The 122,900-nt window shown below is 38.3% G+C and overlaps 1 protein-coding gene across 1 annotated transcript; it reads right to left on the bottom strand.

The window, feature by feature from the left end:
• Positions 1–9,230: 9,230 nt before the first annotated feature.
• JAK2 (Janus kinase 2) lies at positions 9,231–106,595 on the bottom strand. The gene is made up of 26 exons (XM_082498119.1): positions 106,534–106,595; positions 105,692–105,759; positions 62,384–62,528; positions 57,739–57,989; positions 48,369–48,492; positions 47,459–47,576; positions 46,785–46,930; positions 45,106–45,427; positions 42,649–42,768; positions 38,222–38,379; positions 36,711–36,822; positions 34,794–34,980; positions 33,191–33,318; positions 32,547–32,681; positions 30,867–30,954; positions 28,632–28,759; positions 27,691–27,829; positions 26,205–26,356; positions 24,987–25,137; positions 24,132–24,268; positions 22,732–22,921; positions 21,680–21,804; positions 17,177–17,349; positions 15,812–15,929; positions 13,906–14,019; positions 9,231–11,684 (listed from the first exon to the last, which is right to left on the bottom strand). Exons 4-26 carry the CDS (start codon positions 57,956–57,958, stop codon positions 11,577–11,579), a joined length of 3,393 nt encoding a protein of 1,130 aa, XP_082354245.1. The 5' UTR covers positions 57,959–57,989; positions 62,384–62,528; positions 105,692–105,759; positions 106,534–106,595; the 3' UTR covers positions 9,231–11,576.
• Positions 106,596–122,900: the final 16,305 nt, after the last annotated feature.

Consider the following 122,900-nt stretch of genomic DNA (forward strand, 5'->3'; position numbering starts at 1 on the left):
ACAGTAATATTTATAGGGTGAACTAGCTGGCTGCTAGTCAATAATATAGGTGAGATAGACGTCTGCATTTTAGCTCTGGTATCTTGTTCTGTACATTGGTTATCTTGCACTTTCAGGTTTCAAAAACCACCTTTCAAAACATTTTGCTGAGGCAGGCATCTTCACTCCCTTGTATGTGAGCCAGGAGCTTTCCAGTTCATAGGTTCACCACAGGGCATGAGGCTGGTTGCTCCTGAACCAAAGTACAGCTGGGGGTCGAGTGTGTCTGTCATAGCTAAACAAGGGATGACTCAGAGCAGGCTTGCTAAGCTGGGTGTTTGCACCCCCCAGGCTGAGACTGCAGAATCATTGATAGTTACCTGTGGGAATTCAAAGAGGACATGAGAATTTTCACATGGTAGGAAAAAAATATAGAAACCCTTTAAAAAAGTGGATGGAGAACTACAGATCAGCCAGTCTGACTGTAATTCAGGGGGCAGTCAAAACAACAACACGAAGGTACTCAGAAGTTGATGAAGAATAACCCTCACGGATTTAAAAATAAAAAATAAAAATAAAATCTTGTAGTTAGGTAAGGTGTTATATATCTCGTCAGCAAAACTGACAATCCTTGCAAATAACCCAGAGTAACACAAACTGAACTAAACTATTAATAAGAGGAGTACTGTCAGGCCCTCTTAGTATGATGTTCCAGCCATTTATCAAAGGTGTGCTGTCAAGGAGGAGAGACAGACCAAACTGAGTTCAGAGCATCCTCTCCTTGGTCTAGTACTGTTTGACATTTTCATTAATTGCTTGCAGGAAGGAAGAGAGACAAGGAAGATGCAGAAAGAACTAGAGAAAAAATGCAGAGGAATTCACAGATGGCATTAAGGAGGAAGGGACTGGAATTATGTTGGAAGAGTTCAGGCTGATCTTAAAATTTAGGGAAATTATTTCCCAAGTTAAGGAATAATTAAAAGCATAAATACAGGCAATGTCTGGCTATACAGAAGAATTTGGGTTTGTAGATGATCACAGAATGAGATAACAATATCATATTGTGAAAATAGGCAAACATCATACAGGGGTATATAAATGAATATTTAACTGAACATGAAATATTTCTTCTGCTGGGAATAAATAAAGCCCACAGTACCATGCCCAATTTTGGACACCACAATTCAGGAAGGAGGAAGTCTGTGAAACAGTAACAAGAATTATCAAAGATATAGAAGAAAGGGCTTATAAAGAAAGAATGTAGAAATTGTGGTTCTTTTATACAGAGCAAAGGCTGAGGCAAGAACTTGCAAAAGCCTTCAGCTATGTGAAGGTAGCAGTAAAGATGAAAAAAAGAAATTTTACACAACCAGTGTAGGACAAAGACTGATGTGTTTAGACTATACAAACATAGTTTAGAATCTGAAAAGACTTCTTAAGAGCAAGGAAAAGTAATCACTGCAACAGACTTCCTGTAGAGGTTGTGGGATCCTCACTGCATATTAGATAAATATTTATCAAGAATAACTTCAAAATGGCAGGAGAGGTACATCTGCAAAGATTTTAAAAAACCCTAGTCCGTTTTACAGGATCTCATAATTATGACTTCTTTATAAATAACAGAAAACTATCATGTCGGGGCACTTCGTAAGTGGTATGTGGTATGATAAAAGGACCTGATTGTGATCACCTGTTTCAATCTCCCTCTCCATTAGTCTAAACTATGCATTTATACTGAAAAGGTACTTGTGTCAGTTCCTTTAAAAGCCACTTGACAGCCCTCACATCTAAAGAATATGATATTCTCTCTTCTCTCACTTTGGGAACTGTCCTCTGATTTCTGGAAGATTTGAGAAAATTTTCGCTCCTATCCCCCATTTAGGAATTCATTTTCCAGTGGGGTTGCAACCTGTTTGATCCTTAATGGAGAGGTTCTTTTAACCTTTGGAAACCATTTTTTTTTCCCCATTTGCTATCAAAACATCCTTTTAAATAGAAGTATCTTTGACTAAGTGAATAGAGGGATTCATGTCCTTACATCAGATGCTATTCTGTTGAAGGCTGAAGCCAAGCTTATGTTTAACCTTAAATTTTATTCAAGGCCTTTTCAGAGGTTCATTAAGAGGTAAGAGCCTGCATGTACTTATTTGTAAGCTCCACACTTCCCATACAGAAGCTGCTGTACATGGACTAGTTTTTAAGTTTGATTTACCTTTTTAATTGATAGATCAGTATTTCTGAGGTCACTTCTAAAAGTGACCTGACTCAGAGTTTTTAATGACATAGTTAGGAAAGCCCATTGATCTGATTAGAGCTCAATCGGCTGTAGCTCAAGCAACGCATCTAGCATCCAGATTTAATAGCTGTTATTTTCAACTCCTCTTGATGTAATTGTTTGGCTTTTGTTGTTTCATCTTTCAAGTTAGATGTACTCAATAATACACTAGATGATTGCTAACTGGAGTTCTTGTTGGGGGGAAATTACCACAATTTTAAATGAATTGCAATACACTTGAACTATATACTCAGTTATACTTAACTAATTTAAATATCTGATGTATTAATATTTAATTTCTTAATAAAGTTTTACAAAAGTTCTGTAAAAATTGTCATATATATGAGTATAAAGACTAAAGTTAAAATGAGTTGTCTAGGTTCAGTAAAACAGTAGACAAGATTATACTGGCAAAGCAAAATCACTAATAGCTATTACATTTGTAGGATTTTTTTTCTTTTTAAGAAATCTGTAATATGATGGCAGCTGTATTACAGAGCAAATGAAATACGATGTTAATTCTCTCCCACTGTGCAGCATTCAATCACATACTACCCAGCTAAAATTGACTGTACGTACCTAAAATACATACTGATCACACACTTTGAACTTGAACTGAATTTTTTTGCTACCCTTGTTTAGGTAGTCTGACTTGAAGCAATTCTGATACAACTCTGCAATAATATCCTTTTTTTTTTTTTTTTTCTGACATACTTAATCCAGCTTTTGTTTCTCTTTTTGGGGGGTTGGACTAGATGATCTCCAGAGGTACCTTCCAATCCTGATCATTCTGTGATTCTCCTCACATTTCCAGTTCTTCTGAGAGTCTTCTACAAGGTGGCAGGTGTATTTATTAAAGTCATCTGACATCATTACATTCTTATTATTACTTATTATTACAAAGAAATAAATTATTTGAGAGATCTTGTCTATATAATCAGATTTACTCCACAGATGCACTAGTTCAAGACCCAACTTTGACTGAAAATTACGTTTTCCATTCAATCATCTGTGATGCAAGCAAAGTATGTTTGATATTTTCCTCTCTGTTCAACCATGCAATTTGAAGATCTGAAAATACAGACAAAAGAAAGCAAGGTAAAGATGGTAATTTGAGTAAAAAGGTGTTTTGGAGAGATCAAAAAGTTTTGCCTAGGTGCTTAAGGGAAAGGTAGTTATAAAAGATTGTTAAGAGTTTTCATTCTAAACTTAAAATCCTTAAAACTGGTCCTTAGTTGGCTCTTAATTTTAAAGCCGTCTCAGTTTCATAGACGTTCCTATTTCTCAAGTGCCTATGCACTCCTGTGGCTTTTGTTGGTGCCCCAAAGCCTTTTATTAGTGAGAGGCCTGGTGGCTAGTTCAGGTGGCAAAGCCCGAGTCAATGCCAGGAAAGTGTTTGTTTTCCTACGCGACACCCGATGGCTCTGCCCTCAGTCTGGTGGAAAGCATGCACGCATATAACAGTATACTTCTGTTTGGGTGGGGGTAGGTAACATCAGACCATTTGATGTTGCGAAGCTTAATGTATTGAGGAAACCGAGCACGGGACAGGATTTTCACTCACTCATCTCGCACACCCATATGCAATCACCTGGGACCAGACCCAGGTATCACCCCCATGCGCCAGCAGAGTTAAGCCCAGGGAACCACCTCGCTCCTTCCCACCTGTAGGGCTCCTAAATGGCAGCTGAGGTCCAACCTGGAGCAGCTCCACCTCAGCCACATCCTGCCTCCGCACGGTGCTGGGCTTCCATGTTCCCTTCTGCATGCCTGGGTGCTGGATGGCAGCACAGCGTGCTCGTGCCCTGCTCCCCTCCCACCCTAAAGCAAGGCTTCGCCTTTGCCAGCACAGTCACAATCCTGGTTGGCCTGCTCCAAATCTTTGTGTGCTTACCAACTGAGCACACTAGTGGAAGATGCTGATTGACCAGCTCTGGAGCCACAGGTCCCCAAGGGCCCAACAGTCTGAATATGGGAGGCTAAAGTTCCTCTAGGGCAGCCTCTTTCTTCCATATCATGTTGTTCTTGTAATAGCATGGTTGCCCAGACACTTGCAACATGGGATGGCTTTTGTAAGGAGGCTGTAATACCCCCACATCAACTTCCTTGTAGCCTTATACACCTTACAGCAAAGTAATAAAATCTTGCTTAGTCCTGAGAAATGAAGAGTATAACCAGTACCTTGCTGACGCGCAAGTATTCTTTATTCAGAGCTTCTAACGGATTTGAAATTTAAGTTGCATCTCATAAAGACCTTTTGATATTGGATACCATTCTGCTTTCCATTTGTCATTCATTTCCTCTGCTAAGAATATTTGTCAAGAGTATGGCTGCAAAAAGTAGGGAAGCTCGATTCCAGCCATCCATTTATCAAACTATATGCTTTTGTTCTAAATACAGTCTCACACTCCTGAACTCTAGCTCATGCTCCTGTAATTTGCTGTTTGGGGTTTGAAGCTCAGATATGCTCTCTATAGCTTCTGCTGATGTTTCCTAGCAATTGCAATTTAGCTCAATTAGTTCATCTTTTTTAAAGATAGCATTACAAAAAAAACGAACTATCTATGCCACCTGCCACAACCTTCACCACAGCCACAGTGCAGAAGGATGCACTCCACAAGGCTGAGCGCGGGGCTCACAAAGGCCTCACAGAAACATCCCTTACTCGATGCCCCTGCAAATGCCCGGTTGTCACGCAGCTGCTCAGAGACTCAGGGACCCTCTTCCCCTTACACTTCCAGTCGTGCCCAACAGAGCCAGCCATCCTTGCTCCCAGAGCTCCGGATTGTAGGTGCCTTGGGATCTGCACGTGCATTGACCCGACAGCAACAGCCAGAATTACTGGGTGTGCAAACTCCCTCTGAAACCCCCTTGCAGCACGCAGCTTTGTTTTCGCCTGCTGTGACAGCCAGCGCTTCTGCCATCGCGGGGACTCCCCACCCAGAGCATCCTGCCCGCTCTCGGGCGAACGCTGGGCAGAGGCAGACCCCTGCCGCCCTGGGCACCGGCCTCCCACTGGCACCAGCAACTCCGGCATGACAAGGCAGCGCCGGCAAGTACCGAACTGCACAGACATCCTTTGTTCAACTTCATGTTTCTTCTGTTATGTGCTGCAAAGCTTCTGAATTAGCATTACCCCAAATGTAGCTCAAACACTTTTTTGAAGACATTTAAGCAGCACTACAGGTCAACAGATACTCCAGGATGGAGGAGTTTAAAAACATGACCTGGTTTATGACTGCGTCTTGTCTTTCACATCTTACTGCTTATTGCAACATATTCCAGATTTAATTCTTCCAGTTCTAAAATAACAGCTCCATTAGAACCCTGACTTTCAGTAGCAATCTTACTTTATTGCAGAGATCACTATTTGACTTTTTTTTAGTAAGCTTACATGGATGTGAGCTTCTTTTTTTGTAAGTTCACTAAAAGCTTCACATCTTTGTAACACAAAAGGGAAAAATACTCAGAGGAAACGTTAAGTGATGCAGAGTTGCTTCTATACATGAGTTGCTTTGTTTTTTTGACCGATATTCTTCAATGAGCTGAAGTCTTATGGCACAGCTCCATATGGAAAATGCAACTGAATACACAGAAAAACAGATACACAGCAAATTAGCTACTGCAGTCTTGCAGAAGTTTAAGGTAATAACTCAGTTTAGTTTGTTATTCAGTTTTTCTCGTTCCCTGAAAAACCCCCAATCAACAAACCCAACCCAACACAGTTCATCAGAATTCAATACCTGCTGTGCTGCAGTATTAATTTAGCTAAAAGTTCTTGAATCCTTTCCACTCCTGGATGTTTCTGCTCTGCTCAAAATAATTAGCATTTTAAGCTCTACCTTGTTCTTCTGCTTTTATTAGTATTACTTAGCTATAACCTTAGTATTTAATGTTTCTGCACTTGCTCATAGTGATTTGCTTTATGAGAATATCTATTCGTTTGTCTGCACTTCTAGGGCAGACTTAACTGTGTCAGTACTCTATAACAGACAAATACCTGAAATAGTATCTGCTGTCTCAGTTGCTTTACATAATTAACATAATTAGTTTCTATGTGTTTTTTCTTCTAAATGCCTCTCTGAATCCTGCCTGAAATTATGACATAACATTTTGGGGTAACCTTTGCAGATAGTGGACATTCTTATTTCTTTCCTTACTACTATCCACAAAGAATGTTTCACTTGGTCTGACTGCAGTTTGATGGGTCTCTAAACCTATTTCAGAATTCATTAAAATCACTATGAATCAGAAAGTACAAGTAGAACATCACACTATCACATAACATGAAAATGAATTGAAGGCTGTTTTGTCCTGTACTTTATGACATAGGGATGACATGATTCCTTTACTACATCTCCTACAGTATTTTCTTCTTCAAAATTTTTCATTTTTCCAGAAATTTTTCTCTAGAATGATTTAAGATCCCCAATTATGTCAGTAGGTGTTGGGAGGAACAGCAGGAACACTACCTATAATAACCTTTAAACTTCATTGGGATGGTATTTTGTCGCAAGTAAGAAAATAAAACCTTCAGGCAATCTTCTCTGAGAATAAGATGCCCTTTACGTGTGAGAAAGGGTAACTGAACTAGCTTTATTTTTACTTCTAGCACAGTAGAGTAGCTTAAGTATATATTTGCATCCTTATATTCATATGCATATTTTCCATTTTGCCATCATCCTTCTCAAAATTTAACAACATTCAACTCTGATCCAAGGTAAGTGGTGGTAATTTTCACGTAAAGTTACAGCAAAGTCATACGAAAAGATGACAAAGTAATGCAAATCAAGAAGTGGCTTCATAAGAGATTGTGTTAGACATTCTAAAGAACTGTAATCAGATAATAGGCAACCTGTCAGTGGTCCATGTCTTACGGACTCACTCTCAGTATTTAGAGAGAAGCAAAGGGAAATTCTTCATCCCAAAATAATTAGCTTAATGATTTTTTTTTTTAAATAATAAGTTTAAAAAAAAACAAACAGCCTTATTGTTAGACAGCACCTAATATACCACCTTTACTTTGGTACATGTAAGTTCCTTCCAAAAGATAAACACTACCTACAGGTACCCTGGGAAGGTCACACAGCTGTATGTGCTGTGTTCTACCCCTTTAAACCGACCAGCTCTCTTCAGCAGTGATTTAAACACCAGTAACTAATTTTAGGTATTATATAAAAGAAAATCTTGGCAGGCACATGCCATTCATTGTATTTAGTTATTTTATTTTCACTATCCAAACTCAAAAGAAATGCACAGTTAAGTTTCAGGTATTGATACACAATTTTCTAAAAAATATCCCTTTCATGTTCTCTTCAGTAAACCATGAGTTCAAACATTTGCAGTCCAACCATAAGTAGCATAATGTATTTCCTACTCTCCCCGCCTCCCCCCCCCCCCCCCCCCGCAAGGGACGACTTCTACTTTATATTAAAGTATTGTAAACTTCTTATTCAAAAAGCAAAATTCAGAAAAAACTTCTTAGCCAAAAACCTTTTCAAAATTGCTGTCTGGCATGGTACAACCTTAAGCAGTTTCTTTTGGTATAGTAATTCTTGTATTTTTCAGTCAGGTTAGGTCTCTGTGAGTATTTTAGATTTAAGGCAGACAATGCACAGCTTAGAAATGGATTAGCACGTTTGTCATGGTATGGCATTTTCAATAGACATCAGTTTTTCATAAATCATTGTGCATTTTGCATTTCAGAAAGCTTCTTCAGTGTTGAACACCAGCCTCTTTCCATCAGTCCGGTTGTTCTTCTACATTTGCTCTCAGAACTCTATCCTCCAGGAGTTTGTGATCACACATTCCTGAAAAGCTTGCTTTCTTTACAAGAGATACATTTCTTCATACTTCAAACAGTAATGTCTTTTCCCATAAATGTCAAGGAAGTTAGTTAGTCAACACCTCAACCAAATTCAACAATGAAAAAACTTAAAATCTGGAAAAAATTAAAATATTTTTTATGTATCTTTTTACAGTTGTATTAATCTGTGCATTTAGTAATACTTATCTCAACTTTTAATCAGTAATTTTAAGCTTTTAAGCTTTTAATCAGTACTAGGAGTTGACAAGAATATGGGTTTCTTTTCCTGAAAATTCATTCCTCCTCTGGCTTATTACATGACTGTTGCAAGGTTGTGGAATATATTTAAAAACTTTTGAAACTTAACATATTTATACTGATAAACAACAAGCCAATATCATACTACACAATACTTGTTTGCAGAAATAAGATATATTGTGCACTTACAGAAAAATTCTTTCACTTCAAAATAAGTGCAAAGTAGTTAATATTTTAATTCTACATCATAGCAGCAGTCAGGTATGCATAAACCATCACTTTTTCTACAAAAAAAAAAAAATCACAGCATTTTGGGTAGCATAATGATTACACTAAAGTATGATAAATGCAATGCCAGCTGAAGAAAGATTCTAAAACAAAGAACTGAGTCTGTTAATACAAAGGCTATATAAAAATACAGCATTATACAATGCTACTGTAGATCTGAGAGCTTTCAAAATGCAGTGTTTTTTTTTTTGTTTGTTTGGTTGGTTGGTTGGTTGGTTTTGTTTTTTTTTTGAAACGGCTACTACAGTAGCTAATTCAGCAAAATCACTGCATTTGCATCCTTAACAGCTTTTTGAGAAAACCATCTGCTCTGCTCAAGGACCTAAACATCAATGCTGTAGACGATGACACATATCCCCTGAGAGTCCTAAGCACTACTTGGTCCTATTCACCCAGCTAAGAACACTCATCCCCAATGATCAAGCCCTTTGCACGGACAGACTTGTTACAAAAGACTGTATGTTCCTGACCAACAGCACAAAATTATACTGCAGTGTAAAGATATGGCTTTCTCTAAAAATTATAAAGTATTAAAGTAAAAAAAAAAAATCCACAAGACACTTAAAAATTATCCTTGAGTTCAACACTATATTTATGCAATCAAATAGACTAGGTAATCAGTCATACTGTAGTAGAACAAGAAAAAGACTTTTTATTCACTTGAAAAAATAGCAGACTGGAAGATCTCTTCATTGCATTACACAAACTTCCCTGAGATTTTTACATAAATTATGTTTAGTCTACTATATATTGGAAACCAGTTAGCTACTGAGTGTCATACACTGCAAATTTTACATAATTCCTGCATGTTATCCCAGCTAAAATGCTGCTTCAATGCTTTAAAGCTTTATCGTCTTTAGTTACAAAAAATACACACACACAACTGAGACTACAAATGCAAAGACATCTTTTGCACAAAATTTTAAATCTTCAAAGCAATATATAGAAACAGAGAAAAATAGATGTTAAATTGAACAAAGCACTTCAAAGTCCTTTGCAGCTTAAAAACTGATTGTGAAATTAGTTTAAAAAATTAACTATGCAAGTGCTTGGTGGCAAGAAATCCAACAGAATTATTATTAAATGCAGTGAGCAGAAAGAGGGCTGATGCTGCCCTCCCTATTTAGCAATCTCCCATATTATAAAAATCATAGTTTTGTATGAGTCATTGTGGGAGAGAAACATCATAGTGGTACAAAACATTGCTATACTGGCACTATGTTACACCAAGTAAAGATTTTTTTTATTTTTTAATTTTTTTTAAGTTGAGGTACTTAAACTTCTGGTAAGATGGATGTAGTTCACCACAAATCTTCAAGGAGGCCCCACAGTGAAAGTAAGTCCTCTGTTTCACTGAGTCACTGCCCCAAATTTTAAAGATGAACACTTCATTTTAAATACAAATCTGGATGTCAGGTCAGTTTGCCAAGATGTATATCCCCATGAATGAACTTCTCTCAGCAAAAGTCCCAGAAGAACAAGCATTGTATTTTGCAAACAATAATGCTTAAGTAAAAACACAAAAAAGATTATATGAACTAAAAATAAACAAAACCTGGAACTTTACTGCTTTATGAGATTATCCCCAAGTGTTAACGCCTGAAGGCAAAACCGAAGAGTTGTCTTGTCCATAAATTTTTGTTATGCTTATTTCAAAAGTCGAATTATACAGCATAAGTAATCTATTCAGGTAGCTCAGATCTCCTTCCAGTTCTCAGTAACTGGGACCATGCCCTTGTCCCCTGCTGAGCGTGGAGCAATTGCAATTGTAATTCCTCCTTCCAAATAGTTTTATGTTGGGTATCACCACAGAAGGAAATACGAGGTAACTTGGGCCACTTCATTACAAAATAAACTAGATGTGGTCGTGACTGGCCATATCAGATACTGGGCCATAAGCATTCTTTTTTCTGCCCTGGAAGGAAGGTATAAAGTGATCATCTTAACAGCAAAGCCAGGAACTGTGAAATGGAGGGCATTTTCCAGATTTTTAATTCTGCTTCAAAAAGTTTCCAATTTATAGATACACTTATGACTGCATGAAAATTACAAAGATGGAAAGAATAAAAGAGCAGCATTTAAAAGCAGTATGTTTAGCTTTTTCATGTTCAGAAACAAACTGAAGACACTGCCTTGTATCAGATGGCTTCATTTCTACTTGTTATCACTGTATCTTGAATTATATAAAGGGAATCTAATACTTACTCAACAGAGGAAAAGAAGAGTAAGAAAAACTGGATAACATGTTTGCATTTTCATTTTAAACTAAAATTTTCACATCAGTAAGTAGGTTTTCTGGCTCTCCAAATTAAGAACAATTTGCTCCCTTCCCCTCAAAATACTTACAGTACATCACACAGCCTATTATATCTCTTTGCATATATTGCTGGCTGAGAACTGATTCAGACAGGCACATTAAAAGTTTCTGGGTTACATAACCACTTCTGTTTTGTTATACAGAGAAGCCATTTCTGCATCAACAATGAAAAAAATTATAAAACTGTATTAACAAACACAAGCCCTTGTGCAACACACAAAACAGGGTGCCAAGTTACTATACACTCAGTGTGAAAAGACTAGAAGTCTTTTCTGTGCATCTCCATTTCAACAAGGAAATACACTGTCTTTTCAACTCTTAATCTCAACATATTTTATGTCACCTCTTTTTTGCATTGCCAAGTAAGGCAAGTAATGGTGTTGTAGACTGACCATATATTAGGTTATTTTACTTAGAAAAATAATTTCTCTCCCTATTGAAAATTTCAATATGTTCTCATAGTAACAAATATATCCTGATAAAGAAAACCAGCAGGATTCCTCAGTATGCAGATTGAGATAGGATATTTGCCACACAGGTTTTACTTCCAGCAAAGGTAAGATGCACATGTGTACATATGTCAATTATACACAGCAGACCAAGTACATTTTGTTCTGCAATCCAATACACCCTCTGAAGGAGGGACAGTTTTCTCATCCACCCATGTTGTCCCTTATATGATCCACTCGCTGAGCAAGATCCCTAAAAGTGGGGCGCTGGGTAACATTATTGTTCCAGCATTCTTTCATGATAGCATAAATCTGGAAAAGAAACAAAGAAAATCAGTATTAGGTAAACAGATGCTACAAACAGTTAATAGTTACTTTGAACTGGTCCAAAGAACACCCGACTTAACTTCAGGCTTCCAAACAACAGTAGCTATAAGACCTTGCCTAAAGTGTTGCTAAACCAATCAGTTTATCTGCTTGATCCCAATGACAGCAAGAAGTGAGCAGAGCTAGCTCTGCAAAAGCCCTTATTATAAAAGGAGATATATATTTTTAAAGCTAGTATGGAAATTCACTCAGCTAGTTTTTGAAACTTTTAAGAGTCTTGCGTTATTTTGTGAAGTTTTTATCTTACTGCTTGCTCTTATTTTTTGGAAAGCTCAAAAATGTTTAAAATAACATTTAAAATAACAATTATGCTTTACAAGTCTGATCAAAATTTAGATTTACAGACGGTAATTCTAAATTAAGCTTTCCTTGCAACGTTAACATACACTTCTCCACATTTGTATACTACATTCTGAATTATTCTTGATACATAATCGGAAATAAGCCAGAAAAGTTACTGCACAAACTGACCCCACTTCTAGAAGTAGATTTAAGTGATTTTTGGAAGAGATTTCCATGACAATAGGCATTTGACAAAAGTTCACTCTTTTTCCAAACATGTACCTGATATCTGGTCACAAAACAACTTGCCAAGCTCTTCACCCATACTCTTCTCCCTAATTTAACCCAGACCATTACTACCAACTTCCCATACTTCCAACATTTTTTTACATGTTGCTTAAGAACAATCTGCACAGGTCTGAGGAAAAAAAAAGTATCATCAGTTACTTACTTATCAGCAAATCTCAAATTCCTGCATTGAGTAAGCTGCTATAGACCCAAGTCTCAAGCAGCTTGTAAGCTACAGACATCTAGAAGATTTAGTGTCTGTGATAACTGGCCTTTTAGGATCAAAATGGGAAGAGCACAGTTTCTGACAAGAGAGAGACATTTCCATCTTGATTTGATATCTCAAGAAATGTCAGACGTTAAAAGCTTTGCATAAGTTCGGATACAGTTACAGTAAAAGACATTATGTGTTATCTTATACATTTGACATTCAGGTTATCTACAAAAAGCCAAACCTTTGCAATTCAACAATTGTTGTACTCACACATATAATGCAATAAAGGTTACTTCAGAGACTTTTCTTCTGATTCTCTATAGACTGTTTCTTCCCCCACAGCTTCCCTGCCTCATCTGTACTTTTCTTTCTCTTCTCTGCTAGACCTCTTGGCCCTGATCTCTACTCTGTCTCCAGTTTTGAATTAATTACTTCTCGAATTGTTGCCAAGGGTGCTTGATTTTAAAGGGATGCAGCAATTGATCTCGGCTACAAGTTATACACGTTAAAAAGCAAACCTATTTTATTTACATTCTTTCCCTACTGATTCACCTACGAAGCCCTGCCAGTCTGACTCAAGATGAAGTGCACCCTACTCTGAAGAATATAGAACTACAAGACCTAGAAGTAGTATGAAAGTATTTTTTAAAACATCTGGAGGATTAGTAAAAACAAAAGAACACTGAACTACTTTGTGTGCTCTGAGGATGGCTTTACATACATACACACTTCAGTATCTATGAAGAACATGCATACAAATCTGAAGGCGCTGAACATACAAAGTCTGATTCATATACTAAAGTGTGCTTACAGTCTGCAGGTTGCTATTGGCTAAGAATGCTTGACAGTGAATAACATACATGATAAATATTGGAAAGCCTATGTTTGAGAAGGGAAGAGCAAGAGAAGGAAAATAATCAAGATAAGGAGTTCTTTAAATCTTGGAGTTAAATGTGAAAAACCTTACATAGATATTAAGATACTTCTGTTAAATGTTACAGACTTCAAAAGAATCTCTACATGGTACTTCCATGGAACAAGTCCTATATACTAATCTCATTGCCTTAATAAATTTGTATTTTTCAAATAGAAGCCTGAGTGTCCCAGTATAGCAGTCAGTCAGAATAGCTCTACTTCATATATTTAGAAAAACTACATTCTAGGCTCCTGAGGGAACGCAATCTAAAGAATCAGAAAAGAAATATGATTATACTCATCATGCAACTGATAAAATAACAGCATGGCCATTTCACTTGTATAAACACTTCAGTAATCCAAGGAGAATGAAACAAAAATTTACCAGGTACTCACCCTGACTGAGCACCTTCCAGACTACAGTAACATATTAATACAATACCTCACCTCATCGGGGCATCCATCCGGCCTCGGTAGTCGTCCATTATTCTTTAAAAGCTCTATCAAATGAAATACAATCATCTGCCCCTGTTTATCATTGCCAATCATGCGCATGAATTCCTGAAAAAGAAGGCCAACTGGCATAAATAAATTTTAGAGGAAAAGAAAAGATGCTGCAATATTCTTACCAAGGGAAAATTCTTATGAGAAGAATAAACAATAATAAGAATAAATACAATAGTATATAACAATGATAAAATTATAAATTGCAAGTCCAGAGAATATATCAATAATCACAGATTTTTTTGTGTGTGGATACATACACAACTTTAAAACAATAAGTGAAAAATCTTCTTAAAAAATTGTTGACCATCATCTGATGATTAACTAGTTTTAAAAGGATAAACCAGGCAGCTAATTCTAAAGAGCTCTCTGAAACGTTAAAACAAGATCCCGATGCTTTGAAAAGTCCCAGTCAAACAGAAAACAGACAATACCATACTTTTGTATAAAAAAAGGTTAACAGGATTAATCAGTAAATACAGGCCAGAAACAGTAGCATAATTAAAGCCAACAAAAATGCCTTTGAAAAATCTTGCTATCCAAAAATCAACACAACCCAAAAGGTAGATTAAAATCTCACTCAGATTACCAGAGATCAAAAGTAAACGAGGAAGTACTCTTAACAGAAAATAATTTCTAAGCACAACATAAAGGAATTATTTTCCTCCAATGTTACAGAAATTTCTTTAATGATCCTTGACATGAAAATATGCAACAACTGTTGGTAGAATGTGAAAATGGCCAAAGTCGGGGAAACGACGTATAATTAAAAACACTATGACAGTAAACAGACTGTTTTAGCTAATTTGTAAAATTAATTTTTCTTGATGCGTACCGATAGGATAACCAACCTGATGAAGTAGTGAGTGCACATGTAGAGTTGATTTATTCAAAGTATATTGCACCTGAGCCCATGACTTAACTCTACCACTTTCCATTTCATAATCATTCTGGAGAAGAACTCCAGGTGTCTGCAATGTTTATGTTATTACACAGGAGGAGAGTTGCCCCTGCCTTGAGAGTTCTTCCTTGATAGCTTAGTCACTGTATCAAAGTACTAAGAGGTCCACCGAGGTCAATGCAGAGATCTTCCAAGTGCATTTTTGCCTGTCATTGTTCTCAAAACCACATTTGCCAGGACTGAGATACCAGCCAAGGATGAGGACAGCTCCAGTAAATATATAAGGCTCAACTCTCCTCTGTTATGCCTGCAGAGAACTGCTAGGTATAAATAAGATCATGAATCTCATTTCCAACTGCAGAACTGTTATTCAGCAGACAAGTAGTATTTTCCTCCATCCACTGTAAATTTGTCTTCAAAGGTGCCTGTCAACAGTCTGCAAAAAGCCATTCCCTTTCTTTCTTGAACTTCAATAACTTACTAACATGGGTTTTGGTAACATAACAAAATAACTTTAAGTTACATTATTTAAATCAACTTAATGTTAATGTATTTGTTTGGCTCAGCCTTGCTTCGGAATGGCATTAAAAATACATATCATGTTGCAATGAAACAGTTGCATCTGGGATTACTCTCCACAAATGATGAGAAAGAAAATCTATAATGAGAGATTCTAAAATCTTTTTCAAACAGTAAGGAGTTACAGGATGGATAAGATCTGTACAGACTATAAGGTAATTTTCAGATCTCCTTTCCTTCTTATAGCTTGATACTCATAGTTTTTAGCATGTTGCTTTTTCTGATTGGATGCCGCCTCATAAACACTAAGGCATCTCTAGAAAACATCAGTTAATATCAACCTATTTAGGTATGGGAACAATCTATATCTTTTCAAAAATTTAAATACACAAATAAAAAAGCTCTGAGAACCATTCACTATGTACTTACAGCTGGTGGGCTTTTGCTCTTGTCAATGTATGTGAAGAGTTCATACAAGACCACACCAAAACTCCACACATCTGAAGCCACAGAAAATTTGCTTTCTGTCAGAGACTCTGGAGCATACCTGCAACAGACGGTAAAAGCAATATTGTTCTGTGTAACATGTGTCTTTTTGGTTGTGAAGATATTTCTTTTAATAAGACTGGGTTGGTTTTTTTTTTTCAGGAATAAGTGTTCTTTGTTCGGAAGCATTAGCACATTCTCATTTCCTTCCACTACCTTCACTAGTAACTATTCTTTTAATTATAGTTAAATGGCATCGAAAACACAAACCACTTTAAACAAACACAGTTAGTGACAACTATATCCAAGTGTGTTTTTTATCCAACGAAGCTGTAGATATTTTTCTTATCTGTAATTCAAGTAAAGATGATTTTGATGCGATAAAGCCTGGAAAGAAAGCTGATTATAGCTAGTATGCATCTTTCCATCACTTTCAGTAAGCCTTGAATGGTGTACCAGGTACTTCTGGACTTAAATTTTACAGCTCCCAATAACATCTATTAAGACATCATTTTATATTATTTATTCTTTAAAGATGACATTTCTACAGTGCCTAAGGCAGACTAAAATAGACACTCAAATCACATGTATGGAATGGTATTTTCTTTTGCTATCAAGACATAAAATGTTTTTTATCACAGTTATCTGCCAGCATATTTTCTAAGGTATTTCTACGTTTTTACAGTACAGAACTGAAGTACATATTTTGTATTCTGAATACAGTCTACGAATTTCCATTTCATAATCCTTCAGTCTCTCACAGGGTACACAAAGTATTCTTTTCCTTTCTGAGCTAAGTGCATCTCGTTGGGAGCATCACTGTTGCCCTGGAGTAACTTAGACCTTCACTGGAAGCTCAATGCCTGAATACAGACATCTATCCAAATATTCATTGCTAATTACAGTCTGTGGGATTTAACTCCACTTGGTCAACAGAGGGTCTATCCAACAGATCTCAGCTAGAAAATATGAACGACTAATGTTTAGGGAACTGAAAGGTCCAAAATTTTGAAAGCATCCTGGGTAATGGTCCCTTTCAGATTTCTTTTATCTTCGAATATCTTTACTGTTGCATTCTATTTCTTTTAAATATTTTGGTAATATTTAGGGGGGGTGTTGGAAAATATGTGTAGTAGTCCAATAGTTACACACTGTTCTGTAAAGTCAAACATCACACATGTGACTTTGACAATGCAGGGCCACTGACTTGGAGTTTTTACTTAAAAATTCCACAATATGCTAAACAATTGGCTGAAACTGCAAAAACTGAAAACATGTCATGATTTCATATACCAAAGGAAGACTTACCAAAATATAGGGCTTTCACCAGGTTCTTTTACTTTGTAGTATTCCTTGTCTTGTGGCAAGACTTTTGTCAATCCAAAATCTCCAATTTTAACTCTGTTCTCATTCTCCACTAAGATATTTCTGGTTGCTAAATCCCGGTGAACATACCTTTTTGTACCCAGATACTCCATGCCCTAGGTGAAAAGTTCACAAACACAATAGGAAAATGCCATTAAGTATCTGCACTTTTCCTAAAGAGATGAATTAATCTCAAAGTTAAAACCAAACACAGACTGTTACCAAAAACTGGTGTGCTTGAACATTTGTAATTCTCTGAGCAGTTAACTTTTTCCAAGCGCAGGGACTTCCCTTAACTGAAGGGAGACAGACTGAGCACCTCTCAGAGTTAGGTGTTTTTGGATAACATAGCTGGATAGCTGTTACAGCTCGTTTCTGTGGCTAAATGCAGTTTGATGGTGGCAGACAGAAGGAAAACAAAATATGGGCTAAACCACACAACACAGATGAGAAGACTCCCGTATCTACCAATTTAATTTTTTTTTTCACTTTGTACATCTGCTTTTCTGACTGCTTTATGAAACTTTATGTCATGATTCCTTGAATTTGACAACTATTCTCTGACTGTATTCCCACCTGTCTTATTTGTCTTATTTCTCTTCTGTATGGACCACTATTCACCAACACAGTTCTACTTAACATTGTATTTCCATCAGTTGCTGTAACAAAACATTGGTTGAAAGCCATGTCCTCTTTTGCTACTGCTGATCCCTTCTTACCAATGCAAGTAATTTTTTTTTTTTGCTAACAATGAAATGTAGAAGAAGCCAGTGCATGTAGTGGCATTACTAAAAAAAGATGGTCTTGCTTACACAGCAATAAATCGTGGACAAAAGTTGACACTGCACAATGTCAAGAGATACCCAACTCATACATGAAAGGAAAAACAAAGCAAGCTGTCAGTTTCAGAGTTTCATAAGAAAGTATCTCACTTCAACACAAGTTAAAACAATAAATTATGTTAAGAGCACTGTTGAACTCAAAAGTGTTGAACATCGACGTTATACTATTACTGCCAAAAGGATCTCCCTCTCCCTTTAAGTGAGAAATCTCAGAAATAGTTTGACTCCAAAGCCTAACCTTCCTCTTAGACTCTTGTTACCTCCTAGCACCGCGAGGTGGCATTGCTGTTTACTTGCATCCTGTTCCAAAACCGTTCAAAAATTCCCAGTTCGTCATTTCCCGCTTATCCACTGCTATACCGAAAAATACCAAACCTAGCTTTTTCAGTGAGACTCCTGGGTTTCTGATAGAACCAGTTGATGTAACACTGTAACTTTTTATTACTACTATATACTGTATTGAAAACAGTCTTAAAAGTTTCTCTGATGATAGTAATTTTTCTGTTAAACAGGTATTTTCCAGGCTAAGAGAGATACTTAATTGGAATCATGCAAATTCTTAGTGGAAATCATAATCTGGTGGCACTGCTCTAACAATGGAGTTGAGTTTAATTATGTGATTCAAAATGTTTCTATCATTAAGGTTGGGCTCTCCAGCAAGGACACCTGAAGCAATTTAAGCATTAAGAGGTGGAAAAATAAATTTATTCTTAGCCTCTTCTCCTATCAGCCAGCATTAATAAAATGCAGGGACAAAAAAGCTAAAAAGAACATCCCAAAAATCAGATGCTCGGAGAAGTTAAGTGCCTTATTTTCCATTCTATTGTCAGGATTCTTTAAAGTTGAATGTAGAGTCCTATTGCTTCTCATCATACAAGCTATACCAGTGGCACAAACTGCACCAGACAACAGCTGCACTGATTTGCATCTACAGAAACACCACTACTAGCAAATGCCATCTCAAAAATGCTGCTTTTTCACAGTATGAGATATACACACAAAACCCCCCATCCTTCAAGTCAGGAACCCTTTCCCAGTATAGTAGCAAGGAACCAAAACACAGCAAGCAAGCAAACACAATCTTAACCCTCAGTTGCAGGCACGCCTTCATTTACACTCTCATAAATTTGAGAGAAGAGCAGCAAGGCAGAGGGAGAAAGATTTTATATGAAAAACCCCAAAATAACAGAGTGATAGAAATGCACAGCAGAGAGATGTGACCTGCTGAAAGAGCAAACATTGCAAGATGCGCAAAAACAGCTAAAAGAAAGAAGGAAAGAAGGAGGAAAAGCATTCAGATTTTAGTGTTGTAATATTAAGTACTCACTATGTTTTTAACTAAGTTGTTTTAAAGAATGCTGCAGATTGTAGCGAAATCTTAAAAGTGATCAATATAACCTCTACTGTGCAGGCTGCAAAGCAAGACACATACACTATAATTCTTAGACTTTGCTTCCCTTTGAAGTGATACTATGTTTACCCATGCTTTGTCACATGAAAGCAGGACGTTTTCCCACTCAAGCATCTGCAGAAGATACATTCTAAGCTCCCTTCCTCTTGGTTGGTGCTAGGTAGTTAGGAAGCGGTCAGTCATTTCATCTGCTACTTTGATTTTTCATCACCATCCTGAAGACCTGTAATACCTCAATGCTTCTTTTATATATGTATATGTACACACACACATTAAGAACCTTTTCTTTGTACCTTCTGAATACAATTACTTTCCCAAAGTTTCCTGCTATACTTGCACTGCCTGCAAAGGCGCAAATCCACCTTCCAGTCCTCCTGTATCAGATCCCTCTGTCTCAGAGACCAGGGTCCTGAGATACTGTTATTTTTCCTGCAGGCTTTGGATAAGACCTGAAGACTTAACATATGCAGGCTGCACAGCTTCTTATGAAAGTGAACAGGGCAGGCACATTACAACCCTTCAGGTAGGAGGCTGAGATGGCCACAGAATAAAACAGGTAAGTGGCTGCAGCCTTTGCATGTTCAAAAATCCCTATTGCTTCTTTACTCTATGAAAGATTCACTGTCACCATCCTCCTAGGTGGCACTGAGTGTTGGATGCTTCCAGCTCTTTCTTTGAAGAATGATTGAGTTCAGTGACTTACCAGCACTGGTAACTGTTACTTTGCTGCAGAAATAATACTGAGAGAACTTCTTATGCCTTTTACCAGAGAATGACTTCTTCTTTTGGCAACACAGATCAGAGAGCTTTTTAACCCCCTTTGACTGGGTGGTCACATGTTCAATCCTTCCTCTCTGTGAAAAGACTAACACTTGCCACAGACTTGAGAACATTTTCTGTTTTCCAACCTCATTGCACATTGTTTGCCCATCACAGAGCTTTTGCTGGAGACCACCCACATAGCCTTGTCCCGGTGAAGCACACGAACAGGTGAGATCAGCTGCTAAGATGCATGCAGCATCCTTCTGTACATGACCCAGGTTCAACAGCTGAAAGGTTTACTCAGTCAGTCCAGTTTCAAGCAGGGGACTACCAAGCTCTGTTTACCACGTGAAAGTCTGAATGCCTGGAGAAGACCTCGATTCTTGCAGAGACTCTCCTGACTGATTCTTGCGAGGCCTTTTCTGCAGATATTGCAGAAGGAAAGTCTTCTGCTCTGAATGTGGCAGGGCACAATTACCAAACATAGTATGTCTGGGTTACAGACCCTGAAGAATCCTCATTAATCTGAAGTAACCTGCTGTTTCCACACCTTTGATGAGGGTATTCGGGAAATGAATTTAAAAATATTTCTGGTTATGTGCCTTGAGGGTGTAAGGGGTGCATGTCTCGCCCCCTCTCCTTTTCTCTCCTCCCCTCGACCCCCCCCCCTTTTTTTTCTTTCTCCAGACTACCAAACATGCAATGAAATCCAAAGCACCCATAGTTTCTTGTATGTAAAGTATACTAACAGAATTAAACTAGGGTAGGCATAAGCTCTCTTTCTGAGGAAATGACATATCATAATAAATGTTACGTGTTTGCTCCCCTTTTCAGAATTTTATGAAAGATGTTCAGTATAAACCATTGAGACTAGCAAATAATTTATTACAGCTTTCGGCATTTCTATGGCCTCTAGCTCTTCATACAGAAATTGGGTATCTTTGCTCTTTCAGCTAAATAAGCCAATATTATTTACATTTTAAAGTAAATTTCGTAAACATATACATGCTGTTACAGTACTTTTAGAGTTGAATGTCCAAGTTCTGAAAAGTCAGTTACAGTATGTCAAGAACAGTTTGCTTGGGTGACTGTATTTTACTTCAGCCTTCATTAGGGAGAAAAGAGGTTTTGATTCTTCTGAAAGAAATATAAAGCTAAGCAAACTATAAAATAAACAAAAATAAATGCAGTATATTCTGCCTCAGTCAGTAGATCAGCCAGTCTCAGCATCCTGTATGAAGATACTCAGAAGTTTGTCCGGTTCTTGAGTACATGAAAATGTATTGCTAGTTTTTTAGAGTTATGTGGTGCTAGCAACCCAACAGTATTATAAAAGATACACCAAAATAACCAGTGATGGTTGTTTTGAGACAAATGAGACCAAAGAGACAAAATTTTGTTGAAAAATATTCATCATCTGAAATTTCCTACCTTGCATATCTGAGACGCATACAGCAAAAGCTTCTTGTGGTCCAGCCTCTCCTTATGTTTCTGCAGATAATCTCGTAAACTTCCATATGGTAAATATTCCATAATTAATCTCAGATTCCTACGACCTTTTACAACAGCAACAAAAAATACACTTAATATTACTATCACCTTCCAATGACAAGTTTTGAAATACAAGTACTTACAAATGTCTATGAATAAAAGTAATAAAAAATAGTCTTAACAGCAAAAACCTTATTTATTATATGTACATCACTGTGCAATTTTTCACATATTAGTTAACTGCATTTGTTCAGGAAATGCCATTTATTTAAACAAAACAATAATGTGGATATGCTTGATGTATGGAGCATCACTAATCAGGATCATCAATACTTTAGATACTATTGCTAAAGCGAAGCAAAAGTGCTACATGTGTATATCTGTGTTTCTGTAATTCCCCCTCATTGCTGAAATGAAACTCAGAATGGCAACTGACATCAACTGGTCAGCAATTTTACCATCTTTAAAAACTTAGGCTGATTTTGAACCCAATAGTCTTCTTTTTACAACAAGATCCTGGGCCAAACCCGTGCTTTCATTCATGAACTTAACAGCATCAACAATTCACTAAAATCCGTTTCTGGAACTTTCTTCTGTCCAGTCTTTTACTGTATAGGCTGTACAAGAATTGGTAATATCCACTCTGGGACATTACATTGAGCAAAAAACAACAGTTACAAAATGGTTGCATTTTACTACTTAACCCTAAATGCTTTCCTAGGAAGACTTTTATTCTTTAAGTTAAAGAAACTGGGTAACTAGTCGAAATGGTACTTTCTCTAAATCAATCAAATTATGCAATGAGCTAACTGAATAAAATGTCCACCTTGTAGTGAGTTGTATACAACAGACACTACCTTCCTTTCGTTGGTACTCTCTAAGTTCTGGTAAAGTCAGGACAAATCAGTGACTTTTGTGAACACTTACCTCTGAATTTCTCAGTATGCACTACTTCAATGTATACCTGAAGGTGTATTCAATATAGCACATACCTGCGCTGTAGCATACTCCTTTGTATTTAACAATGTTATCATGTTGCAGAGATTTAAGTATTTCAATTTCTCTTTCAAAGTCCCTAAGGTGCTCTTCAGTGCTATGTTGCAGCTTTTTCACAGCCACCACCTCCCCAGTATTATCCTGCAGGGGGTCATACCGGCACATCTCAACACTCCCAAAATTTCCCTAGATCAGAAATGGAAATACTTGAATTAAAAACAAGTCCACATCATTGTCTCTTTCTTAGTACTTGTTGATACTGCTTCAGTGTTCACTGCATCAGCATTAAGGTGACCACAATTAATTATTTTAGTGAAAAGCCATAAAATGTCCTTGAAGAGAAAAAGTGCAAGATCACAGGTAACAGTTCTATAAGGAAGTAAACAGCATGGGAGTAAATGAGGACAAGGAGAGAGGGTGATGTCTATTCATTTTCTCCCCCTTCTTCACAAATTTCCTCTTGTAATTCTAAGCTGTCAGTTGGGCAATACTTTACCTGCACTTACAAAACCCCCTACATTTAGGTTCCTCTTGGTTCTTAATTCTCCTCTGTTTCTTGGTGGGTTTTCTTCCATTTGTTTCGATGTTCTACCTTATTCCCTTTCTCTGCTTATATTTTCTTTATCTTCCTTTATGCAGCTGTCACCTACCACTCTGTTCCTCTCCCTATGCTATGCTTCCATTTATAGTCAACAACCAACCATCTGCAAAGAGAAGTAGTTTTGCTACTTCACTTTCAGGCTTGCTTTCACTAGTACTTGGACTCCAAGGAATATATAGCTAACATGTCAATAAAAACCATAAACCAGCAAGGAACCATTCTGGAAAAGTGGTACTTGGGTGAAGATCTGCTAGCTGCAGTTGGTCATCTGTCTATGCATGCTTTCACATAGCCAGGCTGCAATGACTTGCAAAATGAGTAACCAAATGCTGATTTCTAAAGCCTAAACAGTTTAAGGCCTACATATATCTCAAAGACATTACTGAATTTAGGGACTACATATTCCGACTTCTCAGAAAATGCATGCATAAAAAAAGCCAATCACACTAGTTCTACGCAACACTGCTCTGGAGCATTTTTAAATGTTGGTTTAATACATGGTATTCAAACAAACAAAAAAGATTATGTCAGATGCAGCTCTGCATTACTGAAAAAGATTTTAGCTTTTTGTTGTGACTGGATTCATTGTAGAGGTCAGCTACCTTTGTTCTATCTAACGATATTGTGAAACTGAAAAAAGATCCCAAAGGAACTGCATGTTGTGGTCAGATATGACAGAAATTGAAACTTCTGTTACAGAAATTAATAATGTAAACAATGCGCATGGGGTCATCAGAAGACAACTGAAAAAGATAGTTCTTTCCGACACAATTAAAGAATTTCAAAACATCTTACTTTGCCAAGCTGTTGTAAAAACTTAAGATGTCTTTCTTCAAATTGTGTTGGATCCCGATCTTCAAAAGCACCAGAAAACCCAAGTGCTCCAATTCTCATATTTGGCAACATATCGCTTTCCGTCAATAGCTCGTAATCTGAGAGGCAGGAGAAAGAAAGAAGAGAGAAAGGTAACAGGAGGCACAGAGAAGCAGAGAGGAGAATGAAGACACTTATTACAATCACAGCATGTTCTACCTTTGCTTGGCATATCCCAAGCTCAGTAGCATATTAACCACCTCAATTTCTATATAGGAATTTGCAGTCAAAACCAAAGATGTATTACAAAAAAGCCAAATGACTTGTCTTCACTTAAAGCCAGCCTTGCTTGAAGTTCCCCATTTTCTTTTTTGCAGGCCTATTGCGCTTCAAATTTAGGAACTATTGTGCAATAACTCCACTAATGCAGTCGGAAGAAATGTAAAATTCACAAGGGCTTGTGTTAACACGCATCTTCCACTTGGAAAAAAGAAAGATACTTATTTATTTTATTGAGAGAAAAAAGAAAGACAGTCACAACAGTCTGACTGCACAGACAGAAACATAACATACTTAGTTAAATGACTAAAATGTTTGGGATAGACATTAATAAAAATAGAAAACGGCTTTGAACAATCATGCTAATTTTTAATGTGTTCTCTTTTAGAACAAACTGAAAAAGCAGTAACATAGTGTTCTTACAAACTTAGATTTCTGGGGCTGCTTTGCAGGGTGGTTGTGGGTCAAACATCAAAAAGGAAAGCACCATGTGAAAATGAACCAAGAGAAATCAGGGTTCTTTTTGTCTAGTGTGTTCTTGTCATATCACAGACTCACCTGGAGTGAACAAACTATTCAAGTCACGTATAATTGCTCTAAATGAAGGCCTGAAATCTGGCTCATAATCCATACAGTTGTTTATAAGGTTTGCTAGTTCTGTCCAGTTTGGGGCAGGAAGCTGGTGCCTATCTTCATAAAACTGTAGTTTCTGGAATTAAATAGATAAAAAACATTTTAACATACAAGCACAAAGAGGTGCAGAAGCATTAACATTCTCACCAGAGCAACCAAGAAATACAGCTCTCAACATAGACTTGTTATCTCACCGAACGTACATCTGACCAATTTATAACAAAAGCCAAGGCTGGCAATGTAGCAAGACTAGAAATATTTACAGTAATCAGTTCAGAAATTCCCAGTCAGTTACTGGTGGAAGATAAGAAAATAGAAAAAGATAATGGGAAATATGGTGTGTCCTTTGTTGGTAATTTCATAAAACCTCAGCTGGATTGGTCCAGCAGAAAATTCTATCCACCTGTGAGCTGGCTGAGCAACTCCAGCTGTAAAAAGCTTCATGAGTATTACGAAAGAATGTGGATCAGTACTGGAGAGGAGGCCAACTTCTGAAATACCTAGGCATCTATAAGCTAGGTCTAGGTAGACCTTGGGGCTTATTGTAAGAGATGATCACAATACCTGAGAAATCAGATCAGGCTTTGTGAGAAGGTAACAGTCCCTTTATAAAAATACTACTACAAATCTTTTTGCAGCATAGTAAAGGAAATAATCTTTATTCTTCCATCTAAGGAAGCAAATACATAAGAAAATATTTTTACAGAATGTGTTTCCCTTCCAACCCCTGCCCCTAGTTGAGACAAAGTTAACATTTCTGGTTTAGCTAAAATAGTAGAATGGTCTGCAACACAAACCTTACTGTATTTAACATGTTTAATTACTAGAATAATGCCAATTAGAATCCAAGTACATTTTTAGGAATACTTTTTGTTTAAATTGATAAACTTGCAACAACGCAACAGAAACATGAACAAGATAATAGTGGCAATGCTGTACTTTGTCCCTATAAAAATCAAAACAAACAACATAAAATCAAAGCTCAAATCATCACTTCTGATCATTATCTACCAGTAAAAGTGTCCTTTTCCTACAGTGGTCATAGGCCACACCACTTTGCATGCTTATATATTTACAACAATAGATGTTTTAAATTAGAAGCGTCCAAAGAACTGTTATGACTGCAGACCCAGTAATGCTTACTCTTGAAGAATCCAGTGCACTCAGAGGTTTGTCTCCTCCACTGCAGATTTCCCACAAAGTAGTACCAAAACTCCATTTGTCTGTGGCCAGGCTTAATTGTTTGGGATTCTCAATACATTCAGGTGGAACCCATGGTATTCTCTCAAGAAGAACTGTACAATCACACAAAGGAAACATCATGTTAAGATGAATAATAAAACCAGAAAATTCCGTAACATATTTGATTTAGCCAAAATTACTTTCGTTCACATAGGTATTTCACTCTGTAATGTGCTTTTAATACCTTTCCAAGTTTTTGTTCCTGTCTAAAAAAAAAACCCAAACTGACAGAATACGTACAGAAATATTTCTGAATCAGAGTAGAGGACCATTAGTTTTATTGTAAAATGAGTGTAATGTTATAAACTTCCTTAACATCATTTCCACATTATATTTTTGCTCCAACTTCTGTATTTTCCCCAATGTTACCAAGATTTAGTTGCTACTACAAAGGAACTAGATGGCAAAGAGTAAAAAGTACTTTGCTCATGGTTGGCACATTACGGCACAGCAAAAGGTGCCATAACAAGGAATTTCATAATATTTGATTTTTAAACTTTTGATACTAATAGTAATAACAAGTTAAAAGATGGTATTGTACTGATGTAGATTTAGAGCTCCTTAAAATGAGAACTCTTAAGATTAATGTAGGCTTCTCATTTATAAAGGGAAAGTTTAAACAGTTTATTGGAAAATAATGACACTGCATTGCTTATAGTCTCTTTGACACATTATTTCTTTGTCATGTATAAAATTACCAAGTATAAAGTGTGTTCATTTTTCCAAAATGATTAAAAAGATTGTATAAAGAATAGTAAGGTTAGTTCAGTTTCATTAGCACAACAATCTTGCACATACTTTTCATTTCTTTTCATTTAATTAACCTTGCTGTTTATAAAGCATTAGAACAGCCTCGATGGCAGATGATAGTCCAGTATTTTTAGCAACATCAAGTGGCAATGCTTCAAGTATTCACCAAGAAATGCATTGAAGATGATTTTCAACTGCTAGGCAGCATTTTCAAAAGTGCATTTACTTTCAACTCTGAAAGCTTCTTCAAGCTATAAAATACAACAATTTAATCTCGATCAATAATAGGATACAAAGTCCAGTAGCTAGCTGCAGATGCAACACTTACTCATGGTACATTATAGCATCCTAATAGTCCTACCAGTGGAAAAAAAAGAGTTGAAAATGAGAACAGCAGGAAAAAACCCAACTCACACAATGGAGAACTGTGGCTTTATTTGCTGTAGCTATTTGCTGATAAAGAAGACACATTCAAAACTGCTGACTAGGACTGCAGAGATTATTTTAAAGTGACAGATGGATGCAGGAACTTACTATAACAGAAGTACCTTAGATGGTGGTCAGAAAAAAAAAAAACAACCCAAATTTATTTTTCAAGTCAGAAGCATTAAACAAGAAAGCTGACACAAAGACTTACTGTCTCTTGGCAAAACTGTAATACTGATGCCAGGATCACTTAGTTTTATAAATGGAAGGTTTCCAGACTTCCTGTCTTCCTCTCTGATAAGCAAGATATTTTTCGCACAGACATTCCCGTGAACAAGGCCTTTATCCTCCTATGAACAGTAATGCATCTTTTACATACTGACATTATGGTTGAAGAGGTATTTAAAAAGTATTAAAAACCCAGTACTTTACAACAGAGGGAAACATCAAAGAAAATAACGATCATAGGTTAAGTTGATCAAATCTCAGACATTTTATCAGTTCCTCTCAGAGTTACGGTTTCTAGCCAATTTTCATTCATTTTAATTATCTACCTACAATTTCAAGTTTAAAACTATTTGATGTACATTAACAGAATAATATTGATCCATCGGTATGATCTATTTAAAATGAATACAAGAACATTTAAACTCTGCTAAAGAGAAGATTCATCTCATCACATATCCCGTCTTGAACAATGGCCTTTAAGTTGAATTGAACCAACTTTAATGTTGGGATATAATGCACAAAAAGAATGTACTAGCAGTTTTAACAGTACAATGTTTTCCCTTTCCAGTGGTTAACTGCTGACACTACTAGGAAATAGTTTATGTTCAGCATCATGACCTGAAGTGGGAAAACCAGGAAGGATTGATTCCTGGGGTGGGTAGGGGAAGAATTTTTCCTGGAAATGTGTTTTTATTTCACACAAAACCATAAAGCATTAAAAAAGAATGGGAAATTAAATTACACTTTGTGCAAGATACAAAGGTCTGTCCTTGGCTATCCACTAATTATCTGATACATGCCCAGCCTATTTTCAAATACCCTCCAGTGTTTCAAGTAGTAGGGTAACAGCTCAGCCATTCTACATGTATTAGCCTGAAACACTTGAATTCAGCCATTAACAAAACTGATGAATAAACTACTTACCAGAAAATGCATGGCTAATGCCAACTGTTTGGCTACTTCGAGCTTCCACAAGATATTGATAACATTTTTGTTCTTTTTCAAATATGTGTCCAGGGATCCAAATTTTACGTATTCTTGTACAAGGATGTCTGATTGAAAATGGTAAACAGAGTAACAATTAAACCCAACAACAAATAATGGAATTTCAGGACAGATTCACTACTCTAGTACTACTCATCTCTTTCTTTGATAACTTGTTGGTAAGCTAACTATAAATTTGAAGCTATATGACATGAGTACTGCCACAAATATTCTATGTTCTTTATACTTCTTCAGGGTGTGGAAGTTCACCTAATTTCTTCTCAAATGCAAAATTACTAGATTTAATAGCTTTTTAGCAAACAGGTTTCCACCTTAAATCCAGTGAGCATCCTTCCACGCTCACTTGAAAGGCACAATAAATAATGTAAGTTCTAATAAAGTATAGCAGTGTGCAGCAATATCAATGTAGTGAGGCAAATAACATTCCAGTCATTCACTTCACAGTTGTTTAAAATCTATATTCTTAGTGAAAAAAGATGATGCTTTGTTGACAAAAGATGCTATTCTCGAAAACAGACTAATATTTGCTCTAAAAAAAATGGTGTATATATACAACATATGCCTCCATGCAGTCATCCAGTGAATAACCCAAGAAACACGATCCATTTCATAGTACTGCACAGCCTTCATCAGTTTCAATAAAACAATTTCAAATTGCACAACTGAATGCTTGCCTTCAGCTGCAAGGTGCTCACACTGCAGTGTTTCTCATTTAGACTCTAAAGACACTGGAAACTACTGGTATTATATTTGGTTGTAACAAACCCCCATATTTTTATAGCAATTTCATTTTATAGACAGCAAGCTTCTTTTTTTTCTTACAATTATGTGAAGCAATTTTCATCAAATCTGTACATCAAGTGTGTAACTCAGGAAAAAAAACAGCCTCTCTTCCTTTTTCATAGTAACTGCCTCTTACTAAACTGTAGTAAGTCTCTTGCCTTCAGAAACAGAACTGTCTACAGCAGGCAACTGTGACCTAAAGGAGAAATAAGTAACCATATATATATTTGGATAATTATTTCTTTAATTATACACATGATCTACCTGAAATTTTCTATATAGTCCCTGTGCATGGCACAACAAATAAACTAGAAAAAACACTGGTGGGCTTTTTTGCGAAGAAACTGGTGTAACAAGTTCTTGGCCAAACATGGTGCTGTGCCTTTTCCAGCCTCCTAAGAGAAGCAACTCCTGATACAGACAGAACCCACCCTCCCTTTTGCAAATTCCTTCTCTCTTAATGCAGGCAACTGTTTATACAATATGCTTATATAATTATTATAAAATGCTTCCTTTTGTTACAAATTTCTAATCACAAGAAAATAAATGGTTTTAGGGCATTCTGACATTTCTGTCCAAAGACTGAATGAAAAGGAAAAACTGCCACAGTAAGACCCAGCAGTGCATCTTTGAAGATAGCACACATAAGCATATGACAACCATCCAAAATTAAGATTTCATTACAAGATGTTATAAATCTATTTCAGGTGTTCTTAAAAAAAAACCTTATTGATACATAGTCACAATGCAGTAAGCTAAACTGAAAACCATTCTACTTCTGTAGACAATGCAAAGATTTTACCTCTGTTAACATTTTGTAGCTTTTCTGTTGAAATAATGGAACCTTATGGTTTCAGAATGGGATCCCTAAGCCAAACTTCCCAAAGGTATATTTGTGCTCACAAACTCAGTACATAGGTGGGAAAAGGTGGCGGTTTCTGTGCTCCTGATCACAGTAAATGAAAATTTTCTTGGGTAGCCAAGCACTTCCCTTTCTAGCTAACCACACTTGATACAGTGTAGGGGTGCAATTCTTCTGCCATTTCAAAAGCTCATTTCAGAAGTTCTGCAAAACTTCTCAGAAGTGAGATTTTCAGACAGAACAGACATGACTGCAAGTCATTTACAGAGGTTACTATTCACACTTACTGTATTTACATAATTTTTACCATTTTCTTTGTTATCACCATGCTAACTAGTTCTCAGACACCAAGACTAATATTACTGCAATGTGAATATGTATTGGTTGACCAGATGGTGCAAATGGTTGTTTTGTTTTGGGTTTTTCCCCTGCTTTTACCCAGAACCAATGGCAAACTCTAATGACAGCTGTCTGAAATTAGTACAAAAGGATAATTAATTTCTACTTACTCTCCTCTCCACATACGCAGACTCCGTAATTTAACACCAAATGTTTGTAAGAAAGCTGGCTCATCATACTTGCTGCCTCAAAGAAAGACTTTGAGGAAGGGCAGAGAGAGAGATTGAGAGAGAATAAATACCAGTGAAAACAAAACCCCAAAACATTACATGATTTCTAATAAATTTATTAAAATACACATGCATTTTTGAAAACATTTCAACTTCCTTCTCACTGCAAATACTCTGTGTAACATATTTTATATTGTTTGTGGTTGGTTTAGGTTTGGGGTTTTTTTAAAAATAACTGATAATCCACATTCCAGAGAGGTCAGCAATCTCTTGTTCTGCAGGCAGGTGTATCTCCACATTTTAAAAAGAATCTTTTCTTCCATGTGAGTTAACTAAGTGAAGTAAACCGCAGATAAACTGATGACGCACTATTCAGTTTCCAATTTATTCTTTCATAATGCACTATTCAGTTTCCAATTTAGTTCTTCATAGCACATTATTAAGTTGAAAGACAAGAAGTATTATATCACTCATCCACTACTGCGAGACCTTACCTAACCTTGACAGGGAGGTTTCAGATGCTTTTATTTCTTTAGACTTTTTTTATTCCCTTCAGTGTCATCTCCAACTACACTTGCTTATGTACTGATTATTCACCCAACAAAACAAGGTCAAAATTAGCACATTTGCCTTCAGGTATTTATATTTCTGTACTCTTAGTCCTTTTAACAACTGATTTTCACTTAAGTATATTACCCAACTTACTAAAATTAAAATATGTGTTATAGTTTCTTTACTGTTTTCAGTTGTCCAAAGTGTATGCCTACATTGCTTATGAATATTAGCTGTCTGAAATATCTTTTTCTTTTTTGCTTACATTTTCATATATATTTAAGTAATTGAAAAGTTCAGTAAACAATGAACTGATTCTCTTGGCTTGCTGTAAATACAGCTAGATTAATTAGGAATTTGATACAATTATATCAAAATGAAAATTTGATATAATCAAAATGAAAAATCAATAGCTATATAAAGTTATATTAAACACTACCATATCTTGTTAAAGTCTTCAAAATTAAATTCTCACATTCACAATCTTGGGCTCAATTACATTACCAGTGTATTAGTTTTTGCACAAAGGCATCTCAGGTTTGCTCACAGCTTCAAACAGTGAAAAGTAAGTGAACATGGATGATTCTACACATGGCAAGTGTTTCTCATACATAAATACTTCTCATTTTTAATGACTTGATGTGAAATGTTGATTTTACTGGAGAATCACTATAACTCCAAAACATTGAAGACAGTCTACCAAAAGAAAGTAATTTTCTGTAAATGTTGGTGCCTCATCTTTACATAATGAATTTACAGGTAAAGGCAATCTTGTGGCCATACCACCTCTCCTGTTGTACTTGTATCGTACAAAGAAACTATTCTCTGGCTTTCAGTGGGTAGCTCTGAATTCTCTGACGGGTGATGGGGAGAGGGGAAATAAAGTACATAAGCATTTACTTCCCAAAGCCAGTCTCAAATCCATCCTCCCAGTGTCACAAGGCCAAAAATGAGCTTGGTTCAACAGAGAGCTCTCTACCATATTGATAAATACTTGGTTACTGTAAGAAAAGTAATGCTCAACATAGCACGGACAAACATTATATAGCAGTCAACAACTACACCTACCTCAGAATAGTTTCTATGCACTTTATCCAGCACCTTTAAAAGAACTTCAGTTTGATGGAGCTGGCCATAGTCTCCCACTTCTTTCCTTACACCTTTGAAAATCTTAGTAAATGTGCCCTGTCCAAGGCTCTCCTCCTAAAAGACAGGAAGGATACAGATGGGAAAAAATCAGAAATCTCTGCCTGTTTTGCAAAAGATCTCTTAAACAACCACTCTAAACAATGCACATGCAAATATTTACAGCTAGCACACCTCTGGAGTCAGACTGAGGGTACAAGGAAGCAACTAGATCAGAAGCAGCTTAAATCTTTGCTCATTTTTTGACTCCTCGAGGATCTCAGAAAATAACTTAATGCAAGAACGAGCGAGGAAGAAATTGCTGTTACTAAGATGTATTTAGACTTCCCTAGAAGTAAAGAAAACAACTGCTATTGCAGTCAAAAGGACACGTCTTATTTAAAAAGCCCAAACTAATTATTTGTATTTAATTTTTTAAAAATTCTTTTCTCTCACAACTCTGAGTAAATATTACAGCAAAACCACCTAGCTCAGATACAGATCTTTTAAACACATACTGAGGTTTTTAAAACTTAGTGTGTATGAAACTAACCATCTGCAGTGGAAGAAGCAACTAATGGACTTACGAATATCAAGTCCTCATTCCGTATTTTGTGAAAGACCATCTGGTTGACATTATTGTGTCTCTGTAGTGTAGGTGATGAAGGTACATCAGAAACACTATTGCTTCTGAAAACTAGGAGATTTGATTTATCTGGGAGAAGAAAGAGCGTAGTCAAAAGGAAAACAATGTAAATTTGTAAAATATAAAACTAAGACAATATTATTGCAGAAGGAATATTAACAAGAAGCTGTTAATCCAATAAAAGAAGAGATCACATCGAGATCAGTTTATTCAAAAAGCCACACAGTATTTCAATGAATAAATTCCAAGTCTGATTTTTTTCTAATCAGCAAAAACTTTCAGGTTCACTCAGCTATTTTAAGTTTCTTAATTACTCTTAGTTTTGACAAACACTGAAAATATTCCCACCTCCTTTCACATTTTAACTTCTACTGTATTTGTAATAACAATCAGGGATGAGAAAAGGGGATGTAAGTCACCTTTTTCTTTTATATTATGAAGTCATTGTGTTAAAGACGTCCATATCTTTCTGATGCCTCTTTAAAACTTGTACATATTTTTGCCCTGGCAGCACTTTAGTGATCCTCATTGCCTTATGTTTACCAGAGTAATTATTCTTCCAGTATTTTGAAAAAAGGCTCTCCACAAAGCAGAGCAGGTCTATTAGTAAAACTAATGCTGATAGGTACATATTTGTCGGTACATGTGTGCATGCATGTGCTATTATATTTATTCAATAATTTATAATTCTGATGCATATACATTTTTGGTTTTGTTGGAAATAAGGTTACAAAATTATTCTCTGTAATGTGCATATGTATTTAATTGTCAAATCGTTTCTAAGCTTTTTAATATGTTGGCTAATTTCAATCAGATTTAAGAGAGTTAAAAGTGATACCAAATAGTATGTTCTCTCAAGTCTTTGTTTAAATAGAGACTTGGATAGAGACAAAGACTAACTAATAGTAACTGTAAGTAGTACTACTTATAATAAGGAAAAAAGGCAGACTTTATCAGAATTCGTAAAGGAGAAAGATAATATGAATATCAAAGCTAGGCAAAAACCTTTAATGTAAATTAAAGAAAAATCCACTCCTCAGGCAGGAGGTCTATTCCATGTGTATTTTTTAGCACTAAAAAGGAGTTGAAATCACACTGCAGCCTTAGCATAATTCAGTTAATATGTCAACAAACAATGAAAGAAATTCACTGGCATTGTTGGTTCCATTGCTTATGGAACTATCTTCAGTGAGAAATGATCCATTTCTCTTCTTCTTTCCTTCTCAAGCCATCAAAACATTTGATTGAAGAAGAAACGCTGTTGCACACAATCCACTGCAATTTAAGAAACCAGTTTTGCTTCTAATCATGAAAGTGGCTACCATGACTCTTTCTGAAAGACCATCTTGTAACAAAGTAAAATTTGGCAGACACTAGGACTGAAAACTATGACTAAGAAGATGAACAAATAAGTCAATGAAATTTAAAAACCCCACGCAAACATATATATCTACCTACCTGAGTGTCATTTAATGCTAACTTATCTTCAAATCTTTAATCTAAAAGTTGGAAACCCTTCTGCTTATAAGTAATCTTCCTCTTACCTTTCGGTTTTGGAGGACAGCATTTGATGAACTGGAAAATTATGCTGTCTGAACGGACAGTTTCTGTCTGGTAACAGGTCAACAGATCCTTAAGATTACCAAAACTTCTCTTGGTTCCACTAAGATTATATTCTCCATTTTCATTCTTTGTAATTAAGCAGTGCTTATAATCAGTGGTATTCTCACGCTGCAGAGATTTTTTCCAGTAAAAATAAAATTGATCAATATATAGTATTTGAAAGCTTATTTAAATGTATATAGCACTCTACTAATTAAAGAAAGAACGCTTCAGCAAAGTATTACCATAATTTGTTATTCTGTTCTCACTATGTAATATTGATTCTGAGAAACATGATTCTACTCCTATCACTGGAATTAACATGTTGATGCTAAGAAAAACAAATGTCACAAAATCTGAAAAGATGGAGCTGAGAAAACAGATAGTGGATCCTACGGAAGAAAAAAAAAAAAAAAAAATAATCCTTTGGAGCTAGTAATGAAAGCTTCTTCACCCTTAAATGGGGTAATATCAAAACAAAATTTTGTTGGAAGCGATAGCCCAAGTTCTCATGCTCTGTGTTGTTTTGGCAAGCATTTGACGATCTCAGCTGTATTTCTATTTTTGTGTTGTCTACAGTACAGTTCTAAGCAATTAGTTCCTAGCACAGATTTTCAATATGCACCGAATTATTTTTACAATGAGTCTTGAAAAGATCCCATTAAACATTTTTAAACAAGAGGCACTCTTAATAGTGTTTTCATGGTCCTTCACGTCAACACTGTGGAAAACATTCCAACAAATTCTGAATCTCAAAAGCCTTCTAACGGCTTGCCCAGAAAGAACAAGAAAAAAAAATAATAATTGGCTAGGTCATTTAGTGGCAGGCTTAACTCACAAGCTTGACTCTCAGACTTTGACTCTCTATGCTTGCTTGGGGACTGATCTCTTAATCTGAAAAATTCCATGTCAAACACACTTCACTGAGTGGACATAAAATTTTTGTGAAACTGATCTTAAAATGGCTGTTTACTTCTCCATCAACATTATTTTGTCATTTTCAGAGATGTACTCATACCTGTGACAATATTTGGCAAAACTGCTAGCTTGCTGCAAACCAGCAGGAAAACCCATGTATCACCTTCCCTAGTTAAAATGCCAAAGGTAGCTCTGTTAATTTAATTAAAGAGAAGCCCATCCTTGGAACAAAATCATGCAATTATGTAACAGCAATATTAAAGTACCATACTACCACTAACTGCAATCTCACAGAGGAGAGGTATGTATGGTTCTTTAGCTACATGAGAACTGCAGGCATTTTAAGGGTGGTTCCCATTCTAGCTAACACCAGACACCCAGGAGGAGATCTGCATTGACGTTACAGCTGCCAAATAATCTGGCTGGCCCAGCACTGGGGATGGGGACAGGACCCAAACCCAGAAGAAGGGAGAAACACTCTCAGATCACCGAGGGCTGTATACTCAGTCTAAGGCCTATTCAGGAGGGGGGAGGACAGGAGTGGACAGAAATCCCAGGAAAAAAATCCATCTAAAAACCCCCAAGCCTTAAAAAAAGAAAAAAAAACAACCGAACAAACCAAACCGCTCCACCACCCCAACATTTACTACAGTCCCAAAAGCCATGTCACCACCCCCAGAACTCTCAAGCTCTCTTCCCTCCACGTGTCTTGTTGTCCGAGGAATGTGGTATGTGTCATTTGTGATTCTTTACTGTACAAGTGTTATGAGGTTTCTCACAAGACCCTGAAAGTTGGCCAATATGACAGAAGTAGCTATAGAATATACACAGCAAACAAACATTCTGAAGAGAAAATTCAGAATCATTTACTGAACATCCCAGGATCATTATTATAATGCAATAAAGATTATACAGGTACTATCTTAAGGCAGAATACAAACCTCTATAGCAAAGGTGAGGAAGTATTTTTTAAAATCTTTAGGACTGCAACGAAGAACGTAGAAACCAGTCTGATTACCCGCTTTCTTCAGTTTACTGATAGCAAAGTCCATGCTATAGTAAAAAGAAAATGTTTAATATTGCATAATTTCAAAATCTGGGAACATGAGCACTATTATCAGATATCTAATACAACAACAATTCAAACTCTCTATTTTCTACAGCTTCCTTTAAGTTCAAATTTTGTCCCTTTATTTTCCAATATTTAGGATGGCTTCTTATGTAGACAGCAGTATATTAAAAATTCTTAATATTGGAAACACCACAATTATTTATTTGATGAGAAATCTTACAGTCTAAAAAAGTATATGCCCCTAGGCAATAACCATTATGGAAGAGGCTGTAATAAAACTGCCTAATAAATAAGCTAAAATTGACAAAATATTTGTGTGGGTGAAAAAGGTGGGTTTAACTTGGGAAAGGGCTAACAAAAAAGAGGAGCTGAAATAAAACATCATTTGTTACTACAAGATCCAATTTCCCCTTAAACAAGCCTAGCTAACTAACTTATTTCTATTCATCTCAGGGAATGAGGAATAGAATGGCTTGGAAAGGTCTAGACTCATTGCACATTCTTCTAAACAGCCCTAAATAAACGTCAATACACAGCACTAGTCATTAGTGCAAGAAATGTGATTAGAAATGTATAGGTCTCCATCCCTCTCCTCCTTCATCTCTTCTGAAGAGAACCTACCTCTTTCTGTCACAGGGAAATTTACAGAACTAGTCTCTATTAGCTGAGCAGACAGTGCTAGTTTCACACAACATATCTTGCTTTTATCAGCTTTCAAGTTGCCTGTAGCTAAAGTAAATAGCCAAAACAATAAAAACAAACAATAAAAAATATTATATGAACTATTAAAAAAAGTTTAAAAAAAAAAAAAATCAATGGAGGTACTAAATTATTCCTCTAAAAAAAAAAACCAAAACAAAACCAAAAACAACAAAGCAAGCAAACAAGGAGACATTATTCCTTAAAAACAAACTAAACTTTCAATTTATATGGCTAGCAGTTTACTGCAATCTTTGCTCAAATATTAAGGAGAGTGTTATCTGAATTTGTGTTTTTTCCCTTGGCAACTCAGATAATATAACTGCTAGAGGCTGCAATGAAAACATGAGATCCTCTGTGTATGACACTGTATGTTGCTGCTATGGTATTAACTTAATTCTTCAAAATCAGCATCATGACTTTGCTGCCTGTCTTACTTGAAGAGAAAAAATATTATAAGGGAAGAAAATTTAAACCAGAATCTTTCAATTTATTTTTTATAATATGCCAAGGAGGCACTGTATTTTGCAAAGTGAAAAATAAGAGGAAAAATGTAAAGCATTTTACGTAACATAAATGTGGTAAATACACATTTCAAGATGTTCATCATGGTTCACAGTCAAATAAAGTTCATCTTTCAAAAACAGTATCACCTTGTTATATTGCTAAAAAATTGCTTACAAAATTGGTCCATGGCAGTTGCTTTGGATATTTTCAAGGACTGATGGTGGTGCTACTTCTTTACAGAGATAATGGTGGGCATCCGCAGTTAATCTGTAATATCCATCAATTAATGATACAAAGGAGAGGGCTTCTCTTAATGACTGAAATTCAGCCTCCTGTTAAATTGCGAGGGGACAACAAGGGGGAGTGCGGGGAGAGAGAGAGAGAATTTCATTTTTTAATAGGCAACACAAAATTTCTGGATATGGTAATGGCATAAATGATATAAATATACGCATACATTAAAGATATCCTGACTGTTTTCAACTACTGTTTGTATAGTTCAACCTTCCTGGTGCCAATTAATACTCATCAGCAATTTTCAGTGTTCAAAATTAAACAACCAAACCAATCTGCCATAAAAAAAACCCCTCACTCTAAATATATGAAACAGCAGAGGAATGATGACAAAAGGGAACATTTGAAAGGGAAAAACTAAGTAGATACAACTCAGCATGGCAGACACCTACTACAGTGGCTACATAGTGGTTTGTTTTTTTTTTTTCCTTAAGGAAAACCTTTGCTTAAAGATTTATGGAGCTGTCTTCAAGTAGCAAAGAAAGATCTCTAGAAAAGTACCTGCCTGAACATTTCAATAGTAGTCAGCAAAAACAGACATCCTGAGCTGGATCATGGATAGAAGCTGATCTTTAACTACTATAAAAAGAGGTGCAATGGATGGAAGAAGGGAGAAGAATAATGTGGTCAAAGGAAAATGGGGTGTAGAAAAGGTCTATGCAGAATACATTGAACAGGTAAGAGCAGGGCAAAATTAAACCCATCTGTAACTACATATTTATTACTGCCTACAAAGGAAAATAGTCTATTTTTATATAACAATCTGTATTTTTTTAAAATATTTTGACAGTTGTAGGAGAGCATTAAAGGCTGTCTTTACTTCAACAGAGGAGTGTTACTCGAACATCTACAGAGTCACACTAGATTTCATTCAGTTGTATAGCCCAAGGGAACAGGCTTTAGTACATGCTGCACAAGTTTGCCCATGACTCTGGGGACACACTTAGTGGCTGAGCACAATTCCTTGGCAAATTCTTTGCTAGACAGCAATAAAAAAGCTGGTGCTTTTGATTATGTGCCAAGAATTTATTTGGAAGTCTTCAAACTCCTTTTTAAAAGAGGACCTGGAAACAACTATCTTTCCAGTTGTTTCAACGTGATTGGAAAACCCACACAAACAACAGACCTAGATATCCAGGGATTTTTATCAATCCATGTATCCTAAAACTGTGTAAAGTACATTTCTATAATGAATTTTACTAGCTGTGTAACAGGTTAAACTAAATCAGGAATTCTAATTTACACATCAGCTACTTCTAGTGTGTAAAGCGTCCACACAAAAATCATAAGCAAAACAGCAGCTACTGTAGTTTTTCCAACTCTGCCTTACTCTCCAGTAGCTTTTTTAGACAAGCTCTTAGAAAGTCACTTTTACCCTCAGAAACATAGGCAGTCAAGTACCTAACTACTGTTACTGAGAATTTTTAAGCAGAATTTTAATGGCTTGAGATTAAGGAAGTCTCCTCCACCAATTTGAAATACTGTTATGCTCTCAGTATCACAGATACATATCACACATTCCAGCTACTTTTATGTTTCAATAAAAAACCTTGAAAAAATCTCAAATTCTTAACAGGTCATAAATCCTATGCCATTAATGGAGGAAATGAATGTGAATCACAATTCTGCTATAAATGAAAGTAAACCATATGCCTTTTTTGGATTTTTTTTTTATTTATTTTTACAGAAAACAAGTACATAAGCTGTACACACCTTTTTCACACACAGAGAAGGAAGCTCTCTGGTCACACAAATGCCTGAGATGAGGAGCCCCTAAAGGCTCACAGATCAGTCACAGAGAGAAAGAAAGAAACAACTTGTATTGCGTTTGTGTGGTAAGGTTTTAGTAGTGGGGAGAACTACAGGGGTGGCTTCTGTGAGAAGCTGCTACAAGCTTCACCCATGCCTGATAGAGCCAATGCCAGCTGGCTCCAAGACGGACCTGCCACAGGCCAAGGCTGAGTCCATCAGAGACAGTGGTAGCACTTCTGGGATAGCATATACAAGAAGGGGAAGAAGTTGCTGCGTAACAGCAGCTGGAGGAGAGGAGTAAGAATATGTGAGAGAAACAACTCTGCAGACACCAAGGTCAGTGAAGGAGGGGAAGGAGGTGCTGCAGGTGCTGGAGATTCCCCTGCTACCCGTGGTGAAGACCATGGTGAGGCAGGCTGTTCCCCTGCAGCCCATGGAGATCTATGCTGCAGCAGATATCCACCTGCAGCCTGTGGAGGACTCCATGCCAGAACAGGTGTATGCCCAAACGAGGCTGTGACCCCATGGACAGCCCCTGCTGGAGCAAGCTCCTGGCAGGGCCTGTGACCCCTTGTAAACAGAAGCCCACGCTGGGGCAGGGCAAGAGTGTGAGGAAGAACGAGTGGCAGAGGTAACGTGTGATGAACTGACCGCAACCCCCATTCCCTGTCCCCCTGAACCGCTGGCAGGGAAGTGGTAGAGAAAATCAGGCGTGAAGTTGATCCCAGAAAGAAGGGAGGGGTGGGGGGAAGGTGTTTTTAAGATTTGGTTTCATTTCTCATTACCCTACCCTGATTTGACTGGCAATAAATTAAATTAATTTCCCCAACTTGAGTCTGTTCTGCTTGCGATGTTAATTGGCGAGTGATCTCTCCTTGTCCTTATCTCAGCCTACGAGCCTTTTGTCATATACTTCTCCCCCTGTACAGCTGAGAAGGGGAGCGATAGAGTGGCAGGTGGGCGCCAGGTGTCCAGCCAAGGTCAACCCACCACACAACTATGTGACAGTTATGTCTGCTGGAAAGCCTGACTCAAGTGCAATGCTGGAGTTCAAACGGAAACAATTTAAATTTTTACATTCATGTATAAAATACTTTAAGATGTTCTTCAAAGAATTTTGAACAGTAAAAGCAATGACATTAATTTTGTCCCAATACTCATTTTCAGCGTATCATCATTGGAGGTCAGTAACAAGTGGTGTCCCTCAAGGGTCAGTACTGGGTCCAGTCCTGTTCAATATAGTCATCGATGATCTGGATGAAGGGATAGAGTGTACCATCAGCACGTTTGCTGATGACACTAAACTGGGAGGAGTGGATGACACGCCAGAAGGCTGTGCTGCTTTACAGCATGACCTGGACAGGCTGGAGAGTTGGGCAGAGAGGAACCCAATGAAATTCAACAAGGGTAAATGTAGGGTACTGCATCTGGGGAGGAATAACCCCATGCAGCAGTACAGGTTGGGGGCTGACCTCCTGGAGAGCAGCTCTGTGGAAAGGGACCAGGGAGTCCTGGTGAACAACAGGATGACCATGAGCCAGCAATGTGCCCTGGCGGCCAAGAGGGCCAATGGCATCCTGGGGCGCATCAAAAAGAGTGTGGCCAGCAGGTCAAGGGAGGTCATCCTCCCCCTCTACTCTGCCCTGGTGAGGCCGCATCTGGAGTACTGCGTCCAGTTCTGGGCTCCCCAGTTCAAGAAAGACAAGGATATGCTGGAGAGGGTCCAGCAAAGGGCTACGAACATGATTAGGGGATTAGAACATCTTTCATATGAAGAAAGGCTGAGGAACTTGGGCCTCTTTAGTCTAGAGAAAAGAAGAATGAGGGGGGACCTTATTAATGCTTTCAAATACTTAAAGGGAGGATGCCAGAGGGATGGGAGGAGTCTTTTTTCAGTGGTGCCCATTGATAGGACAAGGCTAATGGGCACAAGCTTGAACATAGGAAGTTCCATCTTAACATAAGGAGGAACTTCTTCACTTTGAGGGTAGTGGAGCACTGGAACAGGCTGCCCAGAGAGGTTGTGGAGTCTCCCACTCTGGAGACATTCAAAACCTGCCTGGACGCTGTCCTGTGCAACCTGTTGTAGGTGACCCTGCTCTGGCAGGGGGGTTGGACTAGATGATCTCCAGAGGTCCCTTTCAACCCTGACTATTCTGTGATTCTGTGATCATTCCTTCAGAGCATTTGAAGCCTTTTTCAATGTGTTGGTCACTGGCAGACATCTTACCATGACAGCATGGAAACAGTATGCTTGACAGCTAAAACCACAGACTCAAATTTAAGGCTCCAATAAAGAAAAGAATCAATCTATGTATCAGAAGTTACCCTCAGCTATAAACGCCTATTTCTGTTTCAGTCCATGCACAGAGCTTTGAATGCTAAAGACCTTTGGTGTTCTGACACACTGCTTATACTGCTGGAATGCATTTAGTTTTACGTCATGCTTAATTAACATGGTAATTGGGTATACAATACTATAAATACCACAGCAATCACAGAGTCTGCTCAAAGCAACATCTATTTGAAAAAAACAGCAAGCAAAGTAAACAGACCAGATTCTTGCTGTCTTGTTTGTGAATGGTGACAATTCTTCTCTCACTGGAGCCTTCTTGGCTTGCTTGCTTAATGCTGACATCAATGATATCAGGAAAATCACAGTACGTTTGTAAATCCTGCAATAAATATTGGTCATAAAATAACATAAGTAGCAAGCAGAAAACCCCCACTTATTTGCAGCATTAGAATTCCTACTACTCTGAATGTGTAAGCCAGCAACAAAGACAATCATAAAACCTTAAATATGCCATTACAAATAAAGAAAGGAGTTTTGTGTTTACAGGACTACCACTAAGAGCAAAAATGCATAAAGATCCAGGAACCATGAACAAAAATACCCCTATATGGGTTGGTTTGGTTTTCTTTACTGTAGATATTTCTTTGCTCTCTAGTATTTTGTGAGGATTAACAATGGAACATTTTGATTAATCTTTTGGGGGGGGTTTCTTTTTTGAGAACGTATTATTAGCAACCTGATTAAAGAGCTTTAGAGAGCCTGTTAACAATCCAAAATGTCATGGTTTCAGAGTGATATAAGCTGCAAAATCTGCTACAAGAGATGGATGTAGTATGAATGAAGAAAGGGTCCAAGAGAAGGTTCTCCCCTCAGCCATGGTCATCAATGAATAGGTAAATTGAAGCACCAATCCTAATTATACGGGAAATCCAAGACACATTTTCCTTTGATAGCAAGTTCAGGTAGTTTTTGATACCATGATATTCTGTACCACTTCCTTCAGTCTTTCACAAGTCAAAATACAATGTCATATAAATCATACTTTGTTTTGTTTTCAGTAGAATTTCAGATGCTAAGTAACATCCTTAAATAAAGGTACATTTATCCATCTAAAATTATTCTTCCAAAGCAAATAGATTTTATTCAAGTCAGAATACCCCATTTATATGGCTGCAAGCATATCCCAATACTTAAACAGGTGTAATAATCAAGGCTGTAAGACTCAGTGGATATCAGCTAGAATAAATCAGCTCAAATGCATTGAAGTCCCTAAAGCTGTATTTGTTCATCTGGTTGTTGGAAATGTGAACTGGCAAAACAAATTTCTTGATAATCTAATCCACCTATGTCAATATTCTGGTTTCAAAAACATAAAAAAAATTGTTTCAATTCAGTATCTTAACAAATATTCATCAGTATAGTTTGCTGAAACAAGAGTAATGAACATATTTACAAGCACCCTTATTAATTTACTAAGTTTTCATCACCAATTTTACAAACGGTTTCTGTACCAGTGAAAATATATGCAGCCTACACTGTGTCTCTGTCAGTGAGTGGATAATATTATTAATTATGTAAAAATAATTTGCTGGTCTCTATAGGAAACATGATCAGTTTAAACACTACTCTTACTAAAGGATTGGTTGCCAGGCCCAAACAGCATAGCATGCATAAATTTTGTACACCTAAAACTAGAAATTGCAAAATCTGACATTTATGTTAGCTCCTGCCATAGGGATTGGCACTTAAAGGCAACTTAGGAAAGGCAGAAGGCTGAGACATAACAACTATGAATGAGGTAACTGGACCTAATGTCAACTTACAAATATTGTAAGAAAAGCACACTTGAAAAAATCTGGGTATGTAATTAGATTTTTTTTTCATTAAGTATTAAAAAAAAAAGATAGTGTCTTTACAAATTATTATAGCACACTGAAAAATACACCCTTTTGTAGTTTGGATTTGATTGCTACATAATGTGCATCAAAGCTACCAAACTAACAGATGGAATTATTTTGGAAAACTGACACATGCTCCACTTTGCCTTTGATACTACCTTTGGAAAATTCCCCCACTCTCAACGTATACTACTATGAGTTTGTAACAGATTCTGATAAATCAACAAAATGAATAGTCAGGCTGGGAAATCACACACAAAAGAAATAATACTGATAAATAAAAATGCAACAGCACATGATTACTAGCTCTTACGGGAACCATTTAGCATCTAATTCCTTAACAAAGAGTACGTGGACTCTGCAGTCACAGAAATGTCACTTTAAATTTGCTATCTTACACATTGGTAGGATTTACCTGGTTTCTGGACTCCTTAAAACCCTGCTTTCAAAGAGAATTTGAGGAATTTGTGCATTTTACCTATACCTGAGGGCTGGGTCACCTGAGGGCTGGATCATTATTTTCCACATTCATTTTTTTAGAGTAATGCAAGTACAACACTAAATTTTTCATTTTTCAAGCACAGAAGTATTATATGTTCAAGTATTGACTTTCTTCTAAAACTTCAATAAAAACTTATTTTTAAAATCCTGCACTGTTTAAGTCGATACATTTCTGTGAGCCTCAACCATACAGACATTGTATCATCATGAAGTGAAATTTACCTATGAAATTTACCTGGGGTAAATCAGTATTTATAAGATAATCATTTCATTACATAACAAAACTGCACAACTATTAAAATAATAAAAGAAATTACCTGCTCTGCCAGTGTCTCACAGTCTTTAAGTTTTCCTCTTGAGCACTGAATTCCACCATTTCCAGTTATTACAATGGTTGCAAAACTTTCCTCTCCAGAAGGATCTCCACCAGGTTCTTTTACTTCAAAAACCTCTGAATAGAAGGCAGACTGAAGGGTTTCCAGATTTATAAGATACTTAAGTTTCAAGTTTCTGGCAGTAGCTTTGCATTGGCCAAACTGTTGTATAAATTTGCGGAACCTGTACCTTATTCTTTTTCGTGTCAAAATGTGGTAGTCTTGGATTTTTGCTCGCACACACTTAGGCAAAAACATTTTGTAGCTGTGAAAACATAACCAGCAAAAAAAATATGAATTTTATCCATTAAATCCAGCAAAGATAACTAGTTCTGTGCTAAACAAGTCAACATGAAAATATCTTTTCCTCTAAATGTAACCTCATTCTGTAGAATAACAAAGATACTAAGATCATTTATTCAATCTGTAGTACGTTCTTTCAGAAGAGACAGCCCTGTCTCTTCCATTTTCCATTTTGTCCCCTCACTCTGTTTCAACATATATCACATAATGCATTTTCTATAAATCAAGAAGTTTCTGTTCCAGTCACTACTGAAGTTCTGAGACAAGGCAGCAGAAGTTACACATTTGCTTTGTTTGGTGTAGAAGTTGGAAAGAAGATACTGCACAGATCAAGGCAACTACACGGACAGAAGACAGATTTCCTGGCTGAAAATATAGGTGGTAGAATAAAACACTGGTTGGTTCTTACTGAAGTCCCTATATCACAGTCCATATTCTATATCAAGGGGCAAAAGAGTAGTTTGTCACCTGCAATGGCCTAGACAATTCATTGTCCCATTCTGCTAGATTTTATTAAAAGGCAAACATCAAGCATTAAGTGCTAAGCAGGGACAGAATTAACTCAGCTGGAGTGGAAACAGATTAGATTGATAAACTGGAGTGACAAATTCAAGCAACTTTAGCAGAGAGCTGCCCAAGATGGTAAAGAGCCTGGAGTACGCGACATTACAGAAGAGGCGTAAGGGAGCTTGATTTGTTCGCCATGGAGAAAAGAAGGCTCAAGTATGGTGTTCTACTGTCTTCAACTGACAGATGGTTTTGGAGAAGACCGAATTAGACTCTTCTCAGACATGCACAGTGAAAGGACAAGAAGCAACAAAGGATAACCAGTATCACAGAGGATATTGATTAGAAATGGAGAAAATCGTTCTCAATGAGGGTGGTCATACACAGGACAAAGCTGCCAGAGATATGGTGGAATCTCCACCCCTGGACACTTTCAGAACTTGACTAGACAAGGCCCTGAGTAACTTCACCTAACTTTGAAGTTGGACCTGATCTGAACAAGGGGTAAACTGGAGAGCTTCCAGAGATCTCTCCCAACTCGAGTTATAGCTTACATCTTTTACCACATGGGTAGCTGCTGCCTTATCTCTTATTAAGACAAACAAATCCATGTACCCAAAAACATGAATGGCCATCATGATACAAGCATTCTATTAATTTCTAGTTTACACTGTAAGTAAGTTTATGGAATCATTATGCTAGAATAAATCAATGGCCAACAGCTGAACATCTACTTCCAGATGCTAATGTGCAAAAATACTGGTTATAGATATCAGATAAGTGTGATACAGTTACGGTAAGTATGAATTCACCTGACTGAATTGTAAATAGCCAGTGGGGTTTGGTCCTTTTCTTTGGCCACTCTCATCATATCCAGCACAGCCATTCCAAGGCATTCTTCTTGTGTTTCGTGAGTAACAGGCATCTGTATCCATCCATCCAAAAAATCATCTCGCCACTGAGAAAGAAGAATGTAACAAAGCAAATAAAAACTGTAGCACTGTTGCTCATCAATAAAAGTTTTTTGGGGTGTAGGTTTTTCTGTTTGTTTGTTCGGGTTTGGTTTTTAGGTTTTTGTTTGTTTTTAAAGACCATTCTTCTTCATCCACAAAAAGTTGCACATCTTCATAATAGATACCAGTTACCATCATGCTTAAAAACACTGTTTTCAAAATGTTTTTGTTTCAAATCTCAAAAAGGTCCATATGGGGACACATTGTGTCAGTCCAAAATTAAAGTCACACTGAAAGACTTCCACATGATAGTGGCACAAGAAAGGAGCTACACACTCTCACTGATCTCCCCACATCTGCCATTTGAGCTTCATCTCTCCAAACACTAAACATGACATGGAACTTAATTTTCATCTTGAGTGGGCTTCAAGCTGTTGAAAGAGCCTACACAGTTAACATCAGAAGATGTGAAAGGGAATAAATACTAACAACATTTACTAATATGCATTAAAAAATACACAAGCAAATCATACCTGCGCAAATAGGTAAGACATAACAAGATCATCAAGAACAGGGCTTTCTGCACCTCGAATAATGCCATACCGATATGCTCTGCTGGTGCCATTGCAATACCAGTGGGGAAAATAAAACCTGTTAGGAAATATTTAAACAAATTTCAATAAACAGATACTTTCACTTACCAACACCAGACATTATCACTTTCATAAGCATGTAATTAGTGCTGGCTGGTTTGGAGGACCAATATCAAGCCCCAGTTAGACATTGGAGGACTTTGGATCCAGTTCTTGGTGTCTTAAAGTACTACAAGACCTAAGCAGGGTGATAAGCTGTGCTGGCAGAAACAAGGAGCTCTGCAAAGTTATCCTCACTAATCAGGATATAGAGAATTGTATTACTGTCTTCCAGTTTCCTTTGAGACAGTTCCTAAAAAAACCACTCAGGCCACATCATGCGATGTAAATAAAAATCTTTTACACAAGGAAAACTGTGACTGTAGCTGTAGAGATCCACATTCAAAAATCAGGTTAGAGAAAAGCGGTTCCATTGCAGACATCTGTCTGACTACACAGGAAAATTACTCTGCATTTCAGAACTGCCACTAATTTCAAACAGGCAAGTGCAGAGGAGATGAGATGTATCATTATTAAGAGGAATATTATTTTTACTTCCACTATATTTTTTATTGTTTGTTTCTTCAATCTGACATGGCAAACGTATGGTACATAGACAATCGATAAAATATGTTATTCAAACCTACTCCAATAATTTTGATTCTTTTCTCTATCTCTTACCCAGATATCACCAACAATCTGTCCATAACTTCTTAGAGGAACTATGGTTCAACTAGATATCTTATTGCTTGTGTTTTCTCACCTAGTTTTGTTTTACTATAAAAAGTGCTTAACATTTGCTTTTGATTACCTTATTCGGTAAATTAGGACGAGTCTGGTTGCTTCATCTACATGGAAGATGTGATTTGGGGGATACCACATTCTCTCTGCTTCACTCATGAGTGCAAACATGTTATGATACACTGGCATGATACCTAAACAAAGAACAGAGAATCAAACATTTATACAAAACTGTTTTCACAAAGAATCAATCTTACTAAAAAAAAAAAAAAAAAAAGCATTGTTGGTTAAAAGTTGCAAATTGGCACATATTCTCCCAACTATTCATTGCACTGCTCTATCACTGTCAACAGGATTGCAACCATCAGCCCATAACCTGCAGACTGGTTTCGCTGGTTTATCTTCTCATTTTTCCTTTATGTTCTCTGACTTCAGATTGTGTTCACATGTTATCTGTACTTCACTGTTAGAGTACAAGATTTTCGCTGTATGGCATTTAATACAACGGCTTCTTAGCCTCTCAGTTTAGTAACAGCTAACAACAGTACATTACTTCTTTCTTTACCTTTCCAAACACAGATCTAGGCATTGATTTTAAGATTCTAGATCAATGAAAAATTAGAAATAAAGCAATACTAAGAAAGTCATCATGACTAGGACAAACACCTGACATTTAAATTTCAGTAGCTCAGTTGAGAACAAAACCAAACATATATTGTTAATTAAACAAAACTGGAAAATATCTTTTTCCCCTCAGCAATTCAGGATTATTTTAATAAGAATTGACAAACAATCCTACTTAATCAGAAACAATGGAAATCAGTTGAGCACCAACTCTTCAGCATCAGCAGAACTTTAATTGGGCTTTGGGGCTCCCAACCGAAAGTACAGCCTAACATAAGACAGATGTCACAGCATCGTACTATGCTGCATTGTAATGCATCCATGCAACACCAGTGCTATGATTTTGAAAACAGGTTAAATGCCTGAGAAATGACAGCACACACTGATAAACACATTTTGAAGACAGGAAGAGATACAGGTCTGGAAGTCAGAGAGTAGGATGAAAATTACAGTGTGAAAGTCACAGTAGGTCATAATGAAAGGAAACTATGTTTACATTAAAGCAAGGCACTTTGGGGGAAGAAGGCAAAAAATATTGAAAAAATAACAGATAAAGACAACAAAAGCAACTTAAAATGACATTAAGAGACTAAAAAATTCTGTGAAAAGGCAAAGTACCCACAACTCTGCCCAAAGACTTAGAATGAAATCATTTAAATTCACACAAGAAACCAGGAGGAGAAAAAAGAAATCCCTTATTTATTTTATTATCCCTTGCCTATCACCACACGCCCTTGTAAAAAGTCCCTCCCCATCTTTCCTGTAGGCCCCCGTTAGGTACTGGAAGGCTGCTACAAGGTCTCCCCAGAACCTTCTTTTTTCCAGACTGAACAGCACCAACTCTCTCAGCCTATCTTCATAGGAGAGGTACTCCAGTCCTCTGATCATTTTCATGGCCCTCCTCTGGACCTGCTCCAACAGGTCCATGTCCTTCTTGTGCTGAGGACTCCAGAGCTGGACACAGTACACCAGGTGGGGTCTCACCAGAGTGGAGTAGAGGGGCAGAATCACTTCCCTCAACCATCTGGCCATGCTGCTTCTGCTGCAGTCCATGATGTGGTTGGCCTTCTGGGCTGCGATCATGCATTGCCGGCTCATGCAGAGATTCTCATCAACCAACACCCCCAAGTCCTTCTCCTCAGGGCTGCTCTCAATTCTCTGCCCAGCCTGCGTTTGTGCTTGGGATTGCTGTGACCCAGGTGCAGGACCTTGCACCTTAAATAGATCATATGTGTTTTTCAAGAGAAGGAGTTACACTTCTTTTTCTTTTTTTTCCTCCCCCTTAAGAATTCTGCATTTGTGCCAGAATACTGCTACACTTGAAAAAGTTCAACAACTATATAAATAGAGCAAATCCCTTTAGTAGAGTCTGGAAGATTGTCCACAAAAGTCTGATGAACGCAGAAAAGTCAGAAACATAATTTTTCATGTAATTCATACCAGCACCAGACTGGTGCAGAGACTTTTCAAGGGAATGATAACTGCAGTATTTAAGTGTTTTCTCCAGAAACAATGAAAACCAAAAGACTGGGGTTGAGGGTAGAGGTGTGAGGGGGTGGGGAATCAAAGTCTTCTGATGAAGCCTAGACATGTCAACAATAGTGAAAACTTAGGAGAAATGTATTTTCAATACAAGTAAAATCAGAAAAGCTGTTGACAACAGGCACTAAAAATCCTACCCTGGATTTCTGCACTGCACTAACCATGCTATCAAATCAATCAATGATTAATTAGGAGAGGAGACAGTGACTTAGACATATTAAAACAGAATTGTTCTCCACTTTGCCTCTCCAGCAAGAGCTACTAAATAAACTGTCCGGACTACCGTGAAGTCAAAACCACGACTATCTCTTGGCAAGTATTTATTTAGTATGTAAGGCCAAATAAAGGGCCCTCATCATGCTATACAGACTGTCAAGTAACATCATGAAAGGCTATAACTCAGCAGAAGTTTATTCCTTAAACTTCTATGTCAAGCCTAAAAAAGAATGATTTGCATAGTAGTTTCTTCCTTTCCTCATTATGATTTTAGAGTTCCACATCCAGACAAGTCATACTACTTCATTTACCCTGAAGCAGCCAAGGAAATACAGTTTTTCTATATTTCCTCCTTTGTTGGCATTAGGTACCCTTTCACACATACAGTGTTTTCATTAGGTAATACCCTCTGTAAAGAAAAAATAAACCCCAGAAACTGTGTATCACAAAAAGCTATGACCCCACCATGAAATGTGAAAGCCATGTGTAGTCTATAGTAGAAATAGCATCTTATGAAACTGTCAATTCAAGCATATAGTCAATTCAAGTCACTAGACATATACAGATGAAAGCAATTAGTTGCATGGAGTTAATGTTTATAACAATTTTAAAAAATCTCCAATTTTCCAAGTCCAATATAAACACTAGTCAGTTCTCACACACAACTGTCAACTGAACTATCTAAAACTTACAAAGTCTTGAACAGACCAGATGGAAAACTGCTTGGCTTTTCTTACATAAAAATAGTATCTTACCCTCATCTTTCATACAAACTGGAGGCCTTCCGAACTCTGACACCACAGTCACTGTCACTATACTGTCAACAAAATGTTTTCTGAATAGTTAAATCAAAACACATGTTTCCTTTCCTGGCAAAACAGAATTACCCAGAGTTCTGACTAATTCATTCCTCCCCTTGGGGAGGACAGGGAGGGGCAGGGGATGGGTGGTGTGTTGTGTGCAGATTTTCAGGAAAGGCTATCACTTCACAAAAAAACAAAACGCAACCCCCCAAAAATGGAAAAAACCAGAACCCAAAACGGGCACTTACAATCAATAACTCTGAACAATGTGAATTCTGGAAATACAACTTGTTAAGGATAAACCTGCTTAGAATTCTCTAGCTGCTAACAAGGAATCTCCTCTGAACCATACAAGCAAAGATGTTCTACAGATCATCACAATGTGCAACACAGTTGCTCCCTTGAAAAGGTTTAATGGCTGCAGACACTGTCAGTGATTAGTCACATTAAATGTTTTGAAACAGTGTTTTTATTTGGTATAATTAAGAATTCTCCACTATCTTAATGGCTTTCCAGGAGGCACCAGCAGTTTTCAAGGAAAGTACCAGGGAACTTCCAATCTATACGCAAATCAGATGGGTGAGAATTAAAAGGTTCCTAGGTGGAATTTCAACATTAAAAAAAGAAAACAAACAAACAAACAAACAAACAAAAAAACCACAACCAAAACTAAAACCCCAAACACAGAAGCCAACAAATTCAAGGTCTTTTGTTAACTGCTAGCTGCCTGTAGCTCAGCAACCCCATCAGGATTATCAAACTGTTTCCCTCTTGGGATTCTAGTCCCATTAAGAAGTAAATATTTCAGGGTTTAATGATCCCAACAGAAGAGGAGGGGGAAATCAGAACAAAAGCCTCTCAGAAAGTAGATAAAGTCAGACATGTCCTGCAGAAGTGTAGCGTTCATATATACCAGGGGGACAAGCAATTGCAGAAACACAAGATGCTAAACAAACTATGCTCCTTGGTTGACTTTGCCCAAACACTTTCCAGTGTGCTGTTTAGATGTTATAGTTACATTTAAAGCCACTAGCTCTGCATACTTTGCTACTAATTTATGAATAATTTCAAGAACATGGCACAAATTTATTTGACTAACAACAAAGCAATGCTTTGCTTATAATTGTAACTGTTTTAACTGTGATCTACAAACTCACCCAGTGTAATATAAAAATAACTTCACTTTGTTAACTTCAATTCAGTAACAATTTGGCTTATACATACAAGTGATGCGTGTATTTTTCACTCATATTATTCAGCCAATGGAATAAATCAACAAATTGATAGTTTAAAAATTAAAAGAAAATTATTTTTCCATGTAATACCGGTCCTGTGTATAATGTATTATTCTGGTGAGTTACAGTGTACAGCCCACAGTTGTTTGGGTTTTGTTTGTTTGTTTTTTTTCTAAACTACTTTGTCTCATGATAAAAAACTCTTAAAGCCACTTACAAGAGACTGGGCGGTATCTTATTGCAAAATTATTGGTACAGCATATTTACAGTAATATAGTATAAAAAAAAAATTCTTCTTTCTGTATACAAATAGATACATCCAAGATTCAAATGGAAAGACTTCTGATGTTCCCAGTAGTCTGCATCTGATTTACTACACCACAACAAAATTCAGTTCATGTTATTTTTAATTACACCTGCTAATTTTAAACACAGCTCTCCAGATTTTTTCATAATTTACACTTGGGGTAAAACAAAAATTATTTTTAAAAAGTTTGTAGTTATTCTGTAAATAATCACATTCATTTATTCTGTAAAATATCACATCAAGCTTGCGTTATCACACTCTTGCATCAGCTCTGGTGGCTTTCCTGAACCATTACTGCTACTTGTGTTTGAATGGCCTTGACTGCTGGACAGTTTTATAAATGGTTTGCAAACACATTAAAAACAGCTTAAAAGAGAAATTTCATTTAAGATTATTTGAGAGAGTAGAGAAAATGAAAGTTTAAGATCATGATTTGGGAAAATAAGTCTTTGATACTGAATTTAGAAGACACATCTAACACAACGATTCTGTAACCTGTAGAACAATCTCTCCATCATATTTCACTTCCACCATCAGTTAGTTCCTCTAATACCACTTTCTCTCTTAGGCTGAGAGCAAAGAACTTGTTGGTTTTGTAATTTTTAACTACTATGTTAATTGCCATATAAACATACAGGAACACACAACACTGACGAGTCAATTTAAACCTAATTTCAAGACACTTCACTTATTCTTGCATTTCTGGCTAGAAAATGTGATATTCAGTTTCATGTTCAGATAGTTTTCCATATAAAAATACAGATCTACAAAAAGTTACATTTTTATTATATTTTTTAAAAAATGGAAAATTATTTTTAAATAAAATTAGGAAAAGCTTAGCTTCTGCATGCATGCCTCAAACTGGCATGCAACTACAGAACAATATTTAGACAAAATAATATTTATATAGTCAATACTACAGTCAATACATTGCTTGCCACCAATAACAGCCATACCAGCTCTGCTATCAAGAGATCTAACAATTGCTCAGATCACAGAGAAAGTTCATTAACAATTACCAAGTTTGTTACATTTTGGACATACCTACTACCTGAACCACTCTCTTCTTTATCAAGTATTCTGATTCACAGCTAACTCGCAAAAGATGAGTCTTGCCAACAGAAACATTATTTGACTGTATAGGCTTTGCAGACCTACGTGTTCTGCTGTACAACCACAAAACCTCCTAGAAAAAGCAGGAAATAGTAAGAAGTGGTACCTCATGATTTAAGCACTAATAACTGCTATGAAACAGAACAAAAACCTGCAGCCGTTTCAGCCTTTTCCACCAATTTAGAAAGAAATGCAGTTATAAATTGCTTGAGAAAATGGTTGTATAATACTGTCATAGCAGCTGCCAGGCAGAAGCCACTCTTCAGAGGACTTTGTCTGCCTCAGCTCTACAACCATAAAGGCTCAATACGGTAAAACATTTTATTTATTCATGTAAGTATAAATCACTACTGACATACTTTAGAAACTATGGTGAAGAATGCTGAAACAATAGAAAGATATAAAACCAACTTGATAAGGAGTACTATTCATAAAAAATATTTTTAAAACAGCCAAGTATAAAAGGATACTTCTAGGAGCTATGTACTAGCCATACCAGCAAAACAGAAACTGGTACCCCAAAAAGCTAGAAGCCTTGAGAAAGATTGGTGAGGTCTGACAAAACAGGTAATAGAGTATGAAGTCTTCAGATGATGTCATGGGAAACAAGACTAATTGGATTTGTGGATTAAGAAGAATTGGATTTTTTACATTTGTGATGGGGGCGAGAAGAACATAATACACGGCCTGGGGTGCACAATTTCCTGGGAAACTGGAGACAGTGCAGAAGACAGACAAAAAAATTATAACAGTTATGACACTCAAGCTAAACAAATCAATAAATTTAAGTTTTATCAAAAATGAGACCTAAACATAATTTGATTATTGCAGATAAGTATCTCCCTAGGGCTGGTAAAGGGAAAAGGAGAAGAAAAACATAACTTGAACAAACATCTGAAAACTGAAGCAAGGAAAACTCAAACAAGAGAAAATGGAAGAAAAAAGTGGACAGACCAGCAATAACAGTAGAAATGGCTAATTAAAGTACCAAGGTAGTTAGTACTCCAGTGAATTCAGACTAGGTTGGGAGATTTCCTGCAAGGTGAGCTTTAGCTAATTGATTCATTAGAAAAGTAGCGGAAAAAATTGTGTTCAGATGACTTGTTATTCCTCTATCACAAAAAAACCCGCAATCTAGTCAGACAGGAAACAAAGGAAGCAAGGCACCTCATGTCCGCGTGGATGATACAGTATATTCTTTCAAAGACCATGTTATTTTGAAAATGCTGAATTTGATGGACACAAGCCCTTATCAGTTTAATATTCTGGCAAGTTGGTACGTGAATATCTAAGTTAAACAAAGCAGTATTTTTTCCTACCACTATAGAATGGTTTAGAGTTGGAAAGGACCTTGAAGATCGTCGCGTTCCAAACCTCCTGCTATAGACAGGGACACTTCCCACTAGACCAGGTTGCCCAAGGCCACGTCCAGCCTGGCATCGAACACCTCCAGGGATGGGGCCTCAACAACCTCTCTGGGCAACCTGTTCCAGTGCCTTACCACCCTCACAGTGAAAAACTTCTTCCTAATGTTTAATCTGAACCTGCTCTCTTCCAGTTTAAAGCCATTCCCCCTCGTCCTATCGCTACATGCCCTAGTAAAAAGTCCTTCCCCAGCTCTCCTGTAGGCCCCCTTTAGGTACTGGAAGGCTGCAATAAGATCTCCCCGGAGCTTTCCCTTCTCCAGGCTGAACAGCCCCAACTCTCTCAGCCTCTCCTCATAGGAGAGGTGCTCCAGCCCTTGGATCATCCTCGTGGCTCTCCTCTGGACACTCTCCAGCAGGTAGTCTAGTTTCTAGTAAACTATCTAGTAAAATTGTTTACTATTTCACTCAATCAGCAATACCCTCAGTAACTACAACAGTATTTACTTCCATTAAAAAAAAATTAACTATCACCTACTGTAAAAATTCATTATCACTTTAGCACTCAGAAAGTGAAGAACCTCTCCCTCTCCCCACTAGCCTTGTACACCTTTAGATGCTGCACCTGAGGGTCTGAACTAAGCTGACAAACCTAACAGAGGTAAAACTGAAGTCCAAAAAACATGGGCCTCAGTGCTAAGAAATCTATCCTTATTATAGAAATGAGTATGGGCATATTTTCTAAAGTGGGGAGGCAATACCTTCTCTTTTTCTTCAACTGGAGGAAAGAGACTAGAGAACCTTGGGGACACAGTGGAAGATAATCTGGAAGCTCTTAATTTGAGTCACCATCAAAAAGATACTTTCATTTGTCAACACTCCCAGGTCGATCTGTCAAACTCAGACCTATGTGATCATTAGACCAGCAGAATCTCACACAGCTAAAACTTCATAAGCCTCTGAATACCGTCCTCATGATGTTCCACAATGAATCCTAGGCAGTGCTTCTGCTAAACTCATTATATGTGCTTATCTGCCTAAAGCTCTCATAGTACATGAAGAGCAACTCTACAAACTTGGATCTTTGTCAGACTCTGCCACACCTAAAGAATTCCAAAGAACAATGGGGCTTAAACTCCAAAGAATCTTTGTGAAACTAGCATATACAAGCAAATTACCAACTCACAATATGCAACTCAGTCAGTACAAGACATTCAACAGCACAGAAAACACTGACGTATAAGATGTTTGGAGATAATAAAATGTACAGTCAGAGTCAGCAGTTTCATATTTGTGATCCACTTGAAAAGACAAATTTGGAATTATGAGCCTTTCTTTTAATTCATTTACACCTGAAATACAACACTTGGGAAGCTAAAAGACAAACCCAGCCTTGTACCACTGGACAGCTCAAAAGAACCTATAGAGAGACTCTGTGTACATATGTGTGTGTGTATGTGCGCACATGTGCACAAGGAACAAAAAGACAGTCACTGTAATATATGAAGTTTATTGGAATTAATTTTTTTATTCACAAATTCAGTGTACCTCTGCAATGAAAGAAAGATGCATGCATAAAATGCACACTTGAATTACTTTATTGTGGGTCTCAGCAACTGTCATGTTAAACTCCAGGTAAGCAATTCAAAGGCAATCTTAGATATAAACACAGTTTTTCTATTTATTTATTTCAAATATACTACCCTGTCATTAACTCAATTTATTCCCTAAACGATTATGAAAAATATTAACTACACAGAGAGACAGTCATGTTATATCTAATACAACAGTTTCCATCTGCAAAGTGATTAAGAACATACAATACACAATATATGCATAACTTCCATGACCAATCTGTTTTGCAGGGTTGCATCAGAAAGTAATTCAAGCTTTTTCCAGCTCCTGTTGTGATTTAATTATCCAAACTGTATCTCAGCTCAATGCAAGAAGACTTCCAGGTAAAGCATAGTATACCCACAAATTACTTCTAAAAATGGTGGCAGTCACTGGATTATAATGTCAATTTCACAACCATTCTGACAGGAATGGTTTTGCAGCCTTGTACTAATTACTTCTGACACTGATTACTTCTGAAAGAACAGAGATAAGCATTTAAGTTAAAATGCCACCATTTTGATGAGCTCTGGATCATTAAAAACTTTCTTGCATTAAGCTGAATCTTGCATTAAGCTGAATTTTGCTCCTTCATTAGGAAAACTGTTATGGATATACTTACCACAGGCTTTACAGGCAACAGCGCAAATCTCTTCTGCAACGTATTCTCCAGCTGGAAATTGAAGGTAATCTCCACCTGTCTTCCCAGGAGAATGATAAAGATATACTTGAAGCAATGGTTCTGCCTGCTTGGGTGCACTGGTATTCCCATGGATGTCACCGTTCTGGTGGACAGTAGAAGTTGCTGTGCCTTCCATATTTGTCATTGTAAGACAGGCCATTGTTTGTTTTGGTTCTGTTTAGAGCATTTGCCTAAAAGAAATGTAAGGAGTACTTCTTGACTAACTGTATTTGGTTTTGCTTGTAATACTCTTATTTAATGATAGTACCGTTCTGACACAGGAACAACATTAAAGCTGAGGACAAGAGAATGGCTTAGAAGGTTTACCTAAAAGTTGCATTTCTCCTTGATTTACTACATAGCCCTAGTCTGAAAAGTAGCAGACACGGTGACAGGAAAAACAAAGATATTAATCGGGAGCCAAACCAGAGGATTTATTACCCCTCACTGGATTTTAGACAGTGTGTGCTTATCTGTCCAATCAAAACATGCTAGTTAAACCTGAAAGGCAAAATAATCCCTTTAATGACATTTGTGCAACTCATTATATTCCCAGTTTAAGGACAAAGATTACACTGAGAACTTACAAGACAAAACAACTAGCTAGGTCACAAACTGGTACTGATGAAGAGAAGGGTAGGAATAGCACCTTTCAGCTAAGTTTTAGTCTCAAACAGACACTTAAAACAAGATGTCGTAACTGAGGTAAGACTAAGTAAGCAGAACTATTTTTTAATCTACAAATGGGAAGACTTCCAAGACTTCCTCCTTTCAGACTCATCATTTAAGTCTCTTCATAAGGAACTCAAGCTAAAATTCCTCTCTAATAAATGTAATCAAAGAAAAGAAGATACTAATAACTCAATATGTAACTAGTTATATTTGATAGTGCAAAAAAAACCCCTGAAGTTTAAAAAGAGTGAGATCAACAGCCCATTCCAAAAGCCAGTTGAAGAATGTCTTTGCTGTTCTGTGACTCTTTCATAATTTTAATGAGTATAATCCATGCTTATGACAAAAGCTTTGACCACAGTCTATAAAGCTTGCTTTTATTAAAATTGATTCCAAGTAACTACCACCTGGAATTCAGCATTTCGTATTTTGAAAATGCAGAATAGGTCTAAACAAGACATCAGTTATAAAGATTTGATTTTTTTTATAATCGTAGAATGGTTTGGGCTGCAATAAGGTCTCCCTGAGCCTTCTTTTCTCCAGGCAGAACAACTCCAACTCTCTCAGCCTGTCTTCATAGGAGAGGAGTTCCAGCCCTCATCATTTTTGTGGCCCTCCTCTAGACTCACTCCAACAGGTCTATGTCTTCCTTGTGCTGGACACCCAAGAGCTCGACACAGTACTCCAAGTGGGGTCTCACCTGAGCGGAGTAGAGGGGGAGAATCACCTCCCTTGACCTGCTGGCCACACTTATTTTTATATGACACAATTGACTTTCTGGGCTGAAAGAGTACATTGCCAGCTGGTGTCTCATTTTTCATCTACCAATATCCCCAAGTCCTTCTCTGCAGGGCTACTCTCAATCCGTTCATCCCCCAGTATGTACCGATACTGGCAATTGCTCCAAGCCAGGTGCAGACCTTGCACTTGGCATTGTTGAACTTCACAAGGTTTACATGGGCCCACTTCTCAAGCCTGTCAAGGCCCCTCTGGATGGCATCCCATCCCTCAAGTGTATCAGCTGCACTACTCAGCTTGGTGTCATTCCCAAACTCACACTGCAATTGCGTGAAGCCTCAGCATGTCGTTAATGAAGATAGGGAACAGTTAATAAAGATATTGAACATGAAAATGTAACTGTTTAAGTTAAAAATATGCTTATTTTTTTGTATAGGCAGATGGCTGTTACATTCTTAAAGTGCAATGTTCAACAGCTTCTGTTTATATTGAACTATGTTGCTTCATCATAAAAGAGCAGTTTGGAACATTTTTTTTTTTTTTTCTGCGCCTAACTACAATTACTGAGGAAATGATGAGCGTATGACTATACATTTATGTGGGCTAAAGATGACTTGTGTTACAGCACTAGATTACAACAGTTAAGTCAGCTAAACACCTTAAAGGAGGAAAACATTAACTTCACGAGCTATGTGACAGACAAAAATACTGAATTACACATAGGGGAGGATAAAACTATGCTATCATGATGGTAATTCTGCGGAAAAAAAAAAGACACCATCACCATGGGAAAAGTGCGTAATTTTATTTCCAAACTAAGCAACACAAAGCCAGTGTACAACAGACATGTAAGTGAGAATTTCTAGGTGCAAGTGTCACTCACTGCAGCCCTTGGGCCCTGATCTAGAGGGGTATATAGATCCCCTATGCCTCATTCACAGACCCAGCTACTTTTAAATGAGAGGATTTGTGCCTTCAGCTGCAAAGGCAGCACACAAATAACAAGCGTTCAATTCAGTACAAAAATGTGTTTCTCTTACCCCATCAAGAAATTCACGTTTCTTAGAAGAAAATAACTACCACATCACTAGAAACATGATATTTAAAAGATTTCTCCCTACCTCTGTCACCAAAATGCAAGATGTAATGTTTGTACTCTACCAGTTGCTTATACAAAACACTCACAGCTTCAATCTCCAAAGTAAGCCTGTTTTAATTACCACAGAAATTTTCCTAAAATAATATTAACCCTCTGTTGAACACAAACCTTCACCTGAATTGACAGATCCTTTCACCTTGGTCACCTGGCATTATGTCTCTCCAACACTAAATGGAGATACTGTTTATAGAACTTGCTGAAAACCTGGCCAATTTGAAAAGTGAACTAAACAAGACGTGCTTGTGCCCAGCTCTCCTTCATAAATTTGTGCTTTTATGAACACATTTGCCATTTCAAAAAACCCTCATCATTCCCTCCTTGTTTCTATATTAAAAAACTTCATAAACCAAGAAGGGAACCTTGCTTAATCATATCTTAGCATATGAAATATCAACAAAGTGCAGTAAAAAATGCAAAGTAAATACTGTAACAGAATACTCTACTCCACTCTTTTTGTCGCACTGATTTCCAAGCTTCCCTGCAACAATGTGAAAAATCTCCATAGATACTACTCATATAACTGTGACACTACTTCAATTTAATTAATTTTCAAGTTTCAAGTTTGTCTTTTATTTTTGTCTTTATGTTGAAGTGCTGATGAAACAGGTGAAAGCAAGAAATATCCCTAAATCAGTTTCCTCACTGAAAAATAGAAAACACATTTTCTTGGCCTTTGCCAAGAAAACATCCAATTAAACTAGTTCTACAGACAGAGCTTTGCATGTGCAGTAATTGAAACACATGGTCACCACTCACCAGGGGTGTGAAAGAGCTCATCATTAACAAAACTGCTTTCACCTGTATTTCTTATCAGACAAGTCTCCAATTGGACACAATTGGTTTTCCCTTCTTTACTACACCCAGAGACCATTGCAGCAGCACAACAGAAACATTAAACAATGGCAAAAAAAATTTAATTGCTTTTCATCCAGAATATTTAAAATGTCCTATTCTTCTGACCATTGTAAAAGTTGAGTAATTTGAGACTAAATATAGTGGGAGACATTGATCTACCTGTTTGCGGAACATATTTGAGTATAATTTTCTGGGGTATACAGAACAGATTTATTATCATACTGTAATTTAAAAGAATTTCTGTGTTTGTGTAAAGAATGTAAATGTTCATGTAAAGAATTCCCATAGCTGTATGGAAGGATTTAATACACTGAGAATGCGACTTTTGTAGGTAAATTACTCACAGTACCACAGTGGTATTTGCCAAAAAGGAGCTATGTACCAGGTCGACACACACGTGAAAGTATGTCTGACACAAGACTCAGTGAAACTGAAAAATAGCCTGTCCATTTATTCACGTAACAAGAATGTGTAACAAAATCTGGATGGAATATAAACATCTTGATTTGGAGATCAAAGCTACTAATTATAAAAGAACTGATACTGATGAATAGAGGATTTGATCCAATAGGATTATTTTAATGTTCCTAATCTGGATAATATTTCAAATCACAGTTTCTAAAGGATGAGATTAATAATTTCCCATATTGCTTTAACCACAATCACCAGCATCTACAATGCAACATGTTTATATGCAATTGTCTGTTGCTGTCTGTACCTTCAATGCACCTGAAGATTAATTTTACAAGCCACAGTGGGCTGCACTAATTCATATGGTTCTTTTTAAGTCAACCAGAAAGAAATTAATGAGATTGAAAACAACCGCTTAAGCAATAAATTTCTTGAAAATATGGAGGACATACAAAATCCTCATGATTTAGCAACATGCAGCATTCACAACCCCATTCAGAGCAACATTTTTTTTTTTTTTTTCTTTCAGACATTTTGAGCTATGGGCTCTAATAGTTTTGCGAAATCTAAACTCTCTTATTGAAAATAATCCCCCCTCACCTTCACTTTGTGTTTTTTGTTTTTGTTGTGGGTTTCTAGGGAAACCTCCAGGGCCAGGATCTTAAGCCATACCACTTCAAACATACAACTCTGGAGGTTCGAAAATCAGAGCATTCTCTCACTGCAGGTAAATCCCCCACTGTTAATTACCTTTTATCACTTGATAAATCTCTGTATGAAACATGAGATTGATGAAGCCGATTAAATAAGCATGTCACGAGTCACCCACTTGCTGCTGGTATCCACAGGAGGTCAGACAAAGCAGGTACACAAGCAGTGGTGGAACATAATGTATCTGCAATAAAAACACATTTAGTATTAAAAAAAGTTAATGGCTGTGAACAATACATAATTCACCGTTATTTAAGAATTCAAATCTGTGTTTATGTACAGAGAGATCCACTCCTATCATTTGCCCAAATTCCTGTTGTCTTTGCCAAGAACTTTTAATTTTTTTTATTTTTTTTTAAATACAAAGCTTTTTAAGCAATATTTTCAAAACCACATTTTTGGTAGTGAGACTGCTCCTCAGCTCTAGCAAGAAACTGGTGTAAGAAACAGACACCTGACTGGAAACATAATTACCAATTTTTTTTGCGCTTACCATGTTTTTCTTTTCTGTGAATGCAGCATCAGTTTAAGAAAACTGTTGATGGCATTACATCAAGAAAAGAGAAGTTTAAAAGGAAAAATAATTACAAAAAGAGACATGTAGTAGTAGTAACACTCCCTTTAGCCAGAACAATTAATTCTATTTGAAAACTGACAGCAGCCATTCATTTCAATTCATGTGGAAGTTAACTCCAAGTATCTTGTAGCAGGAAGGACAAGGGCACAACCACCCTTGCTCTCTTTACAAAACGCTTCTGTGGTTGCAAAGTTGAAAGCACTTAAGCACAAGAGCAGCTTCCTGCATCAGTGAAAAAATTATGAATTCCCTCTTGTGGCCCTCCTAACATAGGAAAGGGCCTGACAGAGAAGCGAAAATGAATTTTAAAACTGAATAGATGGAAGAAAATACAATGGAAATTTAAAGGCGGCAGAATTCAGAATGGGAGAACTCTGCAAGGTTTGTATTTGGTGACTCTTCAGACAGAAATCTCCCTGGACAGAAGAGAAGGAAATAAATACAATTTCCCCAGCAACCATGTGCTGTGTCTACTGAACCTATCATCAATACTCCACGAAAAAGGAACGCATCTCAATGAACAGTAAATTCAGCTTCTCTCCCCACGGAAGTCAGACTGTTATGGCAATGATTAGCATTGCTCCCCTTGCAATACTGGCTTTAGAGATAAGCAGTTTTGCCTTGTTTGGACAGCTGTGTATTTTGCATGCACCTCCAGGGATTCTCCTTCAAATGCTGTCTAGCCAGCCAATTAAGATCTGATCCAAAGTCCAGTACAGTTAATGCAAGTTTTCCAGACCTGTATTAAAGTGCCAGAGGGGGATAGGGGGGGTTGTTTGGGGCAGAGCAGTCTGTCACTGACCTACTGAGCACACATTCCATGCACAATGATCTAAGAGGACCAACTTGAAACGAAGCACAGAACCACCACCTGCTCATGCAAGTTCCAGATCGAGGGGCATTGCTGGGTTTTCTAAATTATTTTCTATCTTAAAAGTACTGTGCCATGCTCAGAACTGCATTGCATTCATCATTCCCAGTCGGGCTCTTGACTTTGAACAAAACTGCATGAAGATTTACCTGACTGTAGTTAATTATGTCATTTTTCCATAAACTCCTGATCAATTGTGTAACATTAGCTATACGAGACAGCTGCTGCTGCCAAACTGATGGGACAAACCAGGTTAAGCTAAGAACTCAAGCCACTTTTACTCTCTGCCTAGCAGAGCCCAGTGGAATACGAGTTGCAACATTTTGAATTAGCTCAGTGACATTGCAGCTTGCTTTTCAAATGAAAAATTGGATAAAGCAGCCTAATAACAAGTCTATCCTTCTTCATGTGACAAACAGAAAAATGATCGCTTGCTTATGAAAGAGTAGCTCATAGCTCTGGACAAAAAGCAAGGAAATTTGGAGATGAAAAACTCCAAGATGAACAGGCTCATGGTGGTTATAGTAACATACTTTTTTTTTTTTTTTTTTTTTTTTGAAAAGAAAGAGTGTTCCACTTTTTCTTCTGCATACATTTACAGACATACCTATTTACAGGATCTGCATCAAGACCTTATAAAACTATTCAGTTTACATACTGTCAGGCTAAGTCTCATCTAACACAACTTGTTCTTTTAGCAGTGGAGTTGCAAAAATGTTACCTACGTTGCTGGCTGTACCAATCTGACAGCACACCACCTTGCCAGCAACCTTGCTCCCCCATTTCCTCTTTCCTTCCAATTTGTTCGAGTTTACACCAGATTACATTTCTGGCCGCTGCAAGGATTTAAAAGCTCAATTCCAAAATGAACTTAAGAGTCTAATGAAATTCAAACAAAATTAATTAGTCCATCTCCAAGTTGCCATTATCTGCATAGAACACAATACAGAATTTGTTATGCAGAGGAGGTTCTGCAACCCAAAACAGTCACTTCTCAGCAAGCCTTCAGAATTCCTGCAAATACAGTTAGTGTTTATTGTGCCTGTGTCACCAAGTACCTTGAATACTCAATTTACTAGCAAGAGAGAAGAATCAAAGTAGTGTTTTCTATTGACAAGTAAGGCCTTGGAGACACAGGTTGTCTTCCAACAACTCAACGTGTTTATTGCCAGTAGACTAAGACATATTGTGTAAACTGAAGACGACAAAAATGTGCACGCTTTCCAGCTGCTTATACACACATCTGTCTTTCAAGGAATTTGAATGAACATTGTAAACATCAATCACAAAAACCTTCCCAAGTAATGGTAGGTAGGTGGGTGGTTAAGAGTGTAGGTAAGAGACTAGAAAAGTCTCACAAAAAAGTGCTAACAGGTGTTACATTAGTAGGCAGTAACAGGAGAACACCAGGAAGTTCTGAAGAGTATTATGTGTCCTGTTAAAAGACCACCAAAATACATTTTTTACCTCTAAAACCGATTAGACTAAGAAGAAAAATCAGTTTCCCACTTATAATTGTTTCAGTTAGTTTGTTTGGTTTACACTTCATATGCATACTTAATATTTAATTATATTGGAGGTGTTCAAGGCCAGGCTGGATGTGGCCTTGGGCAACCTGGCCTAGTGGGAGGTGTCCCTGCCTATGGCAGGGGGGTTGGAACTCGATGGTCCTTTCCAACCTAAACCATTCTATGATTCTATGAATTATAGTCTTCACAGTTCAGCTTGAATATACAGGCAAATGGACCACAACTAAACTTTCCCATAACATGCACCCAGCACGGCCTATTAATACTGTGAAAATGTTAATCTTAAAAAGATAACAGTATTCATACTCTGCATACAATGAGCAGTATTCCTTGCATCTCTAGTCTGATTTGCTTTGTGTATGCAGGTTTGTTTTGGTGTTGTTTTTTTTTTAAACACAAAAGTATACTAAATTCAAGGAACCAAACATATACTCTACTTTGACAGGCAATAAAGCATTGTATTTTTAAAACATCAGCATGTGCAGAAATGCCACTGCTACTTAATGGACCAACAAGAGATTCTTTGTTCAGTCAGAACACACTACCTCAGCTAGTATTTCACAAAAATTCACCACAACAGATTCACATCTTTCCAACACATACGCAAAAGAAAACATTCTTCTGACTAACTTTATCAAAGTGTTCAACAATACCTCTAAAAATATAAAGCAATCTGGAAAATCTGAGAACTTTTTCCATTGCTTAGACAATGGATGTCAAGTTTACGTATACAACTAATCTACGCTTTAAATGCATCATTTTCTGCATTAAGAAAACCCTGTTGTCTTTTCCCAGGTAATATTTGTTCTGACTTTAAAAATAACTTTCACAAAAGTAAAAAATATTGGCTTAAAACATATTTAAAGATTTTTTTGTAGAGAAAGAGTATGTCTTCAGTTTTCACGGTCTTTCTCTAACATGCTCTGCCTATTGGATCTAAAAGTTGTCCTGACACAAGGTAAAGCCACTGACACCAGAAAACAACTGCTCATACATGAAACAAATACAAAAAGTTAAGTGACTCCCAAGGAATTTGCCTGTTTTATCAGCACTACATTAATATGACACAAGGATTTTTAATATATCAAAATTTGAATGCACACAGTAGCAAGCAGATACAGAACGAAGATGAGAGACTAACATATCAATCACAAAACATATGCTAAAAAAAGTGGAGAAGCAAAGATAACATTTGCTTACAGTTTTCACTTGGCAAACCACTGCCTGTATCAGCAATTCAGCAAGAGTCCATGAACTTTTGCACAAGGAAAGAGTAATGATCCTGGCCTGATCTGCTTGCATGACACACAGGGACTAAGTGGACAGAAGCTGTCAGTATGAGGATTTTAATTTTTTCATTCTGATTAGGACTAAAAAAAAATAAAAATCATGATTTCTACATTTTTCACAACAGAATGGAGCCCTTGCTCTAAGTTATCTCAGGAAGGAAGCTAACCGGGGGTGCTGTCAGAAAAGCAGAATGAACAACACATCCCAGAAGCCTCAGCATCACAGTAACCTGCCAACTAGGTGAGTTACCAGAAAAACAATCAAATCAAACACCTGCCCACAAGCAAGAGCTTCTGCTTAGGTTCCATCAGAACTTTGGCAAAAGTCAGTCAATATCTGCTAAACATTTCAATTTCACCATGTTGATAAATTTCAGCAAAAGACTATTTCATCAGAAAATTTCCAAGCAATTCAAATGGTTGCCCAATTGTTTTGGCAAAGATTATCTCCTGAGACAGTGGCATCTGAGGATCCTTAGTCCATTCAGAGTCACCATTATCTGCACAGCTTTACATGTACAGAGGACATAGGAAGACTAGCCACAATAGGTCAGAAAGACCTTTTGTGTGAAGTATATGAGAAAAGTCACAGATTTCCCATGATTCCCTTGCATATATCTCTCAAATTCTTCTAAAGTGATGCAATAGAAGATGACAACAGCAAAATTAGGACTAAGCGATATTTTCACAAGCATGCCACATCATACTGGGTTTTGTTTTGTAAACTGTACTGAAAAGTAAATTCTGTTTAATAGCTCAAACCATGAAATAAGGGTTAATTAGTAGAGCGTAGGTCTTCCTTAACTGATTCTTTGATTTCTTTCAGAAAGATATAAAAAAGGAATTGCCAATGCTCCTGTGTGCACAGAGGAAATTAACTCAAAGTAAAAATTGTTTCTGAAGATTGCTCGCTACTAGTCTCATTAGGCTGGTGGGTTTTGGTTACAATAAATGGAGAACCACTGTCTAACACTGAACAATCAAAGCAGTGGTTTCTATGCAAAAACAACTACCAGTGAATTATCAAGAAATTAGGAGACAATTTAAAAAGGTTAAAAAAAAATAATCACATTTCAAAGTGGAAAAACTATTCCAACTCACCACCAAAACAGAAAAAAATATTTTTATATTAAAAGGCATTTTTGGTGAAAGCACCATCTAAGGGAAAAACCTTTCCACGACCTCTAGATAATACATATGACAGTTACACTTACACTCAAAAGTTAAAATAAATATTGAAAGTGCAAACAAAAGCAAAAAGTACAATAGCAGCAGCAAAGTAGTCTGTCAAATTGCTTGGCTTTCTTAAGCATTGCAAGATTGGTGAGGGGAGGTGATGGTGGAAGATGCTTTTGAAGAAAGCAAGCTATCCTTTTCCAAATGCAATTCCCAGTGTCACAACTGAAGAGGGATTTGTCAAAACACAAACCAACAGTTGTTGCTACAGTACTGCATGGCCAAAGAATAGCATCAACAGTTGCAAAACAGATGCCAGTTTAGAAGATGCTGTCGAGGATGAAGCAGGCTATGCGAAGCTATCAGAAGTCATACACATTTCATGTTGCAGTCTGAGAGTGCTGAACAGTGGCACAGCAGACACCAGCCATATTGCAATGGAAACAGTCTCAAAACTGTTACTTTTCTCTCAGCCTCCAAAGACCTGTCCTTTTTCCCGTGGTAGGCAGGGATTTCTCAGGTAAATGTCTGCTCTCAACAGCTTAACTGTGGAAGAAAGAGAAGAGCCAAGACCCACCACTTGCCGTAGCTTGGTACTTCTGAAGGGCGTCAGACCTTTTGACAAAGTTCTTTATCCTCTCCAGCTATGGGAGTGCTCTGGATCTCCAAGTCTATAAAGAAAGGTATCTTCTAGGCAAATAACAACTCAACAGTTTCATCAAGCGGAGTTATATCCTGGAAGAAAATACAAGGTTCTCTTCCTTCACAGAAGATAAAAGGGTTTCTCACAGCAAACATCTCTGTACGGAAAACCAGTCATAACTCTTTCCAGTTCCCACTGGCTACTAGAATAAATTGCCCAGCTTGAGGTTGTTCTGGAAGCTTTTCCGAAGACTTGGATTTTAAAAAGCTAAACCCTTTTGGACTTTCCTTCTGAATTCTGTCTTCTCCCTTTTCTTGCCTTCTTATCTCACTTCCCCAGTCTGGCAACTTCCCTCCTCGGAGGTTAGTAAAACTACTGCCTCTACAGTAACTGTCATATGTGTTTACACTGTGTGCAGAAACTCATGAGGTCTGAAGAGCTAGAATTTTCTTCCTGTGAACCAAGAGCAGAAGACTATGTGGCAGGGGGGAAGGGCAGTGACACTGCTTGTCTCCTGTAGGCAAGTAGGAGGTACACAGAAGGAGGAAGAGCCAAAGTAAAAAATGTCAAAACAACATTTAACAACCTTCTTTCCCCTCCGTGTATTAAGCCACTTTTTTTGTAGCTTTTTCTCTTCCAACACAGCTTAAATTTAGTAGCATCAAAAAAATGAGGGAAAAAATGAACACAGTATAGAAAGATCCTGATTACTGGCCAAGTATCAGAATAGCTTAAATAAAAAAACCTCTTACTTGAACCTCAAGGACAGATAAAGGAAATCTGCAGTCACCTTATGTATAGTGAGAATTGCATAGAACAATATTGCTACAGCTCTTTGCTGTATTGTTCTAGATGAAAAGGGATCTCCAGTTTCAACAACCAGAATAACATGACTGAGAGTTCTTTGTCAAACTTCTAAATCTCTACCTTTAGAGATTAGAAGTACACTTTTACACTTTACCATACCGGGTAAAGTACCATGGAGAATATAATCAGAATCCCAGCCACCATTTCTGCCTACAAAAAGAGGAAACAAAAAGACACCCACTACGTTCTTCACAATAAGATGTCCTCACTGCTGCTCCCACTTTTGTGGGTTCTTTGATTTCTTTCATTTCCCAGTTTTCACCACCTGACAACAGCAAAGGGTAAAGCAGTCTTGGACAAGAACATTGCGTAATATGCTACATGATAAAACACGCATGACCTTGTTTCCTGTAACATTTTTCAGTGAAAAATGTGGGGGAGGGAAAGACTTGTAAATCTGAGACACAGTCATCAAAAATGTGAAAACATCTGGATGAATGAAGTTATCCCCTTACTTCTATCCCAGCTTTTACACTATCTGAAGAGAATCTGACATGTGCTTCAAGAAATTAGCCCTTTGCAGAAATAACTGTCAGCATGTAAACAGGATAACATTTAAGTCAGAATGAATCAGCAATCTCTACCAAACAGCCAAGACCAACAGATGCCAGTGTCTTCTTTGGCTCTCCAGTAAGACTCTCTTCATCTTCAGCCTACTCTGCTTTTTCAGCTTCTATTTAGACCTCATAAATATTTCATGTAAAAATTCCCTGCTCAAGGTGAGGGGGTTTCCAGGGAATTTTGGTGTTGGTTCCCTCCAGCCCTACCACCTTTGGAAAAGTGCGTAAAGTTTTGTAGAAGAAACAAAGCTGGCTCTTTACAATGACACATCAGTTACAGTAACGTGGAACATTAATATTATTTAGAAGTGTCTAACTTTGAACTACCTTTGTTTGTAGAAAATGTAATTGCATACAGTGCAATCTATATAAGATAACTTAAATAAAAATGCAAGACTTCTTTGGTATTGCAGGAGCAGCTAAAAATCTAGGCAAGATTAGAAGCTCTAAGCCAGCTAATAAAAAATCTGCCTTAAAAAACAAAAGCAAAACTCACAACACCTCCCTCCTTGCCCCCCAACTTTGATCCTATACAGATTCAACAAGGCTACAAATGGGCATTGTGCACAAACTAAATCACATTTATAAATCCTTACAGAATCAGGATCTGGTCACACAATGCAATACAGCAAAACATGAAACAGACCCTCTCAGACCTCCAAGCAACAATCTTGTAAGACAGTGCCACAGAAATTTTGAAATCAAATGATTTTGTTAAATGAAAGTTTAACTAAATACTAGTACTATAAAAACCAAAACTATACAAGAGCATTCACAAGCCTAACAAATAATGATTTAGAGTTCAATTACTATATATATATTAAGTATAGCAGTTTCTGTTATTCTTTGGTAGAAAGGTTGAAGTATTTTAAAAAAAGGAATACATTCTTTTTTTAAACCCTATTTTATTGCTTCATATTGTTGAATAATTTATGATAGCAATGTTGACATTTTATCTTTATAATTCAGGAAAATGTACTTGCTTGATAGTTTACTTTAATGCTTCCTTAATCATCAATGGCCTGAGTGCTCTCCACTTGTTCCCTATCTGAAACACCAGCCACTTTTTGCAAAGATACAGCACTACATGCTTTGCCAAGATCACGTTATCTCTATAAACACAGATTGTCAGAAAAAAAATGGAAGCCAAAAACCCCAGGGCTCTGAAAGTAAACAAAGGTTCGTCATAAAATGTACCATTAGCGGTGATTCTGCAAAACTCTAATGAAAAGGAAAAGAAAAGTTTGGTTGAGACAACCATGTCTTCACAATGCAACATTTCAAATATTCTGTGTTGACTTTTTTTTTTTTTTTTATGCACAAGAGACCGGTGCTTCCTTCCCCTGAAAAAGAGTCAAATTATCATTGTATGTGTCCAGTACTTACAGAACTCTGTTTTGAGGATAATTAAGCAATTCAATTGTATGCTTTACAGTTTACAAGAAAATATTCCCAAGATACACTTACAAAGAACTCCCTGTATTCATATCGCATGTTTCCCCAAGTTCTGAAATAAGAATAGCGCAAACCTTTTTTCATTATTCTTGATATTATATCCTGAAAAAGCGTAAGGAAATTGCAGAAAGCAAGAGCCTCAGAGTTGTGCTTCAATAGATCAAAAAGCTCCAGCAGACTACCTGACATGGATTCAAGAAAAAAAAAAAAAAACAACATAATGGAAAATCAAATAATAATTTAAATAGGGGATACAATGGCTGTAGAATAAATACCTATTTAAAATACATTTTCTCTCTCTCTCAGAAACAAGAATATGATACCACTGGAACAAACAGTGAAGAAAGCAGTAGGTTCTGTATTTCTTGATTTTAAAACATCAAGAGTAGATGCACTGTTGCAAAACAGGCTTTAGATAAACTTGTGTTACTGAACTTGGTGGAGGAGGAAAGACAAAATGTAACTGGTCTATGATATACAGAAGATCAGATAAGAAGATACAGTGTTCTTTTCTGGATTTCAAAACGTGCTGCTATAGATTGTGCTATTATCAGTTCCTTTACAAGAAGGCATTATAAAATAAAGATGAAACATTTATAGCATGACATTATTTTTAAATTGATAAGTTGTTCATAAAAAAGTTACATTACAAAATTCCCACTGAACAATTATTCAATTATTCTTAAAAGTCTATCTGATGACAGAAAACTTGAAAAAAAAAAATCAAGAAAACACTCAAGTCTCTCAGTACATAAGTCAAATTCCAACACTCTAAAGAAAGTTCTGTGGCTGTACCCACTCAGTAATGTGAATCAAGCCACACTAGTTCTTCCTGCTAGACCCCACTCCAAGTCAGAAATCGTACTGTTTCAGTCTTGCCTAAAGGTGGTATTTTCCCACCCACTTTTGGATGGAAAATTCAGATCTACTTAAGATGATCTGTCCAAAGTTTAGGTTACTCTATTCTCTAAATGACATAAAAAGATGGGCTTTTCCCTAACTCAATCTTAAACTCAGAACCATTTCAGTTTTCTACAGAACTTTTCAGCATATAACACATACTTATCTACAGCTTGACCTCAGCTCTGCCAAACTAAGAATTTCAGACCTCTCTGCCAGGATTTGGAACAAGCTGCTGCAAAGAAGTAGACTTTCATGAACCTCAAGAACTGCTTCCCAAGGCAAAACAGAAAAAGATATAGTATTCCACACTACTGGCTAACGAAGAGATGACAAAAACAACCTATGACCACGATACAATGAAAAACTCAGCTAGCCTCCCCCCAATGTCTGTTACAGATACTGCAGGCTCTTTGTCACTTTTTATTTCACTGAATACAATTACTTTTAATTAGATAAGCTGGAGCTACATCTAGAATACAAGTGAAGTACAGTTTATTACAGCCAAGGTTTCTGTAACTTGCAAGCTACACTGAATATCTCCAGCTGAACTAGTCACTCTAAGAGGTTTATGCGCATAGATTTTCAGGTATAAAACAAATTGCTGAGACCCACTGAAATTAACTAGAATTTTAAAACCAACCATGCTCTCTCATCTCTTTATGCATGCTTTGAGCTCCTGAAGATATACCCTAAAAAAATCCAAATTACCATAAATCTATTAGTTATTGGATTTGTTAAATGTATATTCCAATTAGCAAACTAAATCCAATGAAAAATTCTAAGCAGGAATTAAAAATGTCTGAATGGACCAATTCTGACCAGGCATGCCATTATCTATAAATGGATATCCCTCTACCACCTCCTGCCCTTAAGCATTTGTGACATCTGCTCACCTACCAGTAAAACTATCTTTTAACTAATTTTTTTTAATTGGTACATAGTAAGGACTTTGACCGCTAGTACATACAATAAACAGTCCACCCACAAGTAGATACAAACTAAACATCATGATATTTGTCTGCCAATAACTGAATTGAGTTACATTTTGGTAAAGCAAATAAGGTCACAGTGCAATTACATCCCTGACTGGCACACAGACAAAAAGAAAATATAAAAAAACCCACCCAAATAACATGGCCTTAGTTTTTTTGATCACTGATAGCATTTTGCAGTATCAAATTTATTTAAAAATAGAACTCCACAATGCAGCTTTGCTGTAGAAAACAAAGCATGCTTTTGCCAGTGACAAACAGCCTCAGCACCATCAGATTACTTCCACTGTTCCAGGCAATCTTTACCTATTGACACAACTCCGTAACTATGCATAGTAACCTTCATATTTTCACTTTGCATTGCAATTCAGTACTAGGTTGCTTTACATAAAACATTGTCACCCTTCTTATTTTCCAGCTGTAACACAAGTACATGGTCTAACCTATTTGCCTAAGTTCACGCTGTGAGCCACTGGTAGATCAATTATAAACACAATTCTTTGTTTCACAAAATAATTAATAGATCAACATGTCATTGTAAAGGGAGAACTGCCTCATAATTCCTCTCAAGGAAGGTAAATAGTTGAAAAATTAAGTAACACCATAAAGGAAGTGCTGTTGAAATCTCCAAACTGCTTGAACACTGCAAAAGGAAATCCATTTTAAAATTCATCCCTTACCATAACTCTCCCCATACACAGTTTCTCAGTTTCATTTTTCAGTTTTACTATACAGAGGAAACCTCAGGCAGAGGAAAGAAAAAGAAACTCTCCTGAACACAGAGTTCAATACAAAGGGCATGTGTAAGAAAAAACCAAAACATAACAAGTCAAAAAAAAGGCATTAAGAGGGAAAGACATAAGATGCAATATATTTAACATGTCTCAAAGTAACACAACACAACGATGCTGCAAACTGTTTAAAATTTCCATTCTCAATTACTCTCTAGAGTTCAGTAAAAAGAATTAAGTGACAAATGTGACACTACTGTGAACATCTTTATCAAAGCCTGTGGGTGTATTGTTCAGTGCCTCATAGATGACCAAGATATCCCTCATGCCTTCAACAGAAACAGGATTCTTAGTGGCTCTGTGGTACTGATCCAGTCTAAATGCCATTATTATGTAGACTTAATGCCTCTGCATTATTCCAAGCAGTAAATAAAAAGGTCGCAGAAATGGGCTCTTGTTATTCTTCCATTCCCATTCAGGACTGATGGGTTCTAAAAGAAGAGAATTTTATCTCATTTAGCAGACGCTTCCCCTCCCACTCCCCTGAAAACTGTTCATAGACAGTATCATCATTTAACACTTGACCTCATCAACTTACTAGCATAAGCAAGCAGCATGCGTCACCGTGACCACATGTAAGGATAGGGTAAGTTGGGACAGATCCTGTCAGTCACTTCAGCCAGACACAGTCAGAATTACAAGAAGCTTTGTATCAGTTTTTTTTTGAGAAAATAAGCTAAGGTACTTCGATGACTCTCATAATCAATAAAGGATCTTAGAGACTCCCTAAAACCAAAATAACGTAAGAAGTGGTAGAGCATAACAGCATCTTCCCTTGCGCTTCCTTTTACCAGCCAGCTGTTGTTGACAGCCAGACAGTGTAATAGAAGGATTCATCCTCCGGTGAAGGATTCCATCTCATCTGATGAGGAAACTTCCTAAAGTCAAATTATCCCTCTCTCGGACTATGTCCTGTTAAGCAATGTATGCACAGCAGCTGAGTCACACCTGAAAACTTCAGTCCATTTCATGTGTTGTACACAGTCTCTGCCAGAAAGAAGAAAAAGAGTGAGGAAGAGGAAAAACAAGCAAATCTTGGGCAAAAAAAAAGAAAGAATCAAGGGACAAAAGAGGACAGGATGACAGATATCAGAAACTGACAGAGCAAGACGGGAGATCTTCTACAAAGATTTGAGAACCCCTTACTTTAAAACCTGGATGTTGCTTGAATAGTCTTCAAGTCTGGAATGCGTTATTAGGTCAAAAGCACAGATTAGTATGCCAAGTCTTAACCCAAATGTCTCAAAAGACAGCTGCTTTTCCTCTTTCCCCATCCCCATTCCTCCTCCCCGCCAAGCTTCTCCAATAGAGAGAAATCCTCCTCTCTCACCTCCCACCCACAACTGGGTACAGAACCAGGTTGGAATTTTAACTGAAATAACCTCAGTCACTTAGCATTTACTCCACATCCTTTAAAACTAATTAAAAACTAATTAAAATCATTTAAAACTAATTAAAAGTTAGTGGAATGCTTGGCAGGCATAACCTTAATACATGCAAGGTGAAACAGGTGATTGGGCATAGGCAAATTAAAAGAACGAGCAGGATGGAACCTGCTTGATCTCAATAGGTACAGGAAAATACACAGTAACTACTGAACATGACCAAAAGCCTGGACTCCGTTTGATTCCTAGAAAAATCCCCAAAGAGGAAGGAAATGAAGGCATCCTGCCACAATCAACTTCTGCCAAAGCATTCTGTTTTGTTTTAACCTTTGGAAACATAATTGAAAACACAAATGAAAACCTGGGAAGAAGTTTACACTACTCCTGAGAAGAAAATACCTTCTCACAGTGATTATTTGCTGGGAGGCAGCAACAGACACCAGAGAGATAGGATACTCCATGATGGGAAAGGAGTGAAGTAAAAGCAGAAGCCTCAGTTCAAGTGGAAGATGGAGACAGCACAGAGTCATACATGTGACAAAAATCAAGAAAACTAGGAAAAGGGTAGATATTTGTCCTACTTTATCTCCTGCACCTCTATGTTCTTGTCTCGTAAGAAAGAGTACATAGGACTCTTCCATGCCGCTCCCATTTCTGACAGATATGGTCTTTTAATCAGGTCCCAAACTTACCCAAGTAAATCAATTCTATGTGACTACCCACCAAAGATTCTCCTTTCCCAGTTCCCTGAGGTTCTGTGAGTCTTCCCAGCATCCCCAGGCTATCAAATCAGATACTGCAGAGCATACAGTAAGGATCATATCCCATACCACAGCATAAAAAAATCACTCATTTTCCATTCCCATGGTGTCCAAATCATAGCTATGTGTAAGCAGAAATAAACAGCAGGAATAGCTGCTGTTAAAAATATACGACAGGCAGTTGGGTGGGTTTTTACCCCCTCTCCTTTTTGGAGGGAAGGAGAAATTATTATTTTAATCCTTATCAAATATTTATTTGGTTCTTCCAACACTCTCCAAACAACATTTACTTACTCCCTTAGAGTGCTGGAAAAAGTTGACAGAGAAGGATTCAATCACTTTGTCGAGCCTCAGGGTGTGGTGATTAGAATCTTTAAGCCAAGGATTTCAGTCATTTGGGAGTCACCTCAAAGGCAGCTATTGCCTTTGAGCATTAAAATTACAAGCGCCACCTTCCTGTTGCTGACATTTGCAGACCTTTTTTCTTATGACGGCAGAACAAATGAATCCTACAAAATCATATTTTAAACAGACAGAAAATGAGAAGTGAGAGAAAAGATCTTGGGGGGGGGGGGGGGAGGGGGAGACCCTCATGGGTGATTCGTGGAAGGAAAAAAAAACAAAACAAGAATGCTTAAGGAGTCTTTCAGTAGAGCACTTGAGCAAGACCAAGTTAACACAGATATCCAAATCATCTTCTGAAACTTCTCACTGTTTGTGCAGTGTGTTAAAAAAAAACCAACAGTAAAAGTGACTGTTATTGCTCAATAAACTTGAGCCAGCATGGCACCAGAGGACATGATACACATATTCCCAATGACAGAATAAAGAATGTTTAGAGATTCAATAACTGACAAGCGTTACCTGTTGCGGAGCCAACTAGTCTTACTGACAAGAAACCAGAACAGTTAATATTTGTAGCAACATGCTCCTCCAGAAGAACAAAGCAGCTCTAATCCCCGTGGTTCCAGCCAGGTACACTGTGGTCTGCCACTCTCAAGCAGAACACAGAGACAGGGAAGTAGTTGTGCTATTTTCTTATCACCTAGAACATACAATGAGCCAAACTACTAATGACTATAAGCATCTGGCTGTTTCCCAAGCGCATGCAAAACAGAACTGAAGAAATGGTTCTGCACAGTCCGTCAGCTCCCATGTGTGTATTTCATAGCTGTTCAAATTTTTCTTGGGCAGTCTACGCAAACATCTGCTCAGATAAATCAGTTTTGCTTCTTCCTGGACACAAGAAATTACCTAGTTTTCCACAGAGCTTTTAAAACACCCAATCTAAATACGAACAGGCTTCAGCAAGGTGTGACAACTATTCCAGTGATTCTACATAAATCTTTGAAAAGGTATATAAAATACATCAATGTCAGCCAATTGCTTCTCTAGCCAAACAGACATGCAAGCAGTACTATGAGTTTCAGTGCTCTGCTCATTGGTGGTCTTGATGGACAATCAGATCCCACACAGCTTTTGAAGCAGCTTGCCGTGTCCTCATTTCTTGCCACGGGGCTTTCACCTAACACACCTTGTTTCTGTAATATGAGCCTGAAGGGTCTCCAACCATACAGAAATTGAAGAGGTCCAAGCACAGACTGAGGAGAAAGAAACCTGGATGTTAAGAAGCACTAAAGGAAAAGGCAGCACAACTAGCTGATCCTCACCTGCCGATGCTAATATTGGCCTTTTTGCCTGATTCCTCAGCCACCCTGTTTATTTAGGTTTGAGAGGGATTGTATGATATCCAACACACAGTAAACCCTCCCACAATGGATGGTGTACATTTTATCTATTCACTGAAGCAGCTGTCAAAGTTAATTGAATGTACTTGTGGTACATCTCCTTCCCTCAGCTGCTTTACATACCATTATCATAATATACATGATGATTTATGGAAAATTAGAGACAGGTACCTGGCTTTCAAGTAGTTACTTTTTTCAGTCTTTGGAAAGAATTCAAATTAAAGATAACTGCTTTTCTAGTTCAAGCACTTGCCTAAATTGCAAGACTAGTGTGGTTTTTTTAATTAACAATATGTAGTTTTTACAATCAGTAGGTATCCCAGCAGAAGACAGTTCATCACAAATGATTTTGTGATTATTAACAGTTTCCCTTGACTACCAATGTGATGAGCTTGAAAAATTTAATTTCCCTTCCATCACCGGTACGTGATGCGAATTTCTTACTCACTACTGCCCAGATTCAACTGTGTACTGTACAGGAAAATGAACTGGCAGAGCGATGCCTAGTAAGTTCCTACTTAATTATTACTACTTAATACTTCTTTGAATGTTGCTCACAGTGAATGGTTGCAACCCAGTGGTGATTGAAGACATACCAGACAATAAAACAGGTTTTGACAAAACCTCTGACCGAGGTTATCTGACTGATATTCTCTACTACCATAGACAGTATGATTAGTGCTTATTACCATGTAATTTTCAAGCATGTGAATTTACCAACAATGAAAACAAACCCGGCCCACATTTTTTGGACAGACACATTATCAAAAACCTATCTTGTTGCATGCATTTTGCACTACAGCCACTGCCTAACTGTGTTCCTTTCTTTCTTTTTCATTGAAGACTCAGAACAGGCATCTTTCTTGATTCAAAAGCTGAACTCCCAAATACTTGCTTCGTTCAAAATGAGCCCCATTCTCTGGTCTTTAATGTCTCTTGATCGTCATAATCTGCAGTGCTACTTTTACTCCTACAATGGAGTACCAGTAAATATTTCTAGAACACCTACACTCCATGATAACTAATGAACAATGAAAGAAAGGCTTAATTCTTCACACTCACTAGTTATTGAAACAGCCTATCACTTTCATTGCTTTCAGCTACATGAAGCATTCATTCATCCTTTTCCTGAAACTGCTATATAACAACTATTTTGACACCTGTAAACCCAACCCCTGTTTTGAAATATCTCTAGAGAATTTAGCTATAGCATCTAAGGTTCTTTTATTTCTTTATGAACATACATTTATAGCAGTTTTGGAGTGGTTTTGACTTAACATACACAAAGCTTATTCCATATAATTATTCATCTTTTGCTTTTCTGAGCATTACACTTTAAACACGCTTATTGCTTACTGGCACAGATCCAGTGAGCATGTTCCAGAGTGACCCATAAGACCAAAAGGTAGAGGTCTTTCCTCAGCCAGCCTCAAAAGTTTTGCATATTGTGTGATTTCAGACTAGTTTTGCTTTTTAACTGCCCACAGAACAATTCTGTCACTTGTATTTAATTCTGCACCTAAACCACAACATCAGAAAATTATTTTGAGAGTTAATTCTCCCCCAGTACAGTTTTTTTCAAGCCATTTTCTTGTTCACTTGCTTCAAAACAGACATACAGGATCAGACCAAAGTTACATCCAGCTGTTCTAGCAGCGGCCAAGAATGAGTGCCCAGGAAAGAGCTTAGGAATAGGACAAGCCTACAATAGTACTTTCCCAGCATAGCTTCATGGTGATTTAAGCTTCACAAACATCTTAAGCCAGGATGAATACAAAATCATCTTTGTGTTCTTTAGAAACAACACCTGAAAGGAGGTAGAAACAAGTGCTTGTTTGTTGATCAGGGTCTTTACAGTACAACTATTGTAGTCCTTGTTAATATGACATTCAAGACTTCCTTGCATTTCTGTATCTCTTACCTGTGATTAAGACAAAATGGTATTTAATCATTTGCAGGGATTGCCTTCACACATCCTACTCATCTCCTTCTTTCCCAATTCTAGAACAGTCAGACTTTCTACATCAAAGGTGTTTTATTCGAGCATTCCACTCATTATTCTTTCCCATATATTTTACTCTAACACCACATTACCTTGTATCTTTAATCCTTTTCCCAGCAGCATCATTCCCATGTCACTGCCAAAAGCCTACAGCAGCGTTTGGCACTGATCAAGACCAGCAATGTGTAACAAGGAAAGAGGTTTAACTGCTTGGCAGAAGAAAGATATTGGCAGCTGGTAAGTGAAGGGGAAAAAAAAAAAAAAAAAAGAAGAAAAAAAAAAGAGTTGGCGTAGCACACAAGGGAAGAAAGCCACTACTGCATTTCATTTTCTTAAGTCAATTCTGAGTGAAAAGTGACCGATCAGCACTATCATACATCATCTGGTCACAACATACAAAATCTTTTAAAAGAAGAAAAATCCTTCATCATATTTTTTGAAACAAAGTCAAGTTAATGCATTTTCTTATTGTCAGATGATGAATTAAATTAATTTGTACTGCCTAATTACATCATGACTACAGTGAATATCTAAATGGTCCCAATTCCAATGTTTATGCAAAATTGTTAACACAATCATTTCTAACTTAATACAAACAAACAAAATTAACATTCTGTTGGGCTCATTGCAATAGAGAAAAGAGATTTTTATGCTTCTGTACAATACCCTATGCCCTACTCTTAGCACGTATCATAATACACGTCCTTTCTCCTCCTCAGCTTTCACTCATTTCAATTCCATATCATAATACCCTCATCACTAAACAAACAGTCCAGAAAACTTCAACTTCTGGCTAGCTTTTGTGGCATTCCTGTCTTTGTCTGATCTCCCACTGAACCAAAGGAGGTATTAATTCTCACAGTCAGCCAAAGGACCTCCATCCAACAACATTCTGCTCTCTGATAATGCTTCTCTCCTCTACAATCTTCAGCCCCACAATTCTACCTGCCACCCATTCCACAACTTCCCTCCATCAGCACTGGCCACTTCTCATTTGATTTCCTTTCTGTTCTTTTCTTGGTCTACTCGCATGATTACTGAATCTCTCCACTCATCCCTTTATTTCTGCCCCCTCCATTCTGCTCATCCTCACTTCTGCTCTCATTCTATCTTTCTCTCACCTCACTTCAGCATCTCCAGGAGCTTCCGTTTCTACTCAAGCTGAGTATCACCTTGCAACTGATCAACCTGAACTTCCAGTACATATGGTTCTCCTCTAACATTGTGATTTTACTAGGAAAAGGACATTCTCTCCAGCATAACTGAACCTCATGCTGCTTAGCTTGCACGTCAGACTCCATTCTCCTGCCTCTGCTTCTTCCTGTCCTGATTTCTTCCCAGGGTGAACAAGCTGCTAAATGGTCTTACCTCTGTATCCTTCTCGCTGTTTTCTTCCTTCCACTACTTTTCCTCTACTTGACGATGTCAGAAATTGACATGTTTGTCTGATCCTGTCCTTTGATCTCTGTATTTCACTAACTCCATTCAATTTTCTGACTTTGCTCATTCTTTTCCTCTTTCAGCTTCACAGGCAGTTTCTGTTTCCCATTCATTCCCCACCAGACTGATGCAAAAACCCAGTCTCCCTGTCCCAATTATTGTTTGAAATAAACCTTTTCCATACTGCTTCTCTTGCCAAGAAGTGCTCTCCATCAACATCCATCATACCAGTGATGCACTTGCATTGTTTCCATCTTAAGATTCTGACACCTACCCCAGAAAAAAAGTAAAAGAAAAAGACTAAAAAGATGTTGAAGTGCTGCCTGCCAACTTGGCCATTACTGGCCCCTTGCCCTTCCTCCTCATCTTGCTATATTTGCTGTATACCGTCTTGTGTGTAGAATATAGGCCATTTTTTCTGTTCTGGATTTGTATATCATCTATGCAGCAGAGTCCTCAGCCAAGTTTAGAACTTCTGAGAAGTTGAACAAACATTGATTATACCTAGGAAAATACGTTATAAGGCAAATACTGCACAATTGAAGCTACCTGATAGTGTCAGACACAACTGCCCAGAGAGCAGTAACTTGAGATTTACTGTTTTCTCCTAGGTAAGTATATTTGTTAAGTCTTACATTTGTGTGTCACAACAGATCAGTGGATGAAACACATATAAATTGATCTAGTCTCTTACTTATTTGACTTTACAATTATGCTTTCCTGCTAAAGTGATAAATGCTAACACCAAGATGAACTGGACATTTTTATGTGAACATGTAAGATGACTAACACTTATTTTTATTCCAAACATAAGTATTGCCATATTTCATTTACTTCTACAGTACCTTGACAATATTTGAGTTTCCTACTAACCACGCTCTTCCCCCCCCCTTTTTTTTTCTTTCATGCAGTTGAAACAAAAAGGTTTCACCTGCATGGAACATTCAGTCTAGCTTCTAGTAGAGCAGATGATGATTACTGGCCTTTTGAGACCAGCAATACAAATCTGAGCACTACTAAGTTTCCAAAATGTATCTGTTTTCTTGCTTACAAAGAATAAAGACAGGGAAAAATAGGAGCTAACACACTCCTATCAGGATACTTCTAATTTGCAAAGTAAAGATTCAACTTTTTCATCCATTTTCCTGATACAGAAGAATTACAGCATTTGGCAAACTAAGCTTACAATTCAAATAAAAGTAAATTAAAATATACAAAACAATCACAATGAGATATGTGGAATGGGACTGAACTGATTTTGATCATCTGCCTTTACAATAATGATAACATATAAAAGGGAACAGATTGTTAGAAATCATATGTGGTATTACGCTAAAAGAGAAAAACATAGTGAATATCAGTTTTTTACACCTGCAGGACTCCAGGCCTCTGTCACCACTATCAGATCAATTCAGTGTTTATTTCTCACCAAAAACTATCATTAGACTTAACAAAAAGGTGACTTTGTATTGAAATAATCACCAGGGTAGGTTGGTAGGAACAAAAAAAAAATATCTCAGTAACGTGCTTTGTAGTAATGTGCAGACAGATGATTTTATCTGCTAGATTAATGTTCCAGATGGATATTCAACTATCTTGTCAATTGTATATTACAGATTTGGGCTGCTTAAGGTTCTGGCCAACTTCTGCCATGTTTTCAGAGGTTTACAAGGATGCAATTAGCTGAATTAGAACATAAAAATCACCCAAATAATTAATTGATTTCAATGGGTGTTAGGCATGTCTGACAGTTCTGAAAACCCCTCTGGCCTTCAAACATGAAAACTATCTGACCAGAAGATACTCAAGTTCTAGCATTAAGTTAGAGATACTTTTCTTTTTTTACCCCCAAATTATTAACCTTAAGATCCCACATCATTCCTAATTTCCATATAACTTCCTTTTTCTCCTCTAATCTTTCCTCTATCTTTTCTTGTCACTTTCTACATTTTTTTTCTCCCATCATTCTGACTAGGCAATCTGCTTTTTCTGTGACCCAAATGTGAAAGAGAATCATAGTAACTTAGCTAACTTAGAAGACACAGAAACATTATCAGCCACTCAACAAGTCAACTTCGAGATAATGAAATTGAACTCAAAGCAGCACATCTGACAGATATTTCTGGATGCAAAGAAAATACCTATTATGAGCAGTCCTTGCATCACATAGGAAAGACGAGCCACTATAAAATAACAACTCCATACTAAAATAACTCGGCAAATAGGGCAAGAAAGGAAAAGAAAGAAAGCAGGCCATTCCACTCTCAAGGGAAGATACAGATCATGGCAGCAAGATTAGGCAGGACTGCAAATCCATTTGGCAAGGACAATGACTCACACTGGAACACAACATGGGATGAGACAGAATTACACAAGTATTCACAGATCCTGAAAGGACTTGAAGAGGAAGGCAACTGATCTTCTCCGGTGATGCCTCCTGATCCTTAAGTACAAAAAGACAGGCATATACTAAAGGAAAATCCTGGTTGTGCTTTTATTAAGGCACATCTAATTATACCGGCTGACAAGCAGACAGAGCTGCACAAACTGAAAAACCAGCATCTCAAATAGGGCACTAGTCAACACAGACTCTCTAGAACAGCAGTAGAGGCAGTATTTAATTAATAATTTAAGATAAGGATATTAGGTATGCATATGTGGCACACACACAAATTGACAGGCCACAAGAAAACTGAATCCACACAAACACATTCATTCAATTCTGATATACAAATGCCAAGCATGTTGCTAATGTCTGAGAAGAATGCAGACAGTTCTGAATAGCTGGAGTTCTGAAAAAGTTCTTATACAAAAGTGGCATTCTTGAAATCATCAACAGAATTTACAGTACTGAAATAATTGACCTGTTGGCAAACCTTTGGAAGCAGGGGAGTCAAGTGGTACCATTACTGCAACTTCAAACAAAATCTTTTGAACACACAGGGGACCAACATGTAATTTATGAAATCCAAAGGAACTTAATCTTATATACTCAGGTATATACTTCAGTATGTGTTCCTGATTAACTCTTCTACGTGCTAGCTTTTCAACACATAAACATCCATTTAACCATGTAAACTCCATGAAAAAGAAGAGAAACTTTAAATAGAAGCAAGCATACTTAAATACAAGGACGTTATCACTAAAAGGCTTGTGTATGTTGGCTTTAGATATCCATGATTTCTATCTCAAATTGCAGAGCTATCAGAACAGAGCTGACATTAATCACAGACCAACACAAACAAAATTACAAATGGCAGCAAGAACCATACTAGTCTGATTTTTCTCCCCATTTAAACGTTTTAATAAAGATACACATTTCTTTGAGAGATACCTGTTGTATAAACATGCCACAGAAATAAAAACCCAGTGAACCAGCTGCGTTTACTTGCAAATTTGCCTGCAAGAGACAGCTAAATTTTGAATTGAACAAGCAGCTCAACTAATTTTGAATGCCTACAGAAACAGCCACACTCCTATTTAACCATCACCAAAACATAAGATTACTCTAATTATTTAACTATTAACTAACTCTAGTACCAAACTTACTAAAAAGTCTCAAATATGAAGGTTAACGCAACCTAATTTCTCCTTGTAGAAATTTGTACTGTGACATCATTCAGTAAACCAGTTTCAGTTAGGACTATTTTAAAGTTTCCAGCAGGATCAGTTCTCTGCATTTTTTCACTTCACAGACACAGGATTGCTAGCACAGATGCAGAGAAATGCATGGGAACGTGCCCCAGTTTAACACTGACATGGAACTGTATCCTCAATGAAAACCACTGAAAATAGAAGTTTCTCTAAATCTACAGAAAAAAAAAAAAAAAACAAACACAATAGCAGAGTTAAGAAAAAGCTGGTTCACGGCTGGAAATTTACATTGTCTTAGAAAGCGACTGAAGGAAAAACTGAAAATAAAAGATTTCATACAGGAAAAAGGCAATGAACATACTTTTTTTTTCCACATTAAGACACTTCAACTAACCAAAAATATCTGTACAGGTTCAGCAAATTTTTGCAAGGATTTTGACTTTGAATCCTATTATGTTCCACTTCAAGAAACAAGTGAAAAACATTTTAGAGATGTTGTTATACATACTAATTGGAGTCTCAAAGTAATTATTAACAGGGAATCAAAACAAAGCAGGGTTGTTTACCCTGGAGTTATGATTATTCATACACAGGTGCAATTCACGCAAACATTTTCTTTGGTGTGAGACAATACACTGTTTTCATACAGCAACAAAACCAAAAGTCACAACTATTACATGTGAAAGTGACAAAGGCTGATATAAATTATAATTAATAATAAGAAATCATAGACTAATACAGTTGAAAGGGACCTGTGGTGGTCATTTGGTCCAATACCTCTGCTCAAAGTAGGGCCAAACTATACCAGGCTCAAAGACTGTCTAGTGAAGTTTTTAGCATCTTCAAAGATTGGTATTTCACAACCCCTCTGAACAGCTTGTTCCAGTGTTTCACCGCCCTCCAGCTGAAAAAAAAATTCCTTAATACCTAAGAAAAATTTCCCATGTTTTCACTTGTATCTCTGTTGTCTCTCATCCAAACACCATGGACTTTCAAAACAAAGTCCAGTTCTGTGTTCTTTATAGCATCCCATCAGGTAGCTGAAGACAACAAATAGATGTCTCCTCAGACTTCTCCAAATGGAAACATACAGTTCTCTCAGCCCCTCGTACATCATGTACTCCACCCCTATCCACCTTTGGCGGTCCTTCACTGGACTCATTCCAGCATGCCAATGTTGATCTAGTATTAAGAAGCTCTGAACTGGAATAGCACAATCAGACAAAATCACTGCCCTTTCAAATAAAATGTTCTTTCAAAAGAAATATATTTTAACAATACAAATGCAAAGCTAGATACCCAAGAAAAATACAGGCTACACATAGGAAATAACTGAGTATGCCCTGAAAAGTAGTAGTTATAATAATTACTGGTATAGTGAGAGTGAATTCAATACAATTCTTCAATATAATTCAGCAGTAACCATAAGCACCACCCATATATATGGATCAGATTAAGTCTTCTTTATACATGCACATGTACAACATTATGCACATTCAATTTTACTAATGTATTTTCTATATAAAAATGTATATATATAAATCAAGGGACTTAGTCATCAAGGGCGGAGACAATTTTACCTTTACATACCACCTGGTTGACATTCAAAACAGGAATACAGCTCTATGGTCCCTGCAGGAATGACATTTAAGATTTTAGTTTGAAGACTGTCTAGACAATAAACTACAAATATTAAAATGCTTACCATTTGCAAAAATTCAAGACTAAATCAAAGCCTAAAATTGTCATTTATAAACACTTGTTGTCACTTTTGAAGTTGTACATATTTGACACAATCCCTGAACTTGCTGGGGCAGCTTCTGACTCACAAAAGTCTGCGAAACAATTGCAAGACCTGCATGAGAAAGAAGGAACAGTAACTCAAAATTCTACTCTTACATACGAACTTTGCTATGCAAGAAAAACAAACACAAAGTGGCTGGTTCAGTTTTAAACTTTCTTTGGGCTAACATGATTTCACAGAATCACAGAACGGCAGGGGCTGGAAGGGACCTTTAGAGATCATCTAGTCCAACCCCCCTGCCTGAGCAGGGTCACCTACAGCAGGTTGCACAGGACAGCATCCAGGCAGGTTTTGAATGTCTCCAGTGTGAGAGACTCCACAACCTCTCTGGGCAGCCTGTTCCAGTGCTCTCCACCCTCAAAGTAAAGAAGTGCCTCCTCATGTTTAGATGTATCTTCCTGTGTTCCAGTTTGTGCCTGTTGCCCCTTGTCCTGTCACTGGGCACCACTGAAAAGAGTCCGGCCTCATCCTCCAGACGCCTGTGCTTTAGATATTTATAAGCATGGATGAGATCTCCCCCTCAGTCTGTCTTCTCTTCTCCAGGCTAAACAGACCCAGGTCTCCCAGCTCTTCCTCATAAGAGAGGTGCTTCAGTCCCTTGATCACCTTTGTAGCCCTCTGCTGGACTCTCTCCAGCAGTTCCCTTTTTTTCTTGATCTGGGGAGCCCAGAACTGGACACAATACTCCAGATGTGGCCTCACCAGGGCAGAGTAGAGGGGGAAGATAACCTCCCTCGACGTGCTGGACATGTTCTTTTTAATGCATTCCAAGATGCCATTGACCTTCTGGCCCACAAGGGCACATTGCTCACTTGTGGTCAACTTGTTGTCCACCAAGAATCCCAGGTCCCTCTCTGCAGAGCTGCTTTTCAGCAAGTCCACCCTTAAACTATACCAGTGTATGGGGTTATTCCTCCCCAGGGGCAGGACCCGATGCTTGCCCTTGTTGAACTGCATTAGGTTCCTCTCCACCCAACTCTCTAGCCTGTCCAGGTCATGCTGTATGGCAGCACAGCCTTCTGGTGTGCCAGCCACCCCTCTCAGTTTTGTGTCATCCACAAACTCACTGATGGTACAATCTGTCCCCTCATCCAGGTCATTGATGAATATGTTGAACAAGACTGGACCCAGTACTGACCCCTGGGGAACACTGCTAGTTACAGGCCTCCAACTAGACTCTGCACCACTGACCACAACACTCTGAGCTCTGCCATTCAGCCAGTTCTCAATCCACCTCATTGTCTACTCATCTAACTCACACTTCGTAAACTTACCTATGAGGATGTTATGAGAAACAGTGTCAAAAGCCTTGCTGAAGTCAAGGTAGACAATGTCCACTGCCCTCCTCTCATCCACCCAGCCAGTCATGCTTTCATAGAAGGCTATCAGATTGGTCAAACATGATTTCCCCTTGGTGAATCCATGCTGACTACTCCTGATAATGTTCTCTTCCTGTACATGCTTAGAGATGACATCCTGGATGAGGGGATCGAATGCACCCTCAGTAAGTTCGCAGATGACACTAAACTTGATCTGCTTCAGGGTAGGTTGGCTCTGCAGACAGCCTGGACCGATGGGCCAAGGCCAATGGTACGAGGTTTAACAAGGCCAAGTGCCAGGTCCTGCACTTGGGTCACAACAACCCCATGCAGCACTACAGGACTGGGGCAGAGTGGTTTGAAAGCTGCCCGGCAGAAAAGGACTTGGGGGTCTTGGTGGACAGCCAGCTGAATATGAGCCAGCAGTGTGCCCAGGTGGCCAAGAAGGGCAACAGTAGCCTGGCCTGTATCAGGAATAGTGTGGGAAGCAGGACTAGGGAAGTGATCATCCCCCTGTACTCAGCACTGGTGAGGCCCCACCTCGAGTACTGCGTTCAGCTTTGGGCCCCTCACTACAATAAGGACATTGAGGTGTTGGACTGTGTCCGGAGAAGGGCTACAAAGCTGGTGAGGGATCTGGAGGACAAATCTTATAAGGAACGACTGAGGGAACTAGGGTTGTTTAGCCTGGAGAAGAGGAGGCTGAAGGGAGACCTTATCACCCTCTACAACTACCTGAAAGAAGGTTGTAGAGAGGTGGGGGCTGACCTCTTCTCCCTGGTGACAAGTGATAGGCCGAGAGGAAATGGGTTTAAGTTATGTCAGGGGAGGTTTAGATTGAATATTAGGAAACACTTTTTCACTGAAAGGGTTATTAAACATTGGAATAGGCTGCCCAGGGAGGTGGTGGATTCACCGTCCCTGGAGGTGTTTAAAAAAAAGGGTAGATGTACTTAGGGACACGTTTAGGAGTGGTTTTTGTCAGGGTAGGTTAATGGTTGGACTTGATGATCTTAAAGGTCCCTTCCAACCTCAGCAATTCTATGATTCTATGATCCAGAATGAGCTGTTCCATCACTATTCCAGGGATGGAGGTGAGGCTGACTGGCCTGTAGTTTCCCAGGTCCTCCTTCTTGCCCTTTTTGAAGACTGGGGTCACATTAGCTTTCCTCCAGTCCTCAGGCACCTCTCCTTTTCTCTACGACCTTTCAAAGATGATGGAGAACGGCTTTGCAATAACATCTGCCAGCTCCCTCAGCACTTGTGGGTGCACCTCATCAGGGCTCATGGATTTGTGGGTGTCGAGCTGGCGTAAATGACCTTTAACCCAATCATCCTCAACAAAGAGAAAGTCTTCCTTTCTCTAGACTCCTTACTTCCTTACCTCCAGGGTCTGGGATTCCCAAGGGTTGGCCATAGCAGTAAAGACTGAAGCGAAGAAGGCATTCAGTAACTCCACCTTCTCTGCATTCTCTGTCACCAGGGCACCTACCTCATTCAGCAGCAGGCCCACATTTTCCCCAGCCTTCCTTTTGCTCCTGATGTACTTCAAGAAGCCTTTCTTAACTGTCCTTGACATCCCTTGCCAGGTTTAATTCCAAGTGGTCCTCAGCCTTCCTTGTTGTACCCCTGCATACTCTTACAACATTCCTATACTCCTCCCAAGTGGCCAGTCCCTTTTTCTACATTCTGTAAACTTCCTTCTTCCATCTGAGTTTTTGCAGAAGCTTCTTGCTCATCCATGCAGGTTTCCTGCCTCCTTTGCCTGATTTCTTACAACTAGAGATGCACCAATCTTGAGCTTGGAGGAAGCTTGACCTATTGTTTTTCCCAAGCAGTGCAGACCAAACTTTACAATGAAACAATCCCTTTCCTCAAACTTGAAGGATGTTTCATAGTACTCTGCAATACACTTTGCTAGACTACACCAGAGAAACTCGTATTTTACTCCACGTACCATCAATGACCAGCAAATTCAATCTGTAGGTAGAAAAAAAAAGTTAACACAGAGACACAAGCCGATTCCTGAAGACACACGGTACCTTTTTGGATTCTACATAAAGGTAGAAGAGGATTCAAACCCACTCTTTTCCCCAGTACAGGTCATGGGATGGTTACACCAGCCTGCAAGTAAGTACTCTCAATTTGACAATAAAATGAAATAATTTCAGAAAAGAACCGTTTCAGTGAGGAAGAGATGTTCCTAATGGTAAAATATTTGGAGATTAAAGGATTTTCTTCCCTTTGCACCTACAATAAAGTATCTGTCTATCTCCGCAATCTGGTCTGCCAATAAACACAAGCAAGGACCATAACCTGTTTCGTGCTTGTCTACTCGCTGCCCTCCTGCCCCAGCCCTCTGTTACCTTTAGAAGGTTCAAGTCAAGTGGAAATTGGTATTGGAGTTTTCCCATACCTCTTCTTAGCACTTAACTTACATTCCAGGAAAGATCTGGGACATGGAAGATTTTTAAACTTATACCAAGAACTTCAAGTCCTTAATAATAAAGAACAGAACCTGCTACATAAAAATGTTCTTGAAGTAACAAGTCCAGCGGGCACTAAATGTACTGGTGGTTGCCTCCTATCTAGAGTAACTGACATATTGGATGGGAAACTTCCATCACATCACTAATACGGGAGGTACAGCTAGACAGTCAAAGGCTTCACATGCCAGCGCCCATATCCTGCTGAATGGACAACATGGTCATTGAAACAAGTGCATTTTCCACTACAGCCAAAAGAGCTGAAATGTCATTACACCTTTTTCCTTTTACAAATCCAAACCTGTCCCATACATAGTTCGACTGTCTTCCTAGAGCTGCAGTTGCTCTCAAATCACTCCTTTCTGTACTGCCTTTGCTCAGCTGCTGTGTACCCCCCCAGTAAACTGGCCCTTCATTTCATGAGCTTTTCCAATGTGGTAGCATGACTCAGACAAGTGACCAAATATTTCTCCCTTTACCACACAAATGCAAATGTATTGCCTATATTGGGTCTGCAAAGCCTCAAAATACTTCTCAGGCTGAGCCTCTAGTCCAGCAGTACTATAATTATGCTGGCAGCTAAATCCCCTTCAACTTTTTCCTCTGGTTTTATGTTCTTCCCTTCTCTTTTATACATCATAATCCTCTCCCCACCCCCAAAGAGACAAAAGTTAAAAAAGGAGGGAAAACAGGGTGGGGCAGTTGTGGACGACACTGGGGGAAGAAACTCCACAGCCTCTTCTCTTCTTTCCACTTCAATTTATACCTCTGGCTCTATTCTGTATTTTGTAAAAGTTGCCCACTTTTATATTCCTTTTCCTTTGTTTATTTTGGGCATTCTCCATTTCCCATTTTCTCCTTCCTTTCCTGGCAGCAGGACTCCTCAGAGGAACTCATTCTGTCCATTCTGCCCCTTTGAGAGGTTGGGGTTTGTTTTTGGTTTTTTTTTTTTTTTTTTCTTTTCCTTTCTGAAGAAGACAAAAAGCCAGCTCTCCCTAGTATTTTGTTTCCTTATCACTCAAGAGCATACAAGTTGCTTTTGGAGTTGATAATCTGCAATGTGGTCTTCTGTAACGGCTGTCAAGTCAGTAATTAGAAATAATACATTAAAAGTATAATTATTGATCAGGCTATTTAAGTGACCGTTGAACTTTATCAGACAGGATTATCTGCAAACAGGCTGCACTCAGAGACTGACTTCTACTGGGGAAACAAGTTAACTCAGAAATTTATATAAACCCTAGAAATATATATACAAAATTTATCTAGAAAAAGGTTCTAGAAAACTCATTTTTATGCTATCATTAAGGGCAGTGTTGCCAAATTTTTCTTGCTCCTGCACTGCAAATTGCTTCAATTCTACCAAACTATGATCGAGTTTAGATTAGTGTTACTTTCATTAGTTCCAGCACTATTAGTGAGCTAAAAAATCACATAAGGTTTTTTTATCTTCTACTTTTTGTGTGAAAGAAACACACAATTGCACATATGAAATCATGTGTTACTGTTATTGAGTCTAGATATCATGTATTTGTTCCAAATAAATAGTCTAATTATCATAGTAGTCTTGACTGTAAACAAGACGTTCTTTACTCAACCAGGATTCCCAGGTTACAAGGGCAAAACCGGGAAGACAAATTAACAAACTGACACTCCCACATACTGTCTGTGTAATCCACGGCTGACCTGCCATATCTTTTATTACTTGTACACACCATTTAACACTAAGTATGGCTGTAATCATATAATAAGATTTGCTAAAGCCAGATTTCGTGTGAACTAGTCCAACAGCAGCATTTTGATGATAAACTTGCTAAACACTGAGAATAGTTTTAAAGTGTTTTGAAACTAGCAGAAACAGTGGCATTACTAATAATACATTTGCAATGCTCTAATTGCATTTTGAAAGCATGTGAAATTTTCTAATCATGACCTAGATTAACTCCCATGTTCCATAAGAGGCATGTTATAATTTTAAAGTGATAAATGCATATTTATGCATGCAATTATATTCTACTAAAGATTCCCTCTGAAAAAACATCAGAATTATGTAACATTTTACTGTTAACATTGCATGTGTAATTACGTATTTATGAGTATAAAATTGTTTCAGTAACTTAAACAGTTCTAGTCATATGTAGCAATCACTACCCATTGTTAGTACTGTGATCTGATATTTTAATTATGCCATCAAAAGGACCTCACTCATTACACAGATAAAAGAAAAGGAAATAGAAGTATGTAGGAACAAACAGGAAAGGAGAGATCACAAATTACGATTGCAAAACTAATCCTGTACACCATCTGTGACAGTACAACACAGACATGATAGAACAAAAAGGTTTGTTAAACTGCTACTTTATTCCACCACATGGTCTAAATGAGGAAAGGATGACAATCTGAAATACATACTTCTGCTTATTCCACCATTAAGAAACTAAAAAGCTATTGGTGAAAAATAAGTAAGGAATGTGTGCATACACGCATGTTAGATACAGCATTTGCTGGGGAAATAAATTCTGATTTGTATTAAGAGATAATTTTAGTTCAAATTATGAATTCTTTAATGGTCATACACAGCCGGAGTGTCTGGTCCTCAACCATGGTGAATCAAAAGTGAGCAAGACACTCAAACAAAGCATAAACAGCAGCCCCAAACGCCCAAAGCATCAATCTTTTTCTAGATCGTTTGTCTATACTGATGTTACAAAATAAAATTTCCAAAGTCTTATTGCAAGAAAGGACTTCTCAACACATCTGCCCCACAGGAATGTGAAATTACACAGTACTTTCCAACAGCTAGAGCTGCTGGAATAGTTAAACGTACATTAACAGTTAAGGCTAGAAAGACACATACAAGGACTTGCACTGTCTGCATTTCCAGTACAGAGCCACTCATCTACCCACACTTGCTTGCACCTTTCTACCCATCTGTCATCTGGTTTTTTCCCCTCATTCATAATACATTTTTACTTTCTCTCATTATACCTGTATTTCAGACTAAACATCAGTTCTTGTCCAGTATACTGCCAAGCCACCTTCCAGTCTCTTTTCTTTCCAGACAAATATCGATTCTTCTCATTCCCCACACTTCAAAATAAATTCTAATCACAATACCACACCCTTGCCCACTGAGGCTAACAGAACTGAGTCTTTCACAATCTGTTTTTCCCAAGCAATTTGTTTCTTCCACTAACAAATCAAAACTAATTTCCTCTTCAAAACCAGCAACAGTTCTCCTCCAACTGAAAATCAATTTTCCAACCTCCCAGACAATTTTAATACAGTTTAGCCGAGCTTGCAAATATAACTATATTTGGCATATAGTTTCTGCTGTTAATATTTCTTTTACGTAAAGTACTCTTTGGTTATTTTATTTTCTTCCAATTTTCCCATCCAGAGGCAATCAAAACTTGACTGGGGAGTTTGCTCTAGCAAATCTGAGGACAATGGATCCAGAAAGACAAAAGGTCGTTTCACCTATGTAAACTGAAAGATTAACTACTGGGCTGGATCTGGGCCCTGAAGTTTGCTTCCAAGTAGGACAGACCTTGACTAATGTCCAGATCAGAAAGCGGTCTTAAAACCTACTTGACTCTGAGACCAACAGCACAGTTAATGGCTCTTTTATTAACAGGACGGGAGGAAGAAATGTAAGAAAGCAACAAAGCCACAACAGGAGAGATGTGGCTGAACATGACAGAAAAGTTCTGAAAAAGAAGAGTAAGATGGTAAGAAGGTAAAGAACAAAGAAGCATCTGGAAGGATGAGGAGACAAAGCTGTTTACATACTTGCTCCCTCCTTACTTTAAGCCATTTTAGTTCCAGAATCCTATTGAGTTCCTGCTTCTGCCTGTGAACTCACCTCCCACTTCACTACTGCGAGGAAGGAAAGCAACAATATTTTTACTGTTGCGGGAAAAGAAGTAAAATCCTTTTCCTACAGCACAGGAAGCATAACCATTCAGAAGTAATAAGGATGTATTACACTCTACCCACAGTGTCTTTGACTGAGACTGTCTTTTTCTATTTGTAAGTTCAAAATAGTCATATTGTCTGTGGTGCAATATCACTCATATCAGAAAGTCCACTTTTACAATTTTAAAAAACTTTTATTTTTTCTACCACCTGCTGTGTAAGCTTACCAAATGAGTCTACAAGTCCATTTAACTCTGTTGTCGCATCTTGTATGTTTCTGACAGGGAGGCTTTTATATTGTCCTTGTTCCCTTAGTCTTTCTTTCTTTTCCTTGATTTGTTATCAGGGAGGATGATTTTCCATCTTATTTCCCTGACAGCAAAAGGATGTCCATCAGTTCTGCCTGCTTTGTTTCTTTCTCTAAAGCCTTAGGGACTAACTGGAAATTATGTAAAGATAACAAAGATTCTGCACCAAACAATAGATAAGTACTTTAAATTCATTGTAATGGATTATAACAAATTAACTATTAGATTAGAATTTATATTTGCTTTTGAACCAGAAATGAGCAAAGAAAGTTTCAACTCCATAACAACATAGAGGTAATACACGTATGCTTATTGCTTCCAAACAGATATATTTCTCAAATAAAGGAAAAGAATTAAGACAAAGTCATTTGGGTTGATGATTTTGGACTTCTTAAAATTTCTTCCTTCTGCTTTTGAATCAATCGTAAATAATCAAGAAAGTTGCCCAATATTTTGGGTCATCTTAATTTGATAATAGAGACAACAATAAGAAATTTAAAAAGCAATATAAATCAAAAAGAAGTGGAAACAGAAGGCAAGTGTTCTAGCATTACATACATAATTAGCTTCTCAAGTACAAGAGTAAATCTCAGTGAGAAATAAAAGAATTTTGGAATAAAAAATAACAATAGTACAAGCCTTTATTAAACAAATTTAGAAATCATTAAATGATGCAAAAAATGGCACACTGATTCATCATACAGTTATGTTCTTCAAGTGAAGAAACTTACATTCCACAATTAACTTTATTAGCAAGCAGAGGTTACAGAGCAACTGTTAAGAAAGGCAAATATTAAAACAAACTTCTTGTGAACTCACACTGAAGAATCCAGCTTGATTAAAGAACCAAATCCCACTGGCACACCCTTGTAACTAGCTCTAGAAGACATTCGAGCAAAACAGAATGCATTGGTCTCAACTGGTTGAAGTTTAATGACTTGACAAAAACAAAAGGCCGTAATACTCCAAAAGTTTCATTTGGTTTAACGGTCCATGAATTTTACAGATCCAAAGGAAATAAAATAATAAAAAAAAAACTACACAAGAAGCCCCCACCAAATATAGGCATCACATACATATAAACTATGTATAATTAAGTACTTAGCAATCTGAGGGCAAGCCAGGTTGATTTATTCAAATTAATTTAAAATAGCTTCTTTAAGTTATGATTGAAAATGAAGAGAACATTTATTATAAATCACTAGTTTTGCACATTTTTTTAAGCTGTTGTTCTGCCCATTTAATCACTGAAGCAGTCAAATGATTCTTTGTACTATATTTTTTTAATTAAACAGGATATATTATGTTGCATTTTTATGTAAGCAGTGATAGAACTTAATGTGTTCTATCTAGACTTTGAGTTTTAATCAATTACATTATGCTAACTAGCACATTGGCTACAGTCTTCAAGACAGTAATTTTTAACTTATTTCTGGCACATTGCATTTAGAAAACGGAAATGTAACAAAAATACACAAAACAAGAAAAAATCTACAGCTGACATTAGTAAATACAACACTTCTAAAGAAATGCTACATAACAATAAATTTATCAAAACATATTTTACATTTCAAACTCAGCAGTTCATTAAAGAAGGGAAGCACTATAATTATATGAACTGAACAGATTGTTTCTGGTCACAACGTCCTTCAAAGGTTTAAAATTAATGCATCTTACCATCTTATGGTTATTTTTATACATAAACTAATAGAGGGAAACGTTCCCAGTTTGGTTGTTGAAAAGTCTGTGATGGCCTACTGTCCTGGCTTTTCTTTAGAACTCTGCCAATCTTATTTGAATTTAAAATTCTATGTCCAGGCACTATCCCATCCCCCCAGTACAGAAAAAACACTGACAAAGAGGAACAAGTTCACAGCACAGGCCACCAACATAGTCGGAGACTGTAGCACAGACCCTGCGAGGACAGACTCCGGAAAGGGGCCTGTTCCACCTGGAGAGAAGACTTTCAGAGAACCTATCAGCACCTCCCAGTATCAACAAGGAGGTTATTCAGAAGGCAGAGACAGGCTCTTTACTGGACAAGAGACAACAGGCATGAGTTGAAACACAAGAGGTTCAGAGAGGGTATAAGGAGAAAGTTTGTCATCCTGAGGACAGCCCAGCAGTGGATGTGTTGTCTCCACCCTTGGAGGTTTTTATGACATGACTGGATGCAGCTTCGATACCAGTTCGGACCTCATTACTGACCCTGCTTTTGGCAGGAGTTTGGAGTAGAACCCCACTGAGGTCCCCTCCACACTAAATTATTCTGTCATTCTATGGATACAGTATCTTTATTTAATCAAAAGTTACATTACTTGACTAAATTTAGGCCTTACCAGAATTGTAGTAACAACCTCCAAACAGTTTTCTTTAAAACAAACAGTAATTTAAAGACATCTTTTCATCTATATTAACTGCCTGTCTACCCAAGATCGAGGATGATATGCTCTTGTTTTCCTTCAGCAGGTCCCCTTGGTGTGAAGAGACCACCACTTTTCCTGGCTCCACACACATTTAACCTATTGTTTTAACAGTATGATAAAGGGCACTCGAGGTCACTTCCCCTTAGGCATTCTCAGAAATACTTCAGCTACATTGTGGCAAGTCAAAACAATACTGGGTTTCTTAGCCAAGACAGACTTCTGATGTGGGAGAAGGAGAAAAGTAGTTTGACACATTAAGAAGGAGCACCATGCGCCTTACAAGTTGTTTAAAAGCAAAGCTTTTCCGTATTTCCAGAAATGGCTTCAAGTAATCTAAATATAAAGTTGCTCAAAGATATTTCACAGAAGTTGGTAAAGCAGTGCATCAGGCTAGTGCAGGAGTAAGGAAGTGGACAGACAATGCCTTCTAGCATATTATGCCACGTGGTTAACTTGTAATATCAGGTAATGACAAACTTCAAATTTCATTCCAAAAAGCCTGACTGCAAGAAATGTTATTTCACCACCTTGCACAGTCTTCTAATCACAGCATAATATCTTAAACAATAAAAAGAGACATCATGTATTACCAACTAACCAAAAAATTTTTATGTCAGGGTCAAGAGTTCCAAAAACCTGTGTCGAAACTCACAGAACCACCATGAAATTGACAAATATTACAACCTTTTTTACAAAACAAAGTAAAAACATTTCAATATTTGGAAGTTAGTTTAAAACTCAGTTTTGCGCGTTCACAGGCAAAAATATTGATAAGCTATCAGTCCAAGCAAGTGGCAGAGCTCTTAGACTTGGAAAAGTACCAAGGCCCAAAAAAATTAGGGTACGGCTTAAGTCTGCTGCAGTCTAAAGATATCCTTCTAAACATTGTTAATATACCTGAACCAGCTTGGATAGCAAAAAACCATGACTTTTTCAGTGTGTTGCGCAATTTACACTGCTGAGGCTTCCAGCTGCTGAAATATGAGCTAGTTCAGGTACATTTGCATGTGTTACAACCACACATGCAACTACATTGCAGACATAGCTTCAAATTGATTTGGTTCTGCCTTATACTGGTGTAATCTCATTCACCTCAACCAAATAGATCTCCTGCTTTATTTATTCTCCACTTGACCTGAGCCTATTTCATCACACTGCTTTTAGGTCTACTAGTGCATAACAATGAAAAGCGAAGATTCCAGCTCATTTTTTACACTGACCTTCTACAGGGCTCAGGAGTCCTACTAACAGTTTTGCATTCTCATTATCACAAACTTAAGTCTAATATGCTTCTCCCCATCTTCTGCAAGCATGCTTCCAAAAAACTCATTGGAATTCAGTGCAACTCCACCATCCTTTCAATGCCCAAAACACCATTTTAGCGTGCTAGGCTGCAGTTTTAGGGATCAGAAGAATCATAGGAATAGAACATCCTAATGTTAGCGAGATACCTTGAAATCACCTTTAACTGAAGCCAGGTTCAGATAAAAGCAACCAGAAGTATTTATTCATACAAGCCCTGACAGACAGCATAGTTACAAAGGTTTATGAAGACCCAGGTATAGAGCAATTAAAAGATAACCATGCATCTATTTACACAGTTGTTAGAATAGTTCCAAAGTCTCAACCTTTTGGGAGCCAGCTGTTGGATTGACACATGCTTTATTGCCCACAGCTGAGGATCAGGGTCTTGTGCAATCCTATGTCCTCAGATTCCACTGGGAACCCAAAATTTCTTTTGTAGCTCAGTCCATTTTTGGGGTTATCCAGGATGTGGTTACACAACATTTTCTCTGGCACTGCAAGCCAGCTTAAAAAGTTATCCTGTCCGTTCCCCTTCCCTTGTGCCACTTGTTCCAAAAGAGGGGAAAAAATATATATTTAACTTAGGTCACAGTTGTGATACAGTTTATAGCACAGCCTGACAAAGAGCTGTTGTGTTTACAAAACCGAGGGAGCAGCAAATTCCAGTGTCTGTGAGAGGCTGAGAAAAGAAACATCTTGTGTGCCAGGGACAGTTTAAGAGGACACTTAAGACACATCATGAAACTACAACCTCTACCTCACTCTCAGATCTCTGGGACTTCATGGTTTACATTTCCTGACAGAAAGGCCAACACTCTCTGCTTGGTCTTCCACTCATATTCCCCAGCATTAGGAATTCTGTCCCTTGGCCATCAGTTGCTAAGTAGGTAGAGTCTGCTTTCTACTCCTCCAAAGAGCAAAACCTCAAGGTATCAAAATACAAAACACCCAAAAGACTGCCACTGTTTTAATCAGTGCAGAAATCTGAAAACTATGCATAACAGACAGTTTGTCAATACAATAAAAATAAATCTGTTGCTTCAAAGCTGCATAGTAACACTGATCTTAATACAAAGAAGTGAGCATTCAAATCTCACACAACTAATCTGAGACTCTAAAGAGTACAATCTAGTAGAACTGACTTAAATCGGATTTTGCAAGACAGTAAAAACTGGAGACATTTCTATGTACATATTATTATATGACCATAATATATTCCATATTAAAATAAAACTTCTAGTGGTTCAAAAAAAAAGAATCCAAAGAGAGAACATGTACTGCCAGTGCTGCAAAGTATGGCAAAATAGTGTCAGGAATAAGATCAGAAATGCCAGTTATAATTTCCAAAATCAGTTTGTACAAGAAGCAGTTCTCTCTACGTGAGGTACATCTCCTAGCCAGAGGAAATGTCTTTAGTAGTTTGAGTATAAAGTTGAAAAACATGCGAGCTTTCAGGTTCACCACTCCTTTTTGCAGTCTTCACACAACCTATAAAATGGAAATAGTCTGGCTTTGAGTCCAATTACTCCTTCATCTACAAGCAAAGGGTTTTAAAGGTTTCACTTAATTCAACTCCTTTTATTCCCTCAATTTTCTGAGGATAACATTTTGCCTTCTTTGTCTTTGTAGGCTACAGGACTGGAGTAAGAATGTTTCTGATTCTGCCCCCTCATACAGACCAGTTGCTATATGTCCCCAACTTCTGCTTTCTGAGCACACAGGAGTACTCCTTCATACAGACGGGATGCAACAAACACATAAGCGGCTTTCTTCCCCCTCTGCATTTTGGCAAACTTTTGCTCCTTTGCTTCAGAGAGAAGTATAGAGAGAGCTGGGGATTGCTGTCCCTTCTAATTGTACTGTAGCTAACTCACGAACAAACATAATACAGTATTGCTACATTTTGCAGAACCAGCGCCAAACATTAAAGAATGTCAGAATTCCCCATAACTGGGAAATCCTGCAAAAGAGAAGATTTTTGCTGGCTTATACTGTCCACTGTAGTATGCAGTACATCAACTATACCACACATAACAGACTTTATATTTTTGTCTGGACATCATCCTCCAACATGAACCCTCATTTGAAAGCTGCATTTTTAAGAGGCTTTTGTCTTTATAACCTCAGAGCCTTCTATGTTATTTGACTACCTTAATAGGTTTCCAAAGCACCTTTTTAACTCACAAAAACTCCTCTTTTATTAGGAATTAATGGTTGTTTTCCAATAGTCTTTGTCCTCAAATGCTCTTGCATTAGTCTTGCAGTCAAGGTTTACCTAATATATTCAGTAAAACTCAGACACCACCTGCGGCCCTATCGCTATAACTGAACCCATGCAAGCAATCATATAATTTTATGTTGAAGTTAACAGAGCTCCCAATCTAAATGCACTTGAACAACTGAGGCCTCTAAAAATTGTTTGAGAAACACAGGTACCAAATTTAATGTACATTTATATGTAGCAAGATTAGACATTTAAAAGTAAAAGTTTTTCTTACTTTAAAAACGTCTGCCAGTGCTGGAAACCCAGGTGACAGCAGAACACATTGAAGAATGATGAACATTTTGCCGATAACTACAAAATCTTAGTAGTCAACCAAGACTAACGGAAAACAAAGACGGAAAATACTCATTTAAAGCATACTAGACATGTTCTTAAGGATCCATTTTATATATGCAAAGTGTCAATACTAGACTAAGAAATGTGAACACTATTCCTCTAAAATATTAAAAAAAATAATCAAAGTTCTTATCCTCACATACTCTGTTTTTGGGAAACAATATGACTTTGTGCAAAAAGTCTCACAAACTGATTTCAACTGATTTGATAATTATTCTTACTAAAAGCTATAAAAAAGAAACCATTAAGACCAATAAAGCCACATAAAGAAACATTTTTTTAATTCTTAATTATACATGCAAATAACTTTAATCACATCACTTGCAACATATATAATATATTCATTTATTTAAAACACTTGTAAAAGACTTTCTTAAACCCTGAAATCTACTGCAACTGCTCAAGCACATAAGCAAAATGATAAAGCAGTATCAGCTAAGACAACTCAACCAGACTGTCAATAAAAAATTTTGCATCACAAACATCACACAGTTCAAGAACTGAGGTAAGTATCAGAAAAATTCCTACATGGGGTGCACACATATCAAGAAATAGCACAGTACGCATATTTATGCAAGCATAAATATTTTCAAAGTCCCAGTCTAAGTAATCAATCTTCAGTTTAATAAGTCCGTAAAATGCCCCAGCTCTATTTCCTAGGCCTAGCATTGAATATATTTTTCATCTTCCCAGTAAATATTGAACAGCAACCTATAAACAACTGGTGATAACCAGTTAACATGAGACTTCTGCAGGATCAAAACTGAGAGCTAGCCAAGCGAAAAAACAGAAGACAGATAACATTTGATGTCAACAAATACAAAATAATAAACTCCTGAAAGAATAACTTGCAGCTATTCCCACATGGCATTGAATTTTAAGCCAAATTTAAGCACATAAACAAAATAACCATGCACAGGATGTGCAGCTCAACAGAATCTCTGCTTAACACAGGCACTCTCAAGAAACAAAGTGTTCCCATGAACAAAGAATGAGATCGAAAACATTCTCATTTCACCTGGAACACTGTCTTTTATGACATCATAGAAAACCAGAATCAATTCATGGATTTATCTGAACTACGGACAAATACTAAGGATACTAGGAAAAAAAAAAAAAAACAAAACCAAACCACCAACCAGAAGAAAGCCCAGAAGAAGGGACAGAGGAACAGAAAATCAAATTAAGAGCTAATGCCTCCTTTCCTAATACAAGGAAATGTTCAGCTGTGATTAAAAAGCAATCTACTAACAACAAAAGGGACTGTGTAATACTACTGTGGAAGTCACTGTCAAAGACATAGATGCAGAGACAACTCACATCATAAAAGGACAATGCTTGTATTGACTTCAAATCAATAGTTGGCTGCACCACATTGGATTTTTTTTTCTACAAAGTGAGATTTAAATATTCATGTTTGACTGTGCGATACAGTGACTGCACAACCAAAATTATATGGACAGTTATCTTCCAGGTAAGTCTACTTGTCTACTCAAGAAGTATTTAGATTTCCCTCCACAGAAAATTACTTTCTAGTACACATCAATGGGACAGAAAGAAAGCTAGGAATTACTTTTAAAGATCAAATCAGCTCTACATCAATACCCATGATAACACAAGGGGATTATATTATTGCCCATGTGAATCAGATCTCTCTGCATTCAGTACTGCATAACCCAGAGAACTTAACATTGGAATAAGGCATCACCTTTTTTCTTCCAGCATCTCACACATTACAACTGACAGCAACAAGATACTTTACACTTGTACCTTGTAGCTCTCACTATATTGCAAGGCATACAACCCATTTAAGTGAGAGATATAATGCACTTTCTAGATCAACACAGCAGGCAGCAAAAAGCACCTATTTGTATGTGGCAAATAAAACCAATTACAGTTCTCCCAGCAGAACCACTATAAAGAAGCCTCCTTGTATATATATATGCAGCTCTGTAGAAAGAGACCTGGGAGTCCTGGTGGACAACAGGATGACCATGAGCCAGCAATGTGCCCTTGTGGCCAAGAAGGCCAATGGCATCCTGGGGTGCATCAAGAAGAGTGTGGCCAGCAGGTCAAGGGAGGTCATCCTCCCCCTCTACTCTGCCCTGGTGAGGCCGCACCTGGAGTGCAGTGTCCAGTTCTGGGCTCCCCAGCTCAAGAAGGACAGGGAACTGCTGGAGAGGGTGCAGCATAGGGCTACCAAGATGATTAGGGGACTGGAACACTCTCTTATGAAGAAAGACTGAGGGAATTGGGTCTCTTTAGTCTGGAAAAAAGACAGTTGAGGGGGGACCTGATCCATGCTTATAAATACTTAAAGGGTGGGTGCCAGGAGGATGGGGCCAGGCTCTTTTCGGTGGTGCCCAGTGACAGGACAAGAGGTAATGGGCACAAACTTGAGTATAGGAAGTTCCGCCTAAACATGAGGAGGAACTTCTTTACCTTGAGGGTGGTAGAGCACTGGAACAGGCTGCCCAGGGAGGTGGTGGAATCTCCATCTCTGGAGACATCCAAAACCCGCCTGGACGCGTTCCTGTGCAACCTGCTCTAAGGTGTCCCTGCTCTGTCAGGGGGGTTGGACTAGATGATCTCCAGAGGCCCCTTCCAACCCTATGATTCTATGATATACACATTTTGGTTTTGTTTTTTGAGTCTCCATAAAGACAGATCTACCTTATAGAATAATCTGCAAAATCTCATATCCAGAAATTAAAGAAATTTCTCATTTTCAAGCTCATTTACCTTCTGATAAAGAAATCACATCTGAAACAAGTTAGAGAAATACAAATGCAAGCATGAGCTCAAATGTTGACTCAGATCTTGCTAGTCTTATTCATATTAGTCATCTTACTGGGCTCATGCCGAGAACCCTGTGGGTGGGTGGACACATGAATTCATATGGAACCCACTGAAATCAGTGCACAGCCAGGGTCAGAGGCTGTGAAACAGCAGCTCTATTAAGTTAAATGGAAAAAATATAACTGCGTGTTGCCTGATAACAGCGTTGATATTTGCATACAAGCCTAGGTAAAAAGAAGGGTGGTGTGTTATAACAGAAATGCTAGCCTATAATAGCATAGCAGTACCAGGATAGAATAATTTGGGTTGAAAGGCACCTCAGGAGGTCATCTAGTTCAACCTCCTACTCAAAGCTTCAGCTATTTTTATAAAAAGGCCACAAGGTTTTGGTTGCCTTCTTCCACATCAGTTGTTTTTTCAAAACACCATTAAAACAGATTATTTTTTTTTTAATTATTGCACGTTTAATTATGTTAATCTGATTTTTAATTAAAGTTTTGTAGCTTTTGATCACAGTTCTCTTTTATCCATAACTAACACCATTTAATTCATCTATCTGTCTAATATTACTATATTTCTGAATCTTGTTTATTTCCCTCTTCAGGTTCTTTCAGCCAAGATGCTAGATTATTTCCTGTAACTGCATACATCATCACTTAGCTTTTTGTTTACATAAGGCCATAGAGTAGAAATGCCCCAGAGTTGAGATAAAGAGATCAATGGCAAAAATGACAACCCTGTTCAGTAACTGCTTTTCTTACAACTTCAGCAAGAAGACACCATTGCTAGTACAAGATGGCAGTGACTTTCACTTTAGTAGTGTTCTGTGGTCATGCACAACATTAACTCCACATAGTTTGGAAATGTTTATTCTACAGATATCAACTTTGATTTTTATTAGTCCAATCACCACTCTCACCAGCTACATGTGAGAAGCAGCAGCAGTCTCCTTTCATTTTCCATTCTGCAGTTCCCGTCAGTCTGATTTCATCAACAAGAATGTCAAACCTTTTTCTGCACTCTGTAAACTTCTTGCTCATTAAAACTTCCCCTCCCAGCAAACACTACTTCCCTATGTTGCTGCCGTTGGCACTTACGAAAATGAAGAACTGTCAACAGCTGTGATTTAAGGCTTCTCTGGAAAGTGCACCCTATAATTTCACACTACAATACTGAAGTTGTTTACTACAAAATTCTCCATTTACACCACTGAAGTCACTTGGGACTCATCCCTATCAAGCAGAAGGCAGCAATGGCTACTGTGTTCCTACTGAATCCTCAAATTACTGTCACCAACCTTAAGCAGGGACAACAAAACAGCATGCCCAAGAAACATCTCTACAATATTACTCCCATATCAATTGCTAGGAAGACTGGGCAGAGAGAAAGAAAAAAGTGTTAATGCATATAAACTGATCAAAACAACCCTTTTTAACAGTGCATGTAATCTCTCCACGATCTCCTGTCAATATTAATTTTCCATAAAACACAAACTTCAGAAATATTTCTCTCTCACCTAAACTACATATTTATTAAATTTGACTAACAACAGAACTAATGGAGAAGCAGATGATAAATTGGAAAGCTGTACAGGGCTAAGATGTCAGAAACACTGACCATTAAGCAACTAATCTCAAGTGCAATGTCACATTTGAAATTATTAGTAGCCATCACAATTTTCCCAATTATGGTCTGCCCAGCAACCAAAAAGAACATAATCTATGTCTCTCCAGCAACAAATAATTTATAAATAACCAAAGCAAGGTGTTATTTTCTCACCTGTCACAGGCTGCAGAGGTGAGAAAGGGAAATTTGGAGACAGAGCCAATCAGGTTCTAATTAGACTTCTGTTGCACAAAAACAAAACAAAAAAATCTGAAGTTTTAGCCGCAATTATTTTCTAAAAAATAAATAAATAAATCTTTTGTGAAAATAAATTAAATTCATGAACTCATAACCCACATCTGAGGGAACACTTCCCCACCCAGAAGCAAACTCAATACAGACACAGAGAAAAACCACAGATGCTTCTGTGACTGTTTGCCCTCCTTCTGCAACGAGGTGATTTATTATTTTTTTTAAACGGCACAAGTAAGTATTCTCGAGGAAGTTCTCCAGCAAAACACACCACCTTCACGGAGGCGCGGCAGCCAGAAGAGGGATGGGGGGCTCCCGGCTCCCCCACCGGCCCGCTGGGACCGGCGCCCAGCCGCCCTCCCGGGAGCCCCGTTTACGGGAGGGGGAGCACACCAGTGACCTGTACACACACCACCAGACAAGAAGGGCCTTCCGTGCCGACCGGGAGCCCTCCTGCCCCTCTCCCTCCCCAGGTACGGCCTACCGAGGGGCGGCCGTCCCGCCGAGCGCTGCCCGGCGCCCCTCCGTCCGCGTTGCCTAGCGCCGGCCCCGCCGCGCACCCCCGCCCTCCCCCTCGCCACGCCGCGGGGTCCCGGGCACGGACAGTCGCCGTACAGGCGGCTCTTGGGCAGGCCAGCGGAGCTCCCCGGCGGGGGGACGGAACGCGGAACAACGCCGAGGTGTAACCGCCACCCCCCCACCCTTCCCCTGGACCGTTAACGTTCAGCGGGCACGGGCCGCCGGGCGGCGCTGGCCCCACTCACCCCGGCGGCGGCTGGGCAGGCCGGCGCGGGCAGGCAGTCCCCTCAGCGCCCGCTCCCTCTCCATGCACGGCGCCGGGGGACGCGGCGGCGGCGGCGGCGGCGGCGTGGTGCCGAGCCGCGCTCTGCCCGCTGCCTGCGCGCGGCCGCCCCGCCCTCCCGCGCGGGACAGCGGCGGGGCGGGGGGGGGGAGGGGGGAACAGGACGGGGGGCGGGGCAGTCGCCCTCTCGATAGGCGGGGACGCGGAGCCGCCAGGCTCCCGCTGCCTGCGTCATCACGCAGCTGCTAGGCGACGCGCGGGGCATGGCCGGCGGAGCCTACCGTCGTCCGTCCCCACCCCCCGCCCGCTCCCCTCACGGAAAGGAGCTGCTGCTCTGAGGCGGGAGCGCCGCCCCCCCCCGCCTCGGTCCCGCACTCAGTCGCCCCTCGAGGGCCTCCGGCGCTGGGGGGGTGTTGATCACCCCAGGGAAACCGTCCTGGCGGCCGGCAGCGCAGCCGCCACAGGGCAAGGAGAGCATGCAGAGGGCCGCTGGCCCATGGCGGCGGCAGCCTACTTCCTCGGCGCTGGAGGGGGCAGAAGGGGGGTGTGACTGCGGGAAGGGAACCGCTCCTCGGCGATCGGTTGTTGCTGTGTCGTCGTGTCGTCGCTCGCTCCCCCCCGCCCCCCCCCCCGGCCCCGCTGTGGGGAACAAGGGCGGCTTGTCTCTCGCAAGTTTCCGTCTGGTCTGACCAGTGGGAGCCGCTGTGAAGTAAAAACTGCGCTGAACTGAGGCAAATGGCCTCGGAGCAGCCAGCAGAAGTTAGAGGGACAGACCTTGCCTTGTTCAGCCGTGGTAAACAAAAGCAGTGCATCTTTGCTGAGGTCTCGCTTCACAGTAGTCTGTGTGTTAGTTGGGCCAAAGGAAAAATGCACGTCTTTTTTTTTTTTTTCCTTTTTTTCTTTTTTTTTTTTTTTTCTGCTGTGTGTGTGCGCTAGTTCTGTCCTACCTCTCAGGATTTGTTGCACAATTCTAACCTTGCAAACGTGCACTTTTCTGTAACTTCCTTTGTGATGAGTTTGTGCCTTATTTTCTTGTCCATGCCAAGTGAACATGCTTCATCTAAAAACTCTGGAACTAGGTTGTCTCAGACAAGTAAAAAGAGACAGGACTGGACTGCTGACCTGAAGAGGTGGCAGAGGTGGCTGGTTAAGGAAAAAACACCGGAGTCAGAGGACTGGATCTACAAATATGCACTGTGAAGTCTTTATCCAGGAGTCAGAGGAAAAGCAGAAGCTGGGACAGGGAAGAACTAAAAGGCCATCTAAAAGTTTGATAGATAATGAGTCTCAAAATTACCAACAGACACATGCTTATAACTTTCAGTGATTTCAAAGCAAGCTGTTAACTGTCAGCTAATAATTTGGTACTGTCAAATAAAATATTCTTTAAGGACAAATTTCACTGTAATTTCTACAGCATTAAATGTTGGGTTTTTTTTTTTTTTTACTCTTTGTGCAGAAGAAAAGAGTATGCCCATGTCATATATGTTCATCCTACAGAAAACAAAATCTAGGGCAATTCAGAACTAGAATTTAACTTAGGGTGCATATTGCTTCAAATATTTGGTTTCCTTGAACGTGCAGTTTAAAGGATACCTGGTGATTTTGAAGTAAAATCTATTACACCATGTTTCCTTTTAGTGTATCTAATCCTAGATCTCACTGAAAGTTTCTGTGCTGTTACATCTGCTGTTACAATAATTTGCTTTTCATTTTTCATGTCTCTCTCTTTCCAGGCTGCATTGTGGAAAACCCACACAAGCATGTACTGCAGTGACACTGAAAACTTCTTGCAAACAGGGAAAGGAAACAAACTGCAAAATAAAAATGTTCTGATGCCTCACAAATAGAATCCAGATATACCTGGTATACCATTGCATCCAGACCACTTAAAAGACTAGGAGAGCGGTGTACTATGTTGCGTGTGCTTACTGCGTATCTAAGATTGCTCATCAAGATTGCTGTGGACAGAACCCTGATAAGGCAAAGAATTCCACTGGAATAGATGGGAAATCCTTATTGTTTCAACATTTTGTCAGGGTCAGGTTTAGTTGGACCTGCAAAACTTGCCTAACTCTTGACTGATAAAGCACACCACCAGTCGACAAGATTATGAAAGTTCGATCTACATTAGAACTCCAAACATTACAGCTTATCTAATGAAACTGTTACCTGTGAAAAAGTCAAAGTTCCCATTCTTCCAAAACACAGAGACTGTGTTCAGAGAGGAGACACTGCTTTCTTCTGGCCAGGGTGCAAAGTGGAATATTTCCAGAAACCATGCCCACTGAACAGGACTCTTAGAGCGGTTTATATACACATTTTACAACATCATTATCATATTAGTACCTCCTATGTCTACTTGATTGGTTAGTAATTTACATATTATTGTACAATCAAGTTAAAGCTACTTGGCATACTCAGGGGAAGGGTCTTCACCTGGGCCAGGGTCTTCTTGACCTATGGGTGTGATTTTTAGTATCATATTGAAGGTAGTTCAGCTTAGGACACTTGGAATTTTCACTTCTCTGCCAAGTTTCAAAACATGTGGATTAGTAGCATTTTCAAAGTCTGCATGCTTGTATGTTCCAGGATGTTTTACTTCAAGAATGATAACAATACTTGCTTTCCTTGATTATGAGTTCATTCACTAATTTATCCTTGACAGATTCAAGGGTAGAATCTTCATTATCTGTGAGAACATTTTAGAAGTTCGGCAACTAATCATCCCCTCCACTTGTAAAGAAAAACACCCCCAATGCCAAGCATTTGGCCAAGTACACAATGAAATGCTTGTATGCAAGACCCTATATCAAAACTTCAGCTAATGCCAAAGGTTAACAAGCCTAGCTAACTTTAATGCTAAAAAAAAACGGCTAAAATTTTAGCTACAAGACAATACCAGGTATTTTTACTTTTGTTTGTCTTCTACTGTAATTAGTTTAAACACATTTTAGCATCCTATAGCAAGAAACACTATTGTCCAGTGAAATATCCTTTTTCACTAGTCTGTTGAGGGTTGTTCACTACTTTCAACAGTGTTCCTGCTAGTCTGTTAATTTTTAACAAGTCCTTTCAAAGGCACCTGCACCCAAAAACTATTAGCATCTCAGATTTGCATCTTATTGCCATTTAAGCATCCCCCTTTCCTTTTTCTTTGCTAAATGACCATCCGCAGCCTCCATACATTTGCATGTTAATACACTTGGGTACAAGTGTCAGCCTGTGACATGTGGGAATTGAAGTATCACTGATCTACATCCTGTTTATACATTTCACATATTTACACCATGTCAAACACAGATATATGTGTAGGGTGTAACATAGGCATAACCACAGAACCCTAAATTAAATAGGCGTGTAAAACACTAGACTTAGTAAACATACCCCCAAATAATGGGCAATAATACCACCAATACTACCAAGCGTGATTTTTGCAACTGTTGTAACAACTTCAGAATTAGTTTGCTTTTCAAAGCAAGTTACAAAACTTGCAATCTTTGCTAAAGTCTTAGTTTTACTGTCTTGACTACTTCGGTGTTCCAAATTCTGAGATTAGCATACAGACCAGGAAATAGATTTTGTTTCATTTTCATATTCAAACAGCTAAAAATGATAGAAGCAGCTTTGTTTTAGTTACTTCAAAAATTCTCGTGGTTGGATTTAGATTTATCATTTTCAGCTGAAATTAAAATGAAAGCACATTCTCTATTCAGGGTGGGGACATCATTTGCAAAACTTTCACAAATTAGAACACGAAGCAACTCATTTAAGTCAAATCTATGAAGTCACGCATTCTGCACGTATTTCACATTTCCTTCTACTTTTGGAGTAGGATGTAAAATTCTTACTCTTTAAAATAAGTACATATGTTGTAATAGTTTTTCTCCTCTTTTTATAGGCCCAGTCTGGGAGAAAAACGTGTTTTGGTTAAAAAAACATGCTTTTTCTTTAAATGTATGGCACAAAGAACACTCTTGAAAGAAACTTTTTTATTATTTATAGTCATTCTCTGAAACCTATTTCCCAGAGTAATATGACTGAATACCTCCTTCCTGGAGGAGAAAAGAGGAACAAGCACCTGTAAATACAGGTTTGCATATGATTCACCTCCTGAAATGACACACTTCTAAGTCACCCACTTTGGGGGAAAAAAAAAAAAACCAACTTAAGGAAAAAAGCTATCTCTTGGCTTTGAGGGCTCCAATGGTAAGTGTAAGTTTGTTCCTTCTAGACATTCACTTGAAAGCCAATCCTCTGAAAGGCAGTAGAGAGCACCTGAAAAAAATGCCGTAATGCATTTCTGCAAAGACTGCTTTTGGAGCATATACCTAAGAATGAAAAACGTACTTCCCCAGATGCTAAATTCTACCCTGAACACTGCTGCTGGTGGAAGATACACTTCTTTGACCCTATCTTCTCCAACAGCCCCCCTGTGTTCTTCATCAGGTACAAAATGCTGCATCCCAGAGGAAAAATTAAACAAACAAATGGGGGGGGGGGGACGGGGACGGACGGACAAACCCCCCAAAACCCACGCCAGAACAGGCATCAGTTCAATTGCTGAGCAACTGGAAAGCACTCAGACACTACAGTGACTAATGCAGTACAAGGACTTCTATGAGAGAGGAATAGAACCAGACAATGCTCCCCCCTCCTCTGTACCTGTAACTGCCCCATGTCCCTTCCGGAGCACTCTCCAGGGGCTCGGTAAGCTGCCGCTTTCGACAGCTCTCTGTGATTCCCTCCAAGCTCTACAAGGAGAAGACAGCAAAGAAGTCCGCTTTTATAGCCTACAGTGATCAGAAATAGTACTCTACCTAACAGATTCTTGGTTTGCATGATGGGGATGTGTATGCTGGATGTGCAGTGGCAATAAGACTTAGATTAAAAAAAAACACCACAGAGTGGTATTGCTGTATTGCTCACCTATATTGGTAGCATATACACAGATCAACCACACTTAGCACGTAAGCTTTTCATCTGTATCTTTCAAATTGAGTTATTCTGGTTTTGTTGGTTTCAGTAGTTTCTGATAGGTTTTCTGCAAATGGAGAAAGATTAAGTAACTCTTTTATTTAGTCTTTAATGACGCTCATTGCCTCACATGAACAGCAATACCTGCACCGATCCCCACGCTGCCCGTGGCTCTGTGAAATGTTCCAAGCCTTTGAACCCCCTCATCCATGTGCCTCAGCACAGGTTGGTGTGGATCTGATCTGGAGATGAAGTAAATCAATTTCTTGCCAAGTTAGTTGAGTCACAGCTGAGCAGCAGCATGGGATTTCCTTTTAAGGAACAAGTGCCTTTCTCCTATTATAGGACAAAACCTAACATGCAGCCAACAGTTATGTAGCTGGAAAAAGCAGGCAAGCAAGCACAAGCAGTTGTCTTAACTGTAGAACTTCTTGAAAATGAATTTTCAAATATGGTCCACTGATGGGAAATGGCTTGGTATAAATGGCAATACAGGGAACCACAAATTTACTGTCACTGTGACTTTGAGAGTTTTCTGCTCGGTATCGGAGTAAACAGATACGTATGCTAGCACCATCCAGTGAGGAAAAGAGTCAGTAAGAAAACTCCGAGGTTCTCCTTCCTTAACAAAATCTGCTAACAGAATGAAACAAAACAAAATTAATCACACTGAAACCTGAGTTGAAGGAGAACCTTGAAATGTAGGCACTGCAAGCCTCAGCTTGCAGTGTTTGCCAGTGGCTCTGCAGTCAAAACTCCTAGCGATTGCAGTACAGATGCTTCTGGAGTCCATCAGTATAGGTCTCCACTGAGTTACACTTTATTTCCTAATCAAATTTTGCTTGCATAGGTTTTGCTTTGTTTCGCCCCAAGACTACTTCATTTTTAGAGCAGGATATTCTCTGTGTTTAACTGGTGCCTAAGCACAATGATATGCCATTGCATTAGGGTTTTGGTTATACTGTTATACAAATTGAATGTATTTATATTCATAATAAACAGGAGCTAAAGTTGTGCCTTCCTGGCTCTACCTATCACCAGAAAAATAGATTATAATTACTCCCAAAAATGTATTTGAAAATCCCTTGGGAGCAGGGAATTCTACTGACTTGAAAACCTCCTGTAACAGATTTTGGAGGGACTGGGGTTTGTTGTTTTTTGTTTTTTGTTTTTTTTTTCTTTTGAAAAATCTAAGCAAAATTAGCTGAGCCTTTCTTACATTAGTCAAACATAGGGAACAGCCCGCTTCCCTCATATACACAAACTCATATTTCTGCTTTCAGCCTTGGAGTTTCCAAACATTTGCAGGGACTCAGGAATTGACCAGAAGTACTCTAATGCAGAACTAAAGTTTCCAGCCCAGGTTCATGTCAATAACTTCTCCAGGACTTCACCCTGTGCAGTGTTCAGAACTGCATAATGACTTGGGTGGACCTGGCACCCGTTTGTGGAAAGTAAGTTTGTTGTTCAATATTTTCACACTCTACATATATTAGAATTTTTTCTTATGTTTCAAGATGTCTGTGGACATTCAGGTGGAAACATCTGTTAAGGATTTTTCAAATTAAAGTTTCTAGAAGTTAAGTATGTATAGATTAATGATATCTGATTTAAAATGCAATGAATTGCAGATTTGTCAAGGTGCTTTTCCTTTGCATTATTGTGGAAAGTTAACCTTCCTGAACTTGTTTGGCAGCACTTACCTATCTGTCAGAGTCAGGAAGCTTCAAAAGTTAATGTTTATAGAAATCCATTTCAGTCAGTAATTTCTTATCCTGTTGGGTGTTTTTTGTTATTATTATTTAATCTTTTTGTGTAATTTAATCTGCATTAGTCAATGTGACAGGATGCGAGTGTGATAAAGCTAGAAACTTAAAGGACAAAAGACAACAGACCAGGGTAACTAAATCCCTTTAAGGTCAGCTATTGAAATTTTGGAATTTCCCCACTGGAAAGCTAACCTCAATGATATTTTTGATTTTTTTTTTTCCTTTTTATGTATGATTAAGCTACAATTACTAAGCTACTTGAATGCAATATGGAAGTTAATGTCATAAAACGGAACCCATTTTATCTTGTACATTTTCCAAACTGCCTACTGTATTCACATCAGTCACCAGAGACCTTGAAGAGCAAGAATCTTTAATATGCACATAAAGATATGAACAAGAATTTTTTATGAACTGTTTCTAAAACTCTGTAAATTGCTTACAGTAAATTCAAAGCGAAACATTTGTTTGTAGTTAATTTTTCCACTTCGTATTCTCATCTGCGTATTAGTGGAGCAAAGACACTGAGTTTCACTTTTGTTTCTACTCAGTTTTACTTCTGGTTACTAGTACAAAGGAATAGCAAGTTGTGTTTTGATTCAGTCAAAAAGGAAAAGGATGAGCAGAGTTTAATTTAAAACCAGAAACATATTTCAGTTTGAAATAAAATTATAAAAATACGCATTGTGCTGATTTTTCAAAATTGCTAAGTAATTATTGCTCAAATGAGAGTCAGCATGAGACACTTTGCTTTACAGTATTTCTGAAAAAAAGTAAGTTACTTCAGGAAGCCTCTAACTATCAATGTTGTTATCGAATGTGCACACTGGCAAACCTGTAATATCAACACATTTTAGGTTAAAAATAAATTATTAAGTATCTTTAGTGCAGCTGTTTTGCTTTTGAATCTTTTGGCCAATTTCAGTTAAAACTAGCAGAAGCACCGGGGTTTCACAAAGCCATAAATTTCCCTGTCTGGATTCAAAAAGGTACCCTGCTAGGTACCTGTGCAAACCAGCTAAGAAGCACTTTCTTATAAGGAGAGAGGTCTGTCCCACAGGCCGCCACTTGGGTAACATTGCTTTAATTAATTAATTGTGGGGTCAGATGCTATATAATTTTAATTAACTAGTAACTTTCACTGTTGCTCTGGAATTACTTTTGTAGAAAACCCATCAAACCTGGGTCAGTCACTCTTCTTTTTCTCCTGTATTTTTGAATCCGGTCACATCGGTTAGATCTTTTCTTTGTAATTAAAACAATAAATCAAATTCAGCTGTTTTCATTTCCTATTTCTAAAAAAAAAAAAAAGCACCCAGCAACTATTACATTTAAAAACATTGGTTCCTCATTCCGCTTTTTGTGGCGTAATGGAAATAAACTACATATTGGAGCTCTCAGGGAGAGCATTTCAGGATCTAGAAATAGCTTCCACAAACTCCTCTTGTTGGAGGAGGAATGTTTTTAGATAAGCAGTTCCAGCAAGTATTCCCTCACACCGAGGCAAACATGCAAAATGCAGCACGAAAGTTCTCCCTTCAGCATAGGGATGTGTCTCACTAGCCATCGAGCTTCCTCGCTTGCCTTCTGTGGGAGGATAAAAGACATCGCTGAAGCAGTTGTAGGTGAGGCAGAAACAGTAAACTCTGGTCCTCACAGGGAATAGCTTCAAAATGTGTCATTCCCAAGGTAAACTTCATGTGAAGGACCAAACCACTTAGAAGTGTTTGCCTAATTGCTTGAAAGAGTACGATTAGTTCTCAGCCACAGAAATGATGGGAAGATGTTTTTCATTGTTTCTGCTTAGTGCCAAGCACTGTCGGATCTGGTGCTCCTGGGGCCAGAGGAGCCCCAAGGGTGCCCCGCAGCCCTGGTGCCACCTTTGACACCACTAGAACTGGGGGGCAAACCCGGTCCCCCGAGATGAACCTTTGTGAGGCCATCCCTCCCGGTTTTGAATGTCTTCTCTTCTGCTTCCTCTGCCTCTACATGATTGAGTTAGCCACAGGTGGAAAGCCTAGAGCTACCAGCAAACCCAGCTGGAGATATTTTGGGTCAGCAGAAATTGTGAAAACGGGAGCCAGTTTGTGTAAAAGAGATGCTGCTGCAGGCAACAGAAATAAATATTCTACTGGCCTGTGTGTGGGTCACCCTTCAGTAAGTGGCAGAGGAAGCAAGCTGGAAAGATTGCAAAGGAGGCTGCTTTTACTTGGAACCACCACTTTTATGCTTCCCTCCAAAAGTGAAACTGACATATTATGCCACACACACAGCTTGCCGAGTTTAATGTTTGGCTAGCAGCTGCATTAACACCAGCAGGAGTGGACTGTCATGAGAATGGTGGGTGAGATACAGCTACTGAAATCCTTAGCATTGGCATTTCTTGGTTTGTTACATGAGCTTGTGCTGCAAAAATATTATGGCAACGGTTGTGGATTTTTTTTTATTGCCTATAAAATGTTAGTGGGATAAAGAACAATATTTGGAGATAATTGAAACACTGGCACAGTTACATTCATTTCTTCCATTGTGTGCTTTTGTATCTCTGTGACTTTTTTCCCCCACATTTTTCTAATTTGTATTCCCCGCCCTGCTTCTCTGAAAAGCAAGGAGCTAAAATGTAGTATCTAGTCCCCAGAACTCCTACTCTTAAGACAACACTGTCTTTGTGTTGGAAATGATCTTCGTAGTAGCAGTGGTAAACACCTTATGTAATGAAACCGTCAGGGCTTTCACCAGTGGAGGGTTAACGAGAGAAAAACCCACAATATTGCTAAGTAAACACAATGCTGGGTCTCCTTCCTCAACAGAGGGTCCTAAAAGAATACAGTCTTTTAGCTTCATAAAAGTAGAGCTGTATGCCAAGATTTTATCTTGTGCAACTGTCATGGTCCACTCCTTGGCGGATGCATGATGGTTCGTATCAACTGTGATCCTGAAGCGCAAAAAGAAATGGCATCAAGTCCAGGGAGTTATGCTTTCAACACACAATTAATTTATTGGTTCTGCCCGTAAAGTGGCATGCGATAGAAAGGAAGAATAATAGGAAAGATGAGGTAAAAAGAGGGGGGTAAGAGGATAATAGCTACTACCACGGGTCCACAGGTGTCCCTGTGGTCCCGAATCCAGAAGGCGTTCCGCTGCTTCATCTTCGATTGTCGTGATCTCTTGGTGGGGAAGATCTTCAAAATTCAGTTAACTGTCTTTTATGCTAGGTAGCACACCTTGCTCCTCTTTGGACCCACCTCCGCTCTACCTCTGTCCCGTAGAAATGTGCCAATCTCTGCCTGTCTGGAGTAAGGCTTCCATGCATGCGCAGAGAGGAGTGTCTGAGACGTGATCAGCTTTGGAGGTGGGTAACTTCTTACCAAGAGGTGTGTTTTTATATTATAATGACATTATAATGAGGAAAGTTCAACTGAGGTTCAAGATTTCTTTATCAGTGCTGGCACAGCAAGTGTGATCTGATAACAGCCAGCTCAGCGAGACACTGCAAACTCACGTCAAGATGTTAGTCCAGGTTTTGGGGTCTCGTCACTGATGACAATGTGGAGACAGTACTGGTCTTCTGATCGACTCTTAGAGCAACCCATAGCCCCAGGACTTTATGAGAACGTGCCCATTGTCCGTTTAGTAGCATGATGTGCGACTAGTTTTAAAACAGCCCATACATTTTAATGCCAATCAGCAAGAAACTTTGAGTGTTAGATTTGCTTTCTTGCTCCACTTTAAAACTGAGAGGATTCAGCTAGAAGACCATTACTTGTCCCCTGTGTGTCAGGTAAGGCTTTCTGATCCCAAAGCAGAAATGTTTTTCCTTTGAGGTCTTTCATGTGTTACTCATGGGGTGGAAACATATTGGATCCTACAGGGCTCTGTAGCACTGTAAGAATCAGGAGCTGAAAGCTGACCAAGTAAAGTAAGCACTTGTTTTTAAACAGTAAGTGATTAAATGCTAGAACAAATTCACAGAACTGTGTAATGGAAATACTATGTCTTAATTTTCTAGTGAAGTCTGGGGGCCCTTCTGAAAATTGTCATTTCCCTTGAAGGAGGAAGAACATACTAATATAGAGAAGGTCAGACTCTATTATTGGCAACCCCTCTTGGTCCTAAACTCTCTGACTTCAAGATGGAAAGCCTTCAAGGAGACTGCTGAGATGGAAGACATGAGGACAGTGCTTTGTTTCCACAGCAGGGACTACTAGGTCATATTTAGTTAGGACTCCAGTGTATCTATTCGCTTTTCCATTTTATAAACCCTGGATGAAAGCCCCCGCAGTGAGGCTGGACAAAAGAGAGGGAAATTGTCTGGGTGAGTGGCCAGGGAGACAGCCTGCGGAGAAATCCGTGTACATGCCAGGGAACAGAGAAGGGAAACAATCCAGCAACTCAGAACCCCACAGCAGCGTGGTGGGGGCTGTTCTTTCAGCTTGTATGATGGAGGAAAGGCCATGGAGCTAACAGGAGGAGGGAGAACAGATCAGTGAAGAAAGGGATGTACCACAAAGGAAACCTTTCTCAAGCAAAAGCGGCACGGTTTAGTCTTTACAAAACTCCAATGTAGACAAAATAGCCCAAACAAATCCTATAAGCAAAACAAACAAACCAGAAAAAAAAAAAGCAGAAGTAAGCTAGGGGGATTTGGGCTTGCAGAGCCGCCACATGCTTCTAGCCCTCATAAGGTGAGGGAAATGTTTGCACAGACCTGAGAATATGTGGATCTCGATATTGTCTAATCCAGCTCCCTGTGGGATACAAATGAGTCACTTCATTCTTCTGTACCACAGGCACAAAGGCAGTTATGCAAAACACAAACTTTGGAACTGAGGATAAAAATCCATAAAGCCAATAATTTCATTACACGAACGCAAACAATGCACCTTTTCATACTTATATGCCTATGATGTGGCAAAAACAATTCAAGTGGTTCATTAATTAAGAGCATTGTTCTTGCCCGGGGAAGACAGAGGCAAGAGGAAATCAATGAGAGATTTTACTGAAATCTGAAAAGGTGTGAAAACAGATGTTTCAGTCAAGTTCTGTCGTAGCAGCTCTTTCTTCGACAGCTGGGTCAGTGAAGAAAATGCCATGAACATAAACATGGTTAAGTTTTCACTCCATGTTTCAGTCAGGCAAATGAGGATTTTGATAATTTTCTGTCTTTTCCTTACAGTGTCTCAACAGCTATTCAGCAATTTCTGACCAAGTTGCTCTTTCCTGTGTAAACCTGTGGGGCTGGAGAAGGAAAAGAAGGGTAACAGGATTCTGTAATATCCATCCCTTTGGTTATTAGTTATACCCTCTTTTAATGAATGCTTCTTGCCATTAATTTCAAGTATTAAAAACCATCTGCTTACAATGCTTATTTAACTCTGCAAGCTGACACAGATGTTCATTCTTTATTTGTACTTTGAAACTGAAAATTAAGAAGATAAACTATTCAGGCAGCTGCCACATTCTTCCCATGATAAGGCCAGCCCCAGATGGTGTAGCTTTAGCCTCCCCCTCATCACCCTCTTGTCAAGTAAGAAGTTGTTAAGGAGACTTTGCCTTCTGTAATAGCCTGTTCTTCCAAGATGCTCTACATACCGTGGAAAAAGCCAGATCTTTTCAAATCAGCTCTTCTTCACTTTGAATCCATACATCATTACTTAGAAAAGACTGGAACAAGATCTTGACACTGATTCAAGGGAAAACTCGTTACTGACATTAATAGTGAAGGATGAGGAAATAGTATTTTTATTAACAACCTGACAAACACATTTCTGAACAAAATGGGAGTAACATTTGCTAGGCTGTCTTATTTAGCCCTAATTTATTGTGAATGTTTTCTTTGAAAGTACATTACATACATTATTTAAGTCACAAAGAACAAGGTGAAAATAGTGGATAATACACTTGTAGAGTGAATTATGAAGTAGATTTTTACACTCAGTGCTCAGAAACATTCTGCAGTAGAAACTCTTTCCCACAGATACATTCTGAATCTGTAGATGTGTTTCTAAATATACAAATCTCTCAGGAAGCCTTACTGAATCAGGCACATTCTGATGCTGACAAACAAACAAGCCATAAGGCATTTGGTCCGTCCCCCCCTCTTTTTTTTGCTTTGGTGATGTTAAAAAAAAAAAGAGAATAGATAATCAAAACTCATGCATATTTTGATCTAGACCCAGGTTGCAGATGCATAGTACTTTATACCTAATTAAAACTACATTTCCATACATGTGGAAGAGAATTGTCTGCCCTGATGATGCTGAGGGATGACCATTCAGAACCACTGTCTTGCCTTACAGAATGTATCTACATTCATCACTGGGTAAAGCAACTTTTTTCTTATCCATGCAGACTGTTTAAGATTGGAAAAAGTGTAAATAACTTTCAAGGAGCAGAGTGGTTGCAGATCAGAAGCAAGGTAAGAATGAGCGAGACATTTGTTCCTAAGTAGTGTGATTTTTGATGCAGCCTGCAAACACGGGTACCCTACAGAGCCTGCCACATTTTGTATAATGGGATGTGTCACTGACATGTAGTGATGATCACTGGAATCAAGCCCTTAATCCTACCAGCTCATCCCTAGTTAAACACCAGGCATCTCACATGGATCAGTCCCCACAAGGACACTGCAGGTTTTCCCCGTGTTAAAGGAGTATGGATGTTTGTTGTGTGAACAGCACGGTGGAGGCTGCCAGGAAAGTGTGACCAAACCAATACAGAGCAGAGCAGGCTGAGTGTGAACAATCTAGCAGACATACAGCATGAGGGCAAATGCAGAAGGACACCAGTCTACCTATGCACAACGCACACGGGCACAACAGGCCACCCCTCAACAGCTGCACAGTTGCCAGCAGTGGCAGGCTCCTGGCCACACCACTTCTGGGGCTCCCAGCCACCATTCACCCCGATGTAAAGAGCTGCTTTTGGCCATTGTTTTCTTGGGGTTATGACCTTGACCAATACCAGTTTATAAGAAAACATTTTCTCCATGAGTCCCCTTATTGCTACCTCCACAAACACAGTTGTTTCTGTACTCTGTAGTACACAGGCAATACAGGTCTGGGCACTCTTCTCAGTGCGTATATATATTAATCCTACTGTTCCAGGAGAGAGACTAGCACTCACACCAAACATCTATTGCTACAGATGTACTACAAATCATCCCAACGAATCTGCCTTATAACAATGTCACAACTTAACTTTATCTAGCACAAGTGCTATTTGGACATTGTGATGCTCTGACACAGTGCGTGACTTACTTTCATTACACATACAATGCTGTCGCTGCAGAGTTCAACCCACACACTCTCTTCCCTGCAGGACTTTCTGTCTTTTTCCCCCTCCCACTGATGACAGGTAATCGGTGTTTTTCAGAGCTTGACAGTGCTGCTCCTAGATCAGACACAAGGAAAACTGTACATATCCCACCAAGGATGATCTTTTAAGACAGAGCTTACCGAGACCTAATCAGTAGCTGTAAAAGATGCCCCTTCCACCTTTTTCTTTTAGTTAGAGTTGCCCTGACACAGTTGCATGTCTCACTTGTTATCACCTAGGATCTAAACTTAATAGAAATGCTTTCATCAGACATACAAAATGAAAGCGTGGAGATGGCCGTGTGATATCAAAAAATGAGAAACTCACAGGCAAAATTATGCCTCCTGAAAGCTTGGACTTTTCTTCTTTGTCTCTTTTTCCTCCTGTTGCTGCCTCAAGAGCATAATTAAAAAACAGGGAAGTGAATGTCAGAGCTTGCAAGCAGCAGAATTATGCCTCAGTGGCTTGAAACAAAATCCATTTGACTCATAATATCACCTGTGGGGAAGGAGAAGAAGAGAGAGAGTATCTCTGCTTTGGCAGTCACATAATCACCATGTTGAAAACATTACCCAAGACAGCCATGTACTTAATGTTTTCGCCTAGCTAACTTACCTACTGTGTGCTTCCCCAGACAGTTACTGCACTGGCTTCTAGTCGTACGCCTTAAGTAAAGTGCACTGGCTTGGACTGAAGCAATTTCACCTTCAACATAATCTCTACTTCTCCAGAACCTGTCCTACAGCAAGTTAACATGAATTTTCTGATGTAACCACAGAAGGTGCAGTCAAGTTCATAGCATAGAAATGGAAAAGAGTTTGACAACAGAGATTACAGAAGTGGAATGGGGTTCAAGGTAAAGGCACATTTTGCAAATACTTCTCACATCACCACTGTAGCATGCTGCCTCTCCTGTTAGGCAAGTTTAAAGGAAGAGATTCTCCATTTAATGAGGTGTTCTCCCCCAAAACACTTTTTTCTGTGTTCTTCACCCTTTCCCCATATGTTAAAACTACTGCAATTTAAATGCACATTACAAAATACTTCTGTTAATTAGTCCCCTCCCACACTTCTACCTCCTTCGGTCCAGCCTTAAAAGTTTTCTGCAAGCAGGAAAGTTTCCAGTTACAGCAGAAGGGTATTATCAGAGTTGTTCACCCAAAGGGATTAACTCAATTGCTGATGGATAGCTCAAAGATTATTGAGGTACAGCTAATCAGTTCAAATTCAAGTCATCTGAGTATTAAATCTGCCATGATGGGCTGAGATGAAAGATGGTCTCCTAGTAACTAGCATCCTTACCGTAAAGTCTGCGGCTACAAAGAGTATGAATGGTCTTCACCAAAAATGAATGTCCTCTGTCCAGCTCTAAAATTGAACTCTCATACTGCTTGTGGGATCAGTCCACCAAAATTGGTGTTCACCACTGTTCAAATAGCTTGTATCTGCAGGACTTCCTAATAAGTACTTTTCACAGAATGTGAAGGTCAAACAATTTTAAGAAAGCTCTTACCTAAAACCTCCTCTGGAATTGTTCCTGTTTCTCCAGAGACTGGCTGTTTTGGAAAAACACATCCCTTCCATATTGTCCTGGTTTGAGGCAAAACAGGACCAATTTTGTTCAGTAACTTTGCTTTTTAGCTGGGCCTCTTCTAACTACTGAAATTAACTGCGTATTGTGCAGTCACTGTTCACTCTCTCAGAGTGATAAGGCCAATTGTTTAGAGCTGATGCCCAGGCATGGTATGCAGAGAGGCTCCTGCTTATACTTACTGCTGTAACACCCAAGGCCAACCAACTTTGTAATTTGCCCCCTTGGAGGGTTGGAAGCGGAAAAGCATAGTGGGGTCCCACCTGCAGGGAGGAGCGGACAGGACAGGTGACCCAAAACTGACCAACAGGGTATTTCATCCCATCTGCCTCATGCTCAGTTTAAAAACTGAGGGATCAAAGGGTCAGCCTCTTTCTTCAATGGCTGACATCCAAGGAGGTCTCTGTCTGTTTGTCTGCCTGTGATCCCGATCCTGAATGCAGATCTGGAATCCAGTTCCCGTACATCACTGAGTCCAGCCTGGGACTGCCCCAGTGTCAGCCGGTGACGTGATTGTCATCCTGGGAGCTTGATATGGTTTTGTATATATTTCATTATTTCTTTTTATTTTATTATTAATATTTCATTAAAGTAGTTTAGTTCCTTCTAAACTCATATGTCTCTTTTTCCCTCCTCTGCCTCTCTCTTTGGAAAGGGGTAGAGGGGAGCATCTGT

The sequence above is a fragment of the Vanellus vanellus genome, assembly GCF_965231255.1.
Source record: "Vanellus vanellus genome assembly, chromosome: Z".
NCBI lineage: Eukaryota > Metazoa > Chordata > Aves > Charadriiformes > Charadriidae > Vanellus > Vanellus vanellus.

Excerpts from the sequence above, each read along its gene's own strand:
- JAK2 (XM_082498119.1), bottom strand. The coding sequence starts at position 57,958 with ATGGCCTGTCTTACAATGACAAATATGGAAGGCACAGCAACTTCTACT. Across the intron at positions 42,769-45,105 it reads GTGAGACACTGGCAGAGCAG|GATTTACAAACGTACTGTGA; the intron begins GTAATTTCTTTT and ends TATTTATTGCAG. Across the intron at positions 36,823-38,221 it reads AACTGCCATGGACCAATTTT|CATGGACTTTGCTATCAGTA; the intron begins GTAAGCAATTTT and ends TTTTTACTATAG.